General features: G+C 31.3%; 9 protein-coding genes across 9 annotated transcripts; 6 read left to right on the top strand and 3 right to left on the bottom strand.

Annotated features, from left to right (window-relative positions):
- Nucleotides 1-7,115: 7,115 nt before the first annotated feature.
- LOTGIDRAFT_106937 (hypothetical protein) lies at nt 7,116-10,916 on the top strand (the record flags this gene model as incomplete). Its single annotated transcript, XM_009063950.1, has 8 exons — nt 7,116-7,199; nt 8,683-8,778; nt 9,024-9,128; nt 9,353-9,522; nt 9,800-9,883; nt 10,126-10,272; nt 10,476-10,572; nt 10,749-10,916. Coding segments are annotated over 8 exons (951 nt in total), but the record flags the coding sequence as incomplete, so codon positions are not given.
- A 1,422-nt stretch (nt 10,917-12,338) lies between these two features.
- Nucleotides 12,339-12,995, top strand: LOTGIDRAFT_59617 (hypothetical protein; the record flags this gene model as incomplete). The annotated part of the gene is made up of 3 exons (XM_009063715.1): nt 12,339-12,381; nt 12,595-12,695; nt 12,834-12,995. Coding segments are annotated over 3 exons (306 nt in total), but the record flags the coding sequence as incomplete, so codon positions are not given.
- A 5,567-nt stretch (nt 12,996-18,562) lies between these two features.
- Nucleotides 18,563-23,511, top strand: LOTGIDRAFT_107124 (hypothetical protein; the record flags this gene model as incomplete). The annotated part of the gene is made up of 8 exons (XM_009063949.1): nt 18,563-18,646; nt 19,763-19,858; nt 20,664-20,768; nt 21,159-21,328; nt 22,050-22,133; nt 22,589-22,735; nt 23,037-23,133; nt 23,335-23,511. Coding segments are annotated over 8 exons (960 nt in total), but the record flags the coding sequence as incomplete, so codon positions are not given.
- Nucleotides 23,512-23,856: 345 nt separating this feature from the next.
- Nucleotides 23,857-24,977, top strand: LOTGIDRAFT_107438 (hypothetical protein; the record flags this gene model as incomplete). The annotated part of the gene is made up of 2 exons (XM_009063948.1): nt 23,857-23,940; nt 24,813-24,977. Coding segments are annotated over 2 exons (249 nt in total), but the record flags the coding sequence as incomplete, so codon positions are not given.
- A 1,268-nt stretch (nt 24,978-26,245) lies between these two features.
- Nucleotides 26,246-51,264, top strand: LOTGIDRAFT_229359 (hypothetical protein; the record flags this gene model as incomplete). The annotated part of the gene is made up of 35 exons (XM_009063947.1): nt 26,246-26,330; nt 28,294-28,427; nt 28,829-28,960; nt 29,371-29,439; nt 30,545-30,682; nt 32,314-32,430; nt 33,003-33,045; nt 33,380-33,467; nt 34,096-34,209; nt 34,613-34,780; nt 35,066-35,198; nt 35,563-35,666; nt 35,853-36,025; nt 36,465-36,619; nt 36,978-37,260; nt 37,518-37,690; nt 38,217-38,268; nt 38,518-38,634; nt 39,108-39,326; nt 39,679-39,901; nt 40,200-40,313; nt 40,647-40,835; nt 41,038-41,284; nt 41,819-41,998; nt 42,454-42,709; nt 43,309-43,489; nt 43,930-44,357; nt 44,675-44,845; nt 45,112-45,229; nt 45,589-45,817; nt 46,097-46,230; nt 46,615-46,766; nt 48,417-49,088; nt 49,362-49,720; nt 50,849-51,264. The coding sequence occupies 35 exons, from the start codon at nt 26,246-26,248 to the stop codon at nt 51,200-51,202; spliced, it is 6,504 nt and encodes a 2,167-aa protein (XP_009062195.1). The 3' UTR covers nt 51,203-51,264.
- Nucleotides 51,265-54,586: 3,322 nt separating this feature from the next.
- On the bottom strand, nt 54,587-56,091 carry LOTGIDRAFT_154749 (hypothetical protein; the record flags this gene model as incomplete). The annotated part of the gene is made up of 2 exons (XM_009063946.1): nt 54,587-55,475; nt 56,063-56,091. The coding sequence occupies 2 exons, from the start codon at nt 56,089-56,091 to the stop codon at nt 54,587-54,589; spliced, it is 918 nt and encodes a 305-aa protein (XP_009062194.1).
- A 1,638-nt stretch (nt 56,092-57,729) lies between these two features.
- LOTGIDRAFT_229358 (hypothetical protein) lies at nt 57,730-63,970 on the bottom strand (the record flags this gene model as incomplete). Its single annotated transcript, XM_009063945.1, has 13 exons — nt 57,730-58,519; nt 58,948-59,077; nt 59,360-59,439; nt 59,720-59,799; nt 60,119-60,230; nt 60,568-60,693; nt 61,022-61,088; nt 61,552-61,670; nt 62,005-62,079; nt 62,607-62,657; nt 62,982-63,068; nt 63,258-63,318; nt 63,897-63,970. 13 exons carry the CDS (start codon nt 63,968-63,970, stop codon nt 58,433-58,435), a joined length of 1,149 nt encoding a protein of 382 aa, XP_009062193.1. The 3' UTR covers nt 57,730-58,432.
- Nucleotides 63,971-65,078: 1,108 nt separating this feature from the next.
- LOTGIDRAFT_154747 (hypothetical protein) lies at nt 65,079-104,326 on the top strand (the record flags this gene model as incomplete). Its single annotated transcript, XM_009063944.1, has 29 exons — nt 65,079-65,198; nt 65,336-65,433; nt 69,272-69,353; nt 73,969-74,069; nt 82,684-82,818; nt 84,913-84,976; nt 85,298-85,381; nt 85,872-85,995; nt 86,443-86,521; nt 87,176-87,330; nt 87,732-87,804; nt 88,094-88,244; nt 89,431-89,498; nt 90,308-90,548; nt 93,064-93,216; nt 93,522-93,670; nt 94,164-94,252; nt 94,662-94,739; nt 99,679-99,798; nt 100,183-100,305; nt 100,749-100,898; nt 101,433-101,533; nt 101,872-101,962; nt 102,293-102,372; nt 102,402-102,460; nt 102,598-102,693; nt 103,049-103,173; nt 103,660-103,781; nt 104,189-104,326. 29 exons carry the CDS (start codon nt 65,079-65,081, stop codon nt 104,324-104,326), a joined length of 3,249 nt encoding a protein of 1,082 aa, XP_009062192.1.
- A 6,364-nt stretch (nt 104,327-110,690) lies between these two features.
- Nucleotides 110,691-119,152, bottom strand: LOTGIDRAFT_229356 (hypothetical protein). Its single transcript, XM_009063943.1, has 16 exons — nt 119,028-119,152; nt 118,129-118,301; nt 117,764-117,847; nt 116,923-117,619; nt 116,503-116,565; nt 115,842-116,365; nt 115,523-115,610; nt 115,154-115,197; nt 114,880-114,940; nt 113,924-114,147; nt 113,389-113,556; nt 112,964-113,042; nt 112,502-112,626; nt 111,990-112,229; nt 111,565-111,698; nt 110,691-111,403 (listed from the first exon to the last, which is right to left on the bottom strand). The coding sequence occupies exons 2-16, from the start codon at nt 118,272-118,274 to the stop codon at nt 111,207-111,209; spliced, it is 2,874 nt and encodes a 957-aa protein (XP_009062191.1). The 5' UTR covers nt 118,275-118,301; nt 119,028-119,152; the 3' UTR covers nt 110,691-111,206.
- Nucleotides 119,153-119,457: the final 305 nt, after the last annotated feature.

Below are 119,457 nucleotides of genomic sequence, written 5' to 3'. Positions count from 1 at the left end.
GGTGTATAGGCTGTTTGATAAACACTACCTATACCTATCTATCTACTTGTTCTTAGCAATAATAGGTCACTATCATCCTTTTATTATGGTAACTTTATAGTCCCTTCCCTTTTATTTTTACATGTTATAACTTGTTACATTTTCTCTTACAGAAGTTTGGCGAAGGTTGTTTGATATTCAACCTCTTGGATTTAATTCTTTTACCTTATTCTTCAAGTCGGCTATAAATAAAACATCAAGATGCCGAAGTCGGTGAGTATATTTATGAAATATTTTCTTGCAGATGGCTTTTTTAAGATATTTTTTTCAAATTAAACTACTCTTGATTGTGATGAATGAACAAATAAAACTGATTACCTGACTTAGTCAACAATTCCAGTGTTGTAATATTGAGTTATGTTTTAAGCAAGTCTAAAACATAAGCTGACCAGATAATCCTTATGAATTGGTAAGGGTGTAATTTTTGCAGTAAGGAAGTGAAATAGGATTTAATGTGTTGTAACTTAATTTCTAATTGGATTAATAAATTGTTATTCTAAAGGATCAAACAGCAATTGGATTAATTATAAAACCCATTCATAGTCGATTAAGCCTGTGAAGTTTTTCCAGTGTAGTTTATCAATGGAGTATTGAAGTATATGATATGAAAAGATTGTGTAATTACCCTTGCTAATTCTCTCACCTTTCTTTTATATTATTTCACCTGTTTGGACTAACTTTAGTGATAAAAAACTTTTACTTGCATCTTTATTAAAGACAAGAAACAAGGTGTCTCTTAGTTAACTGCTTAATAGTAGTATTTGAAAACAGGGAAACTATAAAACAAAATTTCATTTTTAAGTTTTTGTGACCTTTTGACAAATTAATTTTTTAGCTACAAAGTCAAGGATTTTAATCTTGAAGTGTTTTATCTGATTTTAGACATGATTATTTTGTATGGTAAGGTAGCACACATGATTTATGTGTGGATTTAACTTCCTTTTTAGCTCAAGACAGCTGAACTTCATTCTTTCTCATCTTTAGCTTATAAAACCAATGACTTACAAAAGTCAGTAATATTATTCCTTAAAATAAAAATATCTGGACCCTATACCGTAATAAGTTGAAAACCAGCCTATTTGTGTTCAAGCTCAACGATCCTAGTAATGAATAGGCCATGAAGATAAGATTTTACAATTGATTTTGATATAAAAACTGTACCAATATTGACCTTGTCTATCTTATACCCTCTTTTCAATATGACTGCTACTTTCAATTTATATTGTCAGAATAGCTGATGAGGCAGTTTGTTTGAGTTGAATAAATTTCCCCTGGATTTTGTTGATAATTATGACCTGTTTGATCATGGGATATATTGTGTGCTGAAGGTTTATTATGTAGTCCAAACTTTTCAGTATTATGTGGGGCAAAATATCAAACTTTTTGCACAAATTAAAAACAAATCATTGTGTTTTCTTCAGAGACAATTGTCAAGTGTTTGATAGGAATATGTGTTTGAAATAAGGTCACTAGGTACAAACTTGTAAAGTATTTCAACACCTGACGGCTATACTATAGAAAGTTTTTATTAGTACAAAATGATGGACATCAGATCTGACAATCTATATACTTCTGTTAATAATGTTTTAATCTGTCATCCTCAATTTTTCACTGACATGAAGGATATTGTAATTAGGTGGCATTGTTATTGTCAGGAACTTCACTAATGCAAAAGACTGTCAATAGTTGAAACATTTCCTGCTTGAACAAAATCTGAATTATAAAGAAAAAAAATCTTGGATATTCTCTTGATGTAAGCTTATTATTTTCCCTTGTCCATGGACCGAGATGCTATATTGCAAGCTAAGCATTATATTGCATTTCAATTTGGTTCACTGAATCATGATAACAGTTTGCATACAAGTTAGGCAGGTAAATAGATACTATCTTAATAACCATCAAACCATGACAATCTGGAGGTCAGTGACTACATTATGATCTGATGACTGGCAACAAACATGTTTCTCTATAAATATCTTAGTCATAAAAAAGATGGTTTTACATTATTAATCTGATTCATATCTAAGATATATATTGACCTTTTGCTAAATCAGCCCAAAAATTATCTTTTGACGGACTTATTTATCTGCAATCTTTTATCTTCACAATCATCCTACTTTCCCTTACTAAATATATATTTTGCAATAAGATTGTATATTTGGCATTTGTTAACACAACTGAAATTATAAACTTTGCTTGTTAGAGAGAGTTAGATATGTAACAAGATAAGAATTTTGCATATTGTGTGAAATTTACTAGGAGTTTAAGAAGCACATTCATCATCCTTGATATTTAACATTAAATTACAGAATACCTGTATACATGTTTTTGTGTACTCACTGGAAATTGTTTGAAATGTTTAATCAGAAAAAGATACAAGCCATATCCTTGATAATTTACAACATTTAATTACACACTGTACTTAAGGTAGCATACCAAAGTGCCATTCATACACTCTTGAAGTAGAGCTCGTGCAGTATGAGATTGTTAATTACAACTGGGTTGTTTGTGTGGTCTGTTAATTTGATGATGGTATCACTGATTTTTATGTAGAAAAACAAAGAACCTCTTAGAATTTGGTTTTTCTTTTGCATGAAAAGTGATATAACAGTTAGCGGAAGCTTTCACCTGCTTCAAGAGAAGGTTGGCATTAATGCTGTGAAAATTACCACTATAATTTCTAAGTTTTACATTTTCTATATGCAAGGGAACTGGTATCTATACTTACTTATATGGATGTAGGTACAAAATTAAATATAACATCAATATTAAAGAAACACTTTCATTAACCTACATGTATCGCCCATAAAAATATTTTGAATAATCAAGTCATGCATTATGAATCAGTCTGAGAAGAATTTAGTTTCACCTTATGCAGAAAGTTCGTCATAAATCTAATTTCCACCTTCTAGCTAGACTAGCCAAACTTGATTAGAATTGTAATGTGTTTAATTTGAGAGTTACATGATAAGTATTTCTAGTTTTAATGAGGAAATAGATTGACAGAGTATCTCCTATGATTTAATTAGCGTTTTCTTGTCAATGTGAACTGAGAAACTTGACTCCAATGAATTTTGTGTATGTTGCTCAGTTATGTATGTTGTACTGTCTGGCCTGATTAAGTGGTCGAAACAAGTTGTGGGTGTAATGAAGATTTCATGATTCATAATAATAAACTCATGATAAAAAGGAGATATAAATTCAGGCTTGAGGCCTTGAAAAAAGTTTACTGATTAAGTCTGTGATGTTAAATGTGGTTGCCCTTTTAATTTTCGAGGCTATTTTTAATGGAAATTCATAAATTCTATCTTTTTATTGCTATGTGATGTCTGCTTAGGCATTAAAAAGAAGTAAGCTTAATCTGATAAATACCCATGTTGCAAGGTGATAAATATGAATATTGCTATCCACTTCACTTAACCCTCTTAGTTCCTAACTTTTATTAGGTCACTTGGGATTGCAATTATTGATTGGATTCTGATACATTCCTGTAGGTAACCTAGATATTGTAATAATAACAGATAGAATCTTGTATCATTGATGTATTGAAACCAGTCACGATTTCTTCCTCTTACTCATAGTTCTGATTTTACTCTATAGTAGAAACTATAAATAGTATTTCTTTGCTGAAGTCAGAATGGAAACGCTACCCAGCTCAATATCTTGGAAATATTGCATTATTTATGTTAGTAGTTATGATAAAGTTTTCAATGTAGATAAAGTACTTATGTTTCACAGTATCCATTGTTTTGTTTAAATATGTATATATAGCAATAAGAAATAGCAAAAGCAAGTCTTATGGCTGAAATCTGATGGCAGAGCCTGAAGATGAATAATTGAAACGGAGGATACTGGTACCAATAATTGCACAGAATGCATGCTGTGAGCAAGAAACACATTGCCATTTGAAAAATTAATGGAGGGAATTTTAAATTTCCAGGTCACAAAAAGCTATTACATGAATATAATATTAAATAGACTAGGTTATACCAGTACTTACATTTGGTCAACATCTGTGACGAATAAGTTTGATATTGAAGATGGGAATCGTGATTCTTATGAGTCATATAAATAGGCCATTTATTTCCCAACATATACAATAATTGACTCAAATCTCAATTGTATTTCATGTTTTATGATGCAACATTTTGAGATAAATTTGAAATGCCAAGCAGGGTGGTTCTGAATTGTTCATTTACCATTCACATCATACATCCAATCTTTAACCATCAAGCAGGATACTACAAACATGATCTCCAATCAGTTACAATGAAAGCATTTTGAACAACTTCTCTTCTCTAGTTTCTTTTCCAAATGACTTGACAGCATCAAATATTTTCTTTATGTTCAAAGCATTAGGTGGTGGATTAATCAAATCTTGAACCAGATCATGTCTTTGATATGACTGGTCAGAAAAATGTATCAATAGGACAGTGTGGCTTGAATTTGAGTATAAGCTTATGGGAACTGAGACAAACAATATTTTATATAATTATTACTTTTAACACATGTTTCATAAACGGTACATCAAAGCAGCTGGATGTTTCTCATATCAATCATAGAATGGTCTATATATAGTAGTTTTTTTTTCTTCACCAGATGTCTGTTAAGTGCCCTTTCATCTGCACACAGGTCATCATACTCGTATGCTTTCTATTGATTAGTAAACAAAATATTGTACAAACTGATTGGTATCATTTAATTAATTTCTCACCTGTTACTAACTGAAAATCAATAAATATTTTATCACTAACTCTCTATTTGAGCTTCAGTTTATATATACAATTAATGTCTCTGTTTTCACAATTGGAGCAATGCATGCTCATACTAAGGAACATCACATATGCTCTTGTTTGGTTTTTGAACGCTTTCTAAACTTAGTTTGTATTTTATATTCAAATAAATGGAAATCTGCAATGGTCAGGAGACAAAAGGGCCAAGAGGCATCAATGATCAAAATGTAGCCATTCTATTACCTTTGTGGGTGAGAATTGAGAATGAGTTAAAAGTATTCAGAATCTGTGAAGGCAATTGAATACTTTCTGCCGTGAAAAAAGGCTATTTATGAATTTTTTTGACATGGTATGGAGGAAAAGAATATTTCAACAGTTAGATGTTGAAATTAGGTTGTCTTGTGTATAATCGTAGGTAGTATTGCATCACTGCATTCATGTTTTATTTCCTTTTTCCACACCACAGTATTTGTATAATAATAGGGTTTGATTGTGTGGGTCTTTGAAGATTTCTTCAACTTGGCATATACATGTATAAATATAGGTCTGAACTTGGTTGACAAGTTTTAAGCTAGACATTGACATTAATGTATATAAAGTGCAAGATTGCAATACAAAAGCCGTTTAAACAGGAAAGTGTTGTATGATTAATAGATCAAATAGGAAGTGATACTCTGTTATAATTTGCTTTATTACTCAATATTTCTATACATTAGGGTGGTTCCTTTTCTAATTATAGTAACAATCTGACACTTATTTTTAGTATCAGGTAACAGTGTTATTTTTAGAAATAATCTTTGATAAGATTTTGGGATTGTGTATTTTGGGTGGTTGAGGAATTGTTGCCTTCCCTACGTGATAAAATATCAACATATATTTTGATTTGACATTTTTGGTTGAAATTTTTAACTGTTAATTGATTTACTTTCATAAAATCTACTAATTTGTTCAGAAATCAAAAATTTCATCCAACCACCAAATAATAAATATGGCATCTGAATTGAAATTAACCCCTGACACAGAAAAACATCTAACATTCTAATAAGGCAATAATTTGTTCTGACTAATTATTCCATTATTTTATTTCAAATGTTATCTGAGAATATCAGTATGGTAAAAAAAATGAAAATGTCAAGTAATTAATTGAATGAATAATGTCATTTTAATCCTGTATTCTAGGTAATTCTAAACAGTTTAAAGGATATAATATGTCTTAATTAATTTGCTTCAGTGACCCTACATTGTTGACATAAAATTTTTCAAAATTGAATTTTCTTTGATGAGGTCAGAAGTAGGGTTCAAAAAAGTCATCAGACCACTTAAAGAGTGTGGGAGTGAAAATATAAAGACCTTTCATGATTATTCACTAGTGAACATAGGTGTATAAGAAGCATTTCAATATCTTTGGAATTAATCAGCAAAGATATGTTTTAGGCTTTTACATAGTATCAAATTCAAATACTTTGTTGAATTGTTGGCATCAAAGTGACAAAAAAAAATCCCCAAATTTTGTTTAAACAAAGGAATAGAATTCATCATCAAAATAGTTCAGAAATAGAATTCAAGGAAAAAAACTAATGAATAATCATCAACATCAATTGTAGCCTAAATACTGCATTAAAAATACAGAATGCATTAATGAACAATATGATACACTTGATAAATACAATAATTGGCAATTTAATTAGTAGAAATATGCTATACATTATTAAGTTTTATTCCACTGCCTTTTACTTAGTAGTTTAATGTTAATAGCCCAACCTTCGAACACAGCTTGACTTCAAATTATCATAGTACAATTTAAGATATAATACTACTATATAGAGGTTATATTCTGCATCACTGAACACTAAATATTCAGGAGTGTATTGACTTACATTCACTTTATTCAGCTCTGAATTAATAGTCCTATTTTTGGCTTTAAAAAGAAATTTGACCTAAATTTGTCCTCTGGGTGCATCTGATAAAGTGTGAAGGATGGTAAATTTGGTCCAAAATGACCTTGTTTTAAGAGACTATAGGTCAAATTTTCAACACTTGCTTCCTAAACTTATCAAGTAATTGATTTGTTCATTCATTATAGTCATTGATGCTTTATATTTGTTGCATAGGCTTCTAACCTCACTATTATATTGTATTGACATTGTAATGTATTTTTACAGGATTAGCAATTACAACTATGCTTCATTAAGACTTAAATAACTAGGTTCTTATGCAGAAGTCAAAAAGAAGTCTCTTATACAAATTTAAGTCCACAAATCCTCAATTAACGTTTCACATATATTGTTACGTCATTCTTTCCCATAATCCCAGATTTTAAAATGATATATTTGTTTTTTTCAGCTCAATGTTCGGGTGACCACTATGGATGCTGAGCTGGAGTTTGCCATCCAGCCCAGCACCACTGGCAAGCAGTTATTTGATCAGGTAAGAATTCGTTGCAATTAATATCAGAAATGGTTGTATCCGAGGGACATGAAACAAATCAGTTATCAAAGTAATGATAATGCCTGTAGTGTGTGTCGCTGTTATCTATACATCTTACATGACTCTGCTTGAAAGAGATCACAAAACAATAAAATTGATTGATTATTTGTCTACTTAAATTAGTTGACATAAGCTGCAAAATCTGTCTGAAGTAGATGCCTAGCAATAGTGGTATTGTTTAGATAGAAGCATATATCTTTTGTAATGAAGGAATCTACTCCTATATGTGCCAGCTTCATGAAAACAGGAATGATGACCAAATCTGGTTCCCAATTTGATATTGAACTGAATTTTTGGGTTTTCCATGTGGGTAAATCCTTGTTTCATGGATAACTTTTTTTCAATTAGAAAAAATTAGTTTAGATTTTTATATATATAAATATTTCAAAATATACTTCATAAATTGGCATACACTACCACTTTATATGTCAGTTTATGGAAAGAAAAGTGCTATGACATAATCATCAAAAATATTTGTGAGAAATAAAGCTAGTTAGATTGTGTCATGAAATTATTAGGTTATCAATGAATCACAATTAAAAAGGCTGATATTGACTAAGAATGATCGATTGTTTGGAACTGCTCCTAGATTATTAAGAGATATTATCTTGGAGAAGAAAGTTATTCTAGTCACAGGCAACTTTTGTGATTGCTATAACAAAACATGCATTATATTATTGGTAAAATATGGCTGCATATTCTCGAAATGATCTTAGCGCTAGGAGGTGCTACAGTCTTAACTTCTTACATCGTTTCTAGGATATCCTAGTACTAGTACGAGACCTTTGCTCAAAATTTGGTAGGACTAAACTTGCACATGGAGTGAAGAAAACTTGGTCCAGAGTTGGTCCAGAGCATGACTCAAACTAGATTAAAGTTCTCTTACAGTAGTGAGTTAAGGCCTTGTGTGATTAAGAACCTAATGCTTTAATTCACTGCAAAGCAAGAAAGATATTTTGCCTTTTGTTTGACAAACTCTTCTACCAATTGTGCAATATGAAACATTTTGTCAAGCAGAATTTCTTTTCTTGGCTACATGGCAATTTACACTTACGCAGTAAAAGTTATTAACTTGTAACCCAATTACTTCAAACAAAAAGCCTTTGTAGTATTCAGAATAATGAAGTCTTGATAATGAAATTATATGATATATTTCTTAGAAAGAGGTAAAGGGAGACTTACTATGGAACTTCTGAAAGCATTGCAATTTTCTGATAAAGAATATTAAATCTACTTATTGAGTTAAGTCGACATTCAAGAAAAAAAAGACAATTGGAAAGTATTGTTTTAGTACAGCAACACTAAACTTTCTCCTATGGAGGGGAAAGCCTAATAAAAATGGCCATCAAATTTTAAAAACTTAGATATTCGAAAACTATAAAATGGATCCAATTCAATTTTCATATTTTCTTTTTAATTTCAGGTGGTTAAGACAATAGGCCTTCGGGAAATTTGGTTCTTTGGTCTTCAATATGTTGATTGTAAAGGCTACACAACATGGTTAAAGTTGAATAAAAAGGTAAGATATTTATCAACTCTTAAATTTGTCCAAACCTACAAAAACATTTACTATTAGTTTGTAAGGACAGTAGCAGGTGAACCTAGTTTAGAGTACAGTTTTAAATATGCAACAAAGTTTCTAAATTGCATTGTATTTAGTGGAATTTCGAAGGATAAGTTTACTCTATTATTAATGGCAGCTGCCTTCTTATTGACAGTACATCATTTAATATACCCCAAATATTCAATATATTTGTGTTTTAGGTGAACAACCAAGATGTTAAGAAAGAAACACCATTACAGTTTCGATTTAGAGCCAAATTTTTCCCCGAGGATGTTTCAGAAGAACTTATTCAAGAAATCACGCAAGTAAGTGAGATAATGTGATTAGCCAAGTCTGATTATTGATTATTTTATCTGTAATATTAGAACAGTGTATTATGATCAGATTGCAAACTTGAACCTTGACTATCATTTAGCATGCCAGTAAGCAGAGAATGCACAACAGAATTATTTGGATGTCCAAAAAATCTCATATTATTTGGTCTTGATTCAATGAAATTACATTAAAATGTTCTTTTATTTGGTTACAGAGGATGTTTTTCCTTCAAGTGAAAGAGAGTTTATTAAATGACGATATCTACTGTCCCCCTGAAACTGCCGTATTACTCGGCTCCTACGCCTGTCAGGCTAAATATGGAGATTATAATCCTGATTCACAACCCTCTGGATTTTTATCCAATGATAGAATTCTTCCACAAAGGTGAGAAAGGACTCTTATTTCAATCCACGGTCATACTGATATATGTTTATCTCTAAGATGGATATTGTTTTTTCCAAAACCCACTTGCATTTCAATCATTTGAATAAGTGGAAGATCAGTTTTCGGAAAGGTCAATTTAAGTCTTTTTGAAAAAAAAATACTGTTTTTGTAATAAAAAAAATGTAATGGGGGTGTTTGAATGGAAACATTTATGAGATTCAAATAAAAACAAATTGAAAATGTTATAAATATTTCTGTTTTCTTCTGTTTCTTTTAGAGTGTATGAACAACATAAATTATCTAAAGAACAATGGGAAGAGAGGATAAAAACATGGTATGCAGAACATAAAGGAATGTTAAAGTGAGTTCTTTTACTAGCTTTAATCACATTGCCAAAAAAAGGCTACCCTGAAATAAGGATTCAATGGGTTACCTTACCCAAATAATGACAATAAACCTTAACCCGACCGTCTTGCATGAGTAAATGTATGATGGAAATACTTACAGATATTACTTCTTTTAGGGTTTGGCTTCTTCTAGCTCATAGTTATGTGGTTAGCACTGAAAACTGCCATCTAAATAAGTATGTCTTTCTATTTGTAGAGAAGATGCTATGATGGAATATTTAAAGATAGCTCAAGATTTAGAGATGTATGGTGTGAATTATTTTGATATTAAAAATAAACGTGGTACAGAATTAAAACTTGGTGTTGATGCTCTTGGATTAAATGTATATGAAAAGGATGATAAGTAAGTATTGACTTATTAAAATAATGGAAACTTTTGCTAAATTGTGACAGACATTAAATTTCTAAGGGGAAGGGTTTAAATTTTCCGAGAGAAACAAATATCTTTAACCTTAAAATTATCGCAAAACTGAATTTCCACCCACTAGGATAATTATATCCCAAAATGAATCATGTAAGTTGAAATGAAATCCATATTTATTTCAGATTAACGCCTAAAATTGGTTTCCCATGGAGTGAAATCAGAAATATATCTTTTAATGATAAAAAATTTGTAATTAAACCAATAGACAAGAAGGCACCTGTAAGTATTATAAAGAATACAGTTTTTAGATTTAATAAAAATGAATGGGAAAACTTGTGAATTGCCAACTGTTGAACTATTAAAAGTAAAATGATGTTTTGACCCAGCAATGGATAAGTAAATTCATACTCAAGCTGATTCACTCAATTTTGATTAATTTTAATTTCATTTTTCAGGACTTTGTATTTTATGCTCCTCGCCTTCGTATCAATAAACGTATTTTAGCGCTATGTATGGGTAACCATGAATTATACATGAGAAGACGTAAACCTGATACTATTGAAGTACAACAAATGAAGGCTCAAGCTAAGGAAGAAAAACTTAGCAGACAGCAAGAAAGGTAAGTTTATGAGGTTTTTAAGATAGATTTCTTACTGTGATCCGTCTTCATTAGACCAATAAGGTGCAAAAGAGTAGAAAGTAAAACTCTATCCTTTTTATTATTCTTTATTTTTTACTGTGATAGAATGCTGACTTCAAAATCTATGCAGTGACACGTCTGTGCATTCTAATTTAAGTCTTGTTCACATGTATGTTGCCTCTTTTGTGAAGTCTGCGATATTTGTGTGCTAAAATAAGTATTTCAATTGTTTAAATTTTCAGACAACAAAGAGAAGCATTAATTCGAGAACGTCAGGAAAATGAGCGTCAACGACGTGAATTAGAGGAACAACTTCGTTTGTTACAGGTACAACAATCTAAAGAAAAAGAAGGTAAGTTGATTTTTATGGCACAATGATTAGATAATGATAAAAAATTTACTGTTAGAATTTTGCAGTGGCAAAGTTTAAGTTTATACTTGTATCATTTTAATACACAGAATTTTGATATATTTTTTAATGAAGTATGGTGTCTGATATGTTAAGAAACAATGCAACATAAGTCCTGAATTCAAAATCAAATAATGTATGTCATATTCTTAATAATAATTGGATTCAAATTTTTCTCAGACCTATTGATAGTAGCTAACCAGAAGCAGGGTTACCACCATCCTTTGTAATAAACTGTAATGTAAATTGACGTTGTCTATAAATCTAGATCAGGAAGAAAGAACTAGAAAAAATGCTGAAGAATTGGAAAGAATTCGTAGATTGGTTGAAGAACAACAGAATGAAGCTGAGAATTTACGAAGACAATTGGCTGATGCTCACAACATGGAACAAGAAGAACGTGAAAAGCTTGTAAGTATCCTATAGTATACTTCATAGCTTTCATCTATCAGCTTACTTCTATTATCTTACTTCAAGATGCTTACCCTATATGTGTCCTACCAACTTCACTATTCAGAAAGTAACATAATATGAGGATTTGATATCTTATTGCCTGGCATAATTCATTGTCTGGGCTTCATTAACTTTTGCTAACCATAAAGTTATTAAACCTGTAGCAAAGTAAGCGTATTTACTAGCTGGTTATTTCAAAAGTAATTTCTGGATAATTTCAGAGCATTCTAATATTATGGAATGTTTAACTTCAAAACTAAAGCATTATTATTTTGTATTTGTTTGTAGAGATTGGAACTTGAAGCTGCTCAATCTAAACTCGATGAAACCTCTGGTGAATTGATGTCCAAGCAACAAGAAACTATGACTCTACAAGAACGTCTTGAACAGGAAAGAATCGCTCGTGAAGAACGAGACCAAGAGTTGGCTGAAGCTCAAAGATTGAGAGAAGAACAAGCTGAACGTGAACGTGAATTAGCAGATCAGTTAAACCGTCAATCAATTCAACAATCACAAGCACAATCTCTACAACTTCATCTTCAAGACAATGATCATGATGAAAATGATGAAGCAGGGTCACAATACGGTTAGTACTTGTCATAAAAACCCTCAATCTAGTTATCCACAATCAAGCTTTTTCCTTTGACTTGACTATGGAATGAAAGAATAATTATTTGAATTTGAATGTTATTGCATTAGTTTACATTATCTATGTCAGTGATATGCTTTTGCTGTTATAACAAATTAGTTCAAAGAATAGAAAAGAATAACTTAATCCAAAAAAAATATTGTTTTTTAGGAGCTGAGCTCGAGGTGCATGAAAATGAAGTTCTTCCACGACCTGAAGAGGAAAGAATTACTGAAGCTGAGAAAAATAAACGTTTACAAAAACAATTAGAGGTAAATCATTGAATTTCTACTTGAAATTATTCTTCTCAAACAAATTTGAATTCATTTAGTTATTTGATCTTGACAATGGTGGATCAAAAAGTTGTGTCATGAATGATGCCCCTTAATTATACGAATTTGTCTTTTCAGGAATTAAAAGCTGATTTAGCTGATGCCAAGGAACCTGAAAAAATGACTAAAAATGATGAACTTCACCAAGAGAATGTACGACAGGGTCGAGACAAATATAAAACTCTTAAAGACATTCGTAAAGGCAACACAAAGAGACGTGTAGATGAATTCGAATCTATGTGAGGAGAGTTTTGGACTTTAATAGATTTATAAAATATATATAGATATATATATACCTACATCATTTTATATTTAACCCTAGGTAAACCTCTTATCAATAACAAAATAAAGGGGTTAAACCACCTGCGTGATTATCTGTGGGGTTAATAAGGGCTTGGATTAATGAAATTACAGTCAATTACATGATTGCAATTCTGTTTCCATCTTTGAAATATATTAATTGTTTATACAGAACTTAGTAAAATTTGTATTGCCTACATGGTAGCAACTTTATCAAAGTTTTATCAAAGTTCATCATTTGCTTCCAAATTTTCCTTTGAAAACAGAATTGTTGATGCATATTGGCTGTTAATTTTCAGAAATCTAATATTTAAGGATTTTGTACACATTGATTGCCATTATGCTATGTATCTCTAATGCCTTGTACAGTTTATTATTATTCAAATTAAAGGAATCAAAAAATGCCTTATAACAATTTCCGTACCAGAGCAAACGCTTGAACCTTCAAGATACCTCAAAATCATAGATGTTAGAACTGTTAGGTTTGGGATAGAAATAAACATCAAATGAGTTTGATCAATATCAAGTCAGAGTGAAGCAATGAACATCATGAAACAGACTAAATTATAGGGAAGACATATTATTGTTATTTATATGCAACTGAAAGGCAACTGCCGAGAGCATTGTGAAATGATTTTGAGGTGTCTGTAATTTTGACAGTAAATATTATTTACTATCCAAGTTTTTCCACTTTTATATAAGAATTCTATTGTGTTATTGTGAAATATTTTGATACATTTTGTTTTTCTAAAGTCAAAAGGGTTTTTCCGTTTGCTCCGAGTTGTCATTTTGTAGTCTTTATTTACCACATAGACTCTTTTATTCAGACCAAATCTATCTTCTACAATCATTCCAAATTTAGCATTTAAATTAGATGATATATTCTTCATATTAGATTATAGATTATATTTAAATTTCACGGTGGGTGGGATCCAGTGTAGGGAATTTGAAACTTGATTGATCCAGTCTACTAAACCACATTTTGAATTGTAAATAATGTCTGACTGACCTGACCATATCAGTCTACAAAATCTTGAATGATCCAGTATATCTGCTCACTATAACACAATTCTCCTATGTATTTTGTATCGTGTATCATTCTCGTGTAACAAGATAAGACCTAGCTGATTATATATATGAAATTAAGATCGACACACAGTATGTTGACAGTGCTCATTAATCAATTCAAAATTTCATGTTCCCTGCATATACTAATTTTTAACCACTGAGAATTTATATTTTACTGATGAAAGGAGATATTTAGCAGCTTGTCATATAATTGTCTCATCTTGTTTAAATCAGACTTTTCTTCCTATAATTATTGTCTTGGGCTTGTTGGTAGAGATCTTAATTGACACATTTCAGGAATATTGATTGGTTAACTGGAAATGTTTTGACCAAACAAAATTGTTGAAAAGCTGTACATTATTCCTAACAAGTCCTAATTGGCAGCATATTTTGGCAAATAAGCAGGAAACATCATCATAATTTGCCTTTTTTCAAGCCTCGCTTGCCAATTTGGCACTGGCTGTATGTATAAACAAGCTAGTATATAGATATGCAGCAGTGAAATTTGCCCACTTCATTGGATTTAGGAAAGGCTTCAAAGCCATCATGGTCTCAATGCCTAGACATTGCCACTAACACTGGCCAGGGCGTAAAATTTACTATGTAGTGTAAACCAAGGATTATTTTAGATAGAATAGTCACTGCAGATATTTTTTTTTAACTAAAGAACTATTTATAGATTTAATATGTAAATTATGTAGCTAGAGTTAAAAAAAGAGAATTAATGACACTTGTTAACCAGTTTTCTAACTTCAATTTTATTCTTCGTTTTGATGGAAATATTACAAAAAATATATAAAAATAGTTAATTTCAGAGTCCATACCAAGGGTTATTCATACACTATGCAGTCTGATTTTAGTCTGCTGTTAACATATAACTACGCAATACTGCTTTTCTACTTTCATTTGACATTTCTTTGATTATCAAAAATAGCCATTAGATATGTTGCAGTTATTTGGAACTAATCATTGATACTTTTAATATCTTGGATAAATGTGGAAATGGCACAATTTGAATCAGAATACAGTAGGCCTATTAGATTGAACTAATAGAAATTATTGAATTGTATTATATTATGATAGAAAATTATTTTTTTATTATTAAGCAATGTAACCTGGCGATAATGAAATGCAGTCTTATTAAAACTACTCTTAATATTATCGATCTTGTTCTTCATCTCTTTAATAAGCACTGCCCATCTTCATAGCTCAATCAGGAGCATTACCAATCTACAGAGCTCAATCAGGAGCATTACCCATCTACAGAGCTCAATCAGGAGCATTACCAATCTACAGAGCTCAATCAGGAGCATTGCCCATCTACAGAGCTCAATCCCGAGCATTGCCCATCTTCATAGCTCACCCAGGAGCATTGCCTATATACAGAGCTCAATCAGGAGCATGGCCCATCTACGTAGCTCAATCCAGAGCATGGCCCATCTACAAAGCCCAATCAGGAGCATGGCCCATCTACATAGCCAAAGAGGAGTAAAGTACAGTCTTACAAGTTAATACAAGTGTGCAAGATGGACCAGAAGTCTAAAATTTGATCCTGGATGCAAGGGATCTTTACAGTGATCCACATGAAAGGGTCTGACATGAAAAAAAAAGAGAGAATCACTTTTAATGACATTACGCAAAAGAATAATAATAAAAATATTGCAAAAACTTTATGCACAATTATTATTTGCTAAGAGGGCTAATCAGTAATGGAATTTTATGTGAATTCAACTATCGACAAGAAACATTTTCGATGTCAAATCTTCACCAATGGAAAATGATGTACAGAAATCATATGTTAAGTTACTTAGGGTTGAAAACAGTACTAGAATTTATGTATGGGTTAATGGTCGAAAGCTTGTCAATAAGTCTAATAATGGCATTATCAAAGCCGTATATAGAGACGGCTCTGAGCATTATAAGAGAAGGTAATTGTTGTCTTGATAAGTTTTCTCCCTTTTTGCTATTAATTGCATAAGCAGCCCTAATAATTTATTTCGACAGGATTTTCAACAAGTTTGAACAAGATGGAAATGTTCAAGAAGATATTTTTTAAAGAAAATGACGTATTTTACTATTATTTTGTGTTTCTTATATAGAAATAGACACTTTTCAAGGAACTCTAGCCAATCTCTTTAGTCTTAGCTTAGGTCTAAAAAATTTAGATTTTCAATCTTGGCCAAACTTAGTCTATATTCATTAGTGATTAGAATCTTCGGTCTACCCATTGTCAGATATTAACTATACATCCATAAATCTTAGTAATTATCCTTAAACTACAAGTAATTACTCATAAACGCTGATTGATTTAACATCTTATGCAGGGAATCAGGGATTCTGTTTAGATGTAACCATAGAGTTATACAGAAACTTTCTAACTCTATGGTTGTAACACCAGTTAAGTCCACTATCATGCTAAAAATATAAGCCTACTTGACCAAATTTGAGACTAAATTTTACGTTCATTCTAAGAGGTAAAATTCAGCTAATGTTCAGCTAACAGTAGGCCTAACAATTTTATTTCCAAAAATAATCTGTAAGACTTGATTATGTATTTTGAGGATTAATAAGTTACAATAGCCTACTGATGAGTCTTGACAGTGAAATATACTTAAAACTACAAGCCAACAGGTGTCCATTACCTTTTTGATTACAATTTAAAATATTCAATCCAGCTCTTTTACATAATCATATCCAATTGCATCATAATTAGTCTATTGATAATAGTGGCTATTGGATTATGAGAACTAGGATTGGATTGGACAATTAATTTTATTAAACCAACCAATCATAATGCTTTCTTGACTCTATAATCCATAATTTATAGAACTAATAAAACAGAGCGATTTTTGAGCAGTGAAAATATTTTGTTATCCCACAATTTATATGTTAATGTAACATAACAGAATGTAACACGCTATTTAAAACAATTTTTTAGGTTAGATTAAATCGCACTGTCCCTTTAAGAGATATAAAGGCCTATAGGCCTATAGTAGCCTTCTAGATGCTAATATATAAACCAATAATAACAACATGTAGGATATAAGCTTATATTTTGTATTGACTCTTTTGATGGAAATTTTAGTATCACTAGCCTACTTCATTGTAGAGGTGCTTATCTACTAATCTGTTTTAAAAATGTCAGAGACCAAAATCTCTCAAGAAATATGGCATCAGTGATCAATATAAGCTGTATTGCATCGCAGTTTGCGGGTCAAAGTGACCCCTTTTTTCCGATCCAATATTTTCCTTTATTAGCCAAAATTATTATCTATCACAACGATCTCCGAATCAAATCAAATTTTTTCATGAAAATTTTCATCTTTTGGTGATCTTTATAACCTTAAAAACTAACGTCATTGGCAAGATCAATTTTGAATTTTTATAAGATGGGAATTTGCCATCAGAATTGAATTTAAGCCCTGTAGAAGCTAAGAAATTTTGTTTCATAAATCAAAAACAGCCATGGTTCTTTCTTACTAATTATTCCATTATTTTACTTCAAATGTTACATGAGAATATCAGTTTATAGTAAAAAAATGAAAATGTCAAGTCATTAATTGAATTAGTAATGTGGGTCATTTAAATACTGTATTCTAGGTAACTCGAAACGGTTTGAATCCGGATTGTATTGTGAACATAAAATTTTCAAAAATGAATTTCATTATGATATGGTCAGAGACAGAGTTGAAAGAAGTTATAAGGCCATGTAAGTGTGTTGAAATAGAAACCAATCTCCTTTGAATGCATTTTATAAAGCATTTAGGATAGTGTGTAAAGTTGGTCTGATATGAATGATTCATGTGATAGGTTTTAAGAAGAGTTTGGTCCACAGTCACTTAGACAATAGGTCTAATTTCAACACTTGCTTCACAAATTTATCAAGAATTTCTTAATTCAATTGTTTATTCATTAAACTGATTGATGCTAAAGGGACAGATGTGCCATTTTCATTTAGCTAAGCCAACCAAAAATAATGTTTGCATTTGACTGTTGAAATTTGAGCGTTCAAATCAATGTGTGTCCAGAATTATCCACGTTTGAAAGTTAAAAAGATGAGTAGTCTTTTCTTGAGACAATGCCATATATAGAAAAGACATTTATAAAGATAGGAAAAGAAATTTCTAGTTTGAGATATTTTTTGTACATTTCTAGTACTTAGATGACTACTTACATGTATATTCAAGACTCAAATCAACTCCCCAAAATGGGGCACCTGTCCCTTAATTTAAAAGCTTTTGCTTAGACTACCTCGCTTAAATACTGCATTTTGTTTTTAAAGCTATTAATTAGCACACAGCTTCATTAAAGCTTGTTTAATTGAACGTTTATGCAAGTCTCTTCTGCTACTCTACAAATATTAGTCTACAATTTGTCTTTGTCTACAATGTTTTGTGATTTTTTCTCTTTATTCCTGATTTTATAATGATATATTTCAGCTCAAGGTTGAGGTGAACACTATGGAATATGACCTGATGTTTACCATCCAATCTAAGACTACTGGCCTACAGATGCTTTATGATGTAAGTTATACCTGTGAAATACCTCGTGTATAAAATACCTTGTAATCTTTTTTCACCATAACATCAGTTTTAACCTTGTATTTAGATAGAAATTTCAAAATATAGCATGTAAATCCTGCATCTCCCCACAAAGAATATCCATTCATGGAGCTATGACATACTTGTTAAATACATTTCTGAGAAATAAAGCTATTGTTTAAGCAAAATTTTGAATTTTTCAATATTTTTAAAGATAATTGGAACATCAGCCTCAAAATAGTACTGTTAGTCTTAGTATGTCCTGGAGTTGATGAAAATATAATCTTTTGTTGACATTGAAAAGAAGCACATTTCTCTCTTAGAAATTCCTACCAAAAAAAGTCGCAAATTCTAGCATAATGTATGCTCATGCTTACATTTTCATCAAGCAAAGACATTCTAAGATTTTGAGGCTGCTATTCCAATTCTCATAAAAATAATGGGAAAAATTTAATTTTTTTTTCTTTGCTCAGACAATAGATTAAGTCTTGAAATTATTAGGTTATCACAATTACATAGGCTGATATTGATTTATAATAATCGATTGTTTGTAACAGATATTCTCATCATTGATTTTGATTGTTTACTTCTGAACATTATTAGCATCAAATGATGAGAATGTGGGATTGTGTTAGATGTGGATAATATTGTACTATTGCTAAAGGAACATGTATTCATACTAATGATGGCTGATAATGAAGTCTTGATAATGAAAATATATGATATATTTATTAGAAAGAGGTAAAGGGAGACTCACTATGGAACTTCTGAAAGCATTGCAATTTTCTGATAAAGAATATTAAATCTTCTCATTGAGTAAAGTAGAGATAATAAATTTATTAGAAATTTCAATGGTTTATTATAGCATTACTAAGATTCACCTGCTAATACAACAACAGTCAAAGTATCATGATCTTCGAATTGAAACATAATTGGTTTAAATCAAGATGGCATAATATCGGTGTTAATAGCAATTTTCTCTAATGTTTAGTCCAGAAAACCTCTCTCATCTGGAAGACACTGAAAATAAACATGACAATCTTTGAGAAATGCCTTCTTAACAGTCAATGTTATTCATAATTATCTGTTCAATTTCAGGTAATAGCGCCAATAGGCCTTACTGACATGTGGTTCTTTGGTCTTCAATATGTTGATTGTAAAGGCTACACAAGATGGTTAAAGTTGAATAAAAAGGTAAAATATTTGTAATTTCTAATGAATTGGACCAAAACCTACAAAAAATTCAGTCTTAAGACATTGTTCTGCAGGTGAAGCTCAGTTTAGACTTTAAACTCCAGTACATATTATTTACTAAATATTGCTTTCAGAATATACTGATTTTTTAATATGGTATTACATGTATGATGTAGGCCTACCGGTACCATTTAATTTAGACGGCTGGGATCATGCTTGCTTTCTTGTTATTTTTGGGCCCATAAATGTGAAATATCGGGCACTATTTCTAGAGTTATTTTGCCTATCCCTAATTATAGATTGTTAATTTTTACTACATCATGTAGGCCTATAATGATCAACTTAATTAATTTACAAGACTTAAAGCTTATTTTTAAAAAAAAATAAAAAAAGAATCAATTTTGAGTTTCAAATCACGAATTTACGCGCTTTGAAAAAATCTCCTGACTTTTCACCCCATTTCCAGATTTTGCAAGGCAAATCTCCAGATGTTTTTTTCTTGAGTTGTACACATGTATGGTTTAGAGAGAACTCTCTTGTGTAATTATAAAAAAAAATTGTTTTGGATGAATATAACTTGCCATCAACACACAATCAATTTGCCTCAAATCTCATATAATTTACCACAAATTTCTCTCATTACACAATTCAGCAACAGCATACCGGTAGGTGTATAATATGATGAACAAGATGAAATCCATTCATTTGTGTCAAATTTAGATCATGATAGTAAAAGTTTCTGTTGAATCTCTAAGCTTATGATATGAAACTAAAAAATGTTACACTCCATTTATTTGTGTTTTAGGTGATCAACCAAGATGTAAAGAAAGAAACACCATTACAGTTTCAATTTAGAACCAAATTTTTCCCTGAAGATGTTTCAGAAGAACTTTTTACCGATATCTCACAAGTGAGTGAGATGATGTGATTATTTATTATTTATCTGTATGATGTATTAATAAACTTTAGAATATTGTAATGATCAGGTTAAAAACTTGACATTTGGTCATCAATTTGCATGCCAATCTCATAAAAAAGCAGACAATTCACGTCTTTTATTAGTTCATAATACTACATTATGACTTTTGTAAAAGGTTTTCTGAAAGACCTTTTCAAAGATTTACAATGCCTTAAATCTTAAATTCAAGTTCTTTGAAAATATTTGAAAAGTTTTGTATTCAAACTTCCATACAGCTTCGCATAGAAGTAATCTTCCTTACACTAATAACTAAAAACTTAACATCAAATTTGATTTTGATTGAATTTAAATTACATTGATATGCTTTTTATTTGGTTACAGAGTCTGATTTTCCTTCAAGTGAAAGAGAGTTTATTAAATGACGATATCTACTGTCCCCCTGAAACTGCCGTATTACTCGGCTCCTACGCCTGTCAGGCTAAATATGGAGATTATAATCCTGAATCACAACCCTCTGGATTTTTATCCAATGATAGAATTCTTCCAGAAAGGTGAGAACAGTCTATCTACAGTCATATTGAAAATATTTCTGAATGTGATATGTGTTAATGTGGAAGATAGACATTTTCCAAAACCACAAGCATGTTATTTGAACAATTTTAAAGTGTGAAATATCAGTACGGTAATTTAAAAGGTTCATGTGTTCATAAATAAGTAATTTTATAATACTCTAGAAGGCACAATTCTCGACAGATTTAGACAAAACATGGGGTTAGTGTTTGTAATCACCCAAGGATGAACCCTATTGAAAATAAGGAACATCTAAAAATATTTTAGTATGAGTTATTGCCCTTGTTCTTGAAAACAAAATTTGATCTTCTCAAAATTCGACGGTGAGCTGTGAACACTCAAAGTTTTTGAACTTCAAATCATTTTTTGAAGATCTTACACTCTAGAAGGTGCAATTCTTGATGTATTTTGACAAAACTTAGTGTGAGTGTTTCTAATGACTCAAGGATGAAATTTAAAAAAAAATTAACATTGTTATTGGAAACGCTTTCAATTTTTACCACGTAAACTCTAAAGCCTCTATTCTTGCTGGATTTTGACAAAAACTTATAATAATTATAGTAATATTGTTCAGTATCATCCCTTAAAGTTTAAAGAAGTTTCATACTGGTGATTGTTAATGTACTGCCAAATATTTGTATTCAAAATCAAAGCTGCCAGTGGGCATATATTACCTTGCCTGTCAAGCTATTTTTCTTTTAGAGTGTATGAACAACATAAATTATCTAAAGAACAATGGGAAGAGAGGATAAAAACATGGTATGCAGAACATAAAGGAATGTTAAAGTGAGTTCTTTTACTTGGTTGAAATATGACCTTATATGAAGAAGAGATTTAAGTGAAGCCATATTTACGGTAGCTTTTTTGCATTCTTGCTTTAAAAAAACTAAGCTCTGAATAACTTTGTCAAAATAAGGCAACCTTGAAATAAAGATAAGGATTTTACTTGATAAAAATATAACCAAGCTACTATTTTGAGGACAAGATTGCCAAAAAAGGCTGCCAAGATATAACAATACAATGCATCAACTTGCCCAATAAATAATGACTGAAAACTAAGGACATGTGGCTTGATTAACATACTATATTGCATCTTGTAGGTTAAATATGCAATTTGTTCTACAAAATATAGAGAATGGAATTGGTTCAGTTTCATAGAGTTATGTGGCAAATGGACACTTTTCTTTCCAGGGTCAGCCTTCAAAAACTCAGATCTAAATAGTTACTCATTTTATTTGTAGAGAAGATGCTATGATGGAATATTTAAAGATAGCTCAAGATTTAGAGATGTATGGTGTGAATTATTTTGATATTAAAAATAAACGTGGTACAGAATTAAAAGTTGGTGTTGATGCTCTTGGATTGAATATATATGAAAAGGATGATCAGTAAGTAATAGCTGAGACCATTTTTAATATATTGATAAAAAGATTTTAAATAACATTTTCCTTCTTAATAAGCCGATTATTATGAGTCTTAAACCTTTCCCCATACTAAATTTCTACTTACGAAGATAGCCATGTAACATGATTCATCGCATGAACACAACTTGCCCGTGTTCATATATGTACAATCCTGACTGACTGATATGACATTAGATTGAGATTGAAAAGCTTGACTGAACAATAGAATGATGTCACTATAAAGTTTGTAGAAATCTGTTTTAAGTGAAATTCATAATTATTTCAGATTAACGCCTAAAATTGGTTTCTCATGGAGTGAAATCAGAAATATATCTTTGAATGATAAAAAATTAGTAATTAAACCAATAGACAAAAAGGCCCCAGTAAGTATTTTAGCAAATTCAGTTTTTAGACTAAGTTATAAATGAATGGGAAAACTCTATAGTTATAGAAAAACAATGCCTTATCAAAAAAATAGGAAAAAAGAATGAAATGATAAATATTTAATAGTATTACAATTGATAAGTGTACCCAAAATCAATCTGATTCACTCAGTTTCAATGAATCTTAATTTTATTTTTCAGGACTTTGTATTTTATGTTCCTCACCTTCATATCAATAAACATATTTTAGCGCTATGTATGGGTAACCATGAATTATACATGAGAAGACAACAACCAACAACAATTATGGTACAGGAAATGAAGGCCCAAAGCAAAAAAGAAAGGCTTAGCAGACGACAAGAAAGGTTAGTTGTTTAGGTTTTAAAAATGGACCTCTTACTTTGAGACAATATTACCATAAAATTCTATTCAATTACACCTGTAGTGACATAAAAAACTAAGAACACCTCTTCACAATCCCTTCAAGTCTTATTCATGTACAATGTTTGCAAATTTTATTGATGTGTGCAAACAATTATATTCTTATCATTTCCATTTCAGACAACAAAGAGATGAACATGAATTTGCAGAACAAGATCAAGACAAAGAAGCAGGGTCACAATACGGTTAGTATGGAGTTGTCTTTTCTTGATATCAAAATCTTTTTAAAGTGTAATGAAAAATAACTGAATCAAAAATAAATTTTGTGTTTCAGGAGCTGGGAATGAAAATGAAGTTCTTCCACGACCTGAAGAGGAAAGAATAACTGAAGCTGAGAAAAATAAACGTTTACAAAAACAATTAGAGGTAAATCATTGAATTCTGTATTTATACTCAAAATTATTCTTATTTTTATTATTTTTATACGTATATTGCCATCGGTCCGTCTGTCAACATTTTTGTTAGCACAATATACACTTCAGTTTTATCTCATTTAAACTTGGTGTCATCATATATTGAAGAGTTTTGGACAAGTTGGAATTTTGAATTTTTGGATGAATGGTTTTTGAGTTATTGCCCTCGACTTCGTCAAAGCACATCAAAATTTGTTTGTGAGCACAATTTAACTGAAGTTTTTATCTGATTTAAATTAAATATGGTGTAGTCATATTGTATTGATGAGATCTTGATGTTCAAATTTGATGAGTTTTCGATGAACGTTTTTGAGTTATTGCACTGGACATAGTAAAAACATGTCAAAATTTTGTTCATTAGCACTCTGCACTTAAGAGACTACAGTTTTCATCTGATCTTAATGAAATTTTGTCTGTTCATTAATATTGATGTGATCTTGGACAAGTTTGAATTCGAAGATTTTTTAAAAACAGATTATGAGTTACTGCCCTTGAATTAATAAAGAACAAGTCAAAATTTGGTTGTGCACAGAATAGAAGCTATGAAATTTGGTGTGTTCATTAATATTGATGTGATCTTGGAAAAGTTTGAATTCGAAGATTTTTTATGAATAGATTATGAGTTATTGCCCTTGACTTGATAAAAAACAAGTCAAAATTTGGTTGTGCGCAGAATAGAAGCTATAATTTGGTCTGATCATATATATTGATGAGATCTTGGATAATTTGAATTAGAAGTGATCTCTTAAAAAATTAGGAGTTCAAAATTTGAAGTTAGTTAGCTGTCTTCAATATATCCTTGAGAATTTAAATTTGTCTTTTCAGGAATTAAAAGCTGACTTAGCTGATGCCAAGGAACCTGAAAAAATGACTAAAAATGATGAACTTCACCAAGAGAATGTACGACAGGGTCGAGACAAATATAAAACTCTTAAAAACATTTGTAAAGGCGATGTTCAGAGACGTATAGATGAATTCAGATCTATGTAAGGAGAATTATGGACTTAAAAGGGACAGTCTAGAAAAATGTTCATGTAGATACTTAAATTATACTTAAAACTATTTTTACAAAATATCTGAATTTTATTGTAAAGGTAATAAACAACCAGGGAGTGCCAATTGTTAAGTAAGAAGTTTGTTATATTTAATTAAAACTGTCCAGAATAAGTAGAGAGCGGCGAGATATATTTCTCTACAATTTGGTATTTGGCACAATTTGAATCAGACTACTGAAGACCTATTATATTAACATTGAACTGATGAAAATAGAATCCCATTTCACCAATTATTCTTGTATGAATTTAGATGTAAACTTCAAAATAGTCCTGAGAGTCTTATATTATAATTGGCTTTAAAATTGCAATTGGATCTCAGTGAAGTCAGAGAGTAGTCTAGAGTTTGTTCTTGGATTCTCGAGATCTTTACAGTAATCCAAATCAAAGGGGTCGGAAAGGATAAAAAAAAAAAAGAGAATCTTTCCCTTATACCACATTCATTATTTGCTCATGGGCCCAATAGTTTGATGTTAAAAACCAGGACATTTATCACAAGACAAGAAGTCGAAACTTTCAGAAGTCGTCTCTATGAGATGTTAACCTCCTAAAGGTAGAGAACCTCAGGAGGAGATGAAAATGTCGCTGGTATCTTAGAAGTTCACTGTTGTCCAGAGCCGTATACTGCTGTTGTCTTGAACAGTTTTCTCCCTTCTCTTATATATTATAGCATAAGCGGCCTTAATAGTTTATTCTCGGCATAAGCGGCTAGAACAAATCTTGGCAAGAAAATTTTACAGACGAATTTTTTGGAGAAATTGAACATATTTTACAACAATTTTGTGTATTTAACCTTTGGTCATGAATTGCAGTGTCAGTGTTTGAATGGATAGATTGTGTAATTGCTAAATACCGAACTTTTGAATGCTGTTTTGTAGATGTGTCAAATTATTGTTGACATTTTGCAGAAAAGCAAGCCATCTGTCAACCAGGCTGAGTCAATCTGGACTATTTTGAAAAATCAATGATGACAGAGTAGTTGGATTATTTCAGGGTTATAATGGATTAGTACAAGCTCTGATGGGATAATCTAAGGAGAAACATGATGATTGAAATATTCTATTATTTTTGAAGGAATAACTGCAAACCCAACAAGCAAGACTCAGTGACTTCGGCTTTTGGCTTTTACTGATTTAGCTTTGGGTTTTCCATTGAATGCATTGCATTATTGAGTATAAGGTTGTCATTTAAAAAAATACCAGCAAAATGGAAGAAACTTTGACAAAATTACAGAAAGATTGTTCTGGACAGAGGTTATTACCGATTAAAAAGTCATGTATAGCTGCAATAGGTATGTAAAAATACATGACAGATACCCTTTTTAGACTTCAATGATGCTAAAGGTCTAAAGTTTAATCATGGCAGAATTTGAAAAATTACTTCCAGATTTTTAAATCTAGTTACCACCGTCTGTACTGTCAGTGATGTTTGTTGGAGGATCCTACTTTGTTTAGAAACCGTAGTCATTTGATTGGCCAATAAATCAATCTAGGCCTACACTTAACAGATCCTTTTATAATTTGAAGACATTACTAATTTGAAATTAAAAAAGAGAGATAATGCTGCTGTTATTGCGTAATTTCCCTCATTGCACACTGAATTGCATTGTAAAATTAGTACATAGATTCTGAATTTTTTATAGATTTTGAAATGTAGGCGGTATTAAACCGTATTATATTTGACAAATAAGCTTAGATTAAAGTCAGTGTGGTTACTCCAATAGTAGAGGTAATAGTATGCCTAGGTTTTTCTGAAATTAAACTTTCACATGTCATATAGTGGAATTCTTTAGCCAATTGTCATACATATGTGACTCCCATAAGCTTATATGAGGTATTTTAATTAAGAAACTGCATGGTTGGTTATATCACAAATATTTATGACTAGCTTTCTAACATCTGTTGTTGTAATTATTGAAGTGTTAAACTAACATAATGTTATTGATATCTGATGTTTTTAAATAGGTATTTAGTGGGTACCGGTACAATGTTTGTTAGACAGGCCTAAAGATCGACTAACGATAAATTATTGATATCTATCTTCTTGTATGCATAACAAAAATTGACAGTTTGTTCTCTGGTAAAGATAATTTTATAATGTCATTATCTTGAAGTAGTTATTCATACTATTAAACTAGTTAAATGGTATAGATACTCACTGGTATATCATGATATCAAAATATCAGTAGTTTAGTTGGCAGTGAACAATAAAAACATTGGTAATTAATTGGTTCAGGTACATCAACATGATGAAGACCTATGTGGTATTCAAAAGAATCATAAAAACATTTGCATGAGAAGCTGATAGAGCTCATTTTCAGCTTTATGTCGTAGAATAATAGATAAAAATATTCAAATAAAACTTTTAACTTTTCAAGACTTGTAACTTTGCCTGATGATTTTTTATTTTTCTATTAAAAAATCTAAAGAAAAAGTAGTGCAATACCTTAAAGGGTATGCTGAGATTTGAACGACTGTGGGTGCTCTGAAAGGGTGAGCATGACAATCTTCCGATTGCACCCTAATATTCAAGATACATTCTGCTTTTTTTGTGGGTCGAAAAAAAATTTTGCCCATATTTGCGAAAACTCTAAATCAAAATCTATAGAAATATATCCCATATCATATCTGAAAGTTTTAACTAAAAAAATCCAGCTGTTAATTTTTTAACGCCAAAACTTTACACACCTTTTAAAGTTTGCTATGCTTTTTGCAAGCTGTTAGAAAACTACTGTACGGATTTGAGCAAAATAGACACCTGATTGTAGAGAAATATGTCTCATTCTTTTCTATAGATTTCAGGGAAAAAAGATAGGAATGAAGTTGCATTTGGAAATTTAGATGACCAGTTCAAAATCGAAAATAACACTGGTGTCAAATATGTCAGAATATATTAATTTGTTGGGTTAAAGTTGGTATTTGTGTAACAGATGTGACAAATAGAGCATCCAATAATAATATTACAAATTATTACTAAACTTGTGGTTGGTTACAGTTAATAATGTTATATTGACCAGAAAGTGTTTTAATTAATTTGTGCTCAAGGTTAGAGAGTGCACAGTAAGCATCACATTGCAAAAGTCTGAAAACTATAACATCTAATTCTTAAGGCCCCTCTTCTAGTCGTCCGAAAAGGCTCATGACATTGTAAAGTCTACAGCACTATATTATAAATATATATTGTAACTGCAAGTTTTGCATGAGGAAGGAATCTGTTAGAGTGTCCATATTAAATAAGTTCTCTTTTTTTTTTAGAAACCTTGAAATCCCCAGAGAAACTATCGTCTATGCCAACATGTGATGTAAGAGAGATATGTTTAGAACCAATACAACTTGCTCTAGAATCAAGGTCTAAAAGACTTATGTCTCATGCTATTGTAGGCTTACAGGTAAGATCTTTGTTGTTTCAGACAAGGCTGCTGACATGGATGACATTTGAGGAATATGTTCCCAAAATAAAATTGATAAAAATTTAAAAAGAAAAAAAATGAAAAAAAACCCGAAATGGACCAAAAATAAGCATCCTTGGTTTATATAAATTCACAAATAAAATTAAAATTTTGTCAAATTTCCTGCAGTCAATTTGTTTGTCTATCCAGTTTCAATTTGTGTCTTGTAACTAGAACTGATCATACAACTTTTGACAGATTGTTGTATAGTATTTGGTGTCGACTATACCATCAATATCTTATAATGCTGGCACTATGATGATAAAAGCAGATCTCTATATTTGTGAACCTGGCCAGCCCTTTCTAAACTCCTTCACTCTTGAACAAACTGATATTTGCAGGAACTATTAAAAGATGAAAGATTTCAGTGTAATTTTGAAGCAGTAGAAGAGAAGTTATTACCTGTACAGGTGTTAAACTCTTTATATATTACACCTAATTTACCTGAAGAGGCTCAGGTTGAAATTATGAAGGTATATTTAGATTATAACTTTCTGTATTGTAATATTTACCACTTGTTAATCCAAAGAAGCGGGACCAGACAAAAGTATTATGCTATTTTGCATTTGAACATTGTCTTTCTAGCCTTCACTGAAACTAGTATAACTTTTTGTGCACATTGAAAACGAAAATGAGCAGTAATGCAGAAATGTAGTGAATACAATTACTCTACTACAAAATAGAGTTAATTGCTCATATTTAAGTATTCATTGGTACGGTAATGGCGAATGTACTATATATGCTTATTATTTGATCACATACTTTTCTTCATCTCTTTGGGTTAAGAGTTCTTGATAATTTTTCCTGTTCAGATTTTTAGCAAGCGTCTAAAGACATTGCAGCAGAAGTGTGAATTTGCTCAAGAAATATTCATTTTTTTCAGTTTCTATTGAATATGACATTTTCTATCAGTTGGTGTATGAATGCTAAAGTTATTTGCAAAGTTTCTCAGGTGAGTTTTATTTTATCAAACCATTTAATTGATGGCTTTGCACCTTTACATTAAATACTTAAGTTTTACTGGTGATTTAAAATCATACCTGCCAGAATCTTCTCAATATTGTAAACCCTTAGGTCATAAGAGATACACTGAACAATTGTTTTGAGAGTTAACTTGGTACAAAAGCCAAAAACAACAGCTTTTGATCTTATTTAGTTAAACAATGATCTGTTTGAATGAAATATCTATCCAACATTTTTATGAATGCAGAAAATTTGGTAGCAGAATAATATTTTTAGCATATTTTTGTAATATCCTTGCTTGTCTATTAATTCTAACCCTGCAATGCAATTGACACTTTTGTTTTTATTGTTATAATTTGCTTTTTTTTAAAACATCATTTATTTGAAATAAATACAAGATATTACAAAGTATTTGATGATAATGATTCATAATAAAATATATAATTGATAAAATCTACCTCATTCATGCATGCTACACTAAATAAAAAGTGTTATTGTTAAATGTATATAGTATATTGTTTAAGTATTGTTTTCAGTATATGGCACATTATTATTTGATTGTTTGAGCTGTATTGAATTTTTGGTATTTTGGCACAAGGATATTTCTGTATTACACAAGCATATATTTGACTTTCTTAAAATTCTTTGATCAACTACACTACTACAGTATTTGCACATTATTTTGGCACATTTGTGTAAGCACATTGTTATGTTTTATATACACATGCATGTCCGGAAACGATTATCCTGTAAATTTTTGTACATGTATGAATAGTATCAGTAGCGGAGCCAGGTTGACGTACGAGAGGGGTCGAAATATCTGAGGTTGCCCAAATTTCTAACCTAGTTATGAGAGTCATGCTCGAAAAACTTGCATTCAGGGCTGCGAGGGGGCTCAGTTGACCCCTCTGCCCCCCATTTGGCTCTGCCACTGAATAGTATTTGATACTATTCAGTTCCTCAGCTTGTTCTCAAGCCAAACAAATGACATACATTTGCACTTGATAAACCTCACAAGCACTCCTTTGCAATGAAAAGAACACATCAAATAGATTATCAAAATTTTCTTACTTTTTCCTTTTCATTGCCACTAGCTTTATATCGACATCCATCTTGGTGACCTCAATGGGGATGTAGGTTCACTAGCCTATAATAATTATATTAAATGTTTAGACGTTTTACCTGAACGTCTAGCCATTATTGAGAATTTACCTGCATGTGACCAGTGTGAGGTAAAATACCTGTTCATTACTCTGCATTCTGGATTAAGGAATGAGGTTCGGCTCTATAGTGGTGTGTATAATGCTTCATGCTCAATATCAACTTCTCAAATTTACAATTACAAAATCACTGAAACATGTCAATCTTAATAATGGTTAATATCAGGTTGTTCTTAATTAAACAATCGCTAAGCTGATTTCAATTTCAAATTGTTGTTCTGCATGTGTTGGAATTATGACCCTGATGTAAAACTATTTTCTATTCGTTAAAGTTCTTCTTTGGGGGCATTGGAGCATTAGGCATTAGGTATTAGGTACTAAACCCTAAATAAGCGGGCCCTGGTATTTTTGGCAATAATGGTAGCATTTGGTAATATTGCTGGCCTTCGGGATTTTTAAAATAATTTGGAGCTGGCTGAATCACCTGTCATAACCCTGGACCCCATTTTACAATTTTTTTTTCGCAAATATTATTTCATTTTAACCCATTTTTAGATCAATATTGCACTTCATTATTTAAATCATTTATTTCAATTGAAGTTGTTGGAAATATCAGAACTTGAGAAGGACAGAAAATTTTATTTTTTAACTGTTTTCAAGTACAATTTTTAATGACTAATGATGAAAATATTTTTTTTGTGAGCATTCTGTTAATGTATTTGTGGATTCCAATTTTTTTTTTTTCACATCTGACATGAATTATGGATTGAGAACATCATGAAATTCATTTAACTTGAGTTCGTTTTAAATGATAATGAAATAATATCTGTTTTATAAAATTTTACTGGCCTACTGTACTAACTGATATTTCTAATAACAAACCAAAGGTTATTGATTATTATTAGTTTTTTTCTCATCTATACATATATGAACCTTTGATTCATTAAACATATATGATAAAGTCCCTTGCTTTATGCATGAAATAAATTGAATTTGAAACTGTTATCTGATAAATCAGCAGTTAGTGTCAACCTTCTCTTAACTCTGCATTATTTGAATCTAATGCATCATGTAATCTCAAGCCATGAGGGGACAGGACAGTTCATAGGCTGGCAATGAAATTGCTTTAGTTTGTAATATTAAGTTAAAAGTTCCTTGGACAGAGTTATTTGACTGAGTTTCTGAACTGTGACATGAATCCTTCTTACACCCTTGTCTCATGTGTCCAGATCTGAAAGCTGATTAGATACCAACTGTAGAATTTATCAGATTAGCTAGAATTTTGGAAACTAATTCTTGTGAGGTCCAAATAATGACAAGGGGTGGGCTTTAGCCAGTCTAAGATTCCACCCTACCCATGTATGATCTGCAGAGTGAAAATCTTTATATTTTCTCCATATGGTAGACCTAACAACGGCTTGTATTTCAGCCTCTGATAGCTATTTTGAAACAAAACGAAAGTTACAGTGATGCCCAACACAATGAAAGGTTATTTAACATTATTTTAGAAAGAAAGTCTATTCGGAGATTTGAAAATCCCCATAAAACAGGGCCTTTTCTGACACTACTCCAACTGTCAAAAAATCAATCAAGAGGCTGAAATAGAAATTGAGCTACTCCAGAGGGTGTCCAGTATGTGAAAACCAAAACCCAAATGAAATTTCCACTCTTATCTATGCTTATTTCCCTTGGATTGGCTCTAGGTATTTGTGGATACGTATAGTAGCAGTTCACTTAATGTTCGTGGCTCTGTTAAAGCTGCCATGACTCAGATGTTAAAGAGTTACACAGAAAAACTGAGAGAACTCGAAAATAAAGTGGTAAGATTCTCTACAGAACTTCTGTTTGAGTTCACAATGTACAATATTTGGTTTACATTGAAAACGGACAAGTACAAGGATCCCATTTCCTTCAAAATTTTGTGTTAAACAGAATTGTTGTCAGTCATTTTAACAGAAATTTTAATAAAAGCTTTTTTTTCAAAATATTTAGCTGTAATGGGATCTCCATTGACGTATAAAGTAAGAAATATGTAATATTTAGGAAAGGAGATTATAGATCTGAAACAGAAGTTCTGAGCTTTTATCTTTTGGCTGCTAGATTTCTTTTAGTTACTTTACAATCTGCTTTGAGGTTGCTTCATAATGCAGCTCTCTGGTTAATCAACTCCATTTTATACATCATTGTTTTAAAAATTAACAACTGAAAACACATATCATCAAAAAACATAATAAGATTGTTTTAATTTGTTACATACAAGTCAATTATAAAGATAATATTTACAGCCCATCAAATCACAAAACTGTTCAACGTAAATTTTGTATTGCCCTCCCAAATATCTAGTAGATTTAAAAGTTTTAAATGTCTCAGTAACAATGTATTATAAATACAGGTAGAAGATGGAGATAATGTTCTCGCTGATTTCAAACAATCAGGTAGGTAGAATCAATCTTTTATTATCTTTATTCATAGTTTTATTTATCTATTCTTATACAAGATATTCTCTAGCGAGTAAATCCAAAACAGATATACAGATGTAACAATTCAATTGTATTTGTGCAGGACTGTATCATTCCTTGAGTGCTGAATGAATGCAGATTTCCTTTTCATCAAGAGACATTCAAAAAGGCATCTTTGACACCTATGAATTATTCATATACAAGATGTCACAAGAAAAGATTTGGAAAGTGATTAAGTTTGCAACTGGTCATGAAAGGAGAAATACTTTAAGTTCTTACTCTGTTTAAATGTTAACTTTATAATTTGTAGGCAATAACTATATGTCTAGTGAAGGTCTTATGGATGATATTGTAGCTATTTTAAGATTTTTCTCTGGAAAATTAAATGGAACACAGAGGTGAGTAAATTGTCAAAGGCATGTACTCTATAGTGAAATCAACAACTTTCAAATTTCAAGTCTACTTTGAATTCAACTGAGTGAAAGATTTGTTGTATTTCTTTCTGAGTTCTGATGGGTCAATAAACCTAGGCCTCGTGTGCTACAGGCCAACATGGTGCAGAGAAGAAGGATGTAAAACTCCATTCATTTTATTTTGTGTATTTCTTCCTGAAGAACATTACAATTTTTGCCATAAGAAAAGATAAGACATTCATTTAAAAATGTTATTTTATCTGATGAGAACGGTGTTATTCGGACTGCTAATGAGTTCTTGTCCTATTCAATAAGTATTACCTTTGACAAATTTAAGGTGCAAGTAGATGAGGTACCAGACGTTTGTGCTTTTGTCCATGGATTGTACATATATAATAATCAGAAATGAGTGCATTGTGTCTTGATGTTAATACAGTATATATATTAAGATCTTATATTTTCAATAATTTTGAACTGTACACCACCTTGGAGAGTGGAGGCTGTACACACAAAATGCATGTTGTCTATTGCAACCTAGTGTCACGTTAATAATTTTATATTTAATAATATAGTTGTATGTGACTAATAAGTATTAGTTTAATTTCTGTTACAGTTCTGGTGGTCAAGGTAAACAAGAGGTACAGATTCTAGTAGAGGGCATACTGTCATTATTAACTAATTCTCCATTATCAATTAGAAATCATGCTGGTTTCCAGGAACTTGTCTGGTGAGTATTCATTAGTGGGAAGTTCAATATATATAATATAAAGCATTTTAGATAAAGCACGTCAAATCACAGTACAACATTGAAATCACTTTTAAGAATGGTATATCTCAGTAAGATAATGAGAATTTTAAGAAGTTATTGTAAGTGGTACATAAAACTATATTTCATCTCATTTTGATTTTGAAGAACATTGATTTGCTTTGAATGAATCTTTCAATTCTTTGACCAGCTGTTAAATGGATGATGGAAGGACCTCCAAAGAGGCTTTACAAATTGTGACTCCTATAATATTTGTTATAATTAAAGTCCTAATCCTGATGTAGACATATAAAGTTAAGTTATTCCTGTCAATTTCTTATCAGTCCTCTTTTTCTATTTGATATTTGATTGATCTCTATTACAGGAGGAATCTTTGTCCAGATTTAATATCACTGTTAGGAACACCTAAAGCTGAGAGAAGTATTCTAATGACACGGTCATTATCCATGGAGGAAGGGGTCGTAGGTCGGGGGTCAGCTAGGTCAACCTCAGCACCTAATGTCAATGTAGCTACTGCCAAAATTATTTATGCGTAAGTCATTTGTTACCATTTAATGAAAATGAAAATATATACTAGATTTTTATTTATTTATTTTATTAAGTTCGAAAAGGAAACTTGAAATATCTATGGCTGTTTGAAAACTCATATTATTCGTCTACCATGTTTGTTAATTGGTTTTTGTCCAAGCGTAATGGTCTAAACTGTCTTAGGGCTTATTAAAACTCCGTGGAACACCATTTTCCTTTCAAAACTGTTAATTAAAGAGTAAATGTGTGACACATTGTACAGTAGCTAATAATATTCTTTTTATTACAGAATAGCTAACCAGTTAGTAAGATTGATAGGAACAATAGGAACCTTGAGACCAGTTCTAGAATCTCTTTTTCATCGTATGTTAATCTATCCTCCACCACAACATAGACTTGATGCTTTAAAATCTATCTGTGAGGTAATACCTTTTTTAGTTGTCCCATTTCCTGTAGTGAGCCAAGATCGAACTTTTTTTCTGGGTTGACTTGAGCGCTGGAGTTTGATTGAGCATTGGGGTTCAACTCCTAGCTTATATTGAGATTCAGGTTTCTCTATCTGGTCATAGAGATTGACCTTGAAAAAGCGTCTGCAAATGGGACAATAACTGGAGTGCTACTGGCTGTACATTTAAAGATCCCTTGACATTATCCAAAAAAGAATAGGCTAAGTGTCATTATCCTGGCAAATTGTCTCGCATTGCACAATTACACTGCCCATCTTCATTTGGCTACACGGGGCAGAAAAGTATGATGTAAAACTCCATTTCATTTCTGTACTTGTAGATATTGTCTAGTCCTGAATTAGTTGCTGATATATCAGCACCACCTAGTCAGGAGGAAGCAGATCAAAAAGTGAAAACGTTAAATGATGTGCCATTATTAAGATTGTAAGTTCAACTATTTTTTGTTGAATTCTGTGTGGCTCATTGCATGTTCACTAATTTGTCAGTCATTTATTATATGCAGTCATGGGCAAGAGTTATAACCTTAGACATTTTCAGTGAGTGAGTATTTTTAGTCTTAGATAAGCTAATATCTCAATGTATTGATGTAGCTGTATGTTTATATTATAGGATTGTGGACTCTCTACAGGAATCTAGTCAATGTACTGATATAGCTGTATGTTTTGTGAGTGTACAATGTGCTGATCAGTTATTAGGAACTTTAGACAAACTATGTAATGGAGAAGGTTTGATAGAAAGTGTTGTAGAAGAAATCAATAATACCTATATAGAGCTTGGTAAAGGTAAGAAGATATATATAAATTTGTCTATGTTTATATCTAGTATATTTTGTATCTAGATATAAGAAATGTGTTATCTATATTTTATATCTAGCTATAAGTAATAAATGATAAGACTTTATTTTGCATTAAGATATACGTAATGAATGGTATCTCTATTGTATCTAAATATAAGTAATGAATGTTATATATACTTTATATCTAGATATAAGTAAAGAGTTTTATGTATGTTTTGTATCTAGATAAACATAATGAATGTATCTAGATATAAGTCATGTGTTATTTAAACTTTGTATCTAGATATAAGTAATGTGTTATTTATATTTTGTATCTAAATATAAGTAATGTGTTATCTATATTTTGTATCTAAATATAAGTAATGTGTTATCTATATGTTGTATCTAGATATAAGTAATGAATATTATCTATATTTTGTATCTAGATATAAGTAATGAGTACAATGGTAGAAAGGAAAGTTTAGTAGAAGATGGAGGATCAGTTAGTAAACACTCTGATGATGATGATGAGGAAGAAGAAGAAGCTGAGATTGATGATAAAAAAGAAACTAGTGGATCAGAATCTGAAACTATAAACAAGGTAATATGGTTTACAGATAATTGAAAAATAGGATTTTAATAAGACATAAACAGGCTTATGATTTTTAAGGTCACAACAAAACTTATAGCTTATGTTTCAGCCTTTAACGTTCAGACATTGAAGTCAAAGTTTAGAAACAAGCTCATGCATCAAGACACTTATTCAACCGCGAATGAGAAAAATTTGCATGGTTCACACAAGTTCAATGAATGATATTTTCAATAATACTTACAAAAACCAAAGTGTCTTAAAAATTCGAAGAGTGAAATTCAATTCAATGAAAAGAATAACTGAGAATTTTTGAAGAGTTTTTATGTTCTGCAGAAAAGTGAAAGTTCAAACCTGATTGATATTACAGGAAAAAGAATCACCTAAAAAACGTTTAGGATCAATAGGTAAACAGACAGTGGAGGATGAGATGGATTTAAAAATAACCATCCAGAATCAGGTCCAGTCAGATCAACGTCAAGAGATGGTTCGACGTCACAGGTTGCTTCGAGATAAATTTGAAGCTGTAGAACGTCAAAATGCCAAGTTATTTATACATCAGTTTAAACGTATTTTACCACAGTTGTTCAATATGTATTCTATACAAGAAGTAGATCAAGGCTTGAAACAGTTTGCCTCCAATTTCTGTGCAGGTAGGAACATTTTTATTTTACCAAACATTGCTCATGGATTTGTTAAAAAGGTACCCTAGATAGCTGAAAATTTGATTTGAAGTGAAAACTGATAGAATTCTCGAACTGAGAATTACTTTAATTATGTGCAATTTTCATGTCAGGCCCTACTGGAAACAATGACCCTAAATATTCAATGCTAGTTTGTCTTTAAACACTGTAATATTACAGTTTCATATAGTTTTTTTATAAAGCTAGATATTTGATTTTTCATTAAGGAATGGTACCAGTAGAGTCATACTGTGAGGATGTTAAAGATTTGATATCATCAGTAATATTAAATGCTGATGGTATATATACAGCATCACTATTATCATTATTATTATCATTAAAACTCAATCTAAATGATTATTATAATGGTAATAAAACAGCTAAACAACCTCTCACTGAGGTAAGTCAAAGTTATTTGCTGGATTTTTTCTGGAGTTCAGTTGGATTGTTGTTTGCTTGGTATCTCATTGTTTGCTTTCTAGTGTCTAGTGTATTGCCATAGATTTCTTGATTTGTAGCCATTGGTCAGTTGGATTGTAAGTTTGGTACCACAGTCATTGCTTTCCAAAGTCTGTTTAATTCAACCAGTGACCTGCTTTCTTTTATTAGGTTCAGACTGATGAGAGTATTTTCTTCTGCTGATCAGATCACCTATGACAATTCTAATTTCATATGTATAATTTGTTAGTATAAATTAAATTTTAACTTATTCTATTATAAATTTGTTATTTTATGCTGGTATAATTTGTTATTCTAATATATATTTGATATTTTGCTATTAAATTGTAATTATAGTATAAATTTGTTATATTTTATTTATAAGAAAGAATTTGTAGATGAAGTATTAAGTAGTGGTATAATAGTCTATCTATCACCAGCCTGGTTAAGTGAAGTCTATACTCAAGTTGTTTCCTGTAATCTTAGAGACTGCAGGATATAATAAACATAATGATACAGCACTAATACAAATGTTGAAAGGTAAGTCAATTCGCTGTCAAGATATTCGAGTAAGGTTTGAGTGTATTGCATGTTTCCATAAAAAATATTCTATTTACTATGAAACTTTCATCTATGAGTTTGGAAGACTTTAGAGGACATAGTAGACTTTAGGGGTCACTATTCATGGTTGTACGGTAGACTATATGTCTATTAGATTATATGTATACTTGAAGAAAAGATTCCTGGTGCAAATATATTGTCTTGAGTTATCAATATGCACTGTTACAGAAATTGATGGATTAGAAAGTCATGAAATTGGAGGACAGTTATTATCAGATGGTAAAGAAAACTCTGGGTTTATAGATATTGGTCAAGAGAAGACTGGAACTCAAGCTGTAGAAGCAGGTATGTATGTATGTATGTATGTACTCTAGGATCCTGCTCCCCACTTTGGGGTTCAAGTATTCCCTTAGGGGTACCAGCAACACTACAAGCTGAACATGTGAGACATTTTGCATACCTTAGAATTGAAGCTTTTTATGATATCAGTAGAGAATTCAGATATCTCTGTCCACTGTGAGAATTATTCACACAACTTTCTCTTTGCCCGTTGTGTGTGAGGGTGTACAAGGTGTGTCTTTACAAAGAAAAATGTACAATGAGTTCAAAGGGCTGGCAAACAGGACTTCTGGTGAAACTTGGGGACAAGCCTAATCACATGGAGAAGACTTGACTGACTTATATTAAAGTAAACACCTTCCCCTTTAACGTAGTTGATTGGAAAACAACTTATATTTCATGGATAAATTCTATCTCTTAAAAGGTTTATCTGTTTTAATTATTCATTCATTTATTCCTTCACTTGTTGTTAATTTCAGGAAAGAAGTTATCTAAGTTAATATTGTATGTATGTTATGATGATATATTAGATGTTTTATCAGTATTATTAACTGGTAAAAGTTCCTGTGGCAGTTCCAGTAGTCTAGCTTTATTACTGGGTACTGAGGGAGCCAAGGAAGAATCTATGAGAGCCAGGAATGCCATATGCTTAAGTTTAGATGGATTGAGGAAAGCTGCCAAATTATGCTGCATGTTAGGTAAGTTGAAGGGCATCTTTTTACCAAAAAGTATGTATTCATTAGTGTTTTCAAAGCATATTGCCTATCTGTAAGGCAGTGAGATTTACTCAGTTGATAGTTGGATCGTTATTTGTTAGGCTCTTAGGTTGCCGCACTACCCAAAATAATAAGAAAGATGTCTGATGCAACAATGTGACACAAAATGAAGATTCTGTTCAAAGTATGTTATAGATGTTCAAAACTAGACTTAGTCAATAATTATCTTAGTGGATACTCAAACCTAAAGTCAAGAAAAATTTGTGATATCCTGCACAGTTGGTTATTCAAATATTCCTGAAAGCATATCTTGTGAAAAATTATTAATTTGTAGGTTTACAGAACAGATGTGCTGGTGTATTTACTCAACTAGCAACAACATCATGTGTAAAAGAAGATTTTAAATCAGATAATAAACAAAATAAATCATCAGTTTTACCTTCAAAACCTAAACTAGCCAGACTTCATGCTGCTCATGTACTCAGTATGGATGCTGTCATGACAACAGGATTAGAAATGGGAAGCCATTCTGCTGATTGCTGGCAACATGTCTTCAGGTTTGTTGAAAAAAAAATGTTTTTAGATATAGTTGGTCTTGTGCTGTCTTGATTCCAAATCAACATTTTGGCTCCTCTAGTTGTTTTGTTACTACTTATGTGTTTGCTCGACAGTTCGTGTCGGCTCTTCCAGAAATCTTCCCATACATGTTGACATCTCGTTTCCCTTTCCGGATACACCTAATGGTTAATGGCCTTTCTTTCTTTCTTGATATTCATCATAGTGAATGTAGTCTGGTGTTTTAAGCCTGGAGCTCAAGAATGACAGTTGCTCTAATTGGATATTGTTATATTTCAGATGTTGTGCCCATATCTCGGAATTAGAACATACATATTTTAGTGGTGGTAATAATCAATCTAGTCTACCTAAAATACAACAAGAACAAACAGCTGAGATAGATATGGCTCCTCCGTAAGTTTTACTAACTACACAATGCTGCTTGGTCATTGGACTTAATAAGCGAAATAAGTTGTTGTCTTATATAATTTCAAAAAGATACGTTATAAGTTTGTGTATCAATTTTTAATTTTCAAAATTCTTGTTGTATCGCTCTATTGCAGAGTTTTTCCCACCATTTGCCCTACTCAAAGCAAAACATGCATTATCCGAAGTATTTATGTTTATAAAAATTGGGTTTAATTGTATTCAATGTGTCTCAGCACAGTTTATAACATAAATATATGTATCAAATCATCAATCTTGCCTTTATTGTGTTAGTGTTGTAAACATGTGTATCTTTTTCAGAAATGAGAATGAGTTATATGCAGCACCTGTTGTACCAGTAGGACCTATAGCCCCTCATATCAATGTACTTGAACTGATCCGTCAGTCTAGTATAGAATCAGGATGGGATAGTTCACTTACTGGAGGAGGGGTGTTAACTCATGCTCAAGCTACTAAAGCTCTGTGTGGTCTTTCACAAGAGGTTGATAGGTAAGTCAGTATGTCATCTGGTCAACATTCCATGGTCTATGATAGACCAGCGCTGAGTTATTTGTAGTTGTTGATTGATGATTTTTTTTTGATTTTTTTTTTGAGATATAACAAATTGGATGATTTATTACCACAAAATGCTTGCTTGGAAATTAAAAAAGAAAATTAAAATTCATACTTAATTGGTCTATGTTTCTTTCAGTTTGTTTGAAGATGCAGCAAGAAAATTAAACTTGATGTCACTACTAAGTTTTTTAACAGAGCTAGGTGAAGCTAGTAGAGCACAGCTACGTAAACTGGGTACTGGAGACTACGAGACTGGAAGACTACCAACTAATGCATTACATCTATATAGATTACAGGATGTTCTAATGAAAGTAGTCAATAGTACCAGACCACTATTACATCTAATAAGAGCTTGGAGTGTTATATCTCCTTATTTAGTCGAGGTAATTTCATTCTCTTTAGAGTTGAGAATTTTTAGAATTCATCATAAGCAATTTACAACATGATCATTTACTATAAGCTAATTTAGACAAGCTTCATCATAGATGCTGTGAAAAGCAATTATTTGGTTTACATAATGCTGTTGAGGTTGTATTTGTCATTTAACTGGCTGCTTCCGAGATACCAAATAGCTTTATTGTATTGTATTTAGTTCCAAGGAACACTATTCATGTCATATCAACAAGGCCGTTTGAAAATTTGTTTTGTGTTGGGGTGTATTGAGTGTTTTGTGTGAGATTTTGTTCACTGAAAGTTTGTTTTTGCTAGACAGTACACTGCAATTTTTCATGTAAGACTTAGTTCACTGAAATTTTGTTTTTGCAAGACAGTACACTGAAATTTGTTTACTTTTTAGACCATTTACATTTTTTGCGAGACATTGTTACAATTTTGTACACTGAAATTATTTTATACTAATGATGCCATCAAGATAGACTTTGACGCCAACAAAAAGGATTTTTATATTATTATTACAGGCTACAGGACATCATGAACGTAGTATTAGTAAAATGGCTGTAACATGTATACATGAATTTATAGTTGCTATGTTATCTAACCATGAAGAATTACCACATTTCCACGTTAATGAGTTCCTATGTAAAACATTTGAAGATATGTTATGTTTAGAATTATGTGATGGTGATGTACAGGATCAGGTGGGTCATTTGTTAATTTTTAACTGTTTATACACTGAGTTTGAGATATTATGCTTTAACCCTGTGTCAGTGACATCTACTGTATAGTAACTCATTAAATTCAACTACACCAAACAACTAAAGTATTATTTGAAATGAAATAAGATATCAAATATAATACAGGGCCAGTATTCTCGAAACGATCTTAGAACTAGATCGTCCTATAAACAGTATTAAGTTAAGACCTTAGGACGTCCTTGCACTAAGATTGTTTCGCGAATAGTGGACGAGAATCTTTCATTTAATCAAAATGAAACAAAATTTAACAGGAGACAATCACTTTGTACCCTGGGTAAAAATTCATATTCAGAAAAATTTTCCATAATGTCATTTATTCTTTCTACATTAGGATATATTTCTATATATCCCCTGCTCTTAAACAACACTATCAGCCTTACTACCTCCATTCCTTTCAGATTGTATGTTCTCTTTGTGAAGAAGTAGAAGCTTGTACAGCTCAGATACAGTCTGGTTGGAGACCAGTGTTTGGAGCTCTACGTTCTGTTAAAATAGAATATACAGCTAATGAAGAGGTGAATGAGGCTAGACAGAGACATATAGCAGCTGTATTAGATGTATTTGAAGTGTATTTAAGTACTGATAATATACTAGTCTATGCTAACGCTACTGTGGACTGTATTTTATGTTTGTTGAAATATGTTCATGGACCTGGTAAGATGATTAGATTTTCTGTAATAAAATACAGGGGGTTCAACCAAATTACTTGTGATTTTGACAATTCCCTTTAATTTCCAAGAAAATAATGCCATTATTCTTATCATTATTTCACTTACTCACCCTTAGCAAAAGTCAAACACGTAAAGTTTCTATTACACAGCATTACAAATCTAAAAAATGCAGAATCATCAAGTAAGAACACCAGCATCAACATTAATCCTTGCAAGGCTTTTACACAGTTTTATTCTTACACAAAGCCTTCGGAATCACATACCTTATGTCGTCCATAATCACTTAATCGAAATAGAGATATTTGGGTTCACATCAATCAAGTGATAGATATTGAAGCTGTACTTTTTTTTACATTTTATATTAATATCCAAATTTTGAAACAGATATCAATGCTTTCACAAAATACTGGGGCTCTGTGAGTAAGATATTTTCTCACAAATTAGCTAGGACTATTAGCCTACAAAGATTGAGAAAAATAAAACATAAAACAACATAGTCTCTACTAGTAACTTAGGGCAGTGCTTTTATAGGAAAGTATTATCTATACCTCCTAATATCATTTCACCTATCTATTTATCTAGGTATGTTTGAGTATGGCAGTGATGATGACAGTGAATCAGGCAGTGATCTAGGGGCAGGTAATCAAGTTATAAATGATGAAAACCTCTGTATACCAGCGTTAAAATATCTGAAACGATGTTGTGATATACTTACACATATGTGGAAGATGCCAGCTTGTCCTCCTTTTAAAGGCTCTCAAAGGTAAGAAATAATCTCAAACTAAGAAAGATATATATTTTTGAAACTTTAATGGCATTAATCTTTTATAAGTATGATATATACTCACAGCTTTATAAGACAATCGCTATTAAAAGTTTTATACAAAGTTTCTTCTATTGTCATCTGGCTCTTTAGAAATCAAGGTCTTTGAGGTGCACTTATAAACAAATGAAGTAAATCAAGAATACTCATGCATACCAAAAGCCATGACTAGATATAGGTGTAAGAAAGGTTCATGTTATTGATGATAAGTGGTCATGGAAACAATATATATCCGAGGTTGTCACTAATTCTACCCCAGAACATAGTACATGGTTCTTATTGATGTTTTGAAAATACTGAATATACTTCAATCTATAGGATTGTTTATACTTGTGTCATAAATGTTACTGCTCTGAATGATAACCTCATTATAATTACAGAATACAGTTAGGAAACACAGTCAAAGTCGTAGACCCAAATATACCAGATATGAATTTCGAATCCTTTGCCAAACATTTTAATGCTGACCAACCAGATGTGGAGATTTCTCCAGACAAAGATCCTGATTGGGTAGTAGTTCAACCTGATGCCAAAAGTAGCCAATCAGTGGACTCAGGGATGGTTAATGGTAGCCAATCAGAGCACTCATTACAACCATCAGATGTAAAACAAGATGTGATTGGTCCAGGGAAAGTTGAATGGAAACCTAAACCTCTAGATGATTTAGACAATCCGTCTGGAATACTACATGTCTGGTATCTACTGTTAGATGGCCTGGCTACCTCTATATCTTCCTGTCCTAAAACTTTCCAACCTCAAACTCTACAGACATTGTTTGAACTGCTGAGATCTGCTGCTGATGTGCCTGGTAAGAATTTAATTGTTTAGAGCACCTGTTATTTTGACATGCAAACAGTAACCAAATTATTGGCGTGCTGAACAGACCATTTTTTGATGGATTCTTGGCGATTTATTTGTAGTATTCATAAGCTTAGTATGATCATAAACTTAATGTAACAGACTTTTAATCTTTGTATGTAGAGCTTATTGTTTAAAATCACATAATCTTTCAGAATGACATCACCACTTTTGCTCAAATGCCATACAAAATTAAATATCACTAGTATCTTGTATGTTAATGAACATAGACAGGGATCATATATAACCCTGCAATTGAATGTTTAGGTCCTGAGTTTGCTGTACATTGTGTCAATCATCTAGTATTACCAATGTTACAATCGTGGTTACGTCGTGGATCACGTATTCAGAATTACTGGATATCAGGAGCTGTGAATTTTAAACAGTGTCTGGGTAATACAGCTGATCTAGTAGTCGACTATCTCAATAAATTTGTTGGTAAGTTTTTTTCCAAGTATGCTAAAAATTTCAACTGCTAAGAACACTAAAAGTGGAGGTTGTTAATTAAAGGGATTGTAAAGAGGTTTTCTAAAATTTATATGTGTATCGGGGACACTGATAGCTTCAATTTGTCTGTGGTTGTTGCAATTCTACAAAAACTGACGTGTTTTATGACGTCACTAGAGGGGAGCTGCCGAAAGCTACTATTATCAACAATTGTATAGATATAGATACTGTTTATACTGTTATATTATTTATTACAGGTGATAAAGAAACCCATGCTATGTTAGAGTTTATGATTAAACAGATGTTAGATGTATTAACAGAATGTGTTGCTCAACCTGTAGAAAGAATATCTCGACTGGGTTGTTCTTGTATCAGGTAAAAAACAGGTTCTTTTTTATCACATTTTGTGGCAATATAGATAAAAGTTGCTGTAGTAATTGTGTTGAGTGTCAGTATTTGTATAAATAAGGTAACTTTTCGATTTGAGAGGCTGCTTTTAGAAATAGTTCCTCCGAACCACCCATATTCAATTAATAGATTCTGTATTATATGGAACTGTAAATTTGTTCTAAACTTATTATGATTTACAACTCTCTGAGCTAAAGAATATGTACCAGTCATATACTAGTCATTTATATGTGTTTGTCATTTAGATTCATTATTTTCAGATATCTTGAAAAGAAAAGGACTTAATTGTGTCATTTATAAGTTTGTCATGTTTGTTATATTTTTAGACATGTTCTATCAAGTGCTGGTCCTCTGCTAACAGAATCTATGTGGCAGATTTGTGCTGAATCTATACAGAGAGCTTTAAATATTACAACATACAGTGTTAGACAACTGATGACATTATTCCACGCCAACTCTGAGAATTTCTATGGTGATATAGGTCAGGTCAAGGTGGCTACACGTAAAGATTGTACACCAATAGAATTTATTAGATTAAAACAACTGGCTCATCAGGTAGGCTACACGTAAAGATTGTACACCTACACCCACACACACTTCCATGAAAATTTGACTTAATATGATCTAACCTAACACTAGCTGTAAGTCAAAATGTCAGATGATTATGAAATTCTTAACAATAAAGTGAGCCACTTGATAAATGATTTAGCCAATGCTGATTGGATGAAAAAGTGAGTTAGATTCTAATAGTTTTATAAATGATAAGAACCATCTTCCTTCCTTCTACCTATATGTTTCAACCCCTGTTTAACCAATTTTGGTTTGATATTTCAGGTCTTCCTGTTAGAAAGTCAGGTATCTATAATATCCAGTGTGAAATTTGATATGGATGAAGATAAATCATTTATATTTTTATTATATCCACCAAATCATGAGGATAGTCTTAATCCAGAACATATTATGACTAGGTTGGTTTCCTCTTTCTTTCTTTCTTACTTTTTAAAAAATTAAACTGAAGTAAGATAAAGATTTTAAGAAATACTGTAGTCTTACTGGTAGATACACTGAATCATATGAAGTTGATTGAACCAGAAACTAGCTCTTTGATCTTGCAACAACAAACTAGTTACTGTTGATTATAGATCATAATATACAGCTAAGAGGATAAAGCTCTTGCACTATTAAAACAAAAAATAAGATCTTACGAACGAAATGTATAGTAAATCTGCATGTTATATAAAAGTGGATCTACAACAAAAAAAATATGCTAATATTGAAACCTTTCATTACTCAAAAATGTATATCCTTTCATTGCTTTGATGAAAAAATTAAATTTACTGTCTGTATTTCAGAGTACCGTTTCGTAATATAGTTGTAGGATTATTGTCACATCAACTATTATTACAGACAATAGGATACCTGTTATTAGATGGGGCTGAAATAAAATCAGATTCTAGTACTGATACTGAATTTATACCAAAACAATCTCACACCAAAATACCAGGTAAGGATATAACATGCAGGGAAATTGAGATCTCAAATCAAGGATGTAACATATACAGGAAAATTGAGATCTCAAATGAAGGATGTAACATATAGGGAAATTGAGATCTCAAATCAAGGATGTTACATATAGGGAAATTGAGATCTCAAATCAAGGATGTAACATGCAGGGAAATTGGGATCTCAAATCAATGATGTAACATGCAGGGAAATTGAGATCTCAAATCAAGGATGTAACATATACATGGAAATTGAGATCTCAAATCAAGGATGTAACATATAGGGAAATTGAGATCTCAAATCAAGGATGTAACATGCAGGGAAATTGAGATCTCAAATCAAGGATGTAACATACAGGGAAATTGAGATCTCAAATCAAGGATGTAACATATAGGGAAATTGAGATCTCAAATCAAGGATGTAACATGCAGGGAAATTGAGATCTCAATCAAGGATGTAACATATAGGGACATTGAGATCTCAAATGAAGGATGTAAAATGCAGGGCAATTGAGATCTCAAATCAAGGATGTAACATATACAGGAAAATTGAGATCTCAAATCAATGATGTAACATACAGGGAAATTGAGATCTCAAATGAAGGATGTAACATATACAGGAAAATTGAGATCTCAAATGAAGGATGTAACATATAGGGAAATTGAGATCTCAAATCAAGGATGTTACATATAGGGAAATTGAGATCTCAAATCAAGGATGTAACATGCAGGGAAATTGGGATCTCAAATCAATGATGTAACATGCAGGGAAATTGAGATCTCAAATCAAGGATGTAACATATACATGGAAATTGAGATCTCAAATCAAGGATGTAACATATAGGGAAATTGAGATCTCAAATCAAGGATGTAACATGCAGGGAAATTGAGATCTCAAATCAAGGATGTAACATACAGGGAAATTGAGATCTCAAATCAAGGATGTAACATATAGGGAAATTGAGATCTCAAATCAAGGATGTAACATGCAGGGAAATTGAGATCTCAATCAAGGATGTAACATATAGGGACATTGAGATCTCAAATGAAGGATGTAAAATGCAGGGCAATTGAGATCTCAAATCAAGGATGTAACATGCAGGGAAATTGTGATCTCAATCAAGGATGTAACATATAGGGAAACTGAGATCTCAAATGAAGGATGTAACATGCAGGGAAATTGAGATCTCAAATCAAGGATGTAACATACAGGGAAATTGAGATCTCAAATCAAGGATGTAACATGCAGGGAAATTCAGATCTCAAATCAAGGATGTTACATGCAGGGCAATTGAGATCTCAAATCAAGGATGTAACATGCAGGGAAATTGATATCTCAATCAAGGATGTAACATATAGGGAAACTGAGATCTCAAATGAAGGATGTAACATGCAGGGAAATTGAGATCTCAAATGAGGGATGTAACATACAGGGAAATTCAGATCTCAAATCTTATGTCAGAGAATGGGCTATAGCACAGTCAGTAAGAGCATTGCAATTGTTACATGATGTCATTTTCTTGATATTAAACAAATTGTGGTGTTGTGGGTTCTGATCTCGGTCAATACCTTAAGATCTTTTGAATAAGTCATCTTTCCTCATTATTTGATTAAGAGAAGTAGAGGTAACAATACTGTTATCATTTTTCCAGGTCTTCTACCATATATGTCAACTCGTAATGTACTAACTTTCCTGGAATGTCTTCAATCAGCTTACTCTCTGGCTTGTGACTTTGACTCACGTCCTGGACTCAAATTCCTGGTACAGAAGGTGGCTGGTTTAGACGTAGCAGCAAATCTTTATAAACAAGCTGGAGCAAGTATTGTTTATTATGTTCATTCATTGGTGGAAATTTGTTGCCATAACAATTCGATATCATTGAAGAATACTCAAGAGATTCTCGAAACATCCAACGTTTGTGAACGAGATACAGGAATCATCTCAGATTTGGTTCTAGAAAAACGTCATTCAAGTGGTGGAATTTTAACCAGTCCTGATGTGTTTACGTATTTGCTGCAGAATGTCTGTGATGAACTGTGTCAAACCTATGTAGATGTTTTAGTTGATAAAGAAGGAACGGCCAGGTTTGATCGAATGGAGGAACAGCCGCTGTTCTTTTTAATTGCCCAACCTGATGATATGAGTGACGTTACAAGTAAGAAAGTAAGAAGATCAAGTTCGACACGTTCTAATAAGAGTGATAGTGGTGGAGTTGTCTCCTCTCCTGTTATCATAGATACACAGGATAGTAAGTGGTCTTTTTCATTTCATCTTTGTCCTTCCAAGGTTGTCAGACCTTATAAGGGATGTGATATTGTCTCTGGTGAGTTGAGTCTGACCCATTTTTGGATCTTGATTGAGGTCAAGGTACAAGTATTACCACAGGCTGTCCTCGAACTGTCTATAAAAAACATGTGGCAACATGCCCACTGTGACCTCATTCATGTGATCTTCATTCTTGCATAAATTATACTTGTGGAATTATACGAATAAGGGAATAGTAGTATCATGAGAGACACAGGGACATTGTAGAATATCTAGATTTTACCATTAGATGCCATTAGTAAGCGTTTGAGAAAATGATCTTGTATTTTAGTTCAAGCGACCTTCCAAAACACACCAGAAGAAACAACAACAAAAAATGAATCTGATGAGGAAGAGGTCATGAATGGAGATCAAGGTCAAGAGGGTAAAGGTCAAGGGTTAATTGATGAAGGTCAAGGTAAAAGTAAGCGTGAGATAAGAGAAGATAAAGAAAGTAGAGTGTATACTGTAGCCACTGATAAAACTATCAAATCATTGATGAGCAAGTATAAACAGCGCAAACAACAAAATTCTATGCCAAGTTTCGTGAAATTGGTGAATCGAATGAAAGATGTCAGAAAAGATAAGGTACCTAGAAAAGAAGTGGTTGATGAAAAAATAGAAAAACAGCAACAGTCGTCCATAATGAAGGTGAGTTCTTAGAAACATTTTCTTGAAAGTTTCTGTGAATCTTTTACTATTGCTGGGCTTTTTCAGATCTTAATGTTTTTCATATGATACAAACAAGCTTATTTCTCCAATGAATGCACCTGAACTTTGAGTTACCTAGATAAAAACATGACACATGATGTGAGAAATTTAAAATGTACTCTGAATGTTTACTTGAATGTTGACACTGACTGAATTACAATTCATTCTGCCACTCATAAAAAATCAACTTATTATAAAGTTGTGTTCTAATCATTTTATTGGTCAAGCACTAGTTTTGATACTAGATTTATATTGTATTGAACAGTCAGTCTAAAGCCCAAAGCACACGAGAATCATTTCTGTCGACGAACAAATACATCAAACAAATATATTTGTTTTCCATTATCCGCAGACGACAAATATAATTCCGCAAATGACGAACATTTAGCTCGAACAATACGCCAGTGCCACAGAAAATCACATGACCTCAAGATGGCGATGTCCAGAAGAAAATGTAAAATTGTGTTAGCTATTTTATTAATTTAAAAAAAGATGCCAACGTAGACGGCGAAATAGGAGCATTTGGGTCCGTACCCGGATTCAACGTCGTAAAGAGCAGGGTGTGTTCGGCAACCTTGTAAATTTACCGGTTGTTTCCAGGGCTTGTGTTATTTCTTGCATCGCAGCGTACTTCTTGTTCCTATCTGAATAGTCGGGCTGAAGAAATCATAAACAAACAGGCAGATTGCGACCACATATCTATTATGATCTGCTCCTTCTCCACAATCCAAAATTTTGTGTTGGTGGACGTCGCCATTATGGGTGTCATGTGGTCTGGCTTCGATCGCTGATTGGTCTTTCGTGGATGAATGTTCGGCGCTAATGTTCGTCATTAACGCAGACGACGAACAAAGAATTGTTCGGGAGGCGAACAATTTTATAAAATCAAATATGTTTGATTTCACGAACAACATTTTTGTTCTTGTTTCTGTAATCCGCAGACAGTGAAAAAAATGATCGAAACAAAATTTTTATGATTGTTCGCTTAAAATGTTCCTCGTCTGCGTTGGGCTTAAGACCCTGAATTATATTGGCAAATATTACATAATTTTTATTTTCAAATTTTAGGACAGTGAAGCCCACCTTCGATCATGGTCGGAGATGTTAACCAGAATTCTACAGTTGTTCCTACAAATGGATGACCTAAGATTTAAGTCTTTAATTCCAGTAATTTATAACTGTAACACTCAGTTGGTCTGTCACTCAGACGACCCTCGTCTCAAACAGACACTTGCCACCTGGTTTCATCGTCTTGGTAACCTCTACCATTACTCACCAATCAAACGATTGGTTAAACCAGATGATGATGTTGCTGTAGCCCAATCAGATTCTGGTATAGACACTAATATTGACCAATCACAGATGGTTTCAGAATCTCAATCTGACCAATCACAGATTGCCAGCAAGTCAGAAGATCAGTAAAATAACCAATCAGATGTTAATAAAACTGTTAACCAATGAAATCTCGGTATTCCATATCAGATGAACCAATGAGAGTGAACCAAAAAGGTCCAATATTATTTTTTAATGAGAATTATATTCTATTTTTCTGTCTCATGGGAAAGCTTGTGTGGTGATCACTTATGAAAGAAACTTTTGCTTTCCCCCTCCCTAATTAACCCTTCCCACTGCCAACCCATCTACATTGTTTATGATGTGCAATATATCTTCCAATGTCCTTCATCATTTCTTGATAATATTCATACCTAGATGAGAATAAATATCTATAACTATATTTCATGTCAACCTCACCTCTGTTTTCAAGGTTGAACATATGACTGATTGAAGATCACATGTTCAGTTGCTATGGTGCTGTCGTTTCTTATTTATTGTATAACATTTTTATTCATCCATTGCATTTCATATGTTCTGATGATATTGGGTTAAAGTCGTTAAGACTTGTTGTCTGTCTCATAAATGATAAGGGATCTGTGCTTATACTCCCTAGATATTCACAAAAGCAATGGTAGTGGCACAAAAAAATCGTGTTTTCATGTCTTTTTTTGAACTCATGATACAAAAGACCTCCATTTCATCTCTTTTAGGGACAATGAAATGCCTCATATTGTACATTCCAAATAAGATAATGTTCTATTTATTATTGGTTTTATTTTACATTTATTTATTTATTTCCGCAATGAATTCCAGAGGACTGTAACTGTCTCATTGTTAACTATCTAGTCGTTTATTTATTGTTGTTGTTTTTTTGTTGATATTTTTGTTTATTGTTTTGAAATGAGAATAATGATTATTGAAGCTGAAGTCTAAAAGTATACTCTAATTATTCACTCAAACAACGATTACAGATTAGCTTGTTAATTTTACAATTCAATATTATATAGAGAAGAGATAGTTACCTTAATTTATGACAATAAATTGTTTAAGGTAGGCTTCATTAAATTGATATCAGCTGTTTGAGTGAACAATAATACTATGCTTATATATATCTAATTGTGAAATTTTATGTTAATACAAACCATGTATTGAGGCATATATCAATGGTAAAATCCTCATTACATGAATCTTGAACAACATAAAAACAATATACTCTCAGACCATTTTCAAAAAACTTGTTTTATCTGTCATAACTGCTTGCAATCGATAATGGGAACTTTTATTTCTGTTCAAAAGTCTGAAATTCTTTTTTTGAACTATGAAACCTAGACTATATATAAATAGGTTTCATGCTTTAATTCATATATATATATAATTAAGATGAGTTCAGAGCCTTCTGTTTTCCTATTACCTGTATTATCTGCATTATGTGAAAAGGAGTTGTGGTCTCAATGTGGCAGTATTCCTGTATTATTGCTATATTTCTGTGATATAACTGTGGGATTTCTGTTGTTTATTCATGTATTTTATTGTTGGAATTAAAACTGACTTATTCTGTTACAGAGATTTTTATTTGTAAACTATCCAGCCAGGACTGACTGACTGACTTGGTGATCCTTTAGAATTAGTCAGTTAGTATCAAGCACTCCAGTTTTCAATTGACTCCCAGTTTTCGTTTAGATCCGGTTGAAACGTCTCTGATAGATATTTTGACAGTTATCGGCTGAAGTCACGAGATTTTCCACACCTTCGAAGATGCGTTTTTACTAACATAACATGTTGGGCATCATCATAACTTTTGTTTTGTTATTATCAACCGTAAACTTTTGGTTGCACACGCAGTTTTAAATGACCGACGAGAGATCAATTTGGTTGAAAAAATACTTTGATGGAACCGCAGACGTGACATAAATGATTTTGGGGAATTTAATAGTATGACTGAACTACAAAAATATCTTTCCAACTTTATCTTTGTTGGCGGATTCGATTTAGATAAATAGATTTAAAACCTACGCACCTTGGGAAGTGCGGACAATTCTCACAAAACAGGGTCTGTCTGTAAACCAGTCCACAACTTTCTAAATAGCTACCAGAGGCTGGAATAGATACATATATTTTGATCTAGGCGTGGGCCTGATAAGTATTGATAGCTGGCTGGGTCTGGTAAGTATTGATAGCTGGCTGGGTCTGGTAAGTATTGATAGCTGGCTGGGCCTGATAAGTATTGGTAGCTGGCTGGGCCTGATAAGTATTGATAGCTGGCGGGCTCTGGTATGTATTGATAGCTGGCTGGGTCGGTAAGTATTGATAGCTGGCTGGGTCTGGTAAGTATTGATAGTTGACTGGGTCTGGTAAGTATTGATAGCTGGCTGGGTCTGGTAAGTATTGATAGCTGGCTGGGTCTGGTAAGTATTCCTTGATGGGATATGAATATGTTGAAAAAGGAAATACTAAACTCAACATTGATCAGAACAATAAATAAACAAATTATATAATTATGATAATATAAAATATATTTTTAATCTATATTAGACTAACAATAACAATAAATAATAATAGTCTATAATACAAGGTTATCACAGGTTAGCTTGGATCAGCTGTTTGGAAATCTCAACTCAAGAGTTTCCTGATATATACATGTACATATATAAAAGATATTGACATTGATATAAATATATATAGGCTAATGAATATAATAGATATTGGAAATTATTACATGCCCATGACATGGTTAAGAAAATGGCCACTTAAAGACATACTTAGCTTACATTAGAAACAGGATATGGGCCCTTTCGTTCGTATGGGCCATAAAATTACATATTGGCAGATCTTTTGTTCTCTGATGCTTTCAAAAACATACACAAATAATAACAAGCTTTACTTTGAGAAATAAAATGATCTTGAGATCTACTTAAGGTATATGATCATCGAAATATTTGCTCTATCGACTGAGGGAACTCAATTTCAGCTATCCGTATCCCTTTTAACATCAGATTTTGTAAATTTAACAAAAACGTTCATTGAAAGTTCAGATAGCCTAGTCGTTATAGTCCCACTTGCAATTACACACGTGACTCTATGGTATTGGCTACAGATGCTAGTAAAAAAGTTAAGGGATCTAATTGTAAAAGTACGTTTTCATTCAATTTCTGGGACATAGGGTTTTAATTCGGAAAAGTAACACATAGCTGAAATTGAGTTGTACATGCTCGTAGATGAAACATATAAAAGGCTGTAGGTCTATCCCTAATAAATAAGATTAAGGTATATATTCAGCAACTTTAACATAATTTCCTTTGTTGAAATGATAATTTATAAAAATAAATGTTATTTGGTCAATTCTACATAATATTATACATCAAAGATAACCAAGCGATCATCTTCTGTAACCAAAATGACCGAAATGATCATATACCATGTATACCCAAATAGTTAACGCACTGTTAATAATACGCACCAAGTTGTCTTAGATTATTTGTAAACATGAACTAATTCAGTGAATTTATGAACATTTCCTTTCCAGAATTCGTGATACTGTGTTAGTTTTCCAGCATCGATCATTTTATCTATATCAGCTTCCCGAATCGCTCGTTCCATCTCAGCTGAGGGTCGGTATTCCCACAGTCTTAGAATTGGACGTTCGTTTGTAAAATGACAGATGAGTAGAGTTAGTCTGAGTTCATTTGGCGAGGCTAAACCATTTTGGATAGCCATACATTTGGCAAGGCACAGTTCGGCTATATCTAACGGTCTTGGTGTAGAAAGACCAGTAGATTTAATATTCATGACGTGTAGTTTTCCTTTTCTACGACACAGAGCGTCAATCTGTCCAGATAAAACACGAACCATGTTTGAAACTTTTACATGTGCTGTGAGTTGAATCGCAAGAGCCTCGAAGGAATTAAACCACATTTCAATTTTCCTGGAAAACAGACGGCACAAAAATCCACAGAACGAGGCTGCCGAGTCTTCCTCTTTGGTGAACGTCAGGTAATGGAATGTATCTACTGCACCTCGAGAATGAAGCTGTGACAACATGGCGGCATGAAATTGTTGACCTTGAATTTCGGCGGGAATATGAAGGAGAAAGTATAAGTATTTATCGCGCGTTCTGTCGTGTTTATCAAGATCAAGTCGGCAAGCTTCTCGTCTGGTGATAAAGAATTCCCAGCGATGTTGTTTTTCTCTGCTGTATGTATTGTACATCAACGTTTCTCCGATTGCCTCCACTGCCATAAAGATCTTCATAGTAGACATGTCGTAAACGCGGGAAAGCTTTTCAAGACGGCGCTTCAACTCATCTTCGTAATAATCGACGTAAACCACCGACATCTTGGAATGTTTTGGTGCTCTGTGGAACCTGGAAGAATAAAACATTATGATAATATGATTCGAAAACTAGTAACGGCAACGGACGAGCTTATATTTTTTTTATAACCAGCTGGACTTGAATGCCACTACCCCGTATCTAATATAGACCATAATATTGCTTTCCATTGACCCCTCTGCTTAAATTCGCCCATATTGGATCTTATTCAAATGGTCTTAATGATGTTTATCTCTCATAAATTAACTATTGAAACAAGCCACAAACAAAACTCATAACACGCCTTGTTATTCAAATAAAAATAACTGTAGCCTATGTATACTTATTACTTATTCAAATATATACACCCGTTCAAAAGGTTAACACGAAAAGGGTCTTGTTTAGGCTATCACTGTATTATCAACTGTGTTAAATCTTAATAAAAATTATGTATTAACTTACAACGATGATTAAAAACAGACACCCTAGAATTCCTAGCTCAATATATAAGCTTTATAATAGATTTGCAATTTTTTAAGGCTACGGAACTAAAACAATGGTTCTTAACCTACATCACTTACCTGGAGCACGAATGGGCACATGAGAAGGTACCCTCATTGAAGCTTATGCAAAAATATTACATGATAGCCAAGCAAACAACTCTATCCATTGTGCCCCAAATTCGTGGTATTTGACTCTTATCCAAAGTAACTTGTGAATTTTTCTAGCTTGCTTCAATCTTTGATATTTAATTTTTGATGGGGAAAGAGTATCGGACTGTAGTTTAATAGATCATGTTGGAAACTTGGGCTCAATTATATAAAATGACATGAAGACCTAGTAAGTCACTATTTGATAGCTATACTCGGATTTTGAATTTTAACATACCTTAGAAAATTTAATATATTTCTTCCAAATTTAAACCTCCATCCTGATAAACAGTATTTTCGGCATTTAATCCGTGTTTATACTTGTCCAAAACTTTGACACCTTTCACAGTTCCTGGTTAGTATTTTCTTCTTAATTCATAATCCAAATTCAAATGTAATATGGGCAACCAGTATAGGTAATAACATTCACAAATCTTATAGGAAGGGCTGGTGTATATCCTAATCTTTGTAAAAACTATGAAATATATCAAATATATCCTTATATCAGTGATATACGACCTGTAAGTGTGCTATATAATAAGGTAGATACTAGTTAGTAACTTGGTAACCACGGACGCCGTCTCATTAATCTAGTCTTAGGAACAGGTAAGTAATACTCGCGATTATCAAGACTCAAAGTATTTTTCAATTATCAAAAATGAATAAAAAGTTTTGAGAAATTTAAAGGAAAATAATCTAATTAGCACAGAGAGATACTGCTTCTTTTGATCGCTCCAAGTTCAAGGCATAGTGCATAGCCTCACTCATACTTTGAAAATCAAACGACTTGATAATTGTGTCTATACGACTTTAATCCCTTTGAAGTCCTAATCCAGCCGGGTATATATATCAATATATAAATAAGTAAACGTGGAAATAATTATTTATATCAATATATAGGGGCGAATCTATTGTAAAGAAGAAATTCAATGAGGTTTGATTTAAGATAGGTCGAAAGGGATCAGTGTACTTCAAGCCTATGCATGTTCTTTATTAATAATAACAATAAATAAAGGATCGAATTTTTTTAATACTTTTTAAAGGCATTGTCTTTAAAACAACTTTTAAAAAGATCTTAATTACATTTTTCGAGTTTAACGTTTGTGCTCATTGTACCGATATATTCATCTGTATTTAAAAAAAATGTATGTCTTTGATTGCAATCCTTTCAAAAATAACATGTAATGCACTTAAATACCACGTGTAACTTATTCAGCCTTAATCAATATAAGGATTATCTCAAAGTTTGAAAGAATGGTGGCAATAAAATCTATACGCTTACGCGATTAAAAAAAAGTTCTAAACTATCTTCAAATGCAAAACTTTACATGTCACAGACTACAGCAAAGTAAAGTTATTTCCCTTTGACCACAGCTTACCACTTTTTTCCCGCCAGATATTCCACTAAACTAGTAGGTCGAAGCTTCCAAGATACCAGTATGCTTATTGAAAAGATCCGAAACAGCAGTCGTATATGCCACCATGGTTTGATCTTTCAAGGGTTACTCAGAATGATCACATTGAAAATTTAATACTGCCAGGACATTAGGTAGGGCTAGCCTATATGTATTTATAACAGGATGGTTTATACCAACATAACTACCAGGCAATTAAGGGTGACATTTCGTGTCTAAGTGTGATAATAAAACACTTGTGTTGAAACTAAGCATCCAAAAAATATACTTTATTAAAATATAATATTCTTATAAAAATTTGATTTTGACAAAATGTTTAACAAATTCAACTGGCTCTTAGCACTATGGGACTTCATTCAAACAATACTGACATGTCATAAACAGTACATAAAAAAAAAATAACATAAAACACGATAGATCTACTAGAATATCATGTTTCAATTTCATTTCCTAACTGGACTTTATATACTCAGTATCCTAAACACAAAAAAAAATTTAAATGCTGGAATGCCACTTTATTTCTTCAGTCACACATATAACATCTATTTTTCTTAACAATATAACACTTAAAACCAACAATACAAAACAAACAAACACTCGCATACCCTAAAATCACCGGGAGACACAGCTATATGATACTTTAATTAGGCACGTTACAGGACTAGAGAGCAAAGCAATCCATTTATCTTAATCACCAAGGTAACAAAAATTAAATTGAATATTCAGTTTTCACAATAACATATTTTACAGTTTGTAGCAATATTACAATAACTAAGCAAAAGTTTGAAATATGTTTTATGAGATTCAGGATATTGAAAACCCTTTTTATTTGATTTTAGCCCAGTCCATGTCAGCAATCAGAGCTCAGTGATTAAGACAAATCTTCAATAAGATTAATAACTAATATAATGATATGTTTATATAATGCCTATATCTGAGCAATTCTTTAAAGCCACTCTTTAGGATTCTTTAATATTTTCATGAGTTCATCTTCTCTAGAACCTTTCTCTGGGGCATGACAGTATTCCCATCTCTACAAAAGTATAAACATAAGCTTAAACAAGAGACAAGACATTAAATTGTAAATTAAGCATCTTTAACCCTATGGAATGCCATAAATAACTGTTGTGGAATATCAGGTGCAAAAGTGTTGAGTCAGAAATCAGAAAACATTTGGTGATGTATTTGGCACAGCTAAATCAGTTTCATAAAGTATCAAGATTTAATTTAGATATGTTTTCGACCAATCACCAGTAAATCAGGATCATTTTTAAAAACAGAAGATACAAGAAAACAGAAAAGAAATTTTTCCTATCTCAACATCTCTGTTTTTATAATAAAGAGTTAAATAGAACTATTAGCATCTATTCTGTATAGATAGAAACCTGGAAACTGGAAGCAAGCACTTCATATGATGCTAGGCTAGTCCTTTATAAATTGCTAAATGCTAGGTTTACTTACAGCTGTTAAAGGTAAAGACATTAAAATACTCTCATATCTAGCACCAGGTGTATACAGACCAAACTTAGTTCCTCTATCATAGATTAGATTAAACTCTACATAACGTCCTCGTCGTAATAACTGCCATTGTCTACAATAATAAACATCAACAGTTTTACACAAGATACAAGTGTGTTTCTACTGAGGAGAAAGGAGGGGGGGGGGGGGGAAACAGAGACTGGCCTGGCTCTGGCACCTCCACTTGATCAATTTTTAATGTTTTACATAAGATAAGACAAGACCTGAAAATTCTATGGTCCCTATTACTATCAATCCAAAATTAAAATAACATTTTATATTACTGGAGATCTTTCCTAATTGTGTATAACTGGAAATTTCTAAGAAGCTAGAAATGGTAAAAAGGCATCGCTACCTTTCAGCAGCAGTATAAGCATCATCTTTATGTTTTCTAACTATAGGAGCATAGGATGGTAATACTGATTCAGCACAGGACTACAATAATACAAACAATACATGTACAACGGAAAATATCAACTATTGACTGCATTTCAGAATGAAATAGACACCTTTTCTGCTTTATTATCTGTACATTTAGCTAACAACTGACTACAGGTAATGACCTTGTTCAAATATTTTTCATCATAAAAATGCCAGTATTACTAACAGTATTTTATCTCATTTTCATTTTTAAAAACAGTAACGATATCTTTGTCCGATTTTCATCTTCAATAAATTTATATTACTCTACAACTGCAACAAAAAGAAAACTTACTGTAACGAATCTAAAAGCACCTTCTTGATTTGGTTCTTCAACGTCATCAAAAAATATTCCACCAACTCCTCGACATTCACCTTAATAAAAATAAAATTATTGAAGAACCACTACAGGTTAATAATCTCTCTAATTTATTCATTAAGGACCAATTGAAAAGGAACTGAAATGCTGTTTTAAGGTCAAAGGTCAACTAAAATCATGATGCCATGAGATCAATCGAAGGTCAAAACCGAATATGATGCTACAAGATCATCCAATGGTCAACTCAGAATATGATGCTACAAGATCATCCAATGGTCAACTCAGAATATCATGATGTGAGATCAATAAAAGGTCAAAACAGAATATGATGCTATGAGAAGGTCTCTTATATTCTAAAAGTCAAGTTGATGCTACCTCTATGTGTAATATAGAAATATTCATCACACCATTTTTTATATCTTTTATATAAATCTTGCCCATGTTTATCACACGCTGTTTTTAATGTTTGATGAAAATGTTTTACATCCTGCAAAAAATATAAGAAGAATAAAGAAATTTCAAGCTTGATTTTTTCACAATAAAATAAGATTCAAAATGATTCTATTCTTTAAGTATTCTACAGATTGTATGTGCAAAATATCTCTCAACAGTTAAGAGACAGAATTTCCATTAAGATTTAGCTATAGAAAACCTGCATAGCTTAATAAACATCTAATAAGCCTATAGAAGAAATTCAATTTCTACTAACTTGCGTTGAAAGAAATTTCGTGATCCTTTTTTAAATGGGTACCCTTATCCAAGGAGATTCAGGATGAGTATATACATATAATTCTAACTAGCTAATATTGACGCTAATAACTAACCTGTGTATCAAGATAATATGGTGTGAGATCAGTACCACCACCAAACCACCATTGTTTACTACCATCTTCACACGTCACCTCAAAATATCGGTAATTAAAATGGACTGTTGGTACGTGAGGATTTTTCTGTGATATCGAAACAAGAAATTCCTATTACAACTATTTATAATACAATAATTCCTAGATTCAATCCTACATTAACTAGCCAGGTACATCACTGGCAATAATTCTCAATGGTATGTTGAATATTTTAGTCAAGCCTTATTTTAAAATTAATATTGTTGATAGCTCTCTTTTTCCTTAACCTTAGATAGCCGTCATCATCTTGTATATTGAACATGAAATTCACTATCACAAAACATATAGATAAACTTTTATAAAACATCTCAGAACGACGGAAGACAAAGAAAATGTTTCAATCAATTAAGAAAAAGATTAAAACAAAACAACTCACAGGATGAACAACAGAGCTAATTCCTGCAGCAAAAAATGGCAGCTCTGTTCCTACGAGATTTTTTCCTCTGAAATGAAAATTTTCAAATAAATTAGCAAAGTGAAGCTTAGCTACATGTAACATGACATAACTTGTTACAGTTCATATTCTCAACTATAAATTTACTTCAATATTCAAACAAAAAATCTCAGATTATCTAAATAAGGAAATGCAGAAATCCATCATTTATTCAAGACAATATATATCTGACAGTTTGTTAATATTGGCCACCACTTCGTTTCACATTCTCATAGTTTTATTAAAAATGAAAGAAGATCTCTTGATCGTTGTAGCTCTTTCAAACTCTGTATACATTTCTATGCTGTCTCTAGTAGTCAAGAACACGGTAAGAAGCATTCGAAGAACTATAATGGACAAACTGAAACCAGTTCCACCATCTGTATTTGTCTATAAGTGGTTTCTGAACATGTATTAATCAACCTACAGGCTCAGAAGATTAAGAAAATCTTTCAGCACAGTTAAGGCAATACCTGGATTTCATCTGTTGTACAGCAGCAGGAGGGAGTTTACCATAAACCACTGATATATTAACACCAGCTTTCTCAAACACTTCCCCATCTTGTAATACACATGTTATACCTCCACCTCCCTTTAATACAAATTGTTATGTCATGTGATATGTAGGCCTGGTATCGTAGACTTCTGTCCAAAGTTTAAGAGCATCGCTCAAGGAAATGTAATGAATTGATAAACATGTAACATCCATGGTGCTCATTTAATTCAATATATCTGAATCCCTGACCTGTAGTTACAATACAAATAACTCATGAGTCAGTTTTAACTATTATTCTCAAATCAAAACTCACCAAAACTATTTTTTTAGAAAAATTACATATCAACAAAAATAGAATGGGGTTTAGTGAATTTTTTTTAGCAAATCTAGTATAAAGTAAGATTTCTATTTATATAAATTGAAAACAAACCTCTTTTCTCTCCCATCTATCTACTAAAAATTTCCTTTTTCCTTCTATCCTTTCAAATGATCTACATATATCACCCTGTAATAAAACATAACAAATCCATGTCAAGACAGGATTAACTAAGGTCATTACAAAGACTAATCATTTTTGGATAAGAATTTCAGTTACTATAAAGGAAATGATGTCTGCATGGCTCACAATCAGTCCTCATGCCAGTGTCTCTCATTAGTTATAGTACGGTATGGAATTCAGGTAATAAAAACCTAAAGTGTTACTACATCTTAGAATTAACATAAAATTTAATAATTTTAAACTTGGCGAATAGGAGCCAGTAGATATACCTGGTGTCATAAATAACATAACAGGATACTTATATAATCCGATAAATCTAAAAATCTTAGTAATTATCCATAAATATTAAGATAAAGCTTTTTTCAATAATTACTTAGTTTTATGAATTTTCCAATTTTCCAGATTTTACAGGGATTCTGTTGTAACTTTATGACACCAGGTAAGCTAACTGATGAATATATACTTATATTGACCATTCCAAAACTTATATGTTATGTTCATTCTAAGACGTAGTATCACTTTAACAAACCTACCTGTATTCTCATTATCATCATCTCCATTCTACGTTTCATATCATCAGATTCCTACAGACAAACAAGTGTATTAATATATGATACAAATATATTTCAAAAACTGTTTCCATATTTCAAAACGACATATCCAACCTCAAAATAGAAATGTTGAATTCAAAACTGTTTTATGTATTTGGGACACTCAATTTGAATGGCTTTCCACCATGTCTGTGGCTTTAGCAAATCCACTAAAACTATGTATTTTAGGTCACCATCACAATGCTGCTAATAATATCTAAGGATAAATAAAACAGTAGTTTCATTATAAAAAATGGGGGGGGGGGGGAGAATCGGGAAGGGTTCCCAACCCACTTCAGTCCAAGAGCTCCTACAGACCTGGTCCAATGTATTGATATCTGTTAATGGTTCGGCCATCCAACCTGCTTTTAAATCATTTAAATCAGTTCTACCTTTAGCATACACCTGAAATTATATACAATTATTGTATCTATCAGTTCTGCACCTTAATAGGTTAATGAAGACAAATACCATGCATTGTGCAATGATTGAAGTCTTGCGAATGTGATTTAGATAGGAACAGGCTGTTTACTTCTTGTGTTCATATGTTAAACCCTTGCTAGAAATCTGATAAACATGATAAAGCTTACTTACTTTACATGAATTTAGATAGCCAAGTAAACTGCTTCCTATACCAACACCCAGAACTTTAAATCTGAAACAAACCACAGATTGATCAAAATAGAATACAGTTTGTAAATTGAATTCTAGTAAAAAAACTAGACAGTTGAAACCCCAACCATACACAAATTTGATTTAGCCTCTTCAAAATTTCAAATCCAACCTTATCTTATTTAGACCTACTATTACATCTTTTCAGAACCTATTCATACTCTTTTCTTTCATATTATAGACTTTTGTTTATTGTAGATTACTCGTGGTTGTTTTTTTAACTTAATACTAACTATGCTAACTTCACCTTATCTTGTATTGAACATTTATCTCTTTATTTGTGACCTTGGCCAGTGCTTTACATAGAAGTTTTTAGGAACTTCTTCACTCTTAACACTATACCTTAATGATATTATTCAGAGTGGCAATACCATACAGGATTCAGTCCAATTTTAAATTTGAGGGAGCATAAGCCAAAACTATTCAAAAAGTATAACAGTTATTAACCTTGCATTATCAAGCTATTTCATCCTCTTAACTCAATAAATCACCTAGATTTGTTATACAAGGCAGGCACCAGAATAACATGGGCATCTTTTGAAATGATTTAAGACAAAATACCTGTGTTTTTGTGCATTTTTAAGAAAGACTCTTCCTCGGTATAGGGTGAAGGACAGAATGGTTGTGAAAGACATTACTCAATACAATTCTAAAATAAAAAAATAATGTAAGTTGAAACATATTGTCAAATTTCTCAATCCCCTTGGATCAATTTCTAATTAGGTCAGGTCAATGCACTCATATGTTTTCATAATGGAATAAAAGTAGCTCAAAAAAATATTCTTATTTTGCACTCAATTTTAAACAAAAAGTTGTTGGTTCTTCTCCAAAGCAATAAGGTTCAACCGAAAGTAAAATTATGTTGTAACCAAATTTTTAGCTTTTTTTAATTCTGGTGAATTGTACAAGAAATGTGATTTAAAAAATACCACTTATATCAATTCATATTACTGTACTATGTATCGATCTTAACTCATAACTCATTGCAGAGCGTCTATAAAACGATATTAAAGGAACACTATCAAAACATATGTCTTTTATTTATCACAACTCATATGCATTAAATTTGTTATTCATCTTTTAGACCCAAAGCTTTTCCTTTCTTATGATTACTACTGGGAATACTGTGTCATTTCTCGATACGGAATAGGCAATAGGTCTACACTCACAGTATCATAATTAAAGGGACACTATTGCAATATATCAATTTCTATATCTACAGATTGGCAGTGATAATAGTAAACATGACCATCAATCCTGGCCTTATTTATTAATACTATTTACAATGGTTCTATCTCAGAAAATCAATTGGTCGCAATATACAGGTTCTACTGTACAATAGCTGATTGATCCTGCTGTAGAAAGTCACTGAATAGATTATAATTTATTATAAGATCACCGCTAATTTATGACAAAAGACAATGGCGACATTTGTCGATTTTCCAACTGACTTTATTTATGGCTTCTAATTTCCGGAAATCTGCTGTCGATAACAAGAATTAGTAGCAAAAAAGCTATAAAAATGTGGCGAGAAGTTGCACGTCGACATAAAAATATTCACCATAATAATGGAGAGAATTGACTGCTGGGATTGACATCCGGGTATTTGGTGTATATTTCCCAGCTATCTTATCATCGTACATTACTCTTCAACGTCTAAAATGTTTCGCTAGAAAGTAAATAAAAACAATATGGATCTATTTGGTAAAACCAAATTGAATGGCTTCGCCAGTTAACAGAAAAATGAAAAGGTTTACCCTTAAGGGGGTCCTGGATAATTTACGCTCGTCTGTGAGCACTGCACCGAAATCAGAAAACGAGATAGAGGAATCGCTACTGTCGCAGCATTTTCAGATTTGTAAGGTAATGACACCAGTTTGTACTCATTTTACTATCGTTTATTGATGTCAAATATCGTCGATTTTGTGCACTTTTAATCTGTTTAGTATATTTTCAACTATATGCTATTGGTTAATGTAATATTTTTTCTGTATTTTTAGACTGTACGTTATGGATTTCCATTCCAACCAACTGCTGTGGCATTTGACCCAGTGCAACATATTTTGGCCATCGGCACCAAATCAGGATCCCTAAGAATGTATCCTTTTTATGATGATTTTATGTTTATGTGACAATTTGGGATTTCATCTTGCTCATTTAATGAGGATATAATTGTGTTGTATGAAAACGTGTAAAAACGGGTGAATAGTTGATGAATAATTTGATGTCATCTTTTAAGTAAGTAAGTAAGTAAGTGTCTGTGGTAAATGTAGGACCAGAGATGCCCTGTAATTTAGGCCTACAGACTGGTGGTTAACATGGTGCTGTTTACCCAATTTGTTTTTCATTTTCTATGACACGTCTCTATTTGTTGTTTACTACTTATTCTCGATTTTTTGTTTAGGTCCTAGTTGTGCAATAATAAGACCATGAAACTATTTTAAGACATTAGCTAGGTTTCATTACTAGTGCTAGAGTGAGGGGACACCTGCTAAATTGAGTTCATATGTTGTCAACATATTATTTTGATATGAATAATTCATATGGAAATCAGGTTGAATTTCTAGTATTTGACTTGTTTATGCTTTGTAAGCAAATTTACTGGACAGGTTCTTTAAATTGTTTGATGTGAGCCAAATGCATACCCTATCTGAATATAAGCTTAAGGCCTACATGACATTTTGGAAAATAGAAAAATGCAAACATTAAATTATTTAAAGAGTTATTGCCCTTGTCAATGACCATGACCTGATTGATTCAATGAAATTATACAGATGTTCAAATTTATGCTTTTTTTTTTATTCCTTTTTTGAAGAATGTTTAATATAACAAAATTCTCAGAGAAAATAATATCGACAAAGTATCCCTCAGAAAATTTGAATTGGAACGATATTTGTTTAATGTTGTGAAACCATAAAGCGCCAGATTCGCCATTTTGAGGGATTGATTTGGGTCTTGAATATACATGTTCAGAAGTACCGGTACTAAAAATGTACGAAAATGGCATAATTCCTTTAAATATACCTGAAACTAGGAATTAAAAAACTTGTAAATCTGAGATTACAAAATTTAATGTTTGTTTAAACAATATCTAAATGGCTCTGCAATTAAATTCATAATGTGATCTATATTTCTTGTTTTTCAAAATTACAATTTAGGTGTACAATATAGTATGATGCGTGGGCATGTTATTAGCTTACCCATTAAAATATTGCACAATTTAAATTCAATAATGTAGTTTTATATATAAAAAATAATATAATAAATTATTTTCGTTGTTAAAATAGTGCTCAATAAATATATTAATAATGATGTTAATGATATAAAATTATGGGAAATAAATTATGCCAGGTGAATGGAAGGAATTTATCAGTCTAAGATCTTTTCTAGATTCAATTTTTATTGACCAAATTGTGACATGTTCATTTGGCAAATAAATACAATATTTCTTGAATGGCCTTGAGATATTGACTACTAGTACCATGGATGTCACAAAGGAAATCAGAATTTAGCAGTGGAAACACCTAGAAACTGTGAAAAGCCTAAATTTAGACCAGGAAAACATGTCATGGATTGTATTTGTTGCCATTTTTGAACAAATTGCTTAAAGTAATTGTTTTAATTTACGTAAGCATTTTCATTTAAATGTCGGGTTTAAGAGAGAAGTAGGCTTTCATGTTGATCATAACATTATTGAAGGAAAATGGGAATAAGAATATTGAATTCTTAAGAGAAATACTTGTGTATGTTGAGGTCTCCCAATATTTTTTTGTCCCAGATATTGTTTTGGATAAAACTTTGAAAAAATTAAGACTTTAGAGCCAAAAAACTTCAAATGCTGGTATTTTGAGTGTTTTAACTCATTAGTTTTTTATTAGAGTAAAAAATGTTGAGGTCTCCCAATATTTTTTCATCCACATGGCCACATCACAGATAAATATCAAATTAAAATTGTCCCATATATTGTTTTGGATAAAAACTTCAAATACTGGTATTTTGAGTTTTTTAACTCATTAGTTTGTTATTAGAGTAAAAAGTAAGAATAGGGGTAAGCATGTTCTCCAACTGCACTACAGATGGACTAGATTGGACAGCTGGTTGTATAATGAATATATTGATCAATAACTAAATAGTTAGAGAGTAATGTAGAGTGTATGGAGTATGAAGGAGAAGGCTATATTATAATGGATGGTAGAAAGGTTACTAAGTATGTGTGTGGGATGTGACCTACTCCTAGAACTGTCTGATAATTCAACTCCTTGTTGTTTCAACCCTGACATTATTTCTAATTTTATTGTCACTCTAATTTTTATAACCAGGCAGCCAGTAAACATCATTTTTTACACTTCTTGAAAATTGTCATGAGAATCTTGCTGGAAATTCTTTGGTCAAATATTTAAACTTTTTATGAGACCAATTGCCGATTTGTGTTTCTAATGAATTATCATTTCACAGGTTTTGGTCAAGTGGGCCTATTATACATTCCTTGAATTCAGAATCCTTGTTGCAATGACTAGTAAAAAAATAGTTGACCAAAAAACGTTGGTCAATTACCTTGAGACTAGTTACTTACACAATTTACCTTTTGACCACATTACAATCAGTTTACCATTTGTTGTGACCAAATTACTGTTACCAAGTTACCTTTTGGCCACATTACAATCAGTTTACCATTTGTTGTGACCAAATTGCTGTTACCAAGTTACCTTTTGACCAAATTACTTTGACAATTTATTTTGTGACCAAATTACTGTTACCAAGTTACCTTTTGATCACATTACAATCAGTTTACCATTTGTTGTGACCAAATTACTGTTACCAAGTTACCTTTTGGCCACATTACAATCAGTTTACCATTTGTTGTGACCAAATTACTGTTACCAAGTTACCTTTTGACCAAATTACTTTGACAATTTATTTTGTGACCAAATTACTGTTACCAAGTTACCTTGTAACTGCATTATTATGATCAGTTTACCATGTAACCATTTAGCATACATGTAACCTAATGCCAGTAACCCATTTGCCATATGACCAATTTACTGAAAAATCTTCTGAACAAATCAACAACCCCAAAAAAGCTTACACATCTTTTGCACATTACTACCGAATACCATTTACCATTTATCAGGAACACCTGTAGATTTTGCTTTATATCTCATAGCTCTGATTGTACTAATGTTTTATGCATTCCTTTTTTCTTTTTTATCATTATATGCTCACATCTCTCTATGTGGACGTATATTGTTTACATTTGCTTGTAAACGCTCTAAAAACTAGATTTTTTGATGGAATCAAATGAAATTCGGCATGTGTATACATATTCATAAAACGAAGATCAAGTTCGAATTTGAGCTATTTTCGACAGTTAGAAGCAGAGTTATTGCCCGTGCCCCAAAATCTTGAATAGGCTATTACTCTTTTAGTTTTTAACCGATTTTGATGAAATTTAAAATGGATGTTATTGGACCTGAATCGAAAGGTTTGAGAAAGTTTAGTTTAATTCTGATTAAATTTAAGGCTTATTCAAGATTTAGGCCTTTTACGTCATTTTTAAGGAGTTATCGCCCTTTAACCTCCATACCGTAAATGCTTCTGTCAACATCAATTGCTCGTAAACACTCGTGTTGGAAGGAATCAAATGAAATTCGGTATGTGCATACATATTCATGAAACGAAGATCAAATTCGAATTTGAGCTATTTTCAACCGTTAGAAGCAGAGTTATTGCCCTTGCCCCAAAATCTTCAGTATAATATTACTCTCTTAGTTTTCAACCGATTTTGATAAAACTTAAAATGGATGTTTCGTTTTTACCATCTGCATGCCGTGGTGGGCGTATATGGCTGTGGTCCACTATCTTTCCTTTTAATGTAGTTTACATGTACATCAAATCATTGGATAAATGAAGTTTTAAATTCCTTAACCTTAATCTAGTATTGGACAATCAGGTGTAGATTGTCAATGTGTACATGATGGAGATGTAGCTGTTAATCAAATATTATTTCTCGCAAACGAGGTAAGTTCATTTATTTTTATCCGCCCACATTATTATGGAGTCGTATATTGTCGTCGCCCCAGTCCGTTGGCTTGTGAACGCAATAGAGACAACACTTTTGATCTGATTTGAATGAAATTTGGTGTGATAATTTATATTCATGAGATCTTGAATTTGACAATCTTTCAGTGAACTTTTTTTGAGTTATTGCCCTTGACTTATGAAAAACGCATCAATAGTTGGTTGTAAACAGAATAGAGACTACAGTTTTCATCCACTGTAAATGAAATTTGGTGTGAATATTTATAATGATGAGATCTTAGTCAAGATTAAATTTGACAATATTTTTGGTCAACGGAATTTGAGTTATTGCTCATGACTTAGTAAAAACACATCAAAATTTGTTAGCAATAGAGGTGAAAGTTTATGTCAGAATTTTATTATATAATGTGTGTTTGTTTAAATCAACAATATCTTGCAATAATTAGATTTTTGGTGTGATTTGACACAGATAGGTGACTGCCCTTGAAAATGTATGAGGAAAGTGGGCGTATCTTGCTAGGCAACCACTTGTTATCTTCTATTATTTTTAGACAACCATATTTTATAATGTTTGTCTCTCTGCTTATATTTTCTTGTAACGTTTTATGAGCCCATTAAAGCCCTCTTTTTGGAGATTTTTATTTGCTCACATGCAGTTTTAATAAGCCCATTTCTGTCATATTGAGATATATAGTTATCACAAAATGAAAGTTTGTCGAATCATCTAACCAAGAATACTCTGTGTTATCGTTGATTTTACACATTGGCTCATCAGTTACATGCTTTCTTGGAAGGTGCAGGGTTTGATCCTGGCATAGGTTGAGATAATACCTGTTGATTTTTCGAACTGGTTGCCCTGCGTCCCAATCAGATGGAGCAAAGTAGAATGTAAAGCTCCTATTATTTCGTTTCCATAAACAGTTATTGACCTTCAGTTTTTTTATGTAAATTGTTTGAAGTTGTTTATCCCTTTACTTTGATTGTTAATATCCAGTTTTTAGTCCATTTTATGAGCGTTAAAGCTGTTGTGAATGCAATTCAACTTTTTTTGGTCCATTGCAAAAAGCTGATGATGTGAACATCTGTTTTATTGTATTCTACCTACCAGTCCATATTTACTGTTATGTAATCTGTATTATTTATTAGTCAAGATCTATATTTACTCTTAATATGTTTTTCTTGTGATTAAAATCTTCGAAACATATTGATTGATTAAAGCCTAGGTTGATTGATTAAAGCCTAGGTTGATTGATTAAAGCCTAGGTTGATTGATTAAAGGCTAGGTTGATTGATTATATTTATTGATAAAGCCTAAATTTATTGATAAAAACTCAGACCAGGATATCTGAGTATTCTACATACTAGTTGTAGTGAGAACTTATTAATAGAGTATGCTCTAATTGTTGTGAATCAAAAGAGGTCTTCTAGTCTTTGTACATATGTCAGTAACATTTCCAGCTTCTATTTGCACATTCACTGCAGTTTCTGTGATTACAGCAAAAACTCAATGATAATGTCACAATCAAAAGTACTTAACTATTTAAGTGATATTGTTGTTGGAATCAAGTTAAGTTTATCACTAACCAAAAACATTGGTCGTGAAAATAAAAGGATTGTCAATAGATACACAGACAGAGGCCAGATAGCTTTATATGATTCCTTTTAAAATATTAACTGGCAATTAGTGAAATAGCTTTTCTTGTTTATTTAGTTAGCTTATTCAAAGCTCAAAGTATGGAATAATTGTCTTTCAATGTGGTATTCTTACAAAGCCTTCATCAGTCCAATTAAAATTAGTTTAAACTTTCTAAATTAAAGATAAAAGTTAATAAAAATGGCAAGAAAGTTTGGTTTAATTCAATTAGACCGGCTTTTTAAATAGTCTTTGCTTTGACTTCTTAAAACAAAAACCAATAGTATCCATTCCAGTTTTTCAAGAAATAGGACATTGTTTTGCTCTGAGCTACATATGACGAAATCTACATTCAAGAAGTGTGTAAAAGGCTGAAGGCTATGAATGAAATTAACAGGCTCCAAGCTCTAATTGAAAGTACCAGTACCATGAATTAACCATGGACCCTAATTTTTCAAGACCTATGACCTATGATAAGGCATATATTGTTTAAAATGTCACATAATGGCATGGTACGATCTGTTCTTCATTGTAGAAGGTTGAAAAGTGGCTTTCGTGTTTCTGGCAATTATTTTAAATCTGGCTTGAAGCCAGACTTTTACTCAACCGAGCTTCTCTTGTTAAGCATTGAGCTTTTATTGGGTGGGAACAAGAAGTCTAACATTAAGCTAGTCGCGTTGTGAATTTTACTGTTGGAATAATGGCTATTCATATTATGTATCATGTAATAAATAAACTATAATTTTGTCTATTAGAGCCAAACGGTTCTATTCTGAATAAATTCCTATAAAGGGAGAGGCAGGATAAAGACTGTAAATTATGAAATAATGTTAAAATAAATCAGATTTGAAAAGTTCAAATGGCTTGAAGATAGGTAGACATAGTAATTATCCTTTTATATTCCCAACTCTCTTGACTAGATGTACTTCTATCACACTACTTTTATAAGGCTATTTTCTCAAAATCTTGCAATAAATGGCTGTAATTTGAATTTGTTCATCTTTTTTAAATCAGATTGATCAAGATATATGAACCTGACATTTCAGATCAGACAGTCAATAAATTTTGATTTCAGGACAATAATAAGTTGCTTGTCTGCTGCTTTACTGAGACAAAATCCTTCAAAATTATATTTTTCAATGGCTAAGAATATTAAAAGAACTTGTTTTTTAAAGTTTCAAGTCACAGACCTTCTAGAGCTAAGATACAATCTCTGAAGAATGGTTAATCGCTAAAATATGTTTCATCCAAGTGAATGTCCATTTCTGATTACAGTTAAACTAATTAAGAAAGGCAATATCTATACCATGCAGTGTGCAATTAAGGATATTTTGCTGAAGCGTCAATATTAGCTTAATCCTTAAAGGGACAATCCGCTTTTTTAGACTATAATGAAAACTGTTTACTATAAAACAGAATACCCCTTGAATTCCAGTTAATGCTTCTCTAGCCATCTCTAACGCACACAATCAGACTTGCGGCTTGCAATTGAAATCTTGCTGAAAAATCTCAGGGTATTATCTCAAATCCTGGACTTCCAGGTTAGCAAGTAAGCTCCACCATGACCTGTCAAGTGCATTTAGAGGTGATTGCTTTTATGTTCTAAAGAATAATAGAATAATAAAAAGCATTAAATAAATTTTCATTATACATAAAATCTAAGAGTTAAATTTGTTAAATTTATGAATGAAGAATAATTCTTGGAAGAGTCATTTATATTCTTGAAATTTAAATCTGTAAATGTTGTAGACTTTGTCCCATTGACTGGTTTTAGTAAGGATTTTAATCATAATTTGTATGGTTTTATATTCATGCAGTCCTTTTATTGCTTTCCATATTGGAGAGATTGTCCTTGGTAGCAACATTCTGTAATTCAATATCAATAATGGTGATTTAAATTTTTATATAACAAAAGGAAATGTTCATACCCGGTACTTCAAAATGAATGTTAAAATTTCTTTTTGTCAAATTTTTTTCTTTCAAATTTGTTGTTACCATCATTTTGATGACGTCATCAAGTAATCTAAAGTTTGACTTTTTGTCTTTTAACGTTCAGTGGGATAATTGGAAACGCCAAGAAATTGAGGAATCCAGCTGACTTGATGTCTAGGTTGGACAGTTCAAACTGATTATTAGTATTATTAAACAAGTAGTTTTACCACTCAATCCAGCTTCATTTAAATCTTATTTCCTTTACATCTTAAAAACACATGAATTGCATATAATTGCCAGAAGAAAGAGTATTTATTGAGAGGTAAAGAGCAGTAGGGTTATATGAGATCTTCTTGACCTCAAATCTTAGGTTGAAGTGACCAATTATTTTGAATGTTCAAGGTTAAGGTTGGTCATTTTCACATTTGTGCCTATAGAGTTTGTTTTTCTTTGAGGCCAAAAAAGTGTTAGCTTTAGCTAATGCTTAAAATTGTCATTCAGATGTTCATTCTCTTCTTGATATAACTAATTTAAATTTTTAGACAAAATTTGCACAAAATAGTTCATAATAGGCACCTTGAAATAGTTCAACATACAAATTTGTGACTTATTTGGATGAAAAACAGATTGTGAAAATGTGTTTCGGTCTCCAAAAGTGTGTAATGAAACAAACAAGAAATCACATAAATAACTCACAACTGTTAAAAAAGTGTCATTTTACCAATATCTACTATTTAATACAAACAAGTCACCATTAACTTTACTTGCGTCCTTGACAATGTACATGTATAAAAGAATTATATCACATTCTTGATAAAAGATTATCACAAACCTTAGCATTTGTTTTAAAGAAATGTTCAATGTTTTTTGTCATCAAATTTGTGTTGAGTTAGATTGTCATCTGATATCCAATTATGTGTCGTGGTTTTGGGTCCCTTAATGTTAAAGTAAAATGAGAGGCTTTGTGCCTGCCTAGTTGACCACCCTATGAAGTTATTATTATTATGATTGTTTAATATTATTTTTTAGGGTGCTCTTGTAACTGTATGTTCTGATGACAGTCTCCATTTATGGAATCTTCGACAAAAAAGACCAGAAATTGTTCATTCCTTGAAATTCCAAAGAGAAAGGTAAGTCTTAGTAAAACAGATATTTTTCTCGATCCATGTTTCAGCAAAATATTTTTGACTTCTTTGTTCTGTCTACAATATATTACTAGTGATCATTTGATCATTAATAATTCATTGGATCATGGATATATATGCAAATTATTGAAAAGTTTTACTAAGAAATGGATTGTTCTTCACCATTCTTAGCATTCTTCCCTGCCTTATTTAACCAAAAAATAGTCAACCCCCCGGGAAATTCTTGTTATAAATTCATATATTACATGTATATTTAGCATTATTTATATGGTATAAGTAATTTCACATGATGTTGGAGAAATAATGGTTATTTTTAGCCACATTCAATATATTTAGCTTTCATTGTGTTTGGTAAATGGCTTATTTCTGTAAAAATGATAAATTTTTGATGATGTAACAGATCATACTCACCAGGAATCAAAGGGTAGGAGATCGGAGGTGGAATTACTCTTGACATTGTGAATTAGGAACTGTAAATACAGTGAAGAAGTAAATAATAGAACTGTCAAAAACTCATGATGCATGGAGAGACCTGACATTCATGACAGTTAGTCTTTCTTACTAGTAATAAGATACCATCTGATTCTAGAAATATGAATTTACTACAGTCCAGCAAAGATATTTCTACAAATTAGGGTAGATTCAAAACATATACACAAACAAATTTTGTATTAAGTTATAAGATGGATAGTTATGAACACTATAGACTTCTCTTGCTTAGGTTTTCAATTGGACCCGGATATACGTCAATTATTTTTGCTTTACTATTCATGATATATTTTTGTTCTTGTTCCTCCAGTTTCTATGACTTATTCATAATCAAGGTTGTTCATGGGATATCATTTTATATATGCCAGCTATGTTTGTGTGGATGTATCTTGACTCCACCCAGTTTTCAACTATTTTTATGCAGGAAGGCGTGCAATTCATCATAGAATTAAAGTTTCTCAATTTACCAACTACAAAGTAACTTTATTTAATTCAAACTTCTGTGTACAGTTATTACAACTCTTAATATAATATAAAATATTAACATGTATTACGAAAGAACAACCAAGTTACAAATTCCATGTCCTTACTAAAGATGGAGTTTGAAAATCACTTTAAACTGGATATTTGATCAAGAATTCAAATAGTGAAAATGAATTCATATATATATATATATTTATTAGCATAAGACTGGAACAATGATTTTTTATGACATCTATGTGTCAATCCTTGCAAATGTATAATTTCAGAAAATGCAAATGCTATTTTGCTACAACAGCCAAATTACTCTGATAAAATATAACTGAATTGTGAGTCTTAACTAAAAGATTGAGTGTGAAAATGACTTTAAAGAGTTTATTTGTTTAAGACTGGAATGATAATAGCCTAGTTATTGATCACTGTATATGAGTCCACAAATCAATTTGTTAGCAGAGGAAAGCACATCATCCTGATTGTTGGTGAGATTATATTGTGAATAGTTATTGAGTGACATTAATCTATGATGTGAATGAATACCTTTAAAAGCTTGTGACACTCGATCTACTTGTCCAGTTAAAGATAGGGCTCCACTTAGCTTTTAGATATTGTTGACATTTACTTTGAAAAATTTTATATTGTTTATTATTTAACTTTGAGATATTGCTACACAATTAGTTACTCAACTTAAATAACTTTTACAGTGTCTAAGATAGAGATTCAGTTAAAGAATTTTTTAACGATATAGTCTTTTGCATATTAATCTAAAATTTTGAAAATAAAAAAAAAATATGACGAGCTCTTGACATTAAGATGCCGGCCATTTTTTGTGCACCGTAAAAGTTAGCTCCTGTTTGCAGCCCTTCAAATTTTCAAACAATGTAGCTTTTGAAAATCATAAACAATTCCATCAGATATGACAAAGCTAGGTACATTACTGAAATTATCTTTCCTTTAGTTAAACTATTATAAATGTATAAATAATAGTAACCAAATGTGACAACAAATATGTAATTAATAATTGAGAGTAGTCAACTTTAAAAACATTAAGGGAAATACCTGAAACAGATGATTTTTGACAACTATTGAAGGGACGATATCCCATAAAATGGCTTCAAGCAAAATTTAGGTGATTTAAAGTTTGAAAAAGTAGTTGTTAATATCAAAATTAGCAATTTCAAAGAAAGCGAGTGAAAAAAGAAATATGGATTTTGAAGGGTTGTGCTAAAGGGATTTTAAGTTTATGCTACATTGGTTTGCTAGTGAGGAAACCTAGCCTCAACTACAAGAAGAATAGGATAAACTGTACCATTGGTAATACAAATATTAAATGGCAATATACCTTTAGATTATAAGTGAACTATTTAACAATGACTTAAGTTGAAGAAATGAATAAATAATGAAGGCCAAATGTGACTAGAAATATGTGTTATTATTAATTTATGAAGGTAATCGAGTATAAAGGTGAGAACAGCTGACTTTAATTACAAATTAATTTAAAACTGTTTATGTTTTCTGTAATAAGTTGTAAGGAATGAAATATTGATTAAAGAAAAATTTGAAGAATATGCAAGGATGATTGAACTCTTAAAGCATAAAATTCTAAGGAAAACATTAATTTATTCATTATAATTCAAGTGATCTGTACATATTACAAGTCGCTTTAAGATTTTAGACTTTGATTATTTTGTAACATTAAAAAACAATTTATATGAAAAGAAATTGCTGTATCATTGTTTAGTCTTATTATGATTTTTGTTTGTATGGAAGCACAGAAAGTGTAGTCTATATTTCAAGAAGATGAAATTTTTATTTGGAAATATCATGTTAACATTAGATCATTGTTAATTTGAAATCATTAGTAAGTGGGCATGCTGGTTAAAGGGATGATATTTCAATTGAATAGTTGAGTTTAGTATCAAATGATATATTATTTTATCTGTGGGTGATAACTTTATGTTAAATATGTCTACAGGTAGAACTTTTATATTTTGATTCTATGATAATTCAGATCATTTATAAATAATTTCTGACATAAAATACAATGTTTTGAAGTACAGTCATCATTGTTATGGGAACTTGTATTTAAAAGCATTTTTAATGAGTTCTATTTTGTGCCAAATGTGATATTTTTGTATAACCTACTATATCAAATGACACAGAGAATTAGACATTTAAAAAACTCAATTTTAAACATAGCCATTTGAGCACATTTTGCATGATTTAAAACAAAACATTAGTAGCCCACTTAGTTTTAAGATGGCAAATTTGCAATGAACATAATTAAACTTTTGTTAAGTTTGAATTATATTTCACTATGCCTAAAATAAATGGCACTTCTGATCTTGTCTTGTCATGTCCTCAGATCTTGTTTTGTTAAGTCCTCAGATCTTGTTATGTCCTCAGGTCTTGTTATGTCCTCAGGTCTTGTTATGTCCTCAGATCTTGTAATGTCCTCAGATCTTGTTATGTCCTCAGATCTTGTTATGTCCTTAGGTCTTGTTATGTCCTCAGATCTTGTTATGTCCTTAGGTCTTGTTATGTCCTCAGATCTTGTAATGTCCTCAGGTCTTGTTATGTCCTCAGGTCTTGTTATGTCCTCAGATCTTGTTATGTCCTCAGATCTTGTAATGTCCTCAGATCTTGTAATGTCCTCAGATCTTGTTTTGTAATGTCCTCAGATCTTGTTTTGTAATGTCATCAGATCTTGTTTTGTAATGTCCTCAGATCTTGTTTTGTAATGTCCTCAGATCTTGTCATGTCCTCAGATCTTGTCTTGTCATGTCCTCAGATCCCGTTTTGTTATGTCCTCAGATTTTGTCTTGTCATGTCCTCAGATCTTGTTATTGTAAGTCCTCAGATCTTGTTTTGTAATGTCCTCAGATCTTGTTTTGTAATGTCCTCAGATCTTGTTTTGTAATGTCCTCAGATCTTGTTTCTAATGTCCTCAGATAAGTTTGTCTTACCGGTTTCAATACCAACTTGTTCTCCAACTCTCTCAAAACCAAAATAACCATCTTAGCACAGTAAGGTACAGTAAAGCAGGATGTTAAACCATTATTTCAAAACAAAATTTTTTCGAATGTTTATGCTTGACTATTTTGCTATTTTTAATATTATATCATTGAATTTACACTGTCCACAGGTCACTTTAAGGATAATATTATCATTCAATATCATTTTGTTGTATCATTGTTATTCCTGGGGAACCTGTCTTTAAAGATAATATTGTGAATGACTAAATGATGTAGGGAAGATTTATTGAGTCATATTTCTCATATCACTCATATTCCACCTCCTTTGATGTCAATAAACATCTCTAAGTTATTGTGTTTAAAGAGAGGATTCTTTCATATTTTATAACATTTCCATTAGCTCTCTATTCATAGCAATAATACTAGTTGATTGTTAAAGGGAATGACCCACTATATATCCATTATCAAGTATTTTTTTGTAATATTCTACTCTGGCATCAATAACTTTAAGGGATTGTAAAGAAGAGGGGAGGGTAGAAGAACTTTCCTTTAGGAAACCCTTGATCTGGTGTGTACGATCCGACCTGTTTCGTTCAAGTTTAACTCTTCAGGGGCAACCAAGCAAGAGTAAATTCTTGACCTCTTTTTATGCTACAAAAAAAGTTAAGACACCTCGAATAAATGCGGAGGCACTTCAGGTTAAATGCAGGGGCAAATTGACCTAATGCAGGGTCACCTCAAGCAAAATGGTAAGAATGCTTGATTTGTTAACAGGATTGAATAGTGTAATATACTCTTACTCAAACTAGTTTCATTACCCCTACTAGTTATGTAGATCGGGTAGGTAGGTTTTAATTTTCTGTCTAGGAGGTAAATGATTTATTTTCAGTCACCATATTGCTATTTCTATAATGGATTTTAGTATATGATTCAGATTATATTAAGGATATGAACAAAGTCATTACAATGTGGAATAGTCTCTTAAATTTGGTTCAAGTGGAAACAAGCTATATAGATAAGAAGTCTATTTATAGTTACAATCCATGAATTGTCATTCTCACATTATATGAATAATCGTATTGAAACACATTGAAAAAAAAAATTGACAGTTTTATTCCGATGTGTGACTATGAACAAAAGTCTCATGATTATGATATTAAACTCTTGTTGACTATTGTGGAATGTTGTGATGTCTCTGAATTACTTAACCATGAAATTACATGTTGATTGACTGTATGTAGAGGAAACAATACCCACATGTTAGTTTGTCTAGATTTGTTAGCAGTGAAAAATTTCTGCTCTAGGACTTTACGATTGAAAATTATATAGTTAAAACCTTATCTTGACAAAAACAGTACTATCTATGAAAAACCTAGCCCTTATTTCTGGATTTTGATGAATCCATGATTAATAGTTACTTATATTCGCTAAATTTTGATGTTTCGTTACTCAGAATCGTATTAAATTTGTGTTATATTTGAAAGCACTAGATTTCATCATTTTATAATCCAAAGCTCATTATTGATAAAGCTGTAAGTAACACACCAACAGGTAATTGTGAAAAGTATTATATATGGTAATGAGTAGAAATTCAATAAACTAATAGTTAAAATGCATGACATGAAAATGACAGAGTTTTAATGTTACTCTACTAGTTATTGTACTGAGGCACTGAGGCAATATTATTTATCAGAGTACATCAAATGAACTTTATCTCTTAAATTTGTGGCAAAATAATTTGTTTGAAAAGCAGCCTTACAGAGCTTTTTTTTCTGTAGAAAATTTAACAATATCAAGTCAAGTATCAATAGAAAATTGATCTACAAATTTGCAAAATCCTTTAAAAAAAAAAAAAACAATAGAACTGCAATTCTAGGTGACTCATTCTTTATATTTTGCTTTTACACTTTGGTCATGGCTTTTGAAGAATTCAAATGTTTGCTTATAGTGTTTATATGAAAATCACTGTACATAACTGTAATAATTTTGGTGGTTTTTATTTGCTCTGGGTTTTATGTAGGCTTTTTAGATTGGTAATTCCATCAAAACTGCTTTGATATGAAAGGTTTGATATGAAAGGCACTATGATCTATTTTTAGAGGCTATAGAAATGTCTGTGCATATGAGAGTACAGGAGATACAAGGCAATGTATTGAAGAAATCTGATTTCTCTATGATATGTAATTAAAAGAATTGGAGCAGAAGAAGATTCCCAATAAAATATATTGAATGACTGCGATTTGTTCGAATGACTTTCTATTATTTCCCGTAATCAAATCAAATACATCTAAATGATGCCGTCTACAAGTCATAAACATCCAGTCCTCTTGTGACAATAAAAAAGATGCTAACAGACAAAAGTGACCTCATATCTGATCTTGAATTACCAATAAAAAATACGGACAGGCAAGAGGAAATGGTCTATTGGAATTGAAATTTAGTCTTGGGTTTTTAGTTTAGAATTATTACTCCCACTTTTGTATTAACCAGAATTGAATTGGATTTACGATCGAGACATTTATCCTATTCTAAACTATTTCACCACATTATCAATAAGAAACTTGAACCCACTGTGAAGGTATTTAGACCTGAAATGAGAACCAATATACAACATGTGATCCTTCTGTTTCATTTGGAATGAAAGGAAAGTCTTCTTTGAAGACTTAAATCTGTTTATTCATGAAATTAAAAACATTTATACTCTTGTTAAACTAGGTGGTACAGAGTTGGAAACTTATGAAGTATTTTCTGACATTGTTTAATCCATTTTCTGTGGGGTTGCAAGTTGATGACATGTGTCAAGGTTTTGACTCCTGGACCATTTTGTAGTAGCCTAATCAGAGAAGAAATGGATTCTGCATGAGGCTCATGTAGCGGGTACTTATATACTTTCGGACTTTTCAACCCGATTTCCCGCTGTCATTGATGCAGGTCAGAGGAACTGATATGAAACAAGTGTTGAATTGTTCAGACCTAGTGTGCTACGGGCTGTTTACGTTAAAAAAAACCTGGACAGTTGGACAAAATTAAATGCTGCTGTCCTGGCAAAATTTCCTTCATTTCACATTGCCTTCTTCTGAATGGCTAGATTTTTTTTCCATATGGTGATAAGACCTTTGGAGAGAATGAAATGGTATGATCTCCAACTATGCACGGAATAAGACTTCACACCTGGAGTGTCAAAATCTAATAGCTGCCAAGCCCTGATACATTAATTTCAATCATTGAATTGTTATATTGTCCTCCCACTAATTTTTTCAAAAACAAATAATGCACCTAGTAACTGATCAATTAAAACACTGTTTTCTTTTGTCTTTTTTTTTCTGTGACCTTTTGACTTTGAAAAACTACCTTCTAAGTTGTTATTACAATACTTTCAAATTGTGTACCACAAGATGTGAATTGATGTTATTAATGATTCATAAAATGATGCTTTGGGATGGGCAATGCATTTTATTGAGGACAGAGTATTCAGTCCTTATTAAATTGATTTATAAAGATATTGATGAAAGTACAACATTTTGCTATCTGTTGTTAATAATATAAGGTGCAAATGGAAAACATATGGTGTTTGATTATGTATGATGTTGTTTATAGTGTTGAATTATGAATATGATTGATAATACAATATGGGTGCTTTTACCCATATGATACTTGCTTTTGTAATGCTTGACTCTATGACATGTGGGACATGTTTCTTGTGACCCTTTATAGAGAAATCATGGAAGGTATTTTTTAGGATTGATGACACCAAACCTGCCTCACAAAATTACCATTTTTGGTGAAGAATCAGTATTTCCTGTTATTCAGCAAGTTCTTGAATGTTGAATGATCATGATGAGAGGTCAGGATGGGTCAAACAGACAGAACCCAGCTGTGGTCTGAATCTAAAACTCCCTACAGAATAATCAAACCATTGTTAGAATGTAAAAAACAGTTGAAATCAATGGAACTATGTATAGTATATTTGGTACCAATGGCTTGTCATTGATATTTTAAATGTTATGACCCAATAACGATAGAAAAGGAAGTTCTAAAGCTCAATTTCATTTCAGTTGTTTTAGTTAGGGATTGTAATTCTCATATGATTGATACTCAATATTTTGATATGGAGCTTTTACATGTTGTATGGATCGACAAATTATCGATAGTCTGTCCTTTGACATTAATTATTGGAATAGGTCTTTTGGAAGCTGATAGTATTGACATCTGTTTGACCATTAAGGTCTAGACCAAGTAGGTTCAAATGTTTGTGGGACAGATATTGCTGTATGAGATGATGATCAAGTTTCATTCAGTGTACAATGTATATTTTACAGGGACAACTATGTGGGTTCTACTAGCTGATCCATGGCTAGTGATCTTTCTCAGTTAATCTGTACCCTTTTATAGCTGGGTCAACTAAAATTATGTAGAAATATTTATGATTTTCTTATAGCCATCAGAATTTCACACACTGACCTAAATTAAAACCAATCGCCACCATTTGTTCTATCAAGTAAATGTAAAGAACCAACACTTTAATTGATTGTGCTATAGAACTTGAATTAGAAACAGGATTTATTTCAGATAACATTTGACCAGAAGTTTCAATATAAGAAGTCCAACCAAATATTTTCTAATGAAATATCTATATGATAATATTTTTTTTATTTCAGAATCACATATTGTCACCTACCATTTCAAAGTAAATGGTTGTATATAGGAACAGAACGTGGCAATGTTCATCTCGTTAATATAGAGTCTTTCATACTTTCTGGTTATGTTATCAACTGGAACAAGGCTATTGAATTGTAAGTTATTATCATCTATTTCACTCTGTTAAACATGCTTTGAATTTCAAGAATTCTAAAGAAGTTATGTAACCTATGTATGCGTATAGGGTATACCATTAGCAACTTTTCTTGTTATATCCCAGTCTTTCTGCTCATTTCATGCTTATTTCAAGCTGGTTTTATTTTTTTTTAATTAATTTTTGCAAGAGTTACATTGATTTCTATATTATTAGTCCAGAAAACATTATTGTAATCCCTTTAAATCAGTGGTTCCCAACCTATTTCAGCTTTCATACCCCTATAGCAATCACGTGGACCTTTCACGCCCCAAAAGTTTGTTTCATCCAAATTTGCAGCATGTGATGATGTGAGGTTCTCTCTGAACTCAAAATAAATTCTTCTCCTACACCAGTTGGCCACACCAACAGGTTGGGAACCAGGCCACGTATTCTCGAAACGATCTTAGTGCTAGTATGTCCTAGGTTCTTATCTTCTAACATTGATTCTAGGATATCCTAGTGCTAAGATCGAGAATACGTGGCTAGGGCTTTAAATTGAAAAACATAGGCCTACTTTAGTTTCTTTTTTTTTTCCTTTTATTGATATATTTTTAAGCAAGTAAACATTGAATACCAGTAATAAGTGATCTTTTAGAACAGGAAACTGTGTCTACTATAGTAAAAAGCTCTTTTGAACTTAATGCTATTAAAATTCTACAATATATTTGTAGACTTTATTGCTGTTGTGTTGCCATCTGTTTGTTTATAGTGCCTTACTAACAGGGGCTACTGACTAAACTTTCAACCAATTTTTTTTTATACTTATCCTTTTTTGCCTGTGAATGATATTTCAGATCAGCTTTTAACTCGAAAATTCTATTCAATTAAACTCCACCATTATAAATTGCTAAGATGGATGTCAAGATTAGTATTTGAAAGGGCTCTAGCCCAAAGATGTCATGTGCTTTTTGTGAAACTTGGTGCATGGATGAGAATTTAATCAAAAGTTTGTAATAGACTATGATATATTTTTATAGAGTTGTTGCCCTTGACTAAGCAAACTATGTATTAAGTAGCTGGTCTGATCAGATTTAACTTGGTATGTGCTAGATATGTTTGATGAGATCTCAAGAACTGCTTACCCAAGTTTATAAATTCCAAGAGAGATTATCTTGAGTTGAGAAAAATCTTCAGAACTGTTAAAAAATTTATATTGTACCTGATGATCTTTCAACAGGGTTTATATGACTGCAAACTTTACATGATTAAAGGTGATAAATTATGTATGGCTGCTGACTAGGCAATTAAATCACCTGATTTCTCTTGATTAATTGATCAATTAACATCGTCTTTAATTAGTTTAATTGATAAGGACATTTTCTTTTTTCAATTGGTCTGTAGTCTACATGTCAATGTACATCATGCATTTTCACAATGAGATAAATTTGAGAGAAATGTTTAACCAATTATACCTAGTATTATTCCTTGCTCTGTATATTTTGAACGATGTAGTTTCTTGTCTTATTTACCAATTTTTTGATGTAATGCTGTAAGATTTTTCAATGCCATCAAATTATCAGGACGTACAGTCAACAAACACTTACCAATATTTTTATTGTTACTGGAGTGCCTTTATCGGTTTTCTGTAGAGCTACTGTTTAACTAGGTCACAATAATTTATCGGATACATCCGCACACTTTCCGACAATATCATCGGTAAGGGTTCACCAATCTTTACCACGGTAAAACATTTATTACAAAGTCAAAAAAATAAATACACATGTACCTTCTTTAAAGTAAAAACTTTCATATATATATATATATATATATATATTAATGGATAACAATGACCTTGATGTCTCAAACAATGGCCATTATTATACATTTAATATTTTTTCTATTTTTATGTCATATTGCCTTCTTTCATTGTGGTCTATATTGAGTAATGAATAAGAGTTTTGGTGATGAAGAGGTATTTGCCCGGTGCCTTGTGGTATGTGACAAGCCTTAAAAATAAAGCAAGACTTAAAATTGTTGTTATTATTCTAGAACTATTTGGTAGAGCTAGGTCCTTGATTGATTAAATTCAAATTATTGTTACTGTGTGTTTCAGGTCTCGTAAAACCCATCCTGGTCCTGTTGTTCATCTTAGTGATAATCCTGTAGACCCAGGAAAGGTAAGTTATCCACCCCTTTTTGCAGCTCTATACATGTTTGTCATGGCCTTTTGAAACTTTTCAAAACAATATAAAAGCTTTAAAGATACATCCATAAATATACAAAGAATTTATGAATAAAGAAAGCATCATTTAATGTAAATTGTAAAAGTTTTAGATGCACTGTTTATAGGCTGTTTAAAAATAAAGTAATTAAAACTATAAACGCTGAAATATTTGAAAAAAATAAAGTTTAGAATTATATAAACATGTTTTAAATGGAATAGAAGATAGATATACCATTAGTCTCCAGGGCAGTATATTGATTATTTTATATTTCAGCTTTTAATTGGATTTGAATCTGGTGCTGTTGTATTATGGGATTTAAAAACTAAAGTTGCTGAGTTTCGATATCCCACACCAGAGGTAAGTATTGTTTTAAATCCTCTGTAGATTTCCAATTAGCAGGTGCTTGTTTGATGAAGGCAACATTTTTTCAGATACAAAAAAACCTCTTTGGGGGTTAAGTTTCCAAATTGAAGATTGTATGAGCAAAGAAAGCACTAAATACTGTTTTGAAACTGTTATACATCAAACAGAGTTAATTTTAGATCAAATCATCCATTCATACTAGTACAGGCACATAATTTACTGGAGTTTGGAAAAGCATCTTACTGGCAGTATGTGCTAATTTTCAGGGTTTATTTTGAAATATTCATAAACAAATGAAGCTCATAAAACAAGATGCTCCTTCTTCTGACATCACTGAAAAACCAAATTATTTTCAGTTTTCTTATAAGCAAAACCTACATATTATTTAAGGCTGGAAGAAAGAATTTAGTCCCTATAACTGTTTTAATAATAGTACACACTCTCCCTTAATAAACTTCAACAATTGTTAATGTGTGTTTTGTAGGCTTTAAGGTCTACAGCCTGGCATCATGAAGGTAAACAGTTTATGTGTAGTCATTCTGATGGCAGTCTCACTACCTGGAGTTGTAAAATTCCTCAAAAACCTACCAATGTTATGTTACCACATGGTGAGTACAATTTTCTTCATAGAATTTATAGAATTTATTCAGAACTTCAGAATGGCTGTCTAGGTAAGCCTGTTAAAGTTCAAGGCTGTGACCTTAGTCAAACAGATGTTTAGCCAGGAGTATGACATCAAGTGGTAAATAAGTAACATGAGTTTCTTCTGTCTTATGAATTAGTTTCCTCTCTGTTAGTGATGCAGGTCAATGAGGCCAACATAGAAAAAGCCGTGGATAAGACTAAAAATGCTTCATATGCTACAGACTGTGCACGTTTAAGATTCCACAAGAGTTGAAATTGAAAAAGAGTAGGCAAAGGGCAGATGATTTTATAGATTTATCAACATATTCTTGTTTTCTATATTTGACCTGTAATTCTTATGATTTTTTTAGACTGATGCAATATTATGATTTTTGAGTATCAGTGCTTATTATTTATGTAATATTTTGTAGGTAAAATAGGAAAAGATGGCAAACCAGATCCTTGTAAACCAATATCTAAAGTTGACTGGAAATCTATAAGAAATGGAACGTATGTATTCTTTGTTAATATTTTGATATCATGTATATGAAAGAATCTGATAGGTATTTGATTCTCTGAAGTGAAAAGTTTCTTGTTTTTAAGGGTTATAGTAAATATATATACATGTATATACTTTTCCTGCTATCTATAGCCTTTTGTGTTTGTCAGGAATTTTGAGTTCAGAGATGTTAAAAGGCCTTGATTTCTTTAATATGTTGAGATTAAGATGTAGTAAGAAGATACACACTTTACCATTATATTGAAGAGAATAATGGAGTATAATGATATCAATCTGTTGAACGTGTAGTGTCTTTCATCTGGCAATGTCTCAGACTCTTATTGTCTGCTCTGACCAGAAACCAATTGTTCTGTATTTAGAAGTTCAATTGAGGTTTCTTTAAAGGTTGATTTGTCAGTCATTCAATTCTTGTTTCATTCATAAGTTCATTCATTCATTTATTTATTTAGCTAAATATACATGAATCATTTAAATATTGACTCAGGCAATTTTATGTGAAACATTCATTCATTTGCCAAATACACTGGAAACATTCATTCATTCATCCAGATTTTATGCAATACATTCCTTCAGACAAATTTTTGTATTCATGCGTTAGTGAAGGATTGATAGCATTCATTCATTCATTCATTCTATATTTGCAGTGAAGGATTGATAATATTTTCGGGTGGTATGTCATATGACAGAGCAGGTAGAACTCCCTGTATTACTGTAATGAATGGAAAATCTACTACTGTATTAGAAATGGAACATAATGTCGTTGATTTTGTTGTTCTTTGTGAAACTCCTTGGGCAAATGGTAAGCTGGAGTTCTGTAATTATATATCTATTATATTTTTGAGAATACATTCTGTGGGTCTGATATCACTCTTAACATATCCCATTTAATATATCAATCTTCTTTTCATTTGAAATTTAGACAGAGAATTAAAGAGCGCCTTTTATTGAAGCACTCAACATCTCTTGATTTAAGTGCAATTGAGCGTTGATACAAATTAATTATTCAGGATATGTGTAGGAGGAAATGCAACAACCGAATAGAATTAGTCATTGGTTTATGAGCATATAAGGTCAAATAAATGGTCCATTGACAAGTTCAATCTTACATAGTAAAAACTGATATCTCCAAATTGTGTTTATGAAATCTTATCATGATCTACATTCTGTCTTCTGTCCGTCAAATTTATTTTTGATTTGTAGATTTCCAAGATCCCTATGCTATTGTTGTTCTGCTGCAAAATGATTTAGTTGTTGTTGATCTCACCACACCAGGGTAATTCTATTTAACATCCTGATAATATGATAATAACCTATTTTTAAATATAAACTTCTAATGAAGTCAAAGTTGTCGGGGAAATATAGGTACTCTGGAGCTCGATGTCTGGTTAAAAAGTTCAAAACTGGTAATGAACATACAGAAATATCATATATCAGATATATATATATTGTATATGAAGTATATAAGCTCCATTCTGCCAATAAATGCTCTTCACTATTTCGACTCTCTATATGATTCTTTAAATCGATTGTAAAAAAATGCAAAAGTTTAATTTTGATTTCAGTTATCCATGTTTTGAAAATCCATATCCTATGGATATCCATGAGTCACCTGTCACAGCCTGTCAGTATTACGCCGACTGTCCCCCTGATCTCATTCCTGCATTCTACTCAGTTGGCTCCAAAACTCAGAAAAAAAGTGGATTTAGTGAAAAGGTAAGGGAATGAATTCTTGGTACTAGTAAATTAATTTGAATCTTGTGGTACAATTTTGATAAAAAATACACCTATTGAAAAGTCAGATGACTAAAATTTAATCACTTATTAAAGTTTATTTATATGCCATGAACAAGCTGATGTGGTTGTTTCCATAGAGAAAGAGGGATATGCCATCCCACAAGAATATATACATCCATGTGCAGCAGGCCCAATAAGAATGGTTTAATTTCTATAGGTGTTGAACAATAGGTTATATGTATATATGACTGCCCAATACTTCCAATTGTTTAACTCTTTTGTAAAAGGTTGGACTGAATACAGTTTTAGGACATGAGACTAAATAATTTAGAAATATTTTCTACCATTATTTATGATATGATTGTTAAAGGTTAGGGTAATTAATAAATTAAGATAATTAGACATAATTAATGATTGTGATTAATGTATTAGAACTGAATAACATAATTATGAATTATAAAGATTTAACTATAGGTTGATATAGTAAGCGATAGAGGGAGACTGTTGACATTAAGCTAGGGTTGGGACTGGCCATGATCTCATTATTTTTACTTACCTTGACTTTCAATCGTATGACACCAAATTGCCTACTAGAAACAAATCAGATTTGTTACGAACTGAAACATTCCTCTGCCCCTCGACAGCTTCTTGGTTTAGGCAAAGTTTGTGAACTTATTCGGCCTGATTTAAGTGTTATGGACTAGAATCACCTTGGAAACATTGGGACCAGAGACACTATGACAGACATGAGGAATTTTTACCAGAATGATTTGTTGTACTTTTACAAATGCATCAACTAGCTTCCAAGTTTCATTCAATCAAACAAAAATAATACTAGTAGACTTGTATGAATTTTGAAAGTTATAAAGGGGCTGCTGGTTTATTGTGCAATAAATTACTCAAACAGAGTTATAGAGGATGTAGTTTAGAGGGGTTTCACTCTTAGTTTAGAGAATGAAAGGAATTTTAATCTATTTCTTTGCTAAAGATGATATAGTTGAGTTCATTGACTAACTTATATCAACTCATTCTATGTACATCTGAAATAAATATTCCCAAATTTATTTTTACATATTTTATATATACTCAAATAACACCAGCACAATGTATATAAATTTGAAGCAGAATTGAATAAAGGTCAATGATATTGAAATATTTATTGCAGCCTTGGCCTATAAAAGGTGGTGAATGGGGAACAACAACTTGTAGTTATCCAGAAATTATCATAACAGGGTCAGTATCTTATATATTATTCATACCATAAATATCAAGGTTAATTTTAGTCTTGGGTAACAATTAGGTGCAAAAAGGGATAAAGCAATTACCAGGACAATTTCTGGAAGCACTGGTCAAGAATTCTAATATTTTTCTTGTTTTAAAGGCTAAAACAATTGACATTTAAAACGTGTTACAAAGAAACCATACAGGTGCTAATTGCAAAGTGTCCTAGATAGCTATTTCAAAATGAGTGTTTGGAAAATGAAGCTGTGAAAATGTCCTCTTTCTTATTATAAATTTGCAGTTTGACTTCAATAACTATGTGAAAATGTCTTTTATACTTTTATCTTTAGACTTAAAGAGGAAACTAGGCAAGGTGGCCCAAAATGGTCTTTTGAAAATTGAATTCTTTTTTTTTGGAAAATAACATTTTATTTCAAAACAAATATGTTTACAAGGAAATAAGCTGAGTGTTAATTGCAAAGTGTCAAATGTTGTAATTTGACACTTGCAAGAAATAAACTAAAAACTTAGGGTTTGCCTGAGGTTACAGTTTAGGAACTGATATAAGTGTCTTTTATAACATTCTAATGCTTCTTTTAGGTATCTAAAAATCCAAATAAAAGTTACTTTTCGGATGCCTTTTGAAAATAAAGATATTTTTGATACATCCTCTTAATGTTTGTTTTACATTTCAGTACAAACCTATTTTCTTTTTTTGATCAGTTAAAATAGAAACTCTTTATAAAGGATGGAGGTTAAACTTCTATTGAGAAAGATGGGTAATAAAACTTCATTCCTAATGCAGCAAATTTTTTTTTCAGGCATGCTGATGGTTCACTAAAATTTTGGGATGCCTCAGCAGTGACGTTACAAGTTCTTTATAAGCTAAAAACTGCCAAAATGTTTGAAAGACCAAAACGTACTGGGGACGTACAAGATGAAGATCCTTTCGCTATTCAGATGATTTATTTATGTTTAGAGAGTCGAATGATGTGTGTTGCCGGGGCAACGCATGTTATGTTATGCAAATTCTGTAAACAAGAAAGTACCATAGATATTCCAGTAAGTTGACTTTTTATTTGAAGATACGTATCAGTGATCGTTTCACAGGGTTTCTATTTTTACATCATTGATAGCAGTCAGTACTCAGTACGACTGATCATGGTCTGTCAATTTGTCTGTATTTGCAGCCAAGTGTTTTCGGTGCTCTAACTAAATAGTGATTGCTTGTGATTTTCCAAAAATGGCGGTGAAAATTTCTAAGTTGTAAAAGGCTTCTTTGGATTTTAGTAATTACTTTGGAACTAGTTTAAAAATTCAGAATTATTTCATTTTTCATGTACACATTCACATTACAATATCATGAATGTTATGACTATTTGATGATCTTTGCCTTGCAACTTTCTCAGCAACCACTTGTCAGACTACAACTACTGATTCTATCATTTGTTCAAAAATATCCATTAACAAAGTGGAAAGCCTTCACTTTCTCTTAAAATATCCATAACTATGATTGAAAACAAACAGCTTTTTCCCGACATCAAAGAGAAAACTCACTTGTGACTGACATTTACATATAATACAGTGATTATTGTTTAATACAAAATATACACATGACATTTTTACCACTTTACCACTGAATATAATTTGACTATATTCTTAATATATGTATTAGGCCAAACGATAAATTTCTTGTTCATTGGATACATCAAAACTAGTAGTCTAAGTTTACTTAAAAGGAATGTAAAAAGTTTTCTGAATTTTTGATTTGTATTGGGGACACTTATAGCATCAATTTGCATTATTCCAATTATTCCAAATGTCCCCGATACACATAAAAAATTTAGAAAACCTCTCTAAGGGAGCTTCTATTAATCTATAAAATTGATGCTAGTTGTTTATCTTTTTCACATGTCTGATCTTAAAGTCTATAGAATACATCCAAACAATTGCAATGACAGTTTCAATTTCTAAGCTAGACAATAATTCTGTTCTTACAGCAGTATTGGTTAAATCAATTGAGCACATCTTTTATACCCAACACACACCTCTCTCTGCGGTAATATCAGTCAGTGTACACCGAATTCAATTCAGTCTGTTATTTCAAATTTTGTCCTGAATGCTCAGTTTTCAAGTGATTTTGATGTATTCATGAAACTTGATATACATATTTATATAATCTTCAAATTGAATTAATTGAAACTGTTTTGAATTGTTCTAATATATAGTGCTTTATAACGATTTGAAAGTTATTGCCCTTGCATTATAAGAAGAAAGTGTGAAAACACCTTTAGTTTTCAACCAATATACTTGAAATTTTCATGAGAGTTTTTGCCCTTGCCCCACTCCTTGGGTAGCTACTAATTATTGAATATGTTTATGCCATCAACTAAAATTAAAATGTATACACTTATTACATCCAAGAGTGCTTCGAAACCGCACAAATTTTTATGAAACAGCTAGTGGGCAATTGTGAACAGGTCAGTCTGCCATCTCCGAAATTACAGTCTATCACATTGTCAATAGAATATTTTATAGGTGTTAATATGACATTGATATACAAGATTATTGGCAGTTGAAGTGAAAAAATATCTTTGCTTCTGACTAAATAAATGAGACTAGTTGATCTCCTGTGGTCTATAATTATATTAAAATCTCAACTCTGTTTAGAACATTGAATGAATATTGGATATAGAGTTATTGGCCTAGTGAAGGTCACTGTAATCTGTGTTATTGACTTTTCTAAATCAGAGAATCTCTGGGGACAGACCATCTCTTGACAAGTTTCTATTGAATTCTAACTAGAACATATTTTCTATCATATTTCATCAAACTTTAGCACATTGTCATATTTTGCTGGTAAAATGAAGTAATCAGTAAAATATTACTGCTAAATTATAAAGCTGGGTTTTTTATTGTAAAATCTCTGAAAATGTAACAATGTATTACTTTGGAGAATCTGGTTAACCTCATCATAAATACATATCAAATTGTATAAAGTGATGAATTGTTCCTATTATTGACAAAGTTTTAAAGATAATTTATAAACTAGAAGTTTTACTGATTTTCCAATTATATTAACCATTATTGTTAAAATACGGATTGAACACTATGAGACAGCCAGGTGTCAGCACTCACCCCCTAATAACTAAGTTGAGTGAAATTTGACAAAGGAATTACCAAGCTAGTTTTGTATAGATATATTTTCAAAAGTCAACATATTTGTCTCGATGGACACGAAAAATTACAGCGATGTCACAAATTACATATTGACAATGGTTATACCACAGTCTCAGATATCCCTAAATGTTATGTGATTTTCCCATGTTATAAGACAGTCTGAGAAGAGAGTAATCTTTGTTAGATGGACAAATCGCAAGGTTAATGATTTTTTTCCTTGACCCTGACAAGTGAGCACAAACTACATCTACTTCTAATATAAGAAATAGGATTACCCCATATTATGATACAGGAAAGAAGAGTGATGCCTGATAGTAAAAAATAACTTGAAATATATTACCTTGTCCTTGACATTGTACAGAAAACCCATTGTATCAGCTGTATTTGTATATTGTAGATGATAGAAGTATCTATAGTGTATGAGATTAATGATGAGATAGATTCTCCAGATTGTGACTATCCTAGACCTAGTCTAAGTGTAGTGGCTGCTAGTCAACAGAGTGGTAGTGTCGGCTCACATTCCAGCAGTACTTCCGATACTAAAGGATCTGTAAGTTGTTGTTTTAGATTGGGTCACATTTTACATCAAGTGCTGATTTAAAGTAGCCTAGAATCAATTTTTTTTTAAAATCTTCAGTAAATTAGAAATTTTATTTTAGTTTGTGGTTGATAGTGTGGGTTTTTTTGCCCTGGTTTGTTGCGCTATCAATCAGAGCTAAAGCAAATGTTTTGCATACCCACTTAGTAAGATTGTATTTTCCTGAAATACATGATGACAGTGAGTGTTAATAACTTCAGTTTTATAACTATGGAATTCTAACTTGTTCATCAATGATAACTCCTTCTTTATTTCAGTCGGATCAACAAACATTAGTACGAGTGAAAGGGGGAGGTAGAAAATGGTGTGCCGGTTATCATCCAGATTTTGTTTGTGTTTTAACATTTGTTGATGGTGAACCACCAGGCAGTATTACAAGCCTCTCACTTAATTCATCTTATGGTTTGTAAGTACATGAGAAAAAGATAATACTTTATAGACTTGATATATTCTGATGGTGCATTATTGTGACCTTGATCCTGAACTATGAACTTTGACCTGGACACTGTTAACCATTGTATTGGCTTAACTTTCATTTTGCCAAAGTAGCCGAATTGAATAAATTCATATATGGTTTGAATATTTTAGACTTTGTCGATTATAAGAATTATTGTCCTTGGTTTCCAAACCATGTCATACTAAAGTCAGTATACCGGGTGAAGTGCATGGCATCCAACATAATTCTTTCCTTATATAAGTGCCACAGAATGCTGATGAAATGGAAACAAATTTTTATAATGTAGCTATCTCCCAAGAAATTATAACATTCTATAAAATAATTTGGAGAGTCATTTATATATGTGAAGTTTATGACATGTAAAATTTTGGGTCTGGTTTTTTAATTGGAGAGTTTTTTTTTCCTTTTCCCCCCATAACCTCTTATCTATTTTATATTACAGAATGTCATTTGGTAATGAAAGTGGTATAGCTATTATAGATATATTACAGAAATCATGTTTATTAAATTTAGGTACCCCAGATTTATATGGTGAGTTAAATATCTTACAAATTCTGTATTGTATTTTCTGTATAAGTCAAGTGTCTTTTTATAAGTGTCTTTTCTGTTAAGTTGCTCACAAAAGCTCTGTATAAGGTTTTATTAGAATACATCAATTTGATAGGAAATTACCTACTTCTGGAGAGATTTACAAGATAGACAAATAATTCAGAAATGCAAAGCGATTGTTTCAGAGCTCTGTGTAGAGTCTCCTCATTGGAAGAGCATATTTTGATTCTTTTTGGAGACAATTATGTGCCAAGATAAAGAGTTTTGTCCAGTATTCCTGTACTCAAGGTTTAAAGGTCTGTTGTTAATGTGGAATTTACAGCTACAGCAGAAATTTATATTTTTTTTTAGCAAAAGGGGCTGCTTTCTACAATAAGTCTTATTATTGCAGGTTCAATGGATCCGTATCAGAGGGCACCACGTTCTCCTAGAAATAAAGCTCCTAATACAATTATAAATTCTGATGATTGTAAGTCTCCAGTCAACGATCAAGTAAGTCCATTATCTACTAGCAATAGTCATTTCTTTAATTTTACATTGAAACATTCTGATTCCATTCACAAAATGACTTTAACATGCACGTCAATGGGTGCTGGTTAGGAAATCTGTTTAGGGCTGTTGCTGTATTTGACATTATGACTGATTATATATGACTAGATATTCATCCACTAGTTTTGGAACTTATGGATAATAACACATTCTATGCTGCCAATATATTTTTTTGATATAAGATCTATCAGGACAACTCAATATGAATACCTGTGATGAGACAGTATCTATTTGATCTTTCTATCACGATGAATGGACAAGGTAGAATAGTAGAACGGAATGTGTAAGAATTTAGAAGCAACAGCCCTGAACCAGCTTCAATTGATAAGAACATTCGTATTTTATTTTCTTAAAAGTTCTCAAATTATGTTATAAAGGAATTATACAATCATGCCTATTTTATTATTTACTGGATTTCTTTTGAATTCAAATTTTGAATTTTTGTTGATTTCCTGTTTCATGTGGATCATTACCATCTTTGTAGATATTTTATTTATGTTAGATATTGTTTGTTTATTATATTTATATTGTTTTTATCGTGGATGCAGGATCTAGTTTGTCAAAACACAAGCTTGCGTTACTTCAAACTTTGACCTTATGAATGGTTCATTACTCCATTGGTCATAGCAAAATTTAACCTTCAATTGAAGCAATTCTATTCCATGAAAAAGAAAAAAAATGGGGCTGAAAATTTTGTGAAAAGAAAAGTTACCTAGCATATTAACATGCAATAGTAGCTGACTGTTTATACATGAAATCAATTTTATTTTTGCTTTGAATTTTGAATTTTGCTGCAACTCATTTATAAACCTGTGCTAATTTACTATAATAACTAATAACTTTTTATATCTGACAATATGGTACAGATCTGCATCTGTGATATTTGATTATATTTGGTTTGAATTCAATATATCTTATCTTTAGTTTGCTTTATGTTTAATTGTTGTTTTTGTTTTGGTGTTGGTTTTCAGTCTACACAATGTCAGCCTGAATTAGTTGCACCCATTCCACCTCCGCGAAATAAGAGTCGAAGTAAAAAGCTGGATCCCTTGGTTACAGATAATGACACTTGTGAGAACAAAGACATTGATAGTGAGGCTCCGTATACACCCTACGTTTTCTTGCCGCGTAACGGAGAAACTCAGGACACCACTGAGTTCTATCTATCAGATATGCAAGAAAATTATTTTAACGATGAAAAAAAATCAGATAAGAAACATGATCAAAAACAGGACAAAGATGAAGCTAAGTCTGATAAAAATGAAAAAAAGAACGAAAAAAGCGATATAAAAGAACAAGATTATGTTAAACCAGAGCAAAAAGGCGATAAACCTGACAAAAGGGAGCAGTATGAAAAGAAAGTCGCTAAAAATGGAGAAAAACAGGCAGTAAAGTATGAAACTATTCACGAAAAAAAATCAAAAAGTGAAGATTCAACTCCAGGAAAACTAAAACACAAATCAAAAAGTACAAGTGGCTTTGAAAAAAAATCGAGAAATTTACAATTAAATATTGAGACGAAGACAGCATTAAATAAAACATTTTCTGATACTAGTCACCATAAACAGACTGTTCCACAAACAGCTTTAATACAACCTAAACCACGCCCTTTTCTTAGACGCTCTTCCTCTGATCCTGATTCAGATTTCTTTAAGTCTAAATGTGCTCAGGAAGACAATGAAAATCTTGATTTAGTTGAAAATAATAATAATAAGGTTACAGATGATGAATCAGAACTTTGTACCACAAGTTTAAATGAATCACACTTCAATAAAAGTTTAATGCGTAAAATGAGTACAAAAATCAAACAAATGGCTGGCTTCAAGCATACAGATCATGACGAGTCGCACGCGGAAAAAGACAAAGAAAAGGAAAAGGAAAAACCCAAATCTTGTTATAAGTTTGACTTTGTTGATCTCACAAGTGAACATTTACATAAAAAACCAACTGTAAGACGTATGAGTGGAGTGGATGTCTTTAAATTGGGTAGGTATATCAGTTGAGTGAGAAACATAGGGACTTGGTCATCTTGGAAATGTCATTTTAGTCTTGGAACATGGACATAAGTTAAAAGTGATATTTGATAAACCATTAGGAATTTAGTTATTTTATTCTTATACTTATACTAATATATTTGAAAAGAAAGCAAAGAAATATTTCCAAAAGAATTTGAATGATAAACCCAAATTAAACTGATATTTTCATGAGTGCTGTCCCTTTGTTTGCATCTCCCACCCTACCACTAACATATACCCTCTGTCTATACAAACCTATACTAACTGGGACCATGTTGTATTTTTAATGTTATATTTTCAGGGTAAGGTTCTCTACAACTCGTGAGAGAAGTCAATGTTTCTTGTTATCTGGTTTTTATATCCAATTTACTTTACCTTTCTTTAGATATTCTCAGAATTTGAATGATCATTAACATTGGCTAGATTTTACTTATACAAATCAAAATATAGTAATTATGTTATATCATTAGTCGTTATGTTCTAATCCCTGTTAGAGTGTGGAAATCTGGTGACCTTTAATAAGTCATCTTTGAAGTAAATGGGTACGGATAATCAGAGAAATATCAACGCCAAGAGGTTAGGCCAAGCATCAGCTGGTAGAAAGAATCCTCAGTTGTTCTCCTTGTAAAATATAGTTGTTTCTTTCATTCTTATTGAGGTTATTATTCAATTTAAGAGACAGATATACACTGTTTAAATTCTGAGAATTGTCTGAATGGTTTCTATACCTCACTTAGATCACCCTACTATTACTTGTTATAGTCTTCTAGTGTTAATTAGCATGGATATTTTAGCACATTTTTTTATATTTCTAGATTTCTAGGAATGTTGTTATTTAATTTCCAATTTGATTATAACATTGATTTGTAGATTAATGGCGTTTGTTTGAGTCCCACAACTTTCAAACATAAACGGCCACCAGCTATTCAAAGAACCAAGTCTCAAGGTACCAACCCTAAATTGAAGAAAATACAAAGTGTAGCCTCAGTGGAAGAGTCTAATGGTGGAGGTGCCCAGCTTTATTTTATATTTAGTTGTAGTAAAATTATTCGGACACCCTATGAACCAAATATCGTAAAGTCAAAATGTCATCCACGAAAGCACAAAGCATGAACCTTGATTGATGTTTGCACTAATCTTTAAATGGAGCGACATCCATTCTTAAATAACAATAATTCCTTATTTAATATAAATGTAATAGCCTAATGAAACAGAATTCCAGTATATTTTTAATGTTTATTGTTAGTACATTGTAGGACATTTCTTCACTTACAGATATTCTCTGTGGTAATGTTGTTATTTTTTTCAAACAAATTTAAATCACCCATCTCCAAATTGATAATGTTTAATTAGTATTTCATAGGAAATTTGTTTAACATGCTTTTAAAATACTAATTATTCGAAGTTGAAAGGAACAATTAGGCTTAATCCAATACTCAAAATTCAGTAGTAAAAATTACGATTTTCAATAAAAAAAAAAAGGCTCTTCCGATTATGAGGAAGTACATGAGACTAATATCCTGAAAAACAATTGATATTAGTCTCAGGTCCCAGTATTTCCCATTATTTTATGTTAGTTGTCTCTTGCTGTATTGATAGAAGTTCTCCACACAACGAGTTGTTTAAGTCATAGGGTGTACCCAGTCTAATCCAGTTTTGTTATTATTATGTTTGTAATAGTTTTATATTGTCTTGTCTTATGGCCAAGTGATAGTATATGTGTACAATGTATGTGTATGGTTATAATTTATAGTTTCATATTAAACTGAAGTATATGTATATATATAACCACATTCATTTTGCTAATAAAGCAATATATTTCTAGTTTATTTCTCACTCTTTATTTAAATCTTGAAATATTTGATCAGTTGTGCCAAATTTGAATCATCAGTTTCTAAAATATTGGCATAAAGACATTGAAATTCTTCATAAATCAAATATACATGAGTTTAAAATTTCAAATCTGCTTTAATTTGGAAATATTCTTTATCTGATATTTGTTTGTGGCAGTTAAAATATTGTTTAAGTATATTGCAGTCCTGTTGTCGTACATTATATTTCAATAATATCTTGGTATAAATATTCTGTGTCATCTCAATTTAATCAACCAAAATCATGATATAAAAAATATCAAAAATTAATTTCAAAAGAATAAGATATTGAAGTGGCAATGCCTAGGATAATAGTTAAATTGAAAATCTCATGTTCAAGAAGTTCACTTGTATATAAAATTTGAACTGTTAAATTACTGTGTTTATTATTCAAAAGCATTTCTCTGTGTTAATCATTGCTAAATCAAGAATAGACATATTTAAAATATTATCGAGAGTCTGAAGGGTGCACCTTATATTCATGATTATACAGTATCTAAATACGCAGTCTAGATTTATAATAATGGTATTTATATTGACCTCTAACCATGTAAATTGAATGGTATAGATGTTACCTATATTGATGTTGTAAAAAGCATGAAAATTTCACTGTGTGGGCACCTCTTATTATTGTATTGTGTATATTATTATGAATTTATATTTCTGTGGAACAGAATATTTTTTTTGTAATTGAATTTTTTTTTTTCCAGGTATTTTGATTTTCTTTTTTGATAGGTCTTCTGATGATATCAATGTTAATATTCTTTAATGACTAATTACTTATGTCTTTAATTTTTTATGAAATTTTTAAAAAAATTTCTTTACCCATAAACTTAAAATTACAGAAAATTAAACAATAACAATTCAAAACTTTTAATCACTTTTAACTGTACTCAATTATTCAAGGTAAAACTGTCTTCATTTCAGTTCAAATGATCAATGATTAACATGTAGACTTTATGTTTTTATCTAGATCGAAATGATGGGTCTTCGTTTTCAAGATCGCGCAGTTCAAGTATGTCTAGTATAGAAAATGTATCAAAAGAGGCCATACAATGTTTAGTATTCGCTGATTCTTATACTCGTAAAACAGGTAGGTTCATTATACAATAACAACTATTTACCTAACATACAACATATCTATATTAAATGTGGTTCTTACCTCAGACACCCAATTGATTATGATTTGTTGGAAAGTATTTGATATCAATGATAGATATAATTTATTATTTTATATGTGTCAGATTAAGGTCCTTTTCAAGTGACTTTAAAACAGGAATCTACTAGATATACAAAATGAATATTAAACTTGTAGTTTCAACACCCTTATTCAAACACTGAATGACGGAAAGTAATTCAGTTTACTTTCTGTTAATAAATGAATTTATTATTTGAGTAATATATTATTTATGAAGTAATATTGTTCCTATTTGATATCTTTTTAAGAATGTATATATTTTTGAACTTTACATTGTAGATAATTTTACATGTCCATGTTTATATGTTGGTACAAGTCTTGGATCTGTTATAGTTATAGTTTTAAATTTACCTCCACCAGGAGACCAACGCTTAACACAACCAGTTATAGTTTCACCTAGTGGTAAGTATAAACCAGTTATAGTTTATCACAACCAGTTACAGTTTCACCTAGTGGTAAGTATAAACCAGTTTGAGTTTAAAACAACCAGTTATAGTTTCACCTAGTGGTAAGTACAAACCAGTTTTATGTGTAAGCTGGAAATTGTTTTGGCCCCTGCTCGGCCCCCTCACCTAATGTTTTCTTGAAATGCCACTGCAAACCAGTTTTAGTTAACACAACCTGTTATAGTTTCACTTAGTGTTAAGTATAAACCAGAATTAGTTTAAGACACCTAATTATAGTTAAACTCAACCAGTTATAGTTTAATACAACCTGTTATAGTTTCACTTAGTGTTAAGTATAAACCAGTTCTAGTTTAACGCAACTAATTCTTGTTAAACTCAACCAGTTATAGTTTCAGTCATTGGTTAAAACAGTTTTATCATGGTGTTTGTCTGTTTCAGGTACAATATTTCGATTAAAAGGGGCCATTTTAGCAATGTCATTCCTAGATTGTAATGGAGTTTTAATACCGTCACAGTCTGAACAATGGAAAGAAACGTCAGGGAAAGAAGCTCGAGAATTAACTAGAGATGAAAGAGCTCTTAAATTTAGTAAGTTACAAGAAGTTATTTTTATTTCTAATTTTGAGTAAAATATGTTATTGATATATATTATAATACTGTGTGTTAGTTGTACAAAACATTTTAAGATCACACTATTCAAGTTACCTTATCATTATCAAATTATTGATTTTGTGAGAACATTTCCTTACTTTTTTGTGTATCAGGATCACTTCTGGCTTCTATCATTATTCAAATTTTCTGTCAGGTGTCTGTGGTTTATGATTTTAGAAATGCTTAAAGATACATAACATTTAAAATCTACTTGTAAAACCTTTAAAAAAACTCATTGAGGAATCAAGGCCGTAATTCTCAAAAACATAAGATAAAATCCAGAATTTAAGAAATATGATTATCTGATTGGTGAAAAAAAAAAAATTAGAAATCAAATTTAGTCATTGACCTCTCGAATGATTGCATTGCTAAAATCATCTTAAGTTAAGTCTTCACAAATAAGGCCACTGTATTATTAAAAAGTTATAATAGTCCACCATGATGAGTAATATGTATTAATATATTTTTCAGGACAAATGTCTGTATCTAGTAAACAAAGAATATCACCCACATCTTCAACAGAAATGAGTGACAGACAATTTGGTATTATTTGTTCTGAAAAACAAGCAAGGGTAAGAATCAGATTGTGTTTAATATTTTTTCTATCAGTATTATGTATTTAAAAAATATTCCTTATCAGTTATTTATAATACAGAAAGAATTATAAGACTTAATACTAAATTTTAAAAAATTTTTTTTTTTTTGTAGAACACAAGCGTAAATGATAAAATTCATGATCCAATTTAGGGGAAAGTTTCAGAATAAAAAAAACTCTTAACAAACTAATGTTTTTCTTGGAGCCAAAACACTTTTGTCTTTCATGACCATGTGTTTCAAACAAATTTTTGAGACAGTGAAATCTGTAAATGATCATTTCATTTTAATTTATATCTGTTGTGTTTATTTTTAGGTCATGTCTTTACCTTCCCAAACTTGTGCTTATAAAACCCAGATAACAGAAACATCTTTTGTTGTTCGTGCTGAAGTTGTTTCTGTTAGAGGTATGTACTAAGTTTTCATCAGTTAGGATATTTATTTGCACAGCTAAAATAGTATTAATTTATTATAACTTCTATGTAAACCACTGGCTAAAGTCACAATGAAAGATAATGTGGAGTTAGTTTTATGTAACTTTACCAGAAATTTACAATAATCTGTTGAATATTTCAGTCTTTATGCCATCAATTCTAAATGAGAATATTGAGAAGGTGTATTATCTTAAAAATCAAAATGAAATCTTTCATCTATTTCAAGTATTTTAATGTTATTTGAAAGATATGTAAATGTATTATTGTATGATGTTATAAGTGATTAATAATTTGTATTTATAGAAAGTGTATGTTTAATGAGTTATGTAGCTAATGGTAGAATAATGGCTCATAGTTTACCCAGTTTAAAACCTTTACTTCATGTTGATTTTCTCCCTCTTACTGATTACAGGTTTGTCTTCTATCTTATTACAATCATATAACTTGTTATTTGTCTTGTATTCCTTACTTGTACCATTATAAAAGATAATTCAGTTGAAGACTCGGAATTGACAAGGGTATTTGTATTGATATTTGAAGGCTTTGTTGAAATATTATCGACTCTTGACTTATTAAGTCATTACTTATGTTACTCTTTTTAACTTCAGGGTGGCTCGCACATTTTGTTTTAGTAATAGTGGTCATGCCTTATATTTGTGTTCCCCTACTGAAATACAGAAAATAACTTATTCTTCTGAGATATGGTATGTAATTATGTATCTTTACCTTATAATTTAGGAATAGTCAGATGCAGTTCTTTTTACATCTACAGGATATGACAGGATATTCTGTTATAATGAGAATAAATTGAAGATGGATACAGATTCACTAATATGACTTTGTCTTCAATGCAAGCCACTCAAAAATATTTATCAGGATGATATGTTGATTTGAGAAAAACAAACACAAGTACCCACTGTAATTTAATGTAAAGGATCTTTCACAAAAATTATGTTTCTGTACACAAAGTAAGGGTTAAAATATCTTTGCTTTGGTATAGTTTTTCTGACGGAGAGGTGAGAACCATTGTTTTGATGTTGATATTTACATCTTTTTCAGTGAAAATTTAAATGAAATGTTAGGAGATTTATTTTTACCATGTGAAACCCCTGAAGCACCAAAACAGAGTTTTTTTAAGAATTTATTTGGTGGAACGACAGGTACATTAGATAGAGAAGAACTCTGTAAGTATCTTTAGGTTGATTTAATTGTGGACGTAAGGTGTGAATACAAAATGTGGGGTGTCCTGTACAGCATACATTGTAAGATTAACTGTATAAATAGAAGAAACTATTTGTGTTTGCATTGTATCTGAATCTTCTACTATTTTGTAAAATGAGATGAGCTGTTGTCAAATAGAGATGATACTGTTAAAAGTTAGTTTAAGACAAAACAATCAATGCCTCACCTGTGTCAAATAAATAAGCTTGTTATCGGAACTGATGGAACACAATTTCTATAGAAATTATTTATTGTTCAGTTGAATACTTATTCTTATCTCTTGAGAAATGTTATGAGAAATACCTTTAGAAAATACTTATGTATATACTTGCTTATTTGTTTACATGCTCTAGAGTTTAATCATAACAGTATTTAACAGCTGCAATCTGCTGTCAGAAAGTTTGTAACTTATAATCGTCTAGTTGTTAAGATTTGTATTTGTGTTGTAGTTGGAGAAGCTAGTGGTAAAGCATCTAAAGGTTTAGCTAAACATATACCAGGGTCTGGAGGAATGGCTCATCTTAAAGCTGAAAGTCAGGGTATTGCTGGAGATTTAGCTCGTACAAGATTGGTAAGTTTTCTCATATGTTTATATTGATTGTACTGTTTAGGTATAGAAATAGTTAAAACTGTTTCTCCTTTCTCTGTTCATTGATGCATAACTGACAAATGTTAAAACTGCCAACTTTTAATAACCAATAATTCTTATGATACAAACTTAACTTATAAATAATGTTATTATTAATACAATGTTATTACTTACCTTTGCATTATATTTGCTGCCTATTGGAATTTATGCTATGTATATATGGAGTTGTCCTACTATATAATTTGATTTTTTGTTAAAATATAGCTATATAAAATATAGAGTCAAACCTTAGTTTGATATAATATATTTTATATTGACTTGAAATGATATCATGTAAATTGAGATAATAACTATGACTTCTAAATAATTTCTATACCAATCTATTACAGGCTCTAAATGAAAGAGGAGAGAGAATAGGAGAGCTAGATGATAGATCAGCTCAGATGATGGCACAAGCAGAAAGTTTTGCTCAAGCAGCCCATCAAGTAATGATGAAATACAAGGATAAAAAATGGTACCAATTTTAACAGTGATTATTTCCTCAAGTGACTGGTGATAGATAAATAAGATGGTGGAATGCTGTAGTCTGTAGTCTACCGCTATAGACCTCTTGACCATCCTCTCTTCCAGATTGGTTCTAATATTGCACCAATAGCACGGCCGGAGATTGAGAGTTTCACGTTAAAAGTGGCTTAGTTAACAGGATCAAATACCTCTTAGTTTTCCCCGAAATCATTCTGCTCAAATTGGGGACCTTTTCATTCCATTATGGATGTGATTTTATTTGTTGTAAATTGCTGATCTATGTTTTATTTATTGTCTATTTGTATGATATGAGTTTATTTTTAGTTCTTCTGTGTATCTGGGAACAAATTCTAGTTGAAGTGAATAATTGATCACTGTCTTGTATTGTAATGTAACTACTCTAAAAACTTACATACAAGTTTCATACATTGAAAATATCACTGCCATACAAATTGATTACAGCTTTACCATAACAATTTAATTTTCTGCAGATATTTTAAAAAACACAATCTTTTTCTATAAAAAACTTTAATTCTCTAGTGCAATATAACAGAGTGTGCTAGAAATTCCAAAAGTATATCAGTATGATTAGAATAAGTTATTTAATATTGCTTAAATATCATTTGTAAATAATAGTATGACTTTAGAAAACAGCAGAGATTCTTGATTAGAAATAAAATGGATTTTCACATTTTTATGTCCTGGATTCGAAAACTTGTATTAAATACTATTGTATTGTGTAGTATAGTATAGACAATACATTATTAATATAACAATAATTGCATTTGTGTACACTTTCAATTATAATCATTATTTTACGCCCATAGAGCTGTTCCATTGTATAGACACATTGACAGCCCCCAGCCCATCAATATAAGACTGTGAACAAGTATTTAACTATGAACTATGAACAAAGATATAAACTGTGTAATTATTGTGAACAAGTGCAATATGTTGTGTATAATATTTCTGTTAAAGCTAGTCTATTTATAGTAACAAGATATATTTAATAATCATTTGTTATTCAGAATTCTAGCTAGAGGTAGATCTTTGTAGATTCTATATACAAAATAATACTTTTACTTTCAATTTCCAATTATAATTAACCAAAGGCATAGTACTACATATATTTTAGAAAAATTGTTGTGAAGACAAAGTATAAGTATGTAGGCTAAGTAATGTAATGATGAAATAAAGTATGGAGCCTGTATCTGTCTCTAGCTAGAATTCTATAGGGTATCTACTGTGATGTTAATTGTATATATTATAGTTTCACTTCAGTTATCTATATTTAAAAATAAAATCTTATCATTTATAAAGATACAGCAAAATATATAAGATAACACAAAACAAGATTGATTCAGTGGTAAACATAACATGTCTCAATGGTTTGAAATATTTTCAGAACACGTTTACAATAAGTCTAGAAAAAAACCTTCAATGGCATATTGAAAGCACTATTTATAGATAAATGAAACAATTTTTATTGTATATACCTATAATAATCTAAAACATTTAACTAAACAAATAGCGGTAGTCAAATTTTACAGACTGCTCTTGAATTTCCTAAATAACAGAAATAGTCTTAAGAAATTATTAGAAAAATTCTAGAAGTAGATTTATAAAATTACATGAGACCATTTTATAATATAACTCTGATCATAGTTATCTAGGTTTTACTATAATCAAATATATTACCATTGAGAATTATACATTGTTTTATAATGGCCACAACTCTTACAGTTTTATATAACTATCAACTTACAATATACCAAGTATTTACTGAATTGCAAATTGATTTAGATTATCAACCAATTCAAACAAAAGTGCAAATCTGAAACTCATTAAATGTCTGGGTTGTTTCTCTGAATTGGTTGAAATTCTAAATATTTTTTGACATTCTTTGATTATTTTTTCAGTGCAAAAAAAGAAGGTGTACAAAGATCGCATATTACTTAACATTTAAAATGCTTTAATACATCTTATGATAAATGATATTAAAAATTTGCATAAATTTGCATAATGATTACTATAATGTAACATTATGCACACATAATGGATTTCTTAAAGTATTATTTAATAGAATCAGATATCAGATATTGACTCTAATGAATTAATGTAATGAAGCACAATTTCAACTATGAATTATGCATAAAATTTCCTTTACATTCAAAAGGCATAATGACAAGAAATTCTAGACTACCTGTTTAGACACAATCTACCAGTCTGAAATTCTCTAGTGTTTAAGACTTCTGTGATAGTGTTGTTATTTTCTGAAATCCTTTAATTTTGTTAATGTTAATTTATTATAAATTTTTGTATTTATTTTGGTTTTTGAGGTGTAAATTTGATAATTGAAAGTTGAGAAATTGTCCTTGTACTAGTCTTGTATAGTCAGTTTGGAGTTGGACATAATTTGTTTTCTCTGTAAAATTGTCTTAGAGACTTTTGCTGAAAGAACATTTTGTTTTAAATATAGCTAACAGCCTAGACAGAGAATGGGAGTTAAAAGAATATAATATGAAATTTAAAAGATAAATATACCAATTGTTTTTTGTCTTTTAATGACTATATGGACAATTGGTTTTCTATCCTGAATATTTATTGTGTAGATTTCCAAACCTAACCTTCCCCTGGTTTGTGGTGAATCATATTACCGTCGGCATTGTATGTTAAAAACATATTTCAGTGGAGATGATAAATGAACTGTTACGTTAACACAAATCAATGACAACAAAACAGCTTGTTTCTTTGAATTTATTTGCCTATCATGACTGACTTCAACTCTAAAATGGCAAGCAGTATACTTGAGCAGTTTACATTATAATGAGGTAGTTTTAAGTGGTAATGAACACAATATATATGTCTGGGTAGTATAGTTTCTATGACTATTTGATATACCTCAAAACTAAATAAATGTTTTTTTTCTGTTTTGAAGAGTTGTCTGAAGTGAAGAGATATCTCAGCTTTTCATATTTTGTTCAGTTCTCTGATTTGAACAAGTATTTCAGCTGGACTATAATTTGTATTGAGTTTCAAGTGTATAAGGAATCGTAATAAGTACGAAATGATGAATTGTAGTTCACCTGTACGTACACTGCATGGCCATAATGTATGTTGGTAATAGTATATGGTAATGATATTTAGTTGGATGTTATAATGGTTGTATATATAATAATTGGTAGGTGATATATTATGATATTGTTAACTAGGGCTGGCTTTAGACTGTTATAAAATCTAAACTGATGTAGTTTATTACTGTATTTTAGATAATCATTCTATTTACAGAATTGGCACTTTAGTTTGTATTATGAAGCTATGAAGTTGTTATCAAGACAATGTGCCTGAATTGAAATGAATTTATAACACTCTTTAGATCTTTATGAAACCGTCATTTGTGGCATATTCATGAAATCTTTTAACATGACTCGTTAGGATTTAGGATATATGATAATTTGTTCAAAATTCAATGACAAATTTACTTGACTAGAGATTATTTTTGCTTCTGACATGTACCTTGGATACACAATACTAATGAGTAGGCCTATAGCCTACAGAAACAAGAGATGGTTTTATGACAGTCTAAATGACCCTATGTTAACAGTTGTGCATTCCATTCAATATAAGAGATTGAGTCTATATTTGTATTATTGCACTCATTAGTTCCAGCACTGAAGTTTAACAAATTCTTATACCATTTTATAGTCTGGATAATTGTGTCTTATAACTACCTAGTCTCAGATGCCCAGACAAAACCTGTCTACTAATAACATAGAAATTTCTTTGGAAATATAAGAATGACAGAGATATAATTCATAATAGTTTTTGGTTAACCTACTTTTTTTTATGTTACACAAAATATGATAAAAAATGTTTAAATGTATGTAGAATTGTTTGATGTGGTTGCATTTACAGAATTTCACTCCAACCTTCTAAAGCATTGTATAATGTATAAAATTATTTAATTGTCTCTAATGAAAGACTGAGATGTTGTAAAACACAATTATCCTTCAACTACAAGATGACATGTGAAATACTCTCTATTTATTTGTTGTGTTATATAAAAGTATAATGGAAAAGTTGTAAATATTATTATTGTTCAAGATTCTATTTAGTAGTATAAGCAATATTAAGTTTTGTCAAAGTTTGATGTTAACTTTACAGTTAGCAGACCTTGTGTTTGGTTCTGTGAATGAAAACATGGTAAGAGAAAATTTAAGAAAAACAATTCTTGGTCAATAACATTTGGTTTTATTAGAAAGCATTTCCACAATGTGCATTGTTATTTTGTCTTTTTTAAACTCATTTTTTCTATGATTATAATTGTGGCTATTTTAGGGTTTTATCACCATAGGGAAATGAATTAAACCAGAATAAGGCAATCAAAACATAACTTCTTGTTGACTTCATACTATTCATGTAGAAAAATTCCTTCATAATTTATATCAGTTATTTTGAAAGAGTTGAGATGCCATTTCACTCGCAGAACACAAACACAGGTTATATTTGGAAAATATTGTTTGTTTTTTTACGAATTGGAGCTGAAGTTTTTTTGCACAATGTTATTAATATAAATATGTCAACAAATGTTCATAATGTTTTTATTATTTTTACATTTCTTAGATTAGCATAATGAACATTAATTGGATAGGATATTAGTTGTGTGTACTCCTCTCCCAGATTTCCCCTATAACTGTTTATTTCAGACTATTAGATCTCTTTTTTCACTGTTAATGTTTATCAACCTGTATAAAGATGTAGAAAAGAGATATTATCACCCAATAAAATAAACTTCATAAGTCTTGTTTTACTTTATCTGAACCATAACAAACTTTGGTAGAGGAAGCGACTTCAACATGCAGAAAAATCAAGAGTCAAGTGAGCACGCATGACTTACTCAGCTTTTGTGGATCATCAAATATAAATCTGGAATATACTGGCCATATCATCAGATCTGGCTCCACCTCCTACTTAGGAAAAAGACAATCCAAATTGTTACGAACTGAATCATTCCACATAATAATCCCCAAAATACAGATATATATAATAATATAGACATTAAACTTTATTATAATCAAGCACTAAAAAAATAATAAAAATACAACAATCTGACTGAACTCTTGTTTCTCTACATACTACTTGTCATGTGAATTCATTATCATAAACATCATACTTTATATCAGACATCTACAAATTCACACAACAAAATTAAAACAAACAAGGCCACAAGTATGAAATATATTACAATAGATTTGAAAAGTCACAGTGGAGTCAGAAATGAAATGATGGTGGCTCAAAAAATCCATTTGAACTAGACTAATGGATTCTTTGAGTTATTTTAAGATAAACATTTCTACAATCTACAGGGAATAATGGTGAACATGAGGGAATTGTGTAAATGTATACTTAAATTAAGTAGGAATATATGACTGACCTTACATTTCAGTGTTATGAAAAACAAATTAGTTAACTCTTTAATTTGATGGAATAAATAAATACAAAGGCTCAAATATTTTGTTCTAAGATAGCTCGTTTGTTCATCTCAAAATAATTTTGAATGTATGATTAATGGCAGAAAAGAAAGGAAGAATGTTAAATGAAATTAAGGAGAGGAATATGATTTTTATAATAATTCTGAAAACAGAATATATCTACAAGACAAATAAAAACAAAATATGAATATATTATCAACATTATACAAACTTTTCTATCAGAAAACACAGTTAGTTACATTTATTACTTTAAGGTGCCCTCACACCATATGGTAGTGAATAATGAAAGTTCCAAACCCAACTCACAGCTCAGTTGCATTCAAAACTTATGACTGCTATTTTTATACACAACTGGTGACAGGGTCCTGTTAAATAATATTAGTCCTCTTTATAACTTCCACCCATTGATAACTTGCACCCATATTGTCATTCTTTTTTTTAATATGCTTAAAATCATTGGCAAATAACATCACCTTGATTATTATTATATGTTTATACAGTTTTAGAACTTCTTGACATTCCATTAGAAATGAAAATAAATAAATAGAGTTTTACGTGCTACTTTTCAACATTCCATTAGAAGACGGTTGATTAAAACGTAAAGGAAAGAAACCAACAAATTGATCACTATACCTAAACATAATATAATAATCACCTTTTTAAAGCACCAATGATTAACTTATTATTTTACTAACTTGTTCTTAAGCTGAGATGTTGACATGCAACTCAAACCATCATTTTTGACATCAATTTTTCATACCTTACTCTGTGATATAATATATTACTAGATATAGAACTAAGATATATTTGTGACCAGAAGCAGCTCATACCAAATCCTGTCACATTGAAGCTTTCAGGGTTGGAAGTTTTTAAGGCTTAAGGTAAAAGAATTTTATGAACCCCATCAAGTTTGATGAACTTCAATTTCCTATTGCTATTTTGAAACAGGCAAATATTTAAGTTTTCTTTGACTTTGCATCATAAGATGAGATATTAGTATATAATTTATTAGTTATATTACAATGACAGAATAAGATCTAAATACCAATCTATAAAACAATTGATACAATTTACTATAAGATGTTTTTATATATACACTTTCTAAAATTACTGTATATTGAAATAATTAATTGTTGTTTACAAATGAGAAATGATAATTATGTAATTTATAACAGTAATTTAAACTTCTAAATCTGATAGTTAAAATTTATTTTGCCCCTTATAGACTGTTTTTCCTAGTCATTTTATGTTAATCAGGTACACTCATAGATACTATATGCTCCACCAATATCACATGAACAGATCTTATATCTCTTCCATTAAAAAATAATGTAAGTGATGACTTGGTCCTGTATGAAATATGAATATGATTTCTTATATCATAAAATATTTAAACATGAAATTGAGCTGCTTGACATGGTTTTAACATTGGAGAATCCCAAACAGCTGAACTTGTTCTTTTATTAAATCTGGGTTTTCTCTTAACAAATACATCATTTAGATCTAGGTCTGGTACCACAGAAAATATCTCATCTAATTTAGGTGGATGATATTCTTGGTTGATTAAAGCTGCCTTCAAATTATTACCTGAAAAATACAAAATTTAGTTGTTTCATTTACTAAAATAGTTAGTAATTAGATTCAATTACTGTTTAGGTTCAAAGTTCAAATGCACCAGTCCAAAATAGACTTGATATTCAAATTGACAAGATGATAATAATAAATAAGAAATAATATGAATAAAGTACCTTGAGCCCAAATTGGAATTTTCTTTCTAGGAGCATCCTCATCATCAGTGGAATCATCAGAGTGTAGATCTTGTATATTATAATCCTGATTACTACTGTTATCTTTTATTTTTTTATCTGGTGTTATCATGTACCTATAGGGTAGATATTATATATCAATTATATCTTTAATATTCATAGCAATACATCAGAATAAGTATATTACTGGCACATCATATCCAGTTATAGTGAGGAATGGTTTAGATTCCTGTGATCATGCAGTATGATTGTGTTATTATTTAATATTAACATATTTTCTACAATATATTCATATGGAAATAGTTCTGTTATCTTAATATACACAATAATTCTTGACATTAATTAGTTTTAGTATAGTTTTTAGAACCAGGACAAGACTTGTGACAGATCGAACAAAAAAGACTTACGATCTTGGATTATTTTCAGATTTATCCATTGTTGTATTCATTTTAGCTTTCTGAGCTGCAGCTGCAGCACTGGCAGCATTGGCAGCAGCAATTTTAGCTTTTTGTTCTGCTTTCTGTTGTTCTTTCATTTCTGCTATCTTGGCTAATCTAGCTTTCTCTAATTCTTGTAGTTTAGCCATTTCTTTCTGAATTCTAGCTTCTCTATCTATTTTCTCTTGGTGTTCTCTCTCTTTCAATTCTCTATAATAAATAATTTGTTACAATATTAATTTCAATTTGATAGAAGTATTTATAGAAGACAGACAGTGAGTGGCATTCTTGTCTGCTCAGCAGATTTCAACTTTCCAGTCAAGAAATTTTTCAAATTCCCAACTAGTGATACCTATAGTCTGCCTCAGTATGTACTGCTTGACATCTTGATCTTTGAAATGTTTAAATACTTTGTGGATTTTTACAGCCACAGGGTCAGGGTCTGTCAAAATCATGAAAGATGCTGAGGAAGACATACAAACCTTTCTTTTCTTTCTTTAGCTAATCTCTCCTCTTCCTTCTGTTCAGCTAGACGTTTTAATCTGGAATGTTCAGCTTGTTCTTTTTTCTTTTGAAACATATCTCGTATTCTTTTATCTTTGTCTTCCTGTAATTTGAGAAAACAATAAGTTTATATTACGTTCATCAGAATATTTGTTTACTTTCATATAGTGTTTTATTTGAAGGCTATTTGAAATCAATACAAGAGACCCTGACAGAAAATTACCATATGCTATGAAAGGTACTTTGTGAAGGGTTTGAATTGATTAGTGTTTTGTAGAACACTTTGAAAAAATACTGAACTACCATTACAAAAGATAATTACACTGCTAGAGTTCAGAAATGAAACAACCAAAATGGAGTAATGTTTCTGAACTATCAGGGCTTAACAAAATACTGAGCCACAGTGGCAAACTTCAGCACCATACTTGTATAAATCCTACCTGTTCTTGTTTTATACGATTAATATATTCCTCTTCTTCTTTTAACCTTTTCTCATCTAAATTCTTCTGTTTCTGTTGTCTGGTGAAATATAACAAATCATCATTTATTTGTTGTTATACACAAGTTATTTACATTATTCAAGACACTCGCTGAAACTAAGTAACAGCATGTTTCAGGTTCTGTTTTAATATTTCTTATTCCACTTCCACATGGATGTAATGTCAATCTTTATAAATACCAAGTGTACTACTTTCTAGTTACACTACAACAACCTTTCCAAATACCACAATTAGATACCACTTTTCATCTCTGTTTGGTTGGAAACAAATCTGTATTAGATGGTTAAAATGATATTTAGCTACTGTCTTCCAGTCTTCTATGAATATTTAAATAACATTAAATCATTTTACATAATTATCATTACCTGTGTTTCTCTTTCAATATTCTTTCCTCCCTTACTTTCTCTTCTATTTTATCTTTATTATTAACACGTTCATCTAGCTTTAATAAATTCTGTTTTTTACTTTCTAAATCACGTTTCTCTTGTTCTTCTCTTAATCTTCTTACTTTCTCCATTCTTTCTTCACGTAACCTGTAAATAGTTTAAACATTACAAACAATATATTAATACAGCAATACCTCAGATTACACCTTACAACATCATCACTTAACTTATTGTTAAACAATTTGAAAGAATAGATTTTTCAAAATCAGGAGTTAAGCAATGTTTGTTGGTCAAACTTTCAGTCACTTTACTTTCAGCAAATATATTAATTCATAAACTTTATTCGAACAATCAGTTCTTAAATCATCTCAATCTGTAAAATTCAAAATATTTCATAATAAAACTACGGTACTTCGAAAGAGAAAAACAGTGTCATAGATAATCTTTTTCTTCATTTAATTACGTTATGTTACGTCTACTTCTAAATGTCATTTAAAGATTATACTATATATACCTTTTCCTTTCTTTCAGTTGTTCATTCATCATTTCTCTCTTTTTCTGTAATCTTAATTCATTCTTTCTTTCTTTATCTAATATATCTTTCTGTTTCTGATCTATTGACTGGGTAGCAGGTTTAACAGGGGTATTACGTTTTATAAAGGAATGAACGAATCCTCCTACTAGATTAGATGGTCTATTAGGTGTCGTGACAGCTTTCTTTATTACAGGTTTAACTATCTGTAAAGATATCATTAATATATATTATACCAACTGCATCAACATGACATATTTTATATTATACCAACTGCATCAACATGACATATTTTATATTATACCAACTGCATCAACATGACATATTTTATATTATACCAACTGCATCAACATGACATATTTTATATTTTACAAACTGCAATATCATGACATATTTTATATTATACCAACTGCATCAACATGACATATTTTATATTATACCAACTGCATCAACATGACATATTTTATATTTTACAAACTGCAATATCATGACATATTTTATATTTTACAAACTGCAATATCATGACATATTTTATATTATACCAACTGCAATAACATGACATATTTTATATTATACCAACTGCAATAACATGACATATTTTATATTTTACAAACTGCAATAACATGACATATTCTTCTCAATTCAACACTGGACAGATTTACGAAATATTAAATACAGGGTTAAGTATAATTCATCAATCTATATCATCTTGATTCATGTATGACAGAAAATATCTTTTTACCAAGCTTACATAATAATTTAATATTTAATATTTTGTACATTCTTTGTAATTGAGCACTAGCTGTGAGTGCCCAGAACTGAAGTAGAACCCTATAGACATAAGCAAGTTTTCCTTGACAAGAGGTGTAGGTGTCTTGACCGCCCTGCAAACGTTTATTGATGATAATCACAAATAAGAGATTAGCAAGAAGAGTTACCTTAGCTCGTGGACAAACTGGTGGAGTTTTATCATCATCACTATCTTCCATACTCTCATAACTAGACAAAATACAATGAGCATTGTAATTGCATTGCTTAATATAAGTACACTAACATGCCATGTTTAAATACTTACAGAAACACTGAAGAAATCAAAGATATACGACATTCAAATACTCCCTTATCAAAATGTGATGTTTAGTTTACTGAAAATCATTGAAAGCGTAAAGCATAGCTTAAAAACACAACGCAAAGAAAAGACTGAAAACTCACTCATCAGAATCAGAATGTTCAACTGTTTCCTGCTCTTCTTCATCCTGAAACAATTTAACAATAAAACCATTACAAATAGTGCCACAAAATGATGGGGAAAAAAGGGGTGGGTGAAATACAGAGTGTAGTAATAGTAATAATTATAACACTATATTATCTGGTCCTATAACTCTACTGACTGATATAACCAACCAACAACGAAATGAAATGAATGGAGTTTTACGTCCTACTTTTCTGCACCATCCAACAACGAGGCTACATATCAATGTTTATGTACCAATACATCTACAAAGTGCAACAAAAACAGATAGATTGGCCTCATGGTAAAAGAAGATATGAGAAAACAAAAACGGTAAAATTTCTACTGACCATTTCAGACACATTATTGAGGCTACCAACACAGGAACGTTTTGGTCTGGAAACAGTTGTAACTTCTTCACTATCTTCAGATCTTTTCCTATAAAATATAGTTAAATAATTCAGTCATAAAGAAGGCAAAGGCAGACTTCATAACTAAAACTCATAAAGATTCCATGAAGTGTTTATAGACTATATAAGAATTCACTCATAAGCAAACGACTAGGTCTAAAAAATAGCAATACAGATATTCCTGGTTTTGCTAGCCATCTTTTGTCTTCCAACGAATTTATTTCCTCCTGAATAATCAATGATCAGAATAATTTCTTACCTTTTAGATTCATTCATAGTATTTTCTACAAATACAGAATTATCTCCATCACTTGATTCTAATATAGGTGAGGACACAATGTTCTTCTTGACTCCTGACCGACTGGCTCGACCTGAACTACCTTCAACTTCCAAATTCTTTAAACTAACCGCACTCGATTGAGCACTTAGTATTCCTGATATACCAGAATCTCTATCTTCATTGGTAACAGACCTTTTATTGTTAGATTTTTCATCTGAAGACTCTCCAACCTCCATTACTTCGTCTGTTTCTGACACCAGCTGTTCTTTCTCTACTGATTTCTTGGAACTAATACGAAGTTTTTTAACAGGTGTAACAGTCTGGCCCTCATCACTATCCTCTACTATAGTGGTAGTTGCATTCAGATTAGGTTGTTTAACAGGTGTTGATTTCGGTGTTATTGTTGTACGAGGTTTAGGTACAGGAGTTCTAACTGGTGATTGATATGCCAATCTGCTTTCACTTTCTTCATTTTCTGTTGTTTCACTGTCTTCTTGTCTTGTCTGAAATATACAGAAATCATAAATTGGGTCATCTTTAATTTTCTTTGGGGATTTATTTCAATGGTGGTTTAATTAATAAAGAAAATTCAGGAATCCATTTATATGCCTCTCATGACGTGATAAAAAGTGAAACTTACCTCTGAAGTGTTCTTTTTTAATCGCAATCTTGTTCTAGGTTTCTTTTTGTCTTCTTTAGGCTCCTACAGAATTATTTTAAACTATATTATTGTCTTGTTGTTTAATGTTTCGGCTAACCGCCTTCTTCAGAAACACTTTCATTTACTTATGAATGATCAGCAACTTTATGAGAATTTGAGACATTATTTATAAAATTCAATTCAATAGATTTTCAGAAAGAATCAACCATCATAGAAATGAGAGAAAATTCCTACTATAGAACCTCTCAAGGCAGTCGCAAAGAATTGCAACCAGAACATAAAAATATAACACACTCTTGAGGTATGCTTTGAAAAATCATCAGCTTAAATGGTACTAATTTCAAAATGCAAAGTCAAAAATATTGCTAATTATCCTCAATAAAAAAGACTGTTACATACCTCTACCTCTTCAGAAGAACAAGAATCTGCTACTACATGATTTGGTATGGAGAGTTTATTAGCTGAATAACCTTGTGATGACAGTCGTTTTAACTTAGTTGATAAAACTTTGAGTGATTTACGTGAAGACCTTCTATGAGAGGAGGAGCTACGGTTTGATTTACTTTGTCTTTTGTCAGCAGATAACTGTGATATAACAGATGTTGTTTTAACATGTTTTACTGTATCTGGGGTGTTATAGCGTTCTGGTGTAAAATGTTTATCAGGTGTGATAAAGGATTGATTTGGCGTACGTTTTGGTGGACTTGCACTCGTTCTTTTTATCATATTTTCGTAAGCCGACGCCCTTTCTCTCACTGAGCCTTTGACAACTGGTGAAGCACCAATAGATTTGACAGGAGTCCTCTTCACACTTGTGTTTGATTTGGCAGGAACTGGGGTCATATCAGTGTCTGATAATTCTAATTGAGAACATTCACTTAGTTTCATAGCTATCTTAGATGAAGCTTTAGGAGTTTTGTTTTCTCTAGGGCTCTCCATTGATATGTCATTGGTTTGTTTTCGAGATCGTGTGGTACGTGAGGGTCGTGAATTGTTGGAATTTGATGTTTTGGTTGATTTTTGTCGAACTCTTTGTTTACGACTCGGTGGTGTTTGTTCTTCATCATCTGCATCACTCTCTCTGTCTTCATTAATACTAAAACAAAATTCAATAGTCAAATACTGCTATCAAAGAAAGGAAAAAACAGAGTAAGAGAGTTGAAGTTTTTCCTGAAGAGAAATGAATCAACTCTATCACTGCACTTTAGAGGCAAAAGAAAATGCTTGAAAAATAACTTACACTTCAGCAGACTGAGGTTTACGTATTATTCTACTTCTAGTTTTCTTAAATGATGGAGTCTTTGGAAGTAACTCCACTTCTGGCCTAGAAATATTACAAGATAGATAAAAATGTGAAGAAATAAATATGAATATAAGCTTATATCTTTAAATAGCCTAACCAATTTGATGGCTTTGAAACATTCTTCTTGATTTTTTTTTTCCAAAAACTGACAATTTTCTTGTACTGGTATGTTATGAAGTCAGGTTCATACCATTCTTTTTTAACAGAATCCTGAAAAGACTTGACCAAAGTCCACAGAAAATTTATTTAAATCTATAAGCTTATCATATTTTCTTGTATTTCTTACAATACTCAAAACTTACGTAACAAAGGCTTTTTTACAAGCTTCCAATATTTCATCAAGCCAAATAAAATCATCTTCATATTCTGATAAAATTTGATCTAAATCACCATAAACTGTTTCTAGGTATGATAGACCTAGTGTGTGGGGAACTTTGGTATTCATCATTGTATTGTATGTATGATACACTAATATCTGAAAATAATAATATCAATATAATAAATGCGCATTAAACTATTTATCTGTAATGGGACAACTTGTGTCTTGCTAAAATTGTTAAATTTTGCCAATTTGTTAAAATAGATAATTAGCAAAGGAAGGCTTTACCTTAAATTCATTTGTGAACGATACAAGTAACTACTCTTTATTATTTATTATTGGATTACTTAGTTGGATACACGTTTTGCTTATTTTTCCTTTAGTTTAGTTAGATTATTTTTTGTTTCTGTTCCATTTATCTATTTATTCTGAATTGTAAATAGTTCTTAAATTGCATTTATTTCAATAAAGTAAAGCCAAACCATTAACTTACTTATTCCTTACACTAATTATGGTTGTAGGCTTCTTCCTGAGAATATTGCATGGTTGCCAATTGTTTCATATATTTGTAAGAATTGCCAAGACATTAACTTTAAAATAGTACTGGAAATTTCAATCACTAATACATGGAATAGTGATTTTACAAGGGGATTTGTATTTCAAATGTGGGTTTGAATTAGAAATGCCGATGGGTCACTTTCACTTTGTTACTCGAAGGCAAATGATTGAATGAACATCCAGTTCAAACTTTAATGTAGTGGCGACTGAAAGACAGAGGTGTCAGTCATATAGTTCAGGAAATACATAAAAATCAGGGCGATAAACTTGTACGATTTGCTCATTTCCTTTTCATTATTGAAAATAAATGAATATAATACAAACCAAGCAGTCGCAATGGAACGGGTGGGCATCAATGGGGTAATAATTTCAATTTTACGTCAATTGAACTTTTTGATCATTTCAAGATTTCCGCCATGTTTTTATTTAAAACTAGCTCCAAGAATTCAACCAATCACAATGCGCGTAACAAACAAAAGCCATATAAAGCTATTCAAATTAATTTGGTATTTGAATTTTATGCTAGGGACAAATCCTAATAACAACTTGGTGCGTCCATTTGGAGTTTGAAAATATATCATTATTTCATTTTGTAAAGAAATTTTATTTTTATAATGTAAATATAAAACCCGTTTTGTCTAATCGCCCAGTAGCCAGACCGTCCTCTTGAATTTTGGTTAATTCGACCAAGATGCCCATGAATGTGACTACCCTTTCTTGTCACGAAAATGTATTATTGATAAGCAATCAACGG

This window comes from Lottia gigantea (assembly GCF_000327385.1).
Source record: "Lottia gigantea unplaced genomic scaffold LOTGIsca_6, whole genome shotgun sequence".
Classification (NCBI taxonomy): Eukaryota; Metazoa; Mollusca; class Gastropoda; family Lottiidae; genus Lottia; species Lottia gigantea.
This window is presented reverse-complemented; position numbering and strand designations above follow the sequence as displayed.

Coding starts and splice junctions, on each gene's coding strand:
- LOTGIDRAFT_229356 (XM_009063943.1), bottom strand. CDS start 118,274: ATGATGAATACCAAAGTTCCCCACACACTAGGTCTATCATACCTAGAA. Junction 113,557..113,923: donor CAACTGAAAGAAAGGAAAAG/GTATATATAGTA, acceptor AACTATTTACAG/GTTACGTGAAGAAAGAATGG. Junction 111,699..111,989: donor TCTGAAAATAATCCAAGATC/GTAAGTCTTTTT, acceptor TCTACCCTATAG/GTACATGATAACACCAGATA.